The sequence below is a fragment of the Pan paniscus genome, chromosome X (genome assembly GCF_029289425.2).
Source record: "Pan paniscus chromosome X, NHGRI_mPanPan1-v2.0_pri, whole genome shotgun sequence".
In the NCBI taxonomy this organism is placed as follows: Eukaryota; Metazoa; Chordata; class Mammalia; order Primates; family Hominidae; genus Pan; species Pan paniscus.
Genome location: NC_073272.2, coordinates 126759111 through 126903289, shown reverse-complemented (window position 1 = coordinate 126903289; position 144179 = coordinate 126759111). Strand labels below are relative to the sequence as shown.

The window sequence follows — 144179 nt, the reverse complement described above, 5'->3', positions numbered from 1 at the left end:
GAGGCAGGACGAAGTGTAACTAAAACACAGTCTATGAAGCCACTTCTTTTTCACTATTATTCCTGTTTTCAAAGTGCTTTGATTTAATTTGCAATCACTACCACCTTTTTTTTTCAAATTTACAAAAAAGATGCATGAATTCATGATGTATGAAAGATTGTTTTGCCAATGAATGGAGAAAACATTGCCTTGGTTTCCTCTGGTTCTCTGTCCAAATATCTACTGTCTGCCTATTGATAAAATATTGATATTGAGAAGCAGATTCAATACCTACGTTACAATGTATCTGTCTCAAAACAACATTTACAGTTTTCATTTATGTTTTAGAGAAATAACAACCTTACCTATTATATATTCAAAGCATATAACATAAGGTAAGCCATATTAATGTAAAAAGAGCAAGTTAAGTTTTATTCTGAAATAACAAATTTACAAAATTGTAAGATGCCATCTATAAGACATGTTTTGGGAAATTTTACCAGAAACGGAGATAAATATAATCGCCATATGTAATATATACCTTTATTTTGAAGATCACATGAATAACATAATTTTAAAATAGAAAAAGATCTTTTAAATCACCCAATTCACTACCATCTCCATTATGTTTATTAAACAAACAAACAAAAACTATGGTTGATTTTAAGTGATTTACCTAGGAAGCCCAGGTCTTATTTGGCTATTGGCATTTTATTACTGACTAGTAATAAGCCATTCTGACTCATGTGGACATACACTTCAAAGGAACAGTGAATCAGGATGAAAATACAGAAATACATACATCAAGAAAATATAATTACAATGATGACTGATATTTAGGAGATATTTGTTCTTGAAGAATGGTCTGAAGACCTCTAGAGTTGTTTTGGCAAAAAGAAGGATGATGTATTGGCAACCTAAAAACACTTTTCCTTTTAGGTCAATCACTTTGAATTGGGAACAACCATTACTTCTTTTGAAAGATGATCTTAAACTGTGGTCCACAGCAACTGTCCAATGGCATTATGGTATGCTACCAATTTTTTATTCATGTGTAAAATAAGCCTTTCCTCCTATGAAGTAAGCATAATGTTATGGAAAATTTCATCAGATTTAAAGTCAAACCAAAGAATGATTGCGTATTTCTTGAAACACAAAGATGCTTTGCCTTGCTTGAATACAGGAGAATAAGGTCGAGGCATTAGGCAGCTTTAAACAAATCCTGACAACATGCCTAAGATCCACCAAGTGAATAGTGCAATTATTAGAGCTCCTCTGCCAAGTATTGTGAGACATTATATTGTTGTAATGGTGATATTATCATAATCTTACATTGTTTGTTCAATATTGTTTGGGGTATTTTTAATACCTTCATGAGAGCTACTGACTTTTTCAATATTGTACTGTAGACAATCAGCTGGGAATTACTATCTTATAATACCTCTAATTGGAAGTAAATCCTATGATCCATATGCATACAAAGTCACAATTATTTTCCATTGGCATTTTACACACTTTTGACTGACAGACCAGCAAGGAAGTTGTGTTTTCTGGTGGATAATGTGACTGGTGCACTGAGAGGAGCATAGTAGGCAGTGAGATTTCTGAGATTATCTTTTGTCTGCCTTTTATTCATTTTATTTTATTGGCTAATCTATGCAAGAAGATGGAAAACATCAGTATAATATTCCATAATATTAAAGTCTATTCTCCAGCTTTGCATTATTTTTGACTTAAGATACAATGAGGAATTGTTTGGGATCTTGTGTGACTATTCCTTCAATTTAGAAGAAGTTATTAAGAAATTATTTATCTTTCATTTATGTGGTGGGAAACACAAAGGTGTTAACAAGACTGGAAGACCCTGTCAAGAAAAGAGCAAAGCCACAAAGCACTGCTTTGTTGCATAAAAACAAGCTTTTATTAGTTCAGTTGGAAAAATGTGGATCAGAATAAAATGGCTTGTGGCCCAGAGGATGTTAATAAAAGTAAGTTACATAAATAATAGTCAGTGATGAAACTTATGACTCATATAACCATCAAATATAATAACTATCACACTTTTTGTCATTTGCTTTTTGAAATATTCTGTTTTTTAGTTTATCCCGAATTTGTTTCATATTAGTTATTGTAAGGAAACCTATTAACTTAAATTTTATCTATTAGGGCTGGGAAATAGGATGAATTGCTGAAAGATGAGTAACATTTATAATTTATAAAAAAAGAGGAAAAATGATTGCAAGTGAGAAAATTAGTAAAAATTAGGTATGTTAAATAAACTATAAATTTATCAAAGTATCTCAAACAGTGTCCCCAAAGTAAATTAAACTAGACTTATTTATTTAAGGGGTTTACAAAAATGTTTATGTCTCGTAAATTGTTTGAAAAGCTATTTTTTGGGGTTACCACATTTTCATAATTGGGATAGAGAAATTAGAAAAATTTAAATAATAACTCCATTTTAGATCACTTTAACAGATTCTGTGCTAAACTGTATGATAAATTAGGTTGAAATTTTTCAAAGGAAGTTTGTGCTGTGTATGTACAGGCATCAGATCAACAGTTTTGGTCGAGCTATATGCACCTCCTTAATAATGATTCTATACTTCACCACACTTGACACAATATTGGACTCAGATCACTTTTTTTGACTGATATTAATTCAACCCTTGTTAAAATTCAATTATAGGGCTTGAGCAAAAATCTCATTACTCTGCTGTGCCTCAAATTGTGTCTACATACCACTGTCATGAACAGAAGAATAGTGACAAGGTTAACTGGTTCATTTGGCTTCAGCCAGTTAAGATTTGAGATCCAATTGATCCTTCAGAAGGGCCATGTGGTTAGTGTGGGGAAGTGTCTCCAGTTTCTTCTTTAGAATCTGCTGTATATCATTCCGTTAAGAAGTTTGAGTTGTTGCAGTGTATTAGTATGCATGGCTATATATGACCTTAATATATGGGGCAAAGAGCAGCTCAGAAAATTTTAATGGCAGTTCCCTGGATTACTTGAATTACCACATACCTAAATTTACCTAATAGTAGTAAATCTAGGTTTAGAAGATTATACTCTATTTGATATCTAGTCCATCACATTATCCAGTATAATGTGTCTAAACATGGTAGCCCAAAAAGAATTCATACCTTGGGAGTTAGAGAGAAAACACGTTTGTAAAAACCCAAGATCATTAGCTTTGTGCATTAATTATGTATCTAATATTGTATCCCCATAAAAGGCCTTAATTTGGACATTTAATTTTCTATTTATATTTTTTACAGTATCTGAAAGTTCAGACTCTTCTTCTAAAGAACAAAAAAGCCTTACATGACTACAAACCAAATCTAATATTAGAAACTTTTGCAATGCATCTGTTTCTATGTAAACTTTGGAGTGTTTTACTACAGTCTTGTACATATTAAAAGTATGAGATCAGAGAAAAGTGTCATTTGAAAATCATTTTTTCTAACCACATCTGATCAGATTTTCCTAGGCCGATGTGAAATATCATAAAGAATCATGTTCACTTGAATCTGTCATGTTGTATTATGTTATTGTCTTCTAATCCAAAATAAATGAATGCAATGAAATTGAGCATGACACAAGGGAAGAGAGTAGCCAGAAAATTTAAAAACATTGCAATTAGAAACAGTGAGACAGTAGAATTATAGTCCACTGGGTAAAATGCCTATCTAGTTATGCTTAAGAAAACTTTACTTTCTTCAAACCATGAGGAAGAATAAAAATGTAACACTAAAAGAAAATGCCAAGAGTCAGAACTGTAATTCTGTCTAGATATGATTATCAAGTCAAAAAATATTCACTGATCATCTACTGACTACTGTGTGTCAGTCATCATGGTCTTTATTCATTAAACCTTGAACTAGAATCCTTTCTTATTTGTACTACAGTTTTTATTAAAAAAATAATACAACAAATAAATAATCAGGAGAAACCTTTTCTGGGTATAAAGAAAGACAAATTAAAACTTAAAAACATGAGGCCCCTCAGGCATCAAAAGCTCTAAGTAAGAATATATAATTTATTATTTTCAGAATATATTATTTTCCATGATTTTTCATAAGATTTGTATGAACAGTTTTGATGAGTATTGAATATACATCTATATGCATTTAATGTCAATATTATATGTTATGTGCATGAAATAAATTTGTCATTGCTAGGTAAGGCAACAAAAAAGAATGCCATGAAAGATCACTGCTTGCAGTTCTAACAAATAAGCTAATCACTTCTCTAATAGCCAACACTTCATTTTGTGGATTTTCATGACCATTAATACATTTCAGTTAATTTGACTCTTCTAAATATTTTTTTGAAATGCATAGTGGAGGGGAGATCTTTCAAAAGGTTTATATAGATCAACCTCTTTGCATGGCCAGATAATATGTGGAGTTTGATTTTATTATTTGTATTTTTAACTTTTGTGAGTACATGGTACATGTATATATTTATGGGGCACATGAAATGTTTTAATATAGGCATGCAATGTGTAATAATCACAACATGGAAAAGGTGGTATCCATCCCCCCAATGATTTATATTTAGTGTTATCAACAATCCAATTATACTCTTTTAGTTATTTTTCAATGTACAATTATTATTGAAAATAGAAACCCTCTTGTGCTATCAAATGTTAGGTGTTATTCATTCATTTTAACTATTTTTGATACCCATTAATAATCCCCACCTCCCTCAAACCCTCCTACTATACTTCTCAGCCTCTGGTAACCATCCTTCTACTCTCTATCTGCATGTATTCAGTTGTTTTGATTTTTACATCCCACAAATACGTGAGAACACGTGATGTTTGTCTTTTTGTGCCTGGTTTATTTCACTTAACATAATGATCTCTAGTTCCATCCATGTTATTGCAAATAACTGAATATCATTTATTTATGGTTAAATAGTACTCCATTGTTTATAAGTACCATATTTTCTTTATCCATTCATCTGTTGATGGTCACTTAGGTTGCTTCAAATCTTGGCTATTGTGAACAGTGCTGCAACAAACATGGGAGTGTAGATATCTCTTCGACATACTGATTTCCTTTCTTTTAGATATATAGCCAGCAGTGGATTTGCTGGATCATATAGCAGCTCTATTTTTAGTTTTTTGAGGAACCTCCAAATTGTTCCCCGTAGCAGTTACACTAATTTACATTTCCACCAACAGTGTACAAGTGTTCCCTTTTTTCCACATCTTCACCAGCATTTGCTGTTACCTGTCTTTGGATAGAAGCCATTTTAATTGGGGTGAGAAAACATCTTGTAGTATTGATTTGCATATCTCTGGTGATCAATGCTGTTGAGCACCTTTTCATATGCCTGTTTGACATTCGTATGTCTTCTTTTCTGAAATATCTATTCACATATTTGCCCATTTTTATATTGGATTATCAGATTTTTTCCTAGCTTTTTGTATATTCTGATTATTAATCTCTTGTCAGATGGATACTTCACAAATATTTTGTCCTATTCTGTAGGTTGTCTCTTGACTTGGCTGATTGTATTATTTGCTATGCAGAAACTTTTAAACTTGACGTGATTCTTTTTGTCCATTTTGGCTTTGGTTGCCTGTGCTTCTGGGGTATTGCTCAAAAAATTTTTACCCAGACCTATGTCCTGGAGATTTTCCCCAATGTTTTCTTTGTTTTCTTGTAGTAGTTTCATAATTTCAAGTCCTATATTTGTCTTTAATCTATTTTGATTTGATTTTTGTATACGGGGAGAGATAAGAGTCCAGTTTCATTCTGCATATGGATATCCCACTGTAAGCACACAAATTCATTTCTGGGTTCTCTATTCTGTTCCATTAGTCTATGTGCCCGTTTTAATGCCAGTACCATCCTGTTTTGGTTGCTATAGCTCTGTAGTATAACTTGAAGTCAGGTAATGTGATTCCTCCAGTTTTATTATTTTTGCTTAGGATGGATTTGACTATTCTGCATCTTTTGTGTCCCCATATAAATTTTAGGATAGTTTTTTTTTCTATAACTGTGAAGAATGTCATTGGTATTTTGATAAGGATTGCTTTGAATCCGTGAATTGCTTTGGGTAGTATGAACATTTTAACAATGTTTATTTTTTCCAATCCATGAACATGGAATATGTTTTTGGTGTCCTCTTCACTTTCTTTCATCAGTGTTTCATTGTTTTCATTATAGAAATTTTTCAATTCTTTAGTTAAGTTCATTCCTAGTTACTTAATTTTATGTGTGGTTATTGTAAATGAGATTAGTTTTTTATTTCTATTTCAGATTGTTCACTGTTGGCATATAGCAATGGTACTGATTTTTGTAACAAAATTTATAATTTGATACTGAAATACAAATGTGGTGATAATTCATGATTTTTGTAAATCATCAGCCCTAGATGTTCGTTTATGTCACACCATATTTTTTAGTAAAATCAAAGAAAAATAACAAATATAGTACTTTAGCACTTGCAAAATGCACTTTAACATTTGTATCTCAAACTTCACATCACATATTTATAAACTGTTTTAAGTTTTCATTTATTTTTCCTGGTGACAAAACAGGTTGAAAAGATTGGAACTGTAATAGAGCTTCCTTGACCAATGTTTTGCAAACTGCAAGTGGAAGTACATTAGTGAGTTTTGCAATAAATTAAATGGGCTGCAACCAGCAACTTAAAAAAATAAAATGAAATAGAATAAAACTGTCATAAAGCATTTTGCACAATTAAAGGTATTTTTTTCTTTTTATTTATATTTTATTTTAAGTTTAGGGGTATATAGAGCAGGTTTGTTATATAGCTAAACCTGTTCATGGGGTTTGTTGTACAGATTATTTTGTCACCCAGGTATTAAGCCTAATACCCATTAGTTATTTTTCCTGATCCTCTCTCTCCTCCCATCCTCACCACTCTGAAAGGCACCAGCATGTGCTGTTCCCCTCTATGTGTTCACATGATCTCATCATTTAGCTCCAACTTATAAGTGAGAACATGTGGTATTTGGTTTTCTGTTTGTGTGTTAGTTTGCTCCATCTGTCTTCCTGCAAAGGACATGATCTCATTCTTTCTTATGGCTTCATAGCATTCCATGGTGTATATGTACCATGTTTTCCATATCCAGTCTACTGTTGATGGGCATGTAAGTTGATTACGTGCCTTTGCTATTGTGAGTAGTGCTTCACTGAACATATGTATGCCTGTGTCTTTATGGTTGAATAATTTCTATTCCTTTGGGTATATACCCAGATATGGGATTCCTGGGTTGAACTCTTGGTCTGTTTTCAGTTTTGTGAGGAATCGCCATACTGCTTTCCACAATGGCTGAATTAATTTACACTCCCACCAACAGCATATAAGAATTCCTTTTTCTCTACAACCTCCACAACATCTGTTATTTTTGGAGTTTTTTACAATAGCAGTTCTGACTGGTAGAGATGGTATCTCATTGTGGTTTTGATTTACATTTCTCTAATAATCAGTGATATTGAGCTTTTTTTGTATATGATTGTTGGCTAACTATATGTCTTCTTCTGAAAAGTATCTGTTCAGGTACTTTTCCCACTTTTTAATTAGGTTGATTATTTTTTGCTTGTTGAATTGTTTCTTATAGATTGTGTATATTAGACCTTTGTTCGATGCACAGATTGCAAATATTTTCTCCCATCCTGTAGAGTGTCTGCTTACTCTGTTGATAGTTTCATTTCCTGTGCAGAAGCTCTGTCATTTAATTAGATCCCATTTGTCAATTTTTGCTTCCGTTGCAATTGCTTTAGATGTCTTTGTCATGAAATCTTTGACCATTCCTATGTCTCAATTGGTATTGCTTAGGTTGTCTTCCAGGGTTTTTATAGTATGGGGCTTTACATTTAAGTCTTTAATCCATCTTGAGTTAATTTTTGTAAGAAAGGGCTCCAGTTTCAATCTTCTGCATATGGCTAGCCAGTTATCCCAGTACCACTTATTCAATAGGGAGTCTTTTCCTGTTGCTTGTTTTCATCAGCTTTCTTGAAGATAAGATAGTTGTAGGTGTGCAGTCTTATATCTGGGTTGTCTAGTGTGTTCCACTGGTCTATGTGTCTGGTTTTGGACCTGTATCCCACTGCTTTGGTTACTGCAGACCTATAGTATGGTTTGAAGTTGGATAGTGTGATCCCTTCAGCTTTGTTCTTTTTGCTTAGAATTGCTTTGGATATTCAGGCTCTTTTGTGGTTCCATACAACAAACCATTCAAAAGATCAATGAAGTCAGGAACTGTGTTTTTTTGAAAAAAAAATTAATATAATAGGTAAACCATTCACTAGAATATTAAAAAGGAAAGAAAGAAGATCCAAATAAACACAATTAGAAACAAGAAGGATGCTACCACTGACCCCACAGAAACACAAATAACCACCAGAGAATATTATGAATTCCTCTATGCACATGAACTAGAAAATGTAGAAGAAATTGACAAATTCCTAGGCACATACACCCTCCTAAGACTGAACTGGAAAGAAATAAAATCTGTGAGCCGACCAATAATGAGCTCTGAAATTGAGGCAGTGATAAATAGTCTACCAACCAAAAGTAAGCCCAGAACTAGAGGGATTCACAGCTGAATTCTACCAGATGTACAAACAAGAGCTGGTACCATTCCTATTGAAACTATTCCAAAAAAATTGAGGAGGAGGGACTCCTCCCTAACTCATTATGAGGTCAGCATCATCCTCATACCAAAATCTGGCAGAGACAAAAAACAAAACAAAAACAAACAAACAAAAAAACCTTCAGGCCAATATCCTTGTTGAGCATCAATGCAAAAATCCTTAACAAAATACTGGCAAATCTAATCCAGCAGCAGATCAAAAAGCCACATCTTCATGTTAAAAACTGTTAGTAATCTAGGTATTCAAGGAACATACCTCAAAATAATACGAGCTACCTATGACTGACTCACAGCCAAGATCATACTGAGTGGGCAAAAGCTGGAAGCAGTCCCCTTGAAAACCGGCACAAGACAAGGGTGCTTTCTCTCACCACTCCTATTGAACATAATATTGGAAGTCCTGGCCAGAACAATGAGGCAAGAGAAAAAAATAAAGAGCTGCCAAATAGGAAGCTAAACTATCCCTGTTTGCAGATGACATGATCCTGTATTTAGAAAACCACATAGTTTCAGCCTAACAGTTCCTTAAACTGATAAACAACTTCAGGAAAGTCTCAGGATAAATAATTAATGTATAAAAAAGCCACTAGCATTCCTATACACCAACAACAGTCAAGCCAAGAGCCAAATCAGGAACACAATCCCATTCACAATTGCCACAAAAAGATAAAATGCCTAGGAATGCAGCTAGGCAGGGAGGTGAAAAATCTCTGTAAGGAGGACTACAAAACACTGCTCAAATAAATCAGAGATGATGCAAACTAATGGAAAAACAGTCTATGCTCATGGATAGGAAGAATCAATGTTGTTAAAATGGCCATACTGCCCGAAGCAATTTATAGATTCAATACTATTCTCATTAAATTATCATTGACATTCTTCACAGAACTAAAAAAAGACCATTTTAAAATTAATATAGAAGGGTATTTTCATTAAAATATGTTTTTCTTGTTATGTGTGTGTATATAGATTTTCTATGTAAAATCTATTTATTATTGTTTTTTATCATGGGCCAAAGTTAAAAAAGGAAAATGTTAAAGCTACTGTCCTAGGCTATGTAAAGCATGTTTCATTATCCATAGACCCATGGTCGTTGGAATGTGACCTCAGCATGGGGCGAAGGTGTTTTATAATAAAGATCTTTCATGCTTGCTATTGCCTCTTTTGAGAACAGTGACAGACAATGAGAGTGAATCAGAGGCAGATGTGCCCCAGGGGTGTTAAATCATTTCTAAATAGTCAACAGATAAACGTCACATTTTACATGTTTTTTTCAGAGCTGCCTTCACTCACTGCAACCACTCATTCCTCTGGGGGCAGCTGGGTGGCAGCGGTGTCAACTCTGCCATTTACAATAGAAATACAACTGAGATCACTTGATGCTAAGAAGGTGCCCTGAGTCACCTTAACTTATATCTCTGCTAATTTTAAAAGCCTGTGTTGTCTAAAAAACTGGCAGATTTTGGGATCTCACTGCTTCTTGTGGATTGAACCAATTAGCAGGAGTGTTACTATGAGCATGTTACCTATTTAAACTGAAATAACCACCCCACACACTGGTGCCTTAATAAGCTATTTCATTTTTATTGAGGAGCTAAAGCTATTTTGTATTTCCTGTCGAACGAAAAGTTCCCCTAGATTTTTAATGTAATAATATCAATGAAAGCATTGATGTCTTCTTCTCCTAGTCTAGAAAAAGTGTCTTGAGACAGCATCATGCGTTGTTTTGGAGAGACCAAGATAATTCAAATTTTCTAAATAAACCAGATTAGCTGATTTTCCTTTAAGTATAGTTATTTTCTAATTCTGGCTTGCTGTCATGAACACTTGACACTTTCCTGTTGCTTTACCAAGGCATATGACCATTTTTGGTTTCCATGTGCAACAAGTCAGTTGTGTTTGCTCTAAAACTCTTATCTGTATTTAAAGTATCTGTGAATTAAACAACTACCTTTTCACAGCATGAATTTTAGTATAGGGTTCAATTAATACTATATTTCAATTTAGTAGCACATGATTTATTGTTCTCTAGCTGTTTCATGTATGTTTACCTTATAGCTCCATTATTCTTTCTTCACATGTAACCTACTCAAAAGAACCTCACACAATTTTTGGTCTACAGTTGATATTTTTGTTGCTTGCCACATATACTCAGATAGTTATAGGATACATGACAGATTATAACTTTTTCTGTATAGGGAAGTATAACAGCAAAAACTATGTGAGTTAACCCATTAGTATAATAACAGTTAAATACATTTTCAAAGGGTCTTTGAGAAAACCTTTAATGGAAATATTAGTATTTGTAAACTGTGTTAGAATACATTTAATTTTTTTTGCTCAAAATCCTTGGATTCCACACTACTTACTTTGAAAAATCATTCCTTAATTGCCAAAATGAAATAAGGACTTGATTCTTATAGCTTCATTTAATTCACTTAGTTCCTTCCATTTTATAAAAACTGAAAGTCAAAGAATTATTGTGCTGATGCGTTTTAACAAAAATATATGTTTCAACGTAAAACTCAAATGTTGCCTTCTTAATGAAGGTGACTTAAAAATGGAATAGGAAAAATAGCTGTGAGATGCCTGGATTCTCTGCAAAAAAGGAATAAAATGATTTAGGAGAAACCAAGGTGTGTGTAGGGGTATGAGCCTTTCTTATTATTTCCTTGGCACCCAGAATCAAGAAATTGCAAGTTTTACAAGTGGAATCTTATTTCATAATCAAAAACAACACTATAAATTGTGAGGCAACGTCAATTGAGGCATGAATAGTGTTGTCCAATAGATGTAATTTTGCCAAACAAGAAGAACATTGTTGTCCAGAAAATCTCCCAAACTAACTAACATACTACAAAGGAAAATAATCAAACAAAATAAGAGTGGATCCATTACCTTTCCTTCCTGCACAAGGAAGATTAAAATGCCCAGACATATTTCATCTTTGAAATATTTCTAAATCAAGTCTTCAGATCTAATAGGAGATGCAACCATAATAGTTTGGATGAAATTCAGAGGAAATATAAAATATTCATTAGTTTGTGAAACACATCGAAAAATACAGCTTAAAAATTACCCACTAATAACATAAACGCATATGGCCTATGCCAAGTATTATCACTTTAAAAAGTATGAAATGTTCACTTTATTTGTAGAATAAACAAACAAAAGGAAAATTTATTTTGAATGTCCCTGTGAATATTCAGTGACATCATTTTAATATTGGCCAAAAAAGTGGAGAGAAGGACCAAAGAACTCAAAACAAGAATGCTGTTTTTAATGATGTTTCTAAATACAGTCAACTGAAAAAAAACCTAGGTTTTGGTTTGGTTATGTAAGAATGTTCTGATCTCAGGTACAGTCAGTCATGCATCTCAGCCTATCTGGCTTAAATAAAATAGTAGATACAAGTGATTTGTCCTCTTATCATAGAATACTAAACATGAAAGAAATAAGAGAGATCCATATATTCCAAATCCCTCACCATATAGAGAAGAAAATTAAAGTTCAGGGAGGAAAAGTGACCTCTCCAAGACTGCCCAGCTAGTTATTGACATAGCCAATATTAGAATCCAGGTTTCCTAATACTTAATCCATGCTTTTATTCTCCAATATCATAACACTCTCTCTTTACCAGTGTTCACCAGTATCAACTGGAAACATGGCGTTGCACTAGATGCTGTGGTAATAGTTTCTGTGGCTTCTTCTCCTATTTCTCAAAGGTGGGGTAATAGAACTCTGATTTGTAGCTTAGCTCTGAGTTAGATTCTAGAAGCAAGTATGGAGATCATTTATTGCATGGCTTGATGACCAAACAACCAGACCTGCCACTCCAACCTTTTACCTTAGTTCTGTTACTCACATTTTCCTCCTTTCCTTTCCACTAACACTCTGCTTTCTAGGAACTGGGTCTTTGTCATATTTTCTATGCATGAGTCACAAACTTGTAGTCTAGACCAGGATATGCCTTACTCTACTCTACTATCCTAAAGAATGGAATCCTACTTCAGGCCACAAGCTAAATCTCAACTAATCTAAGTCCTCCTGAGTTCCACTACTCTAAGATTCCTTCCTTGCATTTGCTGCTGATAGATCTGTTTTGACCTGTAGTCTAAATTCCAGTTAATTTGTCAACATTTTGATATTTTGTCAAGTCCTGCCACTGGCCATCCATAAACTCTATAATATTTGAAGAAAAATTTTCTCGGAGCTACTATTTTTCTTGAGCCATAAGAAACTGTAAACAAGAAGAGGAATGTTGATATTCAGACCAGAGATATTTGAGAGATATTTGAAGTTAAAATTGTGTATATTTCTTAATAATAGACTAAGAACATGTCATATTCATTTGTATTTTTTAATTGCCCTTCACAGTAGATATAATCAGGAAAATGAATCGTTGGATTCCTGTCAATGTCAGTGTTTTAGTGGGCCCAATAAAAGCATCTCATTTTCCTTCTGCACTTGGAATCAATTGAGAGATACAGTCAGGGGTGAGAAATACCAAGATGAAAATATTAGTATTTTTGCAATTAAATGTTAAATTGGAGGATGCAACTTACACTTATCACTGCTTGCTGCATTCCCTAAAATTGTTTGGACTTGTCTAGTCACAGACAACACTATAAATTTGCTATTCATCCCCTTCAAAGAGACAGTCATTTTTTATAGGTTTATTATGTAACCTAGAGCACACAACTATGTGCACCTTTCTGAGAGCAAGCCAAACGACAGAAAAGATAGAATTATATCTCAATAAAACCTAACAAAGTAAAGAAAGGTAGAAGAAGGAGCTGGCTAAAAGACCCACTCTTCCTTCCAAAGGAGTAAGGAATTAGTGTCCCCTAATAAAAGCTAGATATTGCCTTAAGGGTGATATTTGTTAATGTAGGGCACTTTCATTAAAAGGGATTTTGGCATGATGGTCACATAGAAAGGAATGTATGTTTGCGGAGACAGGTTAACCTAGGTTTTCATTGTGGTTCTGCCACTTCCCAGAGTACTTAATCTCTCCAAGCTTTTATTTCTACATCTGAAATGTCTGCCTACTATATCTAGCGATTGTGTAAATAAAATTAACTAATTGGTTTGTTGACTCTAAAGTACCCACATATGAAATGAGATTATTATTTCTACAAAAAGTATGAATGAAAAATTCCACAAAAGAGCAAATCTCTAAGAAGAAAAGAAGGATATGCTCACATTTTATAAATAACTGTCAAAATATTTGGATAACAAGATAATGTAGCCACATTTTGTTTGCATTAGGGCAGAAACACATTTTTAAGTGAAGTCACTGGCCTCTTTCAGATGCCATTCTTAGACTTCTTTTTTATAAACTTTTTGTCTTATCCTTCCAAAAGTCATTAATCAAGCCATTGATTGATGTTTGAAGTAATGCAAGTGCCGCTGTTACATATTCAATATTAATAAAATTATGTATACAACCTAGTAGATTCTACATACACCACACAAATTTCCAACATTCCCTTATGCTACCCAAAATCTGAAATTTTCACAGAAGTATTTATCAAACTTTTTTTAGGGTTATGGATTCCCTAGGGCATCCATTCTCTACTGTTTCTTCTTAAAGAACACTGGTTCTACTGTCTTATTTTTAGGTTATCCATAATACTTTTTAAATAAAATTTTATCTAGTTTTCAAAATTAGGATAGGATTTTAATATGTGGAATTAGACTTTTAAAAATTATTTTCCTGGAGTTGTTCAGGGACAAAGTCTTCAGGACTATCTAGTATGATGTCCTCAGTTTCCAGAGAAGAAAACTAGAAACCTGGAGAGAAGTAACTTGCTCAAGATTGTAGTATAAAGAAGAATCTCTTCTGAGGATGCCTGTGTTTTGCTCACTGCATCCCAATGTTTGAAGCGCTATTGACTAAGTATGGTATTTGTGATGTAGAATTAGCAGGAATACCAATATGCTGACCTTGCCAAAGCAAAGTATTTCAAATTTTATCAGGTCAAATTCTCACTTATGAGCTCAGTTTTGTAAGGTGCATATTAATAAGCACATGCTAAAGTGCCGTCTATAAAGTAAGTATTTCATAAAATTTTGGACAACATTTTTTATTCTCTTATGCTGTAGTTGAAATAGCTTTGTTTCCCTGGCACAGATGGGACTGTAAACTACCTAGGGATATTGTAAATTCATGTGCACGATCACCAAATTTTATCAGGCATAAATATAATATCACACTATCTCTTGGGAAACATGTTAATGTTAATATTTTTCCACAAGTAGATCAGTAGCACTGTCTTCAGCAATGAAAGAGGGCATACTCTGAGCTATTATATCATATTTGAAAATGAGAAAATATTGAAATGAATTGACTTTTGAGATAGTAAATTTCTAAAATTAGCCACTAATTTGCTTGCATAGAGCTTAAAATATGTCATCTGACTCTCCTTTGTATTTAACTAATATCTATTGAGACCATTTTGATTTAGAGGCTGTTTCTGAGTATCATGTGGAGATAAAAACAAACAGACACACCCTATATGCTTACAAAATGTGCGCCTTTCTTGTAAACCTATATTGCATGTATGTGGGAGTAAAACTGCTCTATAGAACTTACGTGAGTTAAATCTGCTGTTATTTTCTATCATTTTCTTTGTATTCACTTCTACGCATTAAAACTATATTCTTCAAAAGTAGCACCAGGGACCTCCTGAGTACTCAGAACATTTGGTTTTGCTGTTATCATTATTAAATATTTAACCATATCAAAATTATGTAGTGTAATATAACAAATGCCCATGTATCCAGTACACAACATTTTAAAATATCAACCTCATAGTACTTCTATAATATTAAATAACTTAATACAGATAAAGTGTTTTCAAAAATGCTAAACACTAAATGCTGAAGAAACATTAATAAATATGATGATATCATCTTCATTTACTGTATTTTCTTGTGATATTTTAAGGAGAAATAAAACATTCTTACAAGTAAAGATCCCACTGTTAGCATCCCAAATCCATGTTCTTATAAATTACCACGTATGTATATGTTTTCTATAAATAATAAAGTACTTTTGACATTTTAAACTTCTATAAGTAATATAACAATGCAATATACTTCTGTGCTTTTAAAAATTGGCATCATGGTTTTGCTATCTACCCATATTCAAACGGATGGTAGATACATAATACAGAGAGAGAGAGATACAGAGATAAAGCTGATTTATTCTGTGAACTCGATGGTATCCCATCCTGTGCATCAGATTGCTATTGGTTAATACTAGTATTACTTTCGTGGTGTATCTTTTATTATATTTGTCTATCTTCATTACCTGTATCTGGACTGTATTTCTGCCTCTCTTTAAACAGATGCCAATAATTTTATTAGTTGTGATTAGTACATAGATTCATTTCTATTAATTTTCTGTTTTTCTTTACCATTTTTCTCTTTGTTCTTTTTTTCCCTTTCTTGTCATGTATTGAATTGGCCAAATTTTCATCATTTATCTCTTACATTTTTTTCTTTCCTCTATTTGTCTGGAATTTATATTTTCTATTTTATTTTGATGATTTTCTTTACATTTCAACAGGTGCACTTAAGCTGAAATTGTTATAATTAGTCAGGGTCTATATTTTCTTTCCTCAAAGACAAAGATCTTAGAATACTTTGATTCAAATATATCTCTTCCAATCTTTCATACTATTGTCTAGCTTTCTAGGTGCACATTGTTATTAAGCCTCACAGTAATTATTATTATAAATGATTGGTACTTTTATTTGCAGTTTGATTGGAACTTTCGTGTAGAGTTAACCATTACTGATTCAAATTTACCAACTAGTTTTACCAGTTTCTTTCTTCATCATTGCTCTTGCCTCCAAGCCCTTCATTTCTTTTTTCAAACTTAAGTACATTTTATAGTAGTAAACCCACACATTTTGTAGGTCCCAATGTTTCTTTCAGTTTCATTCTTAAATGGCACTTTAAATGAATTTATAGTTTTAGATTAAGTTATATCAGCACATTGGCTGGTGTGATGGCTCACTTTTGTAATCTCAGCACTTTGGGAGGCTGAGGTGGGTGATCACTTGAGTTCAGGAGTTCGAGACCAACCTGGCCTTGAACATGGCAAAACTCCATCTCTACTAAAAATAAAAAAATTATCCCAGCATGGTGGCACACGCCTGTAATTCCAGCTACTCGGGAGTCTGAGGCACGAGAATCGCTTGAACTTGGGAGGCAGAGGTTGCAGTGATCCGAGATTGCGCCACTACACTTCAGCCTGGGTGGAGATTCTGGAAAAAAACAAAAAAGAAAGAAAGAAAAAGTTATATCAGTACATTGAAGAAATTATTCCATTTAATTCTGACCTTTATTTTTGCTGATAAGAAGCCTTATGTAAGCCTACAGTTCCATCGTGGATAATTAGTCTTTTCTTTCTGGTAAACTGTATGTATTCTTTTGGTCTTTGATATTTCCATTTTAGTGACTTGATTAGCCTAGATATAAGTTTGATGATTTTGTTTTTCATCTTGTTCAGTACCTAGTGTATTCCTTAATGGTAAGCAGGTTTGTCTTTTCTCAATTCTGTGAAGTTCTTAGTCAATTATTTTTAGAAAATTGTCGCTTTCTCATCTTCTTTAATCTGTCCTTCTGGAGCTCCTACTAGATCATACTCTATTGGATCTTCTCCATATTGTTTGGATTTCTTTCTTAAATTTTTCTTATCTTTAATGCTCTATGCTACAATTGGATCATTCTCTCAGATTTATATTCCATTCCATTAAGTATTTCTTCAACTATATATAGTCTACTTTTTTCTTTTCCTCAAGTTTCTTACAAAAAATACTTGTATTTTGATTAAGAATTTTTATTTGATTATTTTTTATTTTTCTATGGTTTCTTGCTCTTACTTGTATTATATCTATGCTTTATTTGACTCTTAATTATTCTTTTAAACATACTGTAAATCTCTTTCACTTTGTTCTATTAAATATAGTTTACATTGTATTAAATTGTATGTTTGTTTTATTTGCTTACTCTCTCTTAGTGGTTCCTTTCCATGCGTGATATATCATTTTAACTATAATCTCATCTTCAAAGTAATTATTTCTGTACAGGATTCTTCCATCTACTGGATTGTACAGATTTGCTTCAGCTTCATATTTGTCTCTGTCAGCCTCTAAGGGTATCAATGTTTCCAAGACTACTTTTATATTAATTTCTTTGTTTGCAATTTTTATCATTTTTGCATAGTATAAATTAGACAGTTTTCTGCCTGTGGTGCTTGTTTGGGGTTCTGATTCCTCAAAGGTAATAATTTTTTTACAACACTGTCAAGATGGCCAACATTCTTACTAAGTCTCCAGGCCTCTAGGCCAGTGAGTAGAGATATTTTAATGCCTGTTTTATAGAAATATGGATTCTACCATTTTGCAGAGAGCTCAGTTCCAGTTTTCAGCCATCCATGGATCCAAAGCCTTTCCACCTTTTTTATGTATTAAAATGCCAGTATCTACAAAATATTCCTGGATCTGTTATCCCATTAGTAATTTGAGTTCCACTCTTATGGTCTATATACCTACTGTTATCAAAAAATTCCTAAACTTTTATTTCCAACTGGGGCTCTAGTGTTAATGTTTTAACTATTTACAAGATATTTCCACATTCATGTTCACCATCACCTCAAACTACATTTCTAAAACACTTTTCTTCATATGCCAAAAAACTGATTTACTCTTCTGAATTTCCTATAAGAAGTACTTTATTACAACGCATACTTGAGAAAACATGTACCATGCCAAATATGTCACACACCAACAACAAAAATTTTGTGCTATATAAGAACTTATTTTCTTAAAGAGAAAAATTAAACTCCTGATATACAACTCTTGTTTAGATACACACTTAATGGATATATCTGTGGCATGTTGTACTTTTTGAACAATGTTTTCCTTTCAAAATTTACTACACGTTTAAATCCAACAAGTCTAAAGGGGGATTTTTTTTCTACTTGATTATTTTATCTTCATCATGCTTGAATTAATGTATTAGGTCTGTACTTCTTTAAGAAGCATTAGTTTTTTCTTAAGTTTCTTCTGTTATAAAATACAATTAAAATGTATTTAAATATGTAAACACTTGTACCAACAGGTATTGTTCTGCTGACATTGATGAATATGCCACCAAAACTGAATGACTGGCTGGCAGAGAGTACCAGCATGCAGTAACTCATAGTTATTATTTGTCAGCTGATATACAGAAGTCTAAATTAAGTAAAAAACATACATTTTAGGGTGTATATTAAACCATCTCAAATAACATTTTATAATATCAATTAAGGAGAAAAAATAAAGTCTAACTAGGCTTGAAGCACAGTATCAGCAGTCATTAAGCCAGCTTGCCCTTTGACCCACTTTTTTGTAGCTGGTAACTACTTGCTATTCTGGGATAGTGTAACCCTTTTTACAAGAGTTTTTATTCTTTTCCTGTCGTATGGATAAAATTCAAGGTATTGTGAAGAAATAGGCTTTCTGTTTAAGCTTCTTCTTTAGGTTATGCATGCCAACAAAACTATCAACACCAGCTGGTCTGGAGGGCCTAGTAAGAACCGTCTCATGGAGAAATTCAGTTACCATATTACGATGATTTCATCCCCCTTATCCCAACCAATCAACAACCCAAATTTTCTAGCCCTTCACCCTTCAGAATCTCCTTGTCCAAAACTCCTCAACAAAATAGGTTTGAGGCTTGAGAATTCTTCCCATTTCCTAGTTTGTTGCCTTGTGATTATTAAACTCTTTGCTGCAAACCCCACTGTCAATGTATGTGTCTGTTGCTATGCAGCACACATATGAACCTGGCAGTCTTGTTACAGTGTCATTTAAAAATACTATGTGAAAGTGAGAACTACATGAAGACTGATTGTAACCGAGTTAATGAAATTTCTTATTTGGTACTTATCTTCCTATCACTCACGTATAAAGCAAACATTTTCTTTTATATTCATCCCTGATTTTTCATATCTAGTTAGCCATAAAGTCTTACAGATTTTTAATTGGATGTGTTTCTGAATTCTCATGTTGTACCACCCTCTCTGACACTGATTTAGTTCAGGATTTTATGGCCTCCCATGTAGGCTTATAATTCATTTCTATGATTCCCAAACTGCTCACCTCACTGCACTCAGAACATGCCCCTCACGTTCTCATATCTGTGTTTTTCTTATTCTGTTCTCCTCAAAGAAGATACTGCCATCATGTTAACCACTGTGACTATGATGCTTATCAGAATTACATGCTTGTTTCAAATTCTACCTCAAACTCTACTATATAAGGCTGTTCATTATTATGTTAACTTGAAACAATCACTCACCACACTTACATATTATGCTACCTGTCTGACACGTGTAATGAATTGCCTTGCATAGTGATGGATATATGATCATAAAGGTAAAAAGTATATGGCAAATTTCATGGATCAATAGAATTTTGCCGATACAAGAATCTTTAAAAATACTTTGAACCTGATCTCTTCTGCCGGACATATTCAAATTATTTCTAACATCTACTTAATTTTCTTGAATAGATGGTAGCTTGCAAATGGTCTTAGTGTGACAACCTTAGTTCTTAATGTGGGGCCCATGAGACCCTAGATGACCTGCGCTTGTCTCAACACTGGTCCTTTATAAATGTCATCACTTCTTCTTCGAACCCACTCTTTCCCAGCTTCTACTATTTACTTGCAGAAATCTTAGTTATCCTTCATATTTCATTCTTAAAACCCCTTTATCTGGAAAGCCTTCTCTGAACTCCCAGATTAGTTTTGGTATCTTTGTTGTACACTGCAGCACACTGTACTTTAATTCTATAGTATATTTTATAAACTGAATTTTTAGGCTACTGAAGAGTAATAAATATTATTCAAACAAGTGTTTTAGTTTTTGCTCTCCCAAAAATCTAATGATGGAGATGAATCCATATATTATGACTGAAAAAAATGTATTGAATTTTGCTATCCTTCTGTAATCACTAGAACTTTTAAATTCCTATGATTGTCTTGGTTTTCTAAACCAGTATCATTTGCTTTATAATCATGCCATTCTTTCTTTGTTCCCTGATCCCCCTTTCCCATACTATGTGTAGCTCTGCACAGTTAGTGTTCTGCACACATGTAATTTACAGGAATGGCATATAAAGCCTGATGAGTAAGGGAAGGGTTGTTCTTCATCCCTTCTGGCTGTTTTTAACTGGATATTTTACTCAAAATACATTTGATGTTTTTGTTCCTTGCATATGGGTGGAGAGGGGGATTTTCTAAATACCTATATTTGATTATATGTCTATCATTATGTATTTTTAAATTAATACCTCTATTCTCAAATAAAGAATTAGCTCTATGAGGGTAAAGAACATTGACTAATTTTGTTAATCGTCATATCACCAGTAACTAGCACTGTACTTTGCACATAGATTTTGCTAAGTATTTGCTGAATAAATAAATAATAAGCAAAATTCAATAAAATCACCACAGTTAGGCAGCAATCCTGAGAGCTAAAGGCTTAAGTGGAGGTTTATAAAGTTAGGTATGAAAGTTTAGAAACAGATGCAGAGGAAAAGTAATTATGAACTAAAGCATGGCTTATAAGCTTTTATCTCTGTGTTGAAGAGGTAGCAGTTTTCCACACTTTACCATTACTGCCTGAATCCAGATACAAGGTTATGTTCTGTGTAAAATGAAAAGCAAAAACCAAACTGTGCTCTCTCTCTCTCTGTGTTTGTGTGTGTGTGTGTGTGTGTGTGTGTGTGTGTGTGTTTGTATCACCACTTGTACTCTTTTGGGAGATAATCCTTTGGATGAGACTTTCATTGTCTTCCAATGAGTGTAGTTCCTATTGTCTTCCAATGAGGGTAGTTCCCACTTTATTTTCTTACAATGAATATAGTTCCTAATTCTATCATGATTTTAAGTTCAGTGAAACAGAAGATTCTTCAGAATAGAGAAAAAGATTTCTTGGTTGTTTTGGCTACTTGTTATTTTCCAGATTAAGATGGATTCATTAAAGTCTTATCACATTTGTTTGCATTAACGAAAACATTAGTTAACAAAATCAAATCTATTCAATAATATCAAATTGACTCTGTCTTGTTTTCTTGTTGTATTACATAAAATTATGAAGGTAATGCATAAGAATTTCTTGACATAGTACCTTACATACACAGTAAGCACTTAAAAATTTACTCATTCCTTTTTTTCTCTTGTATTTTATTGTTTTATTTTTTTAATTATTCTATTATTTATTTATTTATTATACATTTTTTTAATTCTGAGACAGGGTCTCACTCTGTCACCCAGGCTGGAGTGCAGTGGCATGATCATGGCTCACTGCAGCCTGGAAATCCTGGGCTCAAGCTATCCTCCCACCTCAGCCTCCTGAGTAGCTGGGACTACAGGTGCACGTGATTACACTCAGCTAATTTTTGTATCTTTTGTAGAGACGGGGTTTTGGCATGGTGCCCAGGCTAGTCTCAAACTCATGGGCTCAAGCGATCCTCCTGTCTTGGACTCCCAAAGTGCTGGGTTTATAGGCATGAGCCACCTGGCCTGGCTATGTTCGTTTATTTTTAAATAGTTGCATTTATTTTTACCTCTGTCTTGGTGTATTGGATTTTTTTTACGATTTTCTTGAACATATTTCATAAACTACAGAGATTAATATAAATGTAAAGTTAACACTGAATTACTATCACTAAAATATAGGTGCATATTTGCCTGATATTCTCATGCTATCAAATAGATTTTTATCATAATACGTTGCTGTCTAACAGCAGTGGATTCAGAACAAGAGAAGTTTGTGCTCTTTTTCTTTGGCTATTTGCCAATTGGATCTTTCAAAATGTTTCTTTCCTTTGGAAAATGAAGTTAGTTTAAATATTAATATTATATACACAAAAAGATTTTTAGTTAATTGTTCTGCATACATTCAGGGTTTATGTAGTATTCTGTATCCATATTAGATTGAAATGCATAGAGGGTTTTTGGTGTTGGCTATTACATTTAGTTTGTTAAAATCTTGCTGATTTCATTCTGTATTGTTGAGACAGAAGTCTTTTTATTGATTGCCTCACAATTTTCCTTGCTGATGGCCCCCGTCAGGCAGACTTTGAGCTAATTAACAGAGCTTTGATCTTGACTGCTCCTTTCCTCAAATTCTCCACAGGAAGGAAATGTAGGAATACTTTGTAAAATTTGACTACATAAGGAATGATGATATGATAATGATAAAGATGCTATAGCAGCGGTGTCCAATCTTTTAGCTTCCCTGGGCCACATTGGAAGAATTTTCTTGGGCCACACATAAAATATGGTAATGATAGCTGATGAGCTAAAAAAATAATTCACAGAAAATCTAATCATGTTTTAAGGAAGTTTATGAATTTGTGTTGGGTTGCATTTATAGCTGTCCTGGGCCACATGCAGCCCATGGGCCACAGGTCAGACAAGCTTGTGCTACAGAGATTTGAATAGATTTGAGATATAACACACCAATCTGTAAATCCATAACCGGTAAAAAGACAACCATCATAAAGGCAGAGGGTATGATACCCATGATGCTAAACAACTGATTGGACTTACCAAAGGTTTTTTCATCCAACACAAATTTTGAAAATTATAGTGCTCCGTGAGCCATTGAGACAAAGCCTGTTTGAACTGGCCCTAGCTTATATTCTGCCTGTGTCTTTAAGAGCTGAATGTTTTAAGCCTAGAAATTTTCTCATCTGCAGATGAGAAATTAAGGTAATCATAATAATGCATCATCGGGATTTTAAAAGTGTGATATGATAATTATAGAACACAAAAAGGCATTTTAGTGTGTTACATAAAATTATGAAGTTAATGCAGACAAATTTCTTGGCATAGTTCTTTGAATACACAGTAAGTACTTAAGTAATATTAGCTGTTATTGTCGTTGCCATGTTGCTTCTGCTGCTGTGTGATTGTTGAAATTTTTATTTTTACTTTTAGTGAAATATTTCCATACGAGAAGTACAGGACATTTACGACGTAGTTACAGTGACTGTCTGTCCTCACCCAGTCTGACCGTTTTGATTGTACTTATGGAGGAAACTAAATAAAATATTGAAAAGTTTATGACAAACGTTAGATGTAGACCACAATGTTAAGCCATGTTGTAGCTACCTGCAGGCTCAGGATAAGATAGTCAGAGTTTGGTGAGCATAGAGATAGCTCATTGACTTGCAATTTACTTTCACCTGGAGAAAGCACCAATACTATGGTTATGATGTCAAAATTGCAGATTCATGCTTTGATGTATTTCTCCTGATTTTCTATTTGACATTAAGAGACAAGACAGTGACTGTTTGGATCCCATCTTATAACCATACCCAATTAACCAACTCACAGCTCAGATAGTACTGAAGGGAGGATCTTGCAAAACATTTTCTGCATAAGAATGGCACTGTATTATTCAATTAGCTGAGCAATATTTCCAGGATCGGAATTCCACCCAAACAACTTTTGCTTAGTACAGACCCCAGTTAGCACACTTGTTGAGTATTTTTTCTTACTACTAACATGAAGACTCATGAATTTTTTTTGAAACATTTTAATTAAAATCTCCAGAAGGGAATTGTATTTGTCATCTGATACGTTAGTAGGTCTTTAAAAATTGTTTCTTTCCAACATTCTTTCAATGCACCTTAATTTATATAGTACTATGTAAAATCTTTCCTCTTTTAAGAATTTTCCTCTAAGACATATGGCTCATTATATTTTCACCATCACATGCTATGTGGAATAATATAAGTGATTAGATGCAATAAGAACCAATGATGAAATTCTCCTGAACCTAGATAATTTTCAGGGTCTTTTATGAGATACCTACACACAGTTTTAGATCTGTCCTTTAGCTCTGAGTGCCTTTTTGGATAAAGTGGTTATCAGAGAATCCCTAAATAGCCTTCTATCATTCCATATGAAGAAGTATTTTCTTAAAATGAAGTATTTTTATGAAGCTATGTAATAAGGTGAAAAGCCTCCATAAATTCAGTAACATTAATACAGTCAAAAATTACAATACTTCCGTTACTGTCAGGAGCCAATCAGAAAATATAAATTAATCTCTCTGACAATCCCGTTATAGGAAAAGGCAGTTTTCATTTGAGGTATTTGCAGAAAAGCCTGCAACTTTATTAATACAACGCATGCCTTTTAACTTTAGGCCCCACATTTTGGCAGCTGCACTAAATGCAGAAGAGTTTATAGCTGTCTTTACCTACTGTATTGAGACAGTTCTCAAGTGCATCTGAGTGCCCAGTGTGTGCACCAAATGCTGTGCTAGACTCTGTGAGAAGCTACCAAAGAATTCATAGGCATGACCCTTGGCCTTGTGAAGTTTGCAGTCTAGTTGGGAAAAGAGGATGCAGTCCTACAAAATAATTTGAAGAAAAATACCTAACAACATTCCGAAAAGTGAAAAACAAATAGAAACCAAATACAAATTGTCTTTGTAGAGAAACATGTGAGTTGATTTTGCAATGATAAGGTTAGCTCTTTTTGTGAGCTTTTAGGTATGAAATTCTGTGTCTATTTTACTCTAGCCTTTCTGATTTATACAGGAGATCATACAGGAAGCTCCATAATGAACCAGAAAATGTGGGATATAATAAGTCATCTTGACATCAATTCATACCACTTCTGCTCTGCAGCATCTTTCATCTTAGAAGTCCTTTTTTCAAAGCCTAAGGCTAGGCCTGCCTCTCAACTAGTGCACATATTTCACCTGGTTTCTCTCTAAAAACAGGACAGTGGTAAAATCTATGAATTTTGCTTCTGTTTTTCATATTCACTGTATTCCTCCTGAAGCCTTCTAGCCAAATTAGATTTAAAACTATGGGAAAATGCTTTCTGAGCCTGGCTTTGCATGGTAGAAGCCAAATATTTATTTAATACAAGTGCTATTGAGAAATAACAATCTCTTTCTTCCGTGTTTCATAAAATAAGTCTCTCTCAAGACCGAGGCATTTTGTTTTGTTATTATTTTGTTTTTGCAATATGCTGTATGTATTAAACTGGTAGAATAGCCTTTTGTTAGATAGGAAGTTGGAGTGTTCCTAATAAATAATCATTGGCACTCCAACCCTACACATTTTACTTTCACTTCTATTTGGACTAAATACTATACATTTCCACTCTTCTATTTTGTAAACATTTTTCAGGATTCTGTGGTTGCCCCCTATTTCCTTCATATATATTCTCTCCCATCAGATGGAAAGACTCACTCATCACAAACCAGTTGTAGTTTTGTGATTATAGAATGTCTATATGAAGCCGAAAAGCAGCACCCTGTAGTTCAGATTTTGCTATAGAATCAATGAGTCTAAACACTGTTGCTCAAAGTGTTGTCTTTGAAGTCTTCAAACCAACTGCATTAGAATCAACTGGGGAACTCATTTAGAGATACAGATTTCTGGACTCTACCTCAGACCTAACGAATCAGAATCACTGTAGACTCTGCTTTTGTTTATATTACCCTTTTTCTAGAATGCTCTTTCTCTCTGCATAAATTCTGTCTATCTATTAAGGCTCAGCTCAACTATAGTCTATTCTATGAAGCCATTCTTTATCCACTTCGTTTTAACACATGTGACCTTCTCTGAAATTGTGGAACAGGGTGACAGGGGGCATTAGAACTGGGGTACAGAGGATGTTTGGGGGAAATGGGATAGGTCATCCAGGAGAAATGTGATAGGAAGCATCTAAGATTTGCACTTATATTTGTACTTGCATTTAGAAACCTGAGCTGAAAATGCTACAAATAACGAAGTAATCATCGACATGACATCTGTGTTTAAAGGGGGTCTGGTGACACAATTTTGCAATAAAAACCTATGTTAAAAGTGGGATAAAATGGCTAGTCTTCTAGGCAAAAACATGTTCAATATAAGAGAGTGAAGTCGTGGTATAGCCTTTGAAAGGAGACAGATAACATCCTAATTAAGCATGCAAAGTTATGAGAATATTTTACATTAGAGTCATGTTAGCACAATGGAGTAAGGTATAAAAACAGGAAACTGACAGAGATATTGAAAGTAAAGTCATAGATAAAATGATTATTAAATAACAGAGCCGGGGTATGGACCTAGGTGGGCCTGACTTCAAAGCCTATGCTCTGAACCTCTTAATTGCATCTTTGTCCAAACAGTGTTTTTACCCTAGAATGTTCTTCCCCTCTGTGTTTGCTGTAGAAACCCTGTCCCATATTCTGCATCGCAGTGCCCTTCCAGGCTGCTAGGGCCACCCTACTCTGACAGTAACACTGACTTCTAACTCTGTCCCATCACTTTCATTTGAAGAGCATGGAGGTGTACTTTTCTGGCCTCTTGCTGAAATAGTTGTCTTGAGGTTGAAAATACCAATGACTAGTTCACTTTTCTTAGGAGGCCGGGGCCACAGGAAGAGCTGTCCAGCAAAAAAGGAGGTCTGAAGACCACCTATATCAGCATTATTTGTTTGAAAGGCATATTTCCTGGCCTTACCCCATATATGTTGAATCAGAATCTTTAGCTTGGAACACGGGAATTTTCATTTTTAACAGCTACCCCAGGTAATTCTGATGTATAATGGAATTTGAGAATCAATAATTCTAGTTATTCCAGAAAGCTGACCAACATGCTAAGTCCTAGTTCATTTCAAATGTTTCCATTTCATTGAGACAGCACAGAAGACGAATTCTCAGCTTATTTTCTATAGCACTAAAAAGCAAAGGTGTGAACTGTAATTATTTCTTCTGGGGCAAACATCTGTAAACAACACCTGACATCTCGCCTCTGCTTAGCTGTCCCACTTGTGGATCGCTAGTTACAACAGTTTTAGAAAGAATTATTAGGAAAGATAACTGAAAAAAAATGCAGGAAATCAGCTAAAACATTAGCTGAATGGAGAATTTGAGCTTATTTCCTAATCATATTTCACAGGGAAAGAGCCAGCTGATGAATTTTAGAATTGCAATAAGCTAGATTTTTGCTGTACTCGTAGAACATAAACTTAGTTGATTGCAGTGTGTAAATATTCTTCCAATTCCTTTGACAACATCTAAAGAAACAAATAACTCTTGTTTTAGAAATAAGGGAGAAAATTACTGATTTTAAAATGATAATGGATTAAATAACTGCTGCAAACAAAAGTCCCTTGATTCCTAGAACCATGATTCAGAAGTCTCCTGCTGTTTCTTTTTGGGGAAATGTGATTCATTTTTCACTGAGCTGCCAACTGTCCCCATGAAATTTATGCATTGATACTAGGGCATTAACAAACATAAGAATAAAACCAATGTATATGTCATTTATGAAGGAAATTATGTTATGGATTTTTTAAATTTAATTTTACCTCCTGAAAAAGTAGTGCCAGACTGCTCACAGAGACAAGGGTGTTGGGGAGAGGGATTAGTGATTGTGTACTGGAAACATATTTCTGCTTTTGAAACAGTGAAAATTCTTCTTAATATTATTATGGTTCACATGTTCCTACAATTTATCCTTTTTCCAAAGACATTGTTTCTGTTCTGAATTTACATTGCATTTCTCTTATCAGTATTCCTTTCTCAGAAATGCAGAATGAATATTTCTAGTCTCTACTCTGGCATTTGTTCTGAGCAAAGGATTGTATTTCCTATATCTGACATACCTTTTTCAAAGCTCCCTTGTAAATAACTCTTTGATAATAATAACTTTTATTCAATAATAACAATTATTGAATGTCTACTAGACATATGTGTTAATACATTATTGCTAATGCTTACAAACATTCTACTGATAGCACTATTACCTTTTGCAGTGTTTTGTTATATTGATGGCTCCCAATAAACCATGCCTCGTAGAATATGTTCCCATGTGTACTCCCTTCCTATGCTCAGGTTGGCCACGTGACTCACTTTGTCCAATGGGACATCAGCAAATGTGATGCAAGCATAGGTTTGACAAGCACCTGTAACTGAGTCCAAAGCTGATACTGCTCACGGCATGACAGCCGGTAAGTCAAGGAACAAGGTGTTGGAGCAAGGAATGTGACTTTATTTCACATATCCAGCAAACAGAGTAGATGGCAGACTAACGTCCTAAAGGCATGTTAAAAGGCATGAATCTCAAGCTTCCTTTTTACTGGAGAAGGGGAACAAGTAGGGTATTGAGGTTAGCAGGTGATTAGTGACTACAGACATCTGGGCATCAGCATGAGACCTAGGAGTTGGCAAAACTTCTTTGTCCTTGGTCAGGTTACAGTGCTCCTATAAATCTTTAACATAACATTGATATCTGTGTGTAAACCCTCTTTATCCTCTCAGGGGTTAGTTTGGGGAAGGGACTATTATTATCCTTGCTTTAAAGTTAAAATACAAACTAAATTCCTCCCATAGTTAGCTTGGCTTACATGCATGAATAAGCAAAAGCAGTTTGCTTGTGAGGTTAGAAACAAGACGGAGTCAGCTATGTTAGATTTCTCTCACTGTTACATATATTTAGTCTTGTACTTCTGAAACTCTTCCTCTTAAGACTAAGCTGTTATATTGTAAGGGAGAATAGGCCATTTTGCTTGAAAGAGGGAGACTACATAGAGAGATTCTAGAAGATGAAACAGTATGTAGAAGGAAAGGCCAGGTAAATTGGAGCCCCAGTCAACTCCCGGATCAATTCAGCCTCTTGGGTAATTTCAGCCGATAACATGTGGAGCAGAAGTACAACCTTGTCAACCAACAGAATTACGAGAAATAATACATTGCTATTATTTTAGGACACTAATTTTGGGATGACTTTTTTCACAGTGATAGATCATTGATATTTTATAGATGAGGAATTTTGTGCACCAAAGATATTAAGCGAAATGTTCAAGATCCTACAGTTACTACACGGCTTTGTGGTAGTCAGTCCGTAAGATTGTCCCTAATGATACTCACCTCATGTTATGCATATTCCTGTGAATTGTGCTATCACATGTAATATAACTGACCAGTGTAATCAATATTTCAGAAATTGCAATTTGTGATTTCTGAATTTGATTTATAAGACACATCACAACTTCTGCTTTCTCTCGGATAACTTGCTCCAGGGGAAACCAACTGTCATATTGTGAGGACTCTCAGTAGCCCCATGGGGATGCCCATAAGAGAAGGAACTGAGGCCACTTGCAAATAACCAGCATTAATAGTCCAGCAATTTGAGTGAATCCCAACCAATCCTTCAGACTGCATACCTAGCTGACAACTAGTTTGAAATATTGTGAAAGAAACTAAGCCAAAAACTACTCAGCAAGGATACTCCTGAATTTATGAATAATGTGGAAACTTAAAATGAAAAGTATTCGTTGTTTAAATCTGTTAAAGTCTATGCTAATTTATTACATAGCAATAGATAACTAGATTACCCCACCACATTTTTTTCTACTGCACAATGCCATCTACAAGCAGCAACCTTGTACACTGATCTGTTAACAGTAAATGTTTAACAGCTTTTCAAGTTCAGTCTTGAATTAATGATCAAACCAATGTAGAATAAAGATTTCTTAATTGTCTAAGTTCAAGAAAATCCATTATCACTTCAATAAAGTTGATTTATTGCTTTCTTTAGTAAAACGGGGCAATCAATATTCTGGCCAATTTAATAGTCCCCCAATATTATATTTTCTCAAATTTTTGCATGAATGAGTACTCAACAAAAATACACAAATGCACATGTATCTTGTTACAACTAGTTAGCCCTTTATTATATCCATTATTGATACTTTGCGTAGATATATAAGTGCTCTGAATTTCAAATTAATTAATTTTGATATCAGAATTTTTCATATAGCATTTACAAGTTAGTCTTTTTCGAAGATATAGACATATCCTGAATGTCTAATTCAATTATTGAATTTGCAGAACAGAGATTTCTAGTATTCAGACCAATATAATAATTCTTACACTTAAGGAAGATACCTTGATAAGTCTCCATTGACTTCGTTGAATGTGTAACTCTGAATTAGGGTCAAATATTTTGATACTACAAATGAAAATGAGATTCTTCCCATGTAGGTTACTAAAATGAACTCCTTTAAAGTAGCATGTGTATAGTAGTGAGTGGCTCATATAAAAATCCCAGAGCTTGTGTAATTTCAATACATTCACTTTGAAGGACTTCCTAGTAGTTTATTATTATTATTATTATTATTTTATTATACTTTAAGTTTTAGGGTACATGTGCACAATGTGCAGGTTTGTTACATATGTATACATGTACCATGTTGGTGTGCTGCACCCATTAACTCCTCATTTAGCATTAGGTATATCTCCTAATGCTATCCCTCCCCCCTTCCGCCACCCCACAACAGGCCCCAGTGTGTGATGTTTCCCTTCCTGTGTCCATGTGATACTGAAACCACACCTATTAAGCTTCAGTGTTCTTTTCAGGAACTAACTAGTCAATTATTTTAGTGCCCTTTAGATAAAGTAAGAATATATACAAATAAGATCCTGCCCTATCTCATGTAATAATACATTAGGGTTTGGTAGTTAAGTGCTGCAGCTCTGGAATTGAATAGCAATATGTTTTTAATCCCATTTACAGCACTTACTCTAGCCTTGTGACCTTTAATAAGTAAATCATTCTCTCCAAACATCAAAATTATATCATCTGTACAACAAATAGTAATAGCAACCTCATAAGGTAGTTTTGATAATTAAATGAATAAATGTAATGATTCATAGGATTAATGAATGGAAGGAAAATAGTATACTATGTCTGACACAGAATAAGCACTCAGTAAATGTTATGATTATTATCAATTATTATTTTGTGGCAATAATACTTTGCTTTTGCCAAAAGTTTCTGAAATTGTCTCAGCCCATATTCATTTTGATGAGACAAAATTGATTTTATTATATGAATATTTATCTTGTATCTTGCCTGAACTATGCATTGAATAAATGTTGAATTAGAAGTTAGTAAAATAATCTTGGGCATTAAAGAGAGAAGAGCCACAGAGCAATTAAGAACTTGCATTATTTTGCCTGTTTTATGCCATTGGTAAAATAATGTTAGTTTTTAATTGCATTGTGGCTCTTCTCTCTTTAATGTCATTTTCTTCCTTTTTGAATCACCTCAAAAATAGACTTATAATTAAAACTAAAAATAAGTTGTAAAAAACTACAACTGAGAAAATGGTTAAGATGGTAAAAACAAAAGACCTATTGTCTCTCTTAGAAAGATTAGTAGGTGCTTGCCTTTCTGAAAAAGGAAAATTACATTACTTTTCAATATTATTTTATTGTTGTATTTGCAAATCTAGAATTGATATTTGAAGATAATAGTCCAACTACTTACCTTTTTCAGGTACTTTATTTCAAATTAGAATTTACCAATTTTGTTTTGTGATTAAATTAATTATATTATAACGTAGGTTACTTTATCCATACTAATTGCTGCTAGAATGTATTATTTTGAAGTCAGATTGTTTTTATCACACCCTTTTATCATATAAATTGAAGAGACAATGCTGAAATCTGTATATTAAAATACATTTCAATGAACCATTAACAAATCTTTACATAAGTAATTATGCATTTTAAACCCATGAGAGAAAAGTAATCCTGTTGCTCAAGAAAGTGATGTAATTAGAACATCCATGCAAATTAGAATGCAAGAATCTTATGATAACCATGAAATTAACTTTTAAATAATGGAAATTTATAGTCTGTCCTTTTTGTGGAAAAATAGAAAAACTGAAATCTAACAAAGAATGCAATCAGTATGAGACTAAGGACTAAACTGTAGAAGTATAATAAGAACTAATGATATACTTTACTGCACAGCTTCTAATTAAATAATTTCATAAATAGCCCATTTTCTTGAAATAATACAATAGATAGATGATATTGAAATTCATTTAAAAAATGACATTAAGTCTGATGAAATTTGGAGCATTGCTATTCTTAGTGGGAATTGATTATCCCAGGTTGTTGTGGAGGCATTAATATTTAGGATAGGTACTAGTTGATTTCATAATAATTGAAATAATTTCCAAATACTTGAAATAAAGAGATTAAATTTACACAAAATTTATACTGAACTTATTAAACAATTTATTACTTAAGAAAAGCTAATTAATTATATAAATATAATATTTAGCATATATATATATAGAATTATAATGCTGAATCTCTTAAATCAACAACTGAGATCAAAGAAGTGTCCATCTGTCTATGATTTGGTCACACAAACTCATCCTTTTCAACTTTTCTTAATAATAACATATTGTGGTTTTTTAATCTGTAACTTTTCTAAAGAGAATTACAATGTTATAAAATTATATAGCAGTTTTGTGAAGTAGACTAAGGTAAAGTAGGATCATAAATCTCATTTCTAATTATAACCTACTTTGCATAATTAAATGTCTGTTGATTAAGCAAATAGATACTAGATTTAATAGCGTACAGTATATACTAAATACTGTTATTATCACAATTGTGAAAGTCAATTATCTGTCTAACATTCAAAATTCGCTATTAATCCAAAATGAAATGCTAATTTGCAATACTAAGTTTGAAGTGACTAGTTTTCATTTGAAGGAATAAGTAGATATTTGCTATATGTCTCCTGTTTTCACACAAAGACATTTTTATTTATAACTTCTTCAGCTAACTTATTTTTATTATGTTTTATTTAATTCTTATTATGGATAAGATTTATATCTTACTAGAAATTGTGGAGACTTTCCACCAAATTACATTTCTATTTACCAAATATTTTTATCATTTCAAGAGGAGTTTATTTCAGGCCATCTGAAATCCTCAAATTAGATACCTTCCTCTTTCTGTTTAACAGTGCTTTGTAAAAAGAAATACTCTTTTACACATGGAAAAGCCTCAACTAACTCCTGTTTTTACTGAAGCAAATGAAAGTAAAACTTTGTTGTCCATTGGAGAACTTAGAATAGAAAATCTGAAAGTGTTTAATTATTGCAAAAGTAATGGCTTATTTATTAGACAGAGATAATGAATCAAGATTCATTGAAATACGTTTATATCAATAAATATGTTTAAACACTCTGATCAACCATGATGCTGGCAATAAAAACCAATTACTTGTAAGTTTGGTACTATCTAATTCCAGAACCAGTAATAACCAAATATAGCAAGATATTAATAACTGTAGCCTATCAGTATTTGTTTTGATCCCACAGCTCTGTAACATATATCTAATGTCCTTGGACTGACCAGAGTCATGTATACAGATGAGAAGAATCAATCTTCAGTGCACTTACAAATTCTATTTACTTAGCTTTCTTAGAGTCTCATCTTTACTGTGATATTTTCTGCATTGTTTATCTCTAAATGCAGAGCATGGAAAAGAACCAATCCCATAAGAGCAAATCTGATATAACAGGTCATGTTTCTCCACATAAACAGGTAATACTGTTAGGAGAATACGTTCATAGACTGTGAACTTGAAATTTACATAAAACTATTGAGAAGAGTGGAGAAAAATAATTAATATGTTAATGAGTACTGATGTCCCTTCACAATTTGTTGCAGCAGTAATATGAAGCAGCATCTGAAAGATTTATATGACATCTCTAAAACGTTCTAATCCTGTGGTTCTCAAAAGTTTTATTTCATAAGAATCACCCAAGGAACCTGTTTCACATCCAAGGGCAAAGATTTTGAGGTTGAGCCCTAAAAATTCCCTAATCTCATCTGAGGAATTTCAACTCAAACCATCAGATAAAATCTTCTCAGTTCTTATCTCATCCAGTGACAGAAACATAATTTGTGTCTGAATATTATAGAGATAGCATCAAACCTACAGTGCCAGACCTTGCTAAATTTTTATTCTGTGCTTATCAATTTCTCCTGGATTTTAAATTTTATCTAGAATAATTTCCTTGAATTTTAACGTAATATAACGAATTGTTCATTTTAAAAAATAGTTTGGGAGGAGGGGCCAAGATGGCCAACTAGAAACAGCTGTGGTCAGAGGTTCCTACCGAGAAGAATGAAATGGTGAGTGAATTATGTGCCAGTTACTGAGGTACCCAAATTCTCTTATTGGGACTGACTAGATGGTTGGCATGATCCAAGGAGAGTGAGACAAAGCAGGGTGGAGCTACAACACACCCAGGAGATACATGGGGTAAGGAGAGCTCCCACCTCCAGCCAAGGACGGTAGTGAGTGATTGTGCTACCCCACAATAAATGGGTGGAAGGAAATTTACCAAGCAAATAGAAAGCAGAAAAAAGTAAAGGTTGCAATCCTAGTTTCTGACAGAAAGGACTTTAAACCAACAAATATCAAACATACAAACAAAGGCATCACATAATGATAAAGGGCTCAATTCAACAAGAAGAGTTAACTATCCTAAATATATATGCACACAATACAGGAACACCCAGATTCATAAAACAAATTCCTGGAGACCTACAAAGAGATTTACACTCCCACACAATAATAGTGGGAGACTTTAGCAGCCCACTGTCTATGTTAGACAGATCATAGAGACAGAAAGTTAACAAAGATATTCAGGACTTGAACTTAGCACTGGATCAAGTGGACCTGATAGATGTCTACAGAACTATCTACCTCAAAACAACAGAGTATATATTTTTCTTGGAGCCACATGACACTTACTCTAAAATTGAATCACATGGTTGGAAGTAAAACATGCCTCAACAAATGCAAAAGAACTGAAATCATAACAGTCAATCAGACCACGGCACAATCGGAATAGATTGGAGCTCAAGATTCAGAAACTTACTCCACATATGTAGTTCCACATAACTACATGGCAATTGAACAATGTGCTCCTTAATGACTCCTGGGTAAATAATGAAATAAAGGCAGAAATCAAGAAGTTCTTTGAAACCAATGAGGAAAAGGAGTCTATGTACCAGAATCTCTGGGATGCAGCTAAAGCAGTGTTAAGGGGAAAATTATCGCTAAATGTCCACATCAAAAAGCTGGAAAGATCTCAAATCGACATCCTATCATCACAACTAAAAGAACTAGAGAACTAAGAGCAAACAAGCCTCAAAACTAGCAGAAGACAAGAAGTAAACAAGATCAGAGCGAAACTGAAGAAGAAAGAGACATGAAAAATTTCTGGGAAAAGTTAATAAAATAGACCACTAGCTACACTAATGAAGAGAAAAAAAGAGAAGAATCAAATAGACACAATAAAAAATCATAAAGGAGCAACAGTAACCCCACAGAAATACAAACAACTATCAGAAAATACCACAAGCACTTCTATGTAAATAAACAAGAAAATCTGGAACAAATGGATAAATTCATGGAAACATACACCCTTCAAAGACTGAACCAGGAAGAAGTTGAGTCCCTGAACAGACCAATAACATGTTCTGAGATTGAGGCAGTAATAAATAGCCTACCAACCAAAAAGAAGCCCAGGACCAGACAGAATTACAGCTGTATTCTATCAGAGGTACAAAGAGGAGCTGGTACCATTTCTTCTGAAACTATTTCAAACAATTGAAAAGGAGGGACTCCTCCGTAGTCAGTTATGAGATCAGTGTCATCCTGATACCAAAACCTGGCAGAGATACAACAAAAAAAGAAAACTTTCTGGCCGATATTCCTGATGAACATTAATGCAAAAATCCTCAATAAAATACTGGTAAACTGAATCCTGCAGCATATCAAAAAGCTTATCCACCATGATCAAATTGGCTTCATCCCCAGGATACAAGGCTGGATCAACATATGGGAATTAATAAACATAATTTATCACATAAACAGAACGTAAGACAAAAACTACATGATTATCTCAATAGATGCAGAAAAGTCCTTAAATAAAATTCCACATCCCTTCATTTAAAAATTCTCAATAAACTAGGTATTGATGGATCATACCTCAAAATAATAAAGAGACATTTATGACAAACCCACAGCCAATATCATACTGAAAGGGCAAAAGCTGGAAGCATTTTCCTTGAAAACTGGCACAAGATAAGGGTGTCCTCTCTTATCACTCCTATCCAACATAGTATTGGAAGTTCTGGTTAGGGTACTCAGGCAAGAGAAGGAAATAAAGGGTATTCAAATAGGAAGAGAAAAAGTCAAACTGTCTCTTTTTGCAAGATGACATGATCCTGTATCTAGAACATCTCAGCTGAAAGGCTTCTAAAGTTGATAAGCAACTTCAGCAAATTCTCAGGATACAAAATTAATGTGCAAAAATCGCAAGCATTCCTATACAGCAACAACAGGCAAGCAGAGAGCCAAATCATGAATGAACTTCCATTCACTATTGCTATAAAGAGAATAAAATACCTAGGAATACAGCTAACAAGGAAAGTGAAGGAACTCTTCAAGGAGAACTATGACCACTGCTCAAGGAAGTCAGAGAGGACAAAACCAAATGGAAAAACATTCCATGTTTATGGATAGGAAGAGTCAATATCATGAAAATGGCCATACTGCCCAAAGTAATTTATAGATTCAATGCTATTCTCATTAAACTAACATTGACATTCTTAACAGAATTAGAAAAAAAACTAGTTTGAAATTCATATGGAACAAAAAAAAGTCTGTATAGATGAGACAATCCTAAGCAAAATGAATAAAGCTGGAGGCATCACGCTACCAAACTTCAAACTAGATTACAAGGCTATACTGTAATGAAAACAGCATGGTACTGGTATGAAAACAGACACATAAATCAATGGAACAGAATAGAGATCTCAAAAATTAGACTGCATATCTACAACCATCTGATCTTCGACAAACCTGACAAAAACAATCAGTGGGGAAAGGATAGCCTATTTAATAAATTGTGCTGGGAGAACTGGCTAGTCATAGGCAGGAAATTGAAACTGGAGCTCTTCCTTGTACCTTATACAAAAATAACTCAAGATGGATTAAAAACTTAAAACCCCATAAAAACCCTAGAAGAAAATCTAGACAATACCACTCAGGACATAGGCATGGACAAAGATTTCATGACAAAAACGTCAAAAGCCATTGCAACGAAAGCAAAAATTGACAAATGCAATCTCATTAAACTAAAGAGCTTCTGCACAGCAAAAGAAACTATCATCAGAGTGAACAGACAACCTGCAGAATGGGAGAAAATTTTTGCAGTTTTTCCATATGACAAAGGCCTAATATCCAGAGTCTACAAGGTACTTAAACAAATTTACAAGAAGAAAAACAACCCCATTAAAAAGTGGACAAAGGACATGAACAGATGCTTCTCAAAATAAGACATATATGCAGCCAAGAAACATATTTTTGAAACCTCAATTAGAGAAATGCAAATAAAAACCACAATGAGATATCATCTCATGTTCGTCAGAATGGCAATTATTAAAAAGTCCAGAAACAGATGCTGGCAAAGCTGTGGAGAAATAGGAACACTTTTACACTGTTGGTGGGAGTGTAAATTAGTTCAACTATTTGCAAGACAGTGTGGGGATTCCTAAAAGATCTAGTGCCAGAAATACAATTTGACCCAGCAATCCAATTACTGAGTGTATACCAAAAGGAACATAAATAATTCTATTTTAAACATACATGAATGTGTATGTTCATTGCAACACTATTCACAATAGCAAAAACATGATATCAACCAAAATGCCCATCAATGACAGACCAGATTTAAAAAATGTGGTACATATACACCATGAGATACTAGGCAGCCATAAAAAGGAACAAGATCATGTCCTTTGCAGGGACATGGATGGAGCTAGAAGCCGTTATTCTCAACAAACAAATGCAGGAACAAAAAAGCAAACACTACATGTTCTCACTTATAAGTGGGATCTGAACGATGAGAGAACATGGACACAGTGAGGGGAGCAACACACGCTGGGGCCTGTTGGGAGGTGGTGGGGGGAGGGAGAGCATCATGAAAAATAGGTAATGCATGCTAGGCTTAATACCTAGGTGATGGGTTGATAGGTGCAGCAAGCCAACATGGCACACATTTACCTGTATAACAAACCTGTACATCATGCATATGTATTCCACAACTTAAAATAAAATAAAGTAAAATTATATTTTAAAAAGTCGTTTGAGGAGAATACTCTATTAACCACTATTTTATTGTATTTCTTCATCTTTCATTCTTTATTGGCCTTTAAAAGTAAGTAAGATGAATGTTGTAAAGTATCAAGAATTTGTTTTTTTAAGAATTTTGGAGTTATCTTTAGTCATCTTTATTTCTGAACTAAATAAGTTTTTTAATTACTTTAACGACATAAGTTAAACATCCAAGTTTGTAATAACTGTTACTAGATAAAAATCTTATTTTGCCTATTATTAACCCAAGGTAATAGCAGTTGTAATTACAACACCCCGAAGTTTATAAAATGATCTGGCTTATTCTACTTCAAATTAAATTTACATGCAGTATTTCTTTGCCTTGGAGAAATTTTGTAAGTTTATTTTATGTTATTTTTGGCCAGAGATCACTGATTGCTTTGTAGGAGATGCTTGTTAAGAAACTGCAATGCAGTTTACATGTACATTTACAGTTTTTTACCTGGAACACAGCTATAGGGAAAAAATGCCTCAACAAGCAAGCAAAATAAAATGTAGTCACAGCATTTCCATTTTTTTTTTTTATTATTCCACATTAGTTTACCAGCAGTGCTCTCACATATTGCCCTGTGACAGTCTTCAGTTGTATGGTTATTTCTTACTTAAAACCCAATTTTCTTCCTAGAGTAGTGAAAGCTGAACTTTTTAAAACAGGCAATTTAATTGTATAAACAAGTAGAAAAATTGGTTGGCAACACTCTTTCTTTTTGAGAATATTTACTACCAAAGCAGTGGCAAAAGCACTACAATATGCGTTTACGTTTGAAATCTTCCTCAGTTAATACTCCTTGGTTCTGGGAAAGGTAACAATAATCATTATCATTTACTGAGCTGATATATAGTACAAGATATTTTACATGTATTATTTCTAAACCTCACAACAACTTTGCAAATCTGGTGTTAACATTCCAATTTTAAAGATGAGAAAGTAAGAACACAAATTAATTTGCTTAAGGTCATAGTTCTAAAAAATACTAACGCCAGGATTCAAACTCAGTTCTGTTGAATCCAAGTCCTCACTGCATTCCACTATCTCCACTTTTTCTCTGTAATTAGCCTTCTGCTTATAACCACACCATTCCTCTACTGTTGCTAAAAGGTAATTCCTATTCTCCCACTTTTCTTAAATAAAGTGGCCAGGGAAATGTGGAGGGCATTAAGTTGCAACGTTTGCTTGCTCGAAGGACAGGATACCATCAGAATGTTATCACTGTAGCCTATTCAATTTTCTACCATTGTTCAGTTCCTCTTATCAATTTTCCAGCTTTAAAATAAAAATAATCTGTCAGGCAGCTTTCTTCTTACGGTGTCAAATGTTATTTTCTCTCATCTCCTCAGGCTGCAACTAAGTGTATGGGGTAGAAATCCTCTAAACACAGAAACAATTGACTGAAAGAGTTTTCATGTTTAGCTACAGATTCTACTCGATATTTGTCACTTTTATTTTGTAAGTTTACTTTGCTTCATCACAAAGCCCACAGGAAAAATTTGGGTAGTAGAGAAGCTCTTCTGTTACCCAGCATCGCCATAGAGAAAAGTATTTTGCTTAAACAAATTGCTCTGACAGCACTTTAAAGGGTACCACATAAGAAGTACTCTTTGTAATGAAATTAAAATTTTAAAATAATTCAATAAAAATTCTTCAAGCACACTTTCTATGTAACCTGCTAGGTTTAAACAAATAGGTATTAAGCCCTGTGAGGCAGAGTTGCTTGTATTTACAGCTGTCAAGCTGAGAATTATATTGCTACATGATTGTCATTGTCCAAGGGACACTTAGAAGAATCCTTTTACATATACTTGAAGTCAGTAATAAATCTATACTCTTCTCTCTGCCCTTCTTTATCTCTCACCGTTCTACCCTCTGCTCTCATCTCCGTCTTTATGCCCTTTCTTTACCCTTTTCTCTATTTGCAAAATGGAATGATCATAATAAGTCTGTTAAGCTTTGGATTGACTAGCTTGTTATACTTTAACTCTCTCAATTTGGAAAGTAAGATTTATCCATGGGTGAGGAATTTCACGCATTAGCAAGAAGACAAAAATATTATCTGTTGCTTGATAACATTTGGCTTGAAAGGAGGGAATGGTTAAAGGTAAGGAACATGTGGCTCAAATCATACCCAGCAAGCAAACAAGTTCTAGAAATCAACCTGAGATAATGATTTCTTGGTTATTTTGGAGTTGGAGTGGGGAATAATGTTAACTGTAGAGGGCCTCACATTTTTTCTGCACTCTCAGCCAACATCCAGTGAGCTCTAATAGGCAGAGGCTATATTCTGATATTAACCTATAGGAAAATATTCAGCAGTTTTGATAATGTTTTTTGACATGGAATTTTTGATACTAGTGGGAAAAATAAAAGTCTTGTACACTTTTCAGATAAAGGTAATATAACTAGTGGATTATGGAATACTATTTTTTTTTTAATCCTGGGAGAAAACTTCAGAGAGAGAGGCTTCGGTATGTTTGGCATAAGTTCTCCCAAAGTATCCATACATGCTCACTTTGTTTCAAAATGTGTTATTCCAAGATTTATATGATGAATTTCCTGGATTCTCTGACTTTGATAAATGGACCATCTCATGATTGAGGGGAAACTGGAAAATAGCTACTTTGTATGATCTCTTGGGCTCTTTGTTCTTTAACATATGACAAGCTCCCCAACTTCTTCATGGTGGACTATGGAAATCCTTTAATGAAACTCCTGGAAGTATTACACTGGAACTCCTGGAAGTATGCAGATTCACTATGCTAATTACATCATATCCCTAGATCTTAACCAGGAATGCAGTGTCAGAATCACCTGTTAAGCTTGATTAAAAATACCCATACCTGGACCCTACTCCAGACCTACTAAATCATAATGCCCAGAAGTTGTATCTGAATATATGTACATTTTTTTCTGAAAAAAAGGCACTCAACGTGATAGTGACAGTCAATTTTTACTTAACAACAGAAACAGCTACTATATTAAGTAACTTATAGAAAAAGACAGCTCACTTATTTTTTGAACTGCGTGACAATTTTCTCCAACATAGAAGCACAGTAAGAAGACTATAGGTCTCGGGATCTACACATACTTAAATGTATTTTAAGTATGTTTTACAGAATGAATATCAGTTTGCATTTTCACTAGAAATACAAGATTTACCACAGATCATTGCCAACATTTAATATTATGCTAAATATATCTCAATAAAGCTGTTAAACATGTTTGAGAAACTTATAAAGTTATTGTTCTATTGTTTTGGAGCTACTTGTACAAGATGAGAGTCAGTGTTTTGTGATTATTGAATCTTTCATAGAATCCAAGTATAAAATGTTCTGGTTTGGGAATTATTGGCAATGATATGTGGAGTAGTGGGAGATTTTTTATTATTTTAATTTATGTAATTATTTTTGTATATTTCTACTTTGCTGTTTCACTGTGTATTTATTTGGCACTTGACATTTTTCCAGAAATATATTACCTTCATTTATTTTTTTTAAATATTTGCATAATGTTGGTTACAATATTATTTTACATTGTTATCTCTACTTTGAGCCTAGTCACTACCCGTATTTAAATCTGTATTTGTTCTCTCTGCTTTTGTTCTTCTTCATTAATCTTGCTACCTATCCTTTTTACCATTGTGTTAAAATAATCGGTTTTTGTTTTGTCAATCATTCTGAATATATCATTGTCCTCTATTATTATTTCTTATTTCTTTGAGTTTACTCTGTTGCTCTTTTTCTAGCTTCTTGAATTGAATACATAGCTCATTTATTTTCAATCTTTTTCATTTTTCTTATATGTGTATTCAAAGCTCTAAATTCCCTCTGAAGTACTGTTTTAGCTGAATACCACAAATTTGAACATGCAATACTTGGTCAGTTAGCCATATTGAGTAATTTACATGAAAATTTCCTTATAAGCTATGGAGTTGTCTAATGGTATATATATTTTTATATTGAGATTTTTGTGGTCTGGGAGGCTATTTTTCTGTTATTGGTTTTTCCTTTACTTCATTTTGCTCAGATCACATAGACTGTGTTATATCTTCTTGTAAACATGTCACACAAAATACATAAGCTTCTGGGTGAAGAGAGATATGTAGTTAACATGAACGAAAGAAAGGAGCACTATTTTTACTTGATGTCTAATAGGCATTTCAAAATTACCATAACTACAACTTCACCCTTGTTATTCTCCCAAACCTGCTCTTTGCAGTCTTCCCCATTTCAGTTTATGACAATCTCTGTTCCCTCAGTTATTAATAAAAAAAATTCTTATACATTTTGATTTACCTCTTTGTATTTTGCTTCATATAAAATCTGTCAGCAAATCATGTTGCCTGTGCCTTTAAAATAATTTATAATGTAGTAAGTTATTACTGCCTATGCTGCTATTGTCCTGGGCCAGCAGTTCTGACTACTGAAGGTGATTTTTCCCCCCAGAGGACATTTGGCAATGTTGGGAGACATTTTCAGTTGCCACAACTAGGGGCAGGGTTGCTACTGGCCTCTGGTGGGTGGGGGGTCAGAAGTTCTGCTAAATATCCTACAATGCACAGAGCACTTGATCACCTCAAGACATATACAACACAGAATTACCTGCTTCAAATGTCAATAATTCCAAGGTTGAGAAGCTCTGTTCTGGGCCACAGAACTAGTATTGGTCACCTAAATTATTCCAATAGCTTCCTTACATTTTCCCAGCTTTCTACTTTATTTTCTTCAGTCTGTATTTTACATACCAGCTAAAGTAACCCTGTTTAAAATTGTCATGCAATTTTACTCTCTCATCACAGTCCTCCAATGACGCCCTGTATCACTCAGAGTAAAGGCCAAAGTCTTCATAATGGCCTACAAGGCAATACGTAATCTGTCCCACCATCATTTTCTTTCTGATATCTTGTACTATTAGTCTTATGCTCACTCACTCTATAGCAGTCACATAGGCCACCTTGCTATATCTTGAATGCGTGCTAGACTAACTGCCACCTTAATATATTTGTTTAGACTAGAATGCTCTTCTCTCAAAACTATTTATGGTACTTCCCTTCACCTCTTTGTCTGTATTCAAGTATCGCCTCCACCCTAAGTTCATCCCTGACCACTTTATTTAAATTTTCATGCATTCTCTGCAATTCCCTGTCCCCTTCCCTACTTTCTTTTTTCTATATTACTTATCATCAACTGACATCATTATATTTCACTTACTTAGAATATGGTTTGACTCCTTATACAAGAATATAAACTCCATTGGGGCAAGGATTCTTGTTTTGTTCATTGCTATGTCCTCAGTATTTAGAAGAGCACCTGACCCAAAATCATTGCACAAATTATACTTTTTAATAAATGTATGTATTGGGAAGTTCCTGTCAACCTGTCTTTACTGTGGCTCCTGTCCCTTTCCTGCTCCAGTTTATAATTCCTTGTAAACAGGGATTCTTACCCTTCTTTCTGGGACTTTCCAAGGATTCTTCAATATTTGTGCGTTTATTACTGGCTGGCATTCTGAGAACCATCAGTGCCCATATCTTTCATGTGCTGGGGGTTGGAAAAGGAAGAGAGAAGTCCAATTAGTTTTCTATTGTATCTAAAAATGGAATTGTATTACCTATTTTATATCCCTGAAACAATTATTATATTATGCTATAGATATCATAGGAACACAGTAAATTTTGAATAGATGAATAAATGAATGAAAGGACTAATAAAAGTAGAATTCATAAAATGTCTGTTGCTTGATGAAGCAACTGTCATTTTATTTTTCCAGGTAATTATGAAATTGATCCAGCAGCCTGGAAGAGAACATTATCCAATCTCTACGTATGTATAAAGTAATTTTGAATACAGAGGGATGATGTTCCCAAAGAATCCAGGCTATTACTCATGTTGTCATGCCATGTCACTCTGCACCGACTCACAGACATATTGTTTTTTAGACTACAAAAGATGGGAAGAATATTAAGAAACTATCTCACCAAATTTCATCACTTGAAGTTGACAAATGTAGATATCATACTGGACAACTGATTATCTCTTCTTTTCCTTAAGACTCTCAATGTCAGAGAACTGATGAAAAGCTTGGGTGACTCTTTTCCGGTATTATTTCCATATTTATTTATGCTTTAAAAATAATACTAATGCTTGACAAGTTTTTTTTCAAATAGAAACTTTTTGTGACTCCCCTTACTTCTGTTTGAAGAATTCTACACAGTTCAGACTTATTATCCATAAGATTGTTGAAAATATAAAATGTATTTTTGAGCAGATTTCTTACCAGTTTAGAAAGTGGACTCTTACATCATCCAAATTCACTATTGTGTGCTATAAAGGTGAAGGAGCAGAAATGGGAGTTGAGAAAGTCAAGTAGCACAGTCTCAATTGCCACTGAGAAAAAGATAATGAAATGGGATTTCAGAAAGATGATTTGAGGTTGCAAAATTGTTAAAATACTGCACAATATTAATTCATATCTTCATACAGGCTTAGAAGATACGTAATCTATATCTACATGCAGGCTAATCTAATATCATAGATTATGAAATGGCACATTAAACATATAAAGCAAAGGAAATAAGAAATAAATGAACTTTTTCTATACTTGATTTCTATGTTATGCTTTTGTTAATAGAGAGAGCGAAAGGGAGAGAGAGAGAGAAAATTATTTTTTAACTCTGTTATTTCACATTATACTCTCACATTTTTGGAGTTATGAAGTGACTTTTCAATCTTGTTATATACAGCCAAGATTTTAAATATAATACCAGTCATCGAATGCCAAGTTTGGATAAGAGCATTTTTTTTATGTCTACCTTTTAAACCTTTGAAAAAGCTTTAAATTGTTAGCAGAATCCAAACTGTGTCACTTCATATTAAAGCAGAACCAATTAAGCTAAATGCAAAGTTAATCCAAAAAAATGCAATTAACACTGTATCCACAAAGAGGTTACACTATAAGTGAGAGGTGTTAACAAATCACACACTAAAATTTTACAAGGAGAGGAGAGGTAGATTTTCAAGGAGGTAAACATAATAACATTGTAAATGTGTTATATAAATAGAGAGAGCTGTAGTTGATGGTTTATAACAATGTTTAAATTTTAATATATTGTATTTGAATTATTATAGGGCAGTTATACATTCATTTAATTCTGGATACTTGGAAATATACTTAAAATATTTATGCAACAGTTTACTGAATTCAAGGCCAGTCAGTTACAAAACAAGTTATTCTTGTGAGGAGGAGGACAGAGGGGAGGAAAATAAGAAGGCACTTATATTGAGTCTTAAATTAATTGAAATATTTTTAAAAGATATTTTAAAGTAAGACTCTTATTTCAATACTATTTTAAAATCCAATTGACATGGTGAGTTTTTGTGATTAAAAAATCACTGTCTAAGAAATTAATGTTCTTAGTCCCAATTCTGTTGGAAAAATAGGTATGCAAACTTAAATAAGTCAGCTCACTCTCTTGGCTGCATACTTGACTGTAAAAAATAAAAGAATAAATGTAATTAACTTTCAGAGTATTTTAATATAAAATGTTCTAAATGTCTATTAAGTACTTTAATTTTTTATTTTATAGACCTTATTGCTTTTAGGTTCATAATTAGTTTTCCCAGCCAATTTGATTGTGGATTGATCAAGATACATGCAGGTTCTAACATATGTCTGGTCTGTATTTAATTCTCCTAACAAGGATGCTCACTTCTGTAATATAAGCTTTATTAACATGGATTATATACTCTGATATTTTCTTAAGAAAATCAGTTATCAACACCAATTCTTTCTGTAGTATATAAAGAGTAAGTATCATATTATAATAGAGTAGGGGTAACATTTGCCTTTACTAGTCAATTTCCTTTGGAATAATAGAATTATGAGAAATATCTGCTGAGTGAAACCTCAGACCCTTTGAAGGAACTGGATCAACCCTACAGGCTCCCTGAGATGCAGAAAAAGAGCCGGCTTGCTTTCTCAATGGGAAGGCTTGTGGTCTGGGGCAAGTTCACAACCCTGGAAATACATTCAGTGCTATTTGGGATGGGGTGGCATGGTGGGAGTAGACTGGCCTTTAGGACATGTAGGCTGCATGGGATCAGGGTGAGGCCTGGGACTGACAGCTTTCCCCCACTTCCTTGGCAACCTGTATGACTCAGCAGAGGCAGCCATAATCCCTTTGGGAATATAACTCCATGAACTTACAACCACACTCCCATCCCCCACAGCAGCCACAGCAAGCCCCGCCAGAGGAGAGGCTGAGCTCAGACATGCCTGTCCTTCCCCAGTCTGGTGGTTTTTCTCTACCTGCCCTAGTAGCCAAAGACAAAGGTCATAATCTCTTGGGAGCTCTATGGCCCTGCCCACCATCTGAAAAACCTGAATACGTAACCATATGTGCCTAGAACAAGTTTGCATCTTCCCTGTAAGACCTCAGCTGATGCACTCTTGAAAGTACCAACTCCTGGCTGGAGGCCAACCAATACAAAACCAACAAAAACACAACCAAAGACCTCACAGAGTCCACCACACTCCCCTGCTAACTCCACGAGAGCAGTTGCTGCTATTCATGGCTGCAAGATCTGAAGATGCTTTACATCACAGGACTCTTTGCAAACAGTCCCCAGTACCAGCCCAGAGCTCGGTAGCTCCACTGGGTGGCTAGATCCAGAAGAGCAAAAACAATCACTGCAGTTCGACTCTCAGGAAGCTCCATTCCTAGGGTAAGGGGAAGAACACCACATCAAGGGAGCTTGATTTCATAAATAATCTGAACAACAGCCGTTGAACCCCAGACCTTCCCTCTGACATAGTCTACCCAAATAAGAAGAAACCAAAGAAACAATTCTGGTAATTTGACAAAATGATGTTTTTAAAAACTCCCAAAAGATTATACAAGCTCACCTGCAATGGATCCAAACCAAGAAGAAATGATGAATTGTCAGAAAAATAATTCAGATGGTCAATTATTAAGCTAATCAAGAAGGCACCAGAGAAATGTGAAGTCCAACTTAAATAAATCAAAAACATGATACAGGCTATAAAAGGAAAATTCTTCAGTGAAATACAAAGGATAGATAAAAAACAATCGCAACTTCTGGAAATCAGGGACACACTTAGAGAAATGCAAAATGCAGTGGAAAGTCTCAGTAATAGAATTGAACAAGCAAAGAAAGAAATTCAGAGCTTGAAGACAAGGCTTTTGAATTAACCCAATCTATCAAAGACGAAGACAAAATAATTTTGTAAAAATGAGCAAACCCTCCAAGAAGTTTGGGACTATGTTAAACCTCCAAACCTAAGAATAATTGATGTTCCCAAGAAATAAGAAAAATCTCAAAGTTTGGAAAACATATTTGAGGGAATAATTGGTGAAAACTTCCCCATCCTTGCTGGATATCTAGACATCCAAATACAAAAAGCTCAAATAACACCTGAAAAATTCATTGCAGAAAAAAATTATCACTTAGGCACACAGTCATCAAGTTACTTAAAGTCAAGACAAAAAAAGAAATCTGAAGAGTTGTGAGGCAAAAGCACCAAGTCACCTATACAGGGAAATCTATGAGATTAACAGCAGATTTCTCAGCAGAAACCCTAGAAGCTAGAAAGAATTAGAGTCCTATTTTTAACCTCCTTAAACAAAACAATGATCAACAAAAAATTTTGTATCTTGAAACAAATCCTCAAAATACCCCAAATTAGAACCTCTTTAAAGAGTAAATCTCACAGGACCTATATAAGAATAACACAATGGAAAAAAGGAGGTATTCAGGCAAAAAATAGCACAGTGAATAGAATAGTACCTCACATCTCAATACTAACGTTAAATGTAAATGGCCTAAATGTGCCACTTAAAAGATAAAGAATAGAAGAATAGAAAAGAATTGACCAACCAAGTTCCTGATGTCCTCCAGAGACTCAACACATAAGGAGTCACATAAGCTTAAGGTAAAGGGGTGGAAAAAGATATTCCATGCAAATTGGACACCAAAATCAAGCAGGAGTAGCTATTCTTATAGTAGACACACAAAACTTTAAAGCAACAGCAATTAAAAAAACAAACAGGGACATTATATAATGATAAAAGGAATAGTCCAACAGGAAAATATCACAATCCTAAATATATATGCACCTAACTCTGGAGCTCCCATATTTATAAAACAATTCCTTCTAGACCTAAAAAAGGAGATAGATGAAACAGAACAGTAGTGAGGGAATTTAACACTCCACTGACAGGTCATTAAAACAGAAAGTCAGCAAATAAACATTTAAACCATACCCTAAAACTAGACAAGACATCAAAACAGACAGTCAACAAAGAAACACTTAAATTATACCCTAAAACAAATGGACTTAACAGATATTTACAGACTGTTCTATGAACAACTGCAGAATATACATTCTGTTCATCAGCACATGGAACATTCTCTAAGATAGACTATAGATGGGCCACAAAACAAATCTCAGTAAATTTAAGAAAAGCAAAACTATTTGAAGTACTCCCTCAGACTACAGTGGAATAAAATTGGAAATCAACTTCAAAAGGAACCCTCAAAACCATGCAAATACATGGAAATTAAATAACCTGCTCCCGAACGATCATTAGGTCAAGAATAAAATCAAGATGGAAATTAAAAAAATTATTTGAACTGAATGATAATAGTGACAAAACCTATCAAAACCTCTGGGGTACAGAAAAAGTGATGCTAAGAGGAAAGCTCATAGCATTAAATGTCCTACATCAAAAAGTCTGAAAGACCACAAATAGACAATCTATGGTCACACCTCACGGAACTGGAGAAACAAGAACATTCCAAACCCAAACACAGCAGAAGTAAAAAAATAATGAAGATTAGAGTGGAACTACATGAAATTGAAACAACAGCAACAAAAATAATGCAAAAGATAACTGAAACAAAAAACTGGTTCTTTGAAAAGATAAATAAAATTGATAGACCATTAACAAGATTAACCAAGAGAAGAGAGAAGATCCAAATAAGCTCAAATAGAAACGAAACGGGAGATATCACAACCGATACCACAGAAATACAAAGGATGGTTCAAGGCTAGTATGAACACCTTTATGCACATAAACTAGAAAACCTAAAGGAGATGAATAAATTCCTGAAAATATGCAACCCTCCTGGATTAAACCAGGAAGATACAGAATCTCTGAACACACAAATAACAAGTAGCGAGATTGAAATGATAATTAAAAAACATGCCAACAAAAAAAATTAAGGACCAGATGGATTCACAGCTGAATTCTATCAGACGTTCAAAGAATTGGTACCAATCCTATTAACACTACTCCAAAAGATAGAGAAAGAGGGAATCTTCCCCAAATTGTTCTATGAAGTTAGTATCACCCTAATACTAAAACCAGGAAGGCCCATAACAAGTAAACTACAGACCAATATGCCTGATGAACATAGATGCAAAAATCCTCAATAAAATATTAGTGAACCAAATCCAACATCAAAAAGATAATCCACCATGATCAAGTGAGTTTCATACCAGGGATGCGGGGATGGTTTAACATATGTAAGCCAATAAATGTAATATGCCACATAAACAGAATTAAAAACAAAAATCACATGATCATCTTAGTAGACAGAGAAAAAGAATTCGACAAAATTCAGCAACGCTTTATGATCAAAACCCTCAGCAAAATAGGCATAGAAGGGACATATGTTAAGGTAATAAAAGCCATCTGCGACAAACCCATAGCCAACATTATACTGAATGGGGAATAGCTGAAATAATTCCCCCTGAGAACGGAAACAAGAAAACTATGGCCACTTTCACCACTTCTATTCAATATAGTGCTGGAAGTCCTAGCCAGAGCAATCAGACAAGAGAAAGAAATAAAGGGCATCCAAATCGGTAATGAGCAAGTCAAACTGTCACTGTTTGCTGTTGATATGATCATATATCAAGAAAGCCCTAAAGATTCATTCAAAACACTCCTAGAACCGGTAAATGAGTTCAGTAAAGTTTTCAGATACAAAATTAATGTACACAAATCAGTAGCTCTGCTATACACTAACAGCTACCAAGCTGAGACTCAAATAAAAAACTCAACCCCTTTCACAATAGCTGCAAAAGAATAATAAAATATTTTAAAATGTACGTGGCAAAGGGTGTGAAAGACCTCTACAAGGGAAACTACAGAACACTGCGGAAAGAAATCATAGATGACACTAACAAATGGAAACACATCCCATGCTCATGGATGGATAGAATCAATATCATGAAAATGACCGTGCTGCCGAAAGCAATCTACAAATTCAATGCAAACCTCATCAAACTACCACCATCACTTATCACAGAACTAGAAAAATCAGTCCTAAAATTCACATGGAATAAAAAAAGAGCCCACATAGCCAAAGCAAGGCTAATAAGGAAAAGGAACAAATCTGGAGGCATCACATTACCCATCTTCAAACTATACTATATGGCCATAGTCACAAAAACAGCATGGTATTGGTATCAAAATAGGCACATAGACCAATGGAATAGAATAGATAACCCAGAAATAAAACCAAGTACTTACAGCCAACTGATTTTCAACAAAGCAAACAAAAACATTAAGTGGAAAAAGGACACTCTATTCAACAAATGGTGCTGTTATAACTGCCAAGCTACATGTGGAAGAGTAAAGCTGGATCCTCATCTCTCACCCTATACAAAAATGAACTCAAGATGGATCAAAGACTTAAATCTAAGACTTGAAACCATAAAGACTCTGGAAGATATCATCAAAAAACTCCTTTAGACGTTGGCTTAGACAAAGATTTCATGACCAAGAATCCAAAAGCAAATGCAACAAAAGAAAAACAAACAAACAATCCCATCAAAAAGTGGGCTAAGGACATGAATAGACAGTTCTCAAAACGAGATATACAAATGGCCAACAAGTATATGAAAAAGTGCTGAACATCCCTAATTATCAGGAAAATGCAAATCAAAATCACAATGAGATACCATCTCACTCCTTCAAGAATGGCCGTAATAAAAACAAAATAAAAAAATAATAGATGTTGGTATAGATGCAGTGAAAGTGGAACACTTTTACACTGTTGGTGGGAATGTAAATGACTACAACTATTATGGAAAACAGTGTGGAGATTCCTGAAAGAACTAAAAGTAGGTCTACTGTTTGATCCAGCAATCCTACTACTAGGTACCTACCCAGAGGAAAATAAGTCATTATACATAAAAGATACTTGCACACACATGTTTATAACAGTACAATTTGCAATTGCAAAGATGTTGAACCATCCCAAATGCCCGTCAATCAAGTGGATAAAGAAAATGTGAGATATATACATATATGTATAATTTTTTTTCTTTTTCTCTTCTTTTTTTAAAAATTTTTACTTTAAGTTCTGGGATACATGTGCAGAATGTGCAGGTTTGTTGCATAGGTAACCCAAAATATATAAACATCTTTATGTCCACCAATAAAAAAGGATAAATTAATTTCTGTGTATTTATACAATTACATACTATTCATCAATGAACATGAACTTTGTCACAGATGAGTTTTATTAAATACAACGACAATGTTAAAGAAGAAAAAAGAATACAGTAAATTTTCATTTATACATGTTTATAAACAAGCAAAGGCAAACCATTTTATTTAGGGATGTAGAGATTTGAGGTAAAACTATAAAATACAGCAAATAAATTATTGTTATGAAGCTCATGGTAACAAGTTACCTCTAGGAATGTGATGTCTTGAGTGGGAATAACCAGATATTGGGAGACAAAGGAGTGGTTCTGGGGTACTGGTAACGTTCTAATTTTTTAACTGGATGGTAGTAACAGTTTTGCTTTATAAATATTTGTTAAATTATTTCTCTATATTTTATTCACTTTTTATATATATCATAATTCACATATGCATAATCTCTGTATATTCTGTATGCTGTGTTTATTATCTCCCACATATTTATAGGACAGAATGAGAAGCGAGGAAGTAAGGGTACATGTGTAGATAATCTGTTCAAGGATGTTATCCTTAAAGGGGAGGAGAGAAAATTGATGGTAGCAGCTGGAGTAGAGTACAGAATCCAGAGAATTTATTAAGATAGGAAGGATTATGACATGTTTGTAGGCAGCTGGCAATGATGCAGTATAGTGCGAGCAATTGATGATAGAGGGAATAAAAACTTAGAGAAAGTCTTTGGATAAGTGAGTGTGAGAGGGGCGGAATCCAGTGCATAATAAAATAATTGTCCTTATGAAGATACAGGGATAGTTTATACAAAAATAATAAGATAAAATTGTAATAGGGACAGGAAAAAGGTAATTTCATAGACTAAAGGATAGGATTATTGTGTGACTCTCTTCGGATTGCTTCAATTTTCTTGTTAAATAAGAATTAATGTCATCAGCTGAAAATGAGGAAAGTGGGAGGAAGTAATAGATATTTCAGGTGAGATATGTCATCCAGGAAAGTGAGAAAAAATTGATTAGGTAAACGCAGTAGGATTGTCAGGTCCATTTGATATGAATAGTTATAATGTTTAAGTAAAAGCAGTCACATTGTTTAATTTTTTTCCTTATCATGTCACCATTCTCTACGGTGTCCACCTTAGTAGAAAAGGCAGACATTAAACAAGCAGTTATGTATGTCATCTAACCAAAAGATTCATCACCTGAAGAATCTGTCTCACTAGAATACCTAGCACTTAATATTTCTAATACTGTTTTTGCTCAAGTTTTTTTAAAATTTAGAGTACTATGTTACTAAAAATGATAATTCTACTTTTCAAGTTTCATTCTTCTTCAACTTCTTTTATTAAACTCTCTAGAAGATCTCATCCACTCCTATGTCTTTACATCACAACCTGCACACAGGCTACTTTTGAGATCACAAAGACTTATACTCCTTCTGTGTTCTCTATCTCAATGACTTAAAACATTATCCACCCAGTCATCTAAATAAAAACTTGGATACCATCTTTGATTCCTCTTTTTCCTATCTCTACATTCAATTGCTAAATCACACTGGTTCTAACTTCATAACATTTTAAGAATAAAAACAAAGTATAAGCAAGTGGTTTAGTTAGGATGCTACATAAACTAGGACTCTGAGAATGGTAGCTTGGAGGAGGAAGATGACAGATTTAAAAGGCTTAGGAGAAGTTAAATTTCCAAATCTTAATGTCCTTATTCTAGAGATGTAGAAGAGTGGAAATTCCCAAAACTTGACAATTTATGAGATTACTAGGACTTAAAGAGAGGGAAGTGTCAAGAAAAACTGTCAAAGCTCTGGATTGGCATTACCGAATGGATGGACATGCCATTCAACAGAAAAGGAATAATGAGAAAGGAACTGGAAATCTTCCAATGTTGGTCACCATGAATCTTGGGTTTTACTTTCTACATCATGAGTTTGGAATTACAAGAGGAGGTACTAACTAGTCAATTGAATATTCGTTAAAGATGAGGCCTGAAATTGAGATAATTTGCTTGTAATTACAAAAGCCTTCAAGCATAAATTAGATTATTCTGGAAGAGAATGAAGTGTGAGAGAGAAGAGTGCCGAAAATCAAACCTTGATATACACCACCTATTAACCAACTAGCCGGGGATAAGTCAGAAAGGAATACCGAGATTTTTAGTATGTCTAGGAAAGGCAGGTCTGAGGCACTATTTTAGTTCGTGTCTCTAGAGTCTACTAACTAATGCGGTATATTGATGAATGAGTTAGATATCCATCACTAGAAATTAGTTTAATTAATCTACCACTACTCATTCTCAGAGGTTAGAAAGTGGCCAGAAAATGAAAGTGCACCACTAGCAAATTTGTGATAGATGGAGGGGTGGAAGTGATAGGATAATGGAAAGCCCTTTAACTGGAAAGTGGGAGACCCAGTTTCCTGCCTCTTCTCTATCTCCTACCAGCTACCTGATTTTGACTGTCTTAGATAAGAGATAGTGGATCTAATTTCGTCCTCTATAAAATGTGAGGAAATTTACCAAATGGTTTCTAAGTTCAATTTCCATCTAACATGCTGAATATTTTTGCATAAGGTCAATTTTATCTGGAAAGTTAAAAGGAAAAAACAGTTTAGTGTTTGAAGAAAAGTTTATTACCAATTAAAATGAATATGAATTACTAAAGGGTTAGATAAGTAACTTTAGTATAATTTAAATTTATTTAGATATAGTATGGAATGATGACCAGTTTTGCTGTGAATTAACAGTTTTTTCTATGCTTCACTAAACTCAGTTTGAAATGAATCATTGTATCAGTTTGTCTTAATTCATTATGGCATATGATACCGACTGTGTCTGGGGTACTTAGACTACTGAGTTATTTGGTAGATTTTCTACTCTATCATGACTTCAGATGTTCTGCCATGAGGCTCCACTATAAAGAGTGAATTCATAGTAGACATAGCTCACAGCACCAGACCTCACTGAATATACATACAGGTATTCAGATGGAAGTCTAGTAACATTTACATTAGACACATGTATAATGTATACAGAAGTTCTCATCTGGCTTTGAAGGTGGTAAGCTGCTGTTATTAAAATACCACCACATTATTTCAGCTTTTCTATTTGCATTTCTCCATAAAATAACTCTAGCCCACATATGTATATTATTTAGCAAAACCAGACTCAATTCCAGTGAGTACTATTTTCTATCCTTCCATTCAGAAATCCTAATATTATAAACCTAATTTAAAAAGATAGTCTAAAATATTGACAAGATTTGGAGAAAATGTTCTTTGAAATAATATTACAGAAATTATGTAAGATATTTAATTTGTCAATTATTTATAAGGGACTGAGTCAATTTCATTGCATTCACTGAATGGTATGTTGTATAGTATTTAAATTTATGTATATCCTTTTTTAGTTATATAGTCGTTTACACATCACATCTTTCAAAAACAAACTTGAATATGTTTACACAAATTTGGCATAAGGCTATTTTAACAATATTTATTTTTCCAATTAATAAACATGGAATTTTTTTTTATTTTTTCTGTCCTATTTAATTACTTTCATCAGTGTTTTATAGTTTTTATTATAGAGATCTTTCAATTCTTTGGTTAATTCCTAGGTATCTAATTTTATGTTTGACTACCATAAATGAGATTACTATTTTTATATATTTTTCACATTATTCACTGTTGGCCTATAGAAATGCTATTGATTTCAGTATGTTTATTTCGTATCCCATTGCTTTACCAATTTCGTTTATCAGCTCTAACATTTCTCTTTAAAGTCTTTAGGTTTTTCCGAATATAAGATTATATTATCTGCAAACAAGCATAATTTGAAATATTCCTTTCCAATTTAGATACCCTTTATATCTTTCACTTGTGTCATTGCTCTAGTAAGAACTGCAGGTACTGTGTTTTATAGTAGTGTTGACAATGGGTATCCTTGTCATTTTCCAGATCTTAGATAAAAGGCTTTTAAATTTTACCTATTCAGTATGATAATAGCTGTGGGTCTGTCCTATATGTCTTTGTTATGTTGAGGTATGTTCCTTCTATCCCTACATTTTTTAAGTTTTTATCATAAAAGAATGTTGAATTTTATCGATGCTTTTTCAACATCAATTGAAATGATTATATGGTTTTTATCCTTCATTCTGTTGATATGATGTAGCTCATTGACTGAATTGTGTATATTGTACCATTCTTGCATCCCCAGGATAAATCCCACTTGATCATGATGAATGATCTTTCTAATGTATTTTTGAATTTGGTTTGCTAGTATTTTGTTGGGGGGTTTTGTATTAATATTCATCGGATGTATTGGCCTGTAGTTTTCTTTTTCTGATGTGTCTTTGTGTGGTTTTGGTATCAGAGTAATACTGGCATCACAAAATAAGATTGGATGTATTCCTTCCCCCTTTATTTTTCAGGATAGTTTGAGTAAGACTGGTACTATTTCTTCTTTACATTTTTGGTAAAATTCAGCAGTGAAGCCATCAGGTCCCTGACTTTTCTTTGCTGGGAGACTTTTATTATGACTTTGATCTCATTACTTGATGTTGGTCTGATCAAGTTTTGAATTCCTTCCTGATTTAACCGTGGTAGATTTCATGTGTCTAGAAATTTGTCCATTTCTTCTAGATTTTCTAGTGTATTGGCATATAGTTTTTCATAGTAGCTACTAATAATCCTTTGAATTTCTGCAGTATCAGTTGTAATGTTTCCTATGTCATTTCAGATATTGTTTATCTGGATCTTCTCTCTTCATATTTTACTCTGGCTAAAGGTATGTCAATTTTGTATAAATTTTCAAAAAGATAGCTTTGTTTCACTGATTTTTGGTATTTTTATATTTCAATTTCATTTGTTCCTACTCTGATATTTATTATTCCCTTTCTCCTACTAATTTTGGTTTTGGTTTGCTGTTGATTTTCTAGTTCTGTAAGATAAATCATCAGGTTGTTAATTTGAAGTTTTTCCTCTGTTTTGATGTAGGCACTTATAGCTACAAACTTCCCTCTTAATGCTGCTCTTCCTGTATCCCATAGGGTTTGGTATGTTGTATTTCAATTATCATTTGTTTCAAGAATTTTTTCTATCTTCTTAATTTCTTCATCCACCCACTAGTCATTCTGAAGCATATTGTTTAATTTCCATATATTTGTATAGTTTTCAAAATCTCTCTTGTTATTTTTGATTTCCTTATGGTCAGAGAAGATGTTTTATATTATTTTAGTTTTTAAAATGTTTTCAGACTTCTTTTGTGACCTAACATATGAGCTATCTTTGAGAATAATCCATGTGCTGAGAAAAAGAATGTGTATTCTGTAGCTATTAAATGAAATGTTCTCTAAACATATATTGGGTTCATTTGGTTTATGGTGCAGGTTAAGTCTAATGTTTCTTTGTTGATTTTCTGTCTGAAAGGTCTGTCCAATGCTGAAAGTAGGATGTTGAGTCTCCAGCTATTATTATACTGAGGGCTGTATTTCTCTTTATCTCTAATAACATTTCCTTTATAGATCTGGGTTCCCTGGAGTTGGAGACATATATATATATATTTAAAATTGTTATTTCCTCTTGCTTGACCCCTTTATCATTATATTGTAATCTTCTTTGTCTCTTCTTATATTTTTTTGTCTGAAATATACTTTGTCTTATATATATATAGAAACACCCACTTGTTTTTGGTTTCCATTGGCATGGAATTCTTTTTCCATACCTTTCTTTTCAGTCTATGTGTATTTTTATAGGTAAAATGTGTTTCTTGTATGCAACAGATCAATAGGCCTTGTGTTTTTATTAATTCAGTCTGTCTATGTCTTTTGCTTGGAGAGTTTAGTCCATTTACATTCAATGTTATTATTGATAAGCAAGGACTTACTCCTGCCATTTTGTTGTTTTCTGGTTGTTTTGTGATCTTCTCTTTCATCTTGATTTTTTTCTGTCTTTCTGTGTTGAAGGCAATTTTTTCTGATGATAAAGTTTAATTTCTTGCTTTTTATTTTCTGTGTGTCCATTGTATGGTTTTTCAATTGAGGTCATTATGAGGCTTGTGAATACTGTCTTATAACCCATTATTAGTAATTATGTAATTTTAAGCAGAAAATAATATTAAGTTACATATGCAACATGACCATATGTCTAACTAGTAAAATGAGAAGAAGGGGCAAGATGGCCAAATAGAAGCCTCCACCTGGTGTCCTCCCTGTAAGAACACTAAATTGACAAACTATACACACAAAAAAGCAACATCATAAGAACCATAAATCAGGTGAGCTATCACAGTACCTGGTTACAAATTTATATTACTAAACAAGGCACTGAAGAGGGTAGGAAAGACAGTCTTAAACTGCTGACACCATGACTCCACACAAGGGTCATGTAACATGAGGACATTCTGTTTGCTTGTGGGAGAGACAGCACAGTGATTGTGGGACTTTGCGTTAGAATTCAATGCTGCCCTGTCACAGAAAAAAGCAACATTAGACAGAACTCACCTGGTGCCCTTGGAGGGAGCATTTAGACCAGCCCTAGCCAGAGGGAATCTGCCCATCCCAGAGGTCCAAACCTTAGGTCCTGCAAGCTTTGCCCCCATGGGCTAAAGTGCTCTGGGATTCTAAATAAACTTGAAAGGCAGTCTAGCCCCGCAAAACCTGCAATTCCTGGCTGAGTCCTGGTGGGGGGCATGCAATCTAGACAGAATTTCTGGGTCTGCCCTTGGCCAGAGTTGAGCCCACCACCCTGAATGAAGAGTCCCAGGCCTAGCAGCATTCACCACAAGCTGAGTAAAGCCCCTTGGGTTTTGAGTGAACATTGGGCATAGCCAGTCAGTACTCACTGTGGGCCTGGGCCAGTGGTGGTCATGGAGAGAGACTCATGTGCTTATAAAAATGGGTGGGAATAGTGAGAAGAATTTTGTCTTGTTTTTTGGGTTCCACCTCAGCCACAGTGGAATAGAGCACCAAGTGGATTCTGAAGGCTTCCATTTCCAGGCCATGGATCCTGGATGGCATTTCTGAACATATCTGTGGCCAGAGGGAACCTGCTGACTTGAAGAAAATAACAAAAGCCTGGCTGCCTTTTCCATCTGCTGATTGTAGAGCCACAGAGCCTTGAGCTATCATAGGCAATAGCCAGGCAGTGGTTATCACAGGCCTTGGGTAAGACCCAGTCCTGTGCTGGCTTCAAGTTTGATCCAGCACAGTCCCATTGTTGGTGGCTACAGGGGTGTTTGTTTGATCACTCCCCCAGCTCCAGGCAGCTCAGTACAGAGAGAAAGAGACTATTTGAGAGAAAGTAAGGGAAGAGAACAAGAGTCTCAGCCTGGTAATCCAGAAAATGCTTTAGAATCTTATTAAAGACCACAAAGAAGGTTTCTCAATGAGACTGAAAGCCACAGCATTACTGGATTTGCATTACCTCCTAATGTACTTTATGGATGCAGTAAAGAATATCTTAAATTTAAATTACAACACACAGTAACTGATTACATGGAAAACGTTTCCAAGAAGGATGGGTACAAACAAACCCAGATGGTACAATAAGTACCTAACACTTTAAATCTCAGACGCACTAATTAACATCCAAAAGTGTCAAGACCATCAGGAAAACATAACTTCACCAAATGAACTAAATGTGGCACCAAGGACCAATGTCTGGAGAGACAGAGATATGTGGCCTTTCAAACAGAAAATTCAAAATAGTTGTCGTGAGGAAACTTAGTGAAATTAGAAATAACAAAGAGAAGTAATTCAGAATCTTATCAGAGAAAATTAACAAAGAGATTGAATTAATAAAAAAGAATCCTGCAGAACACTGGAGCTGAAAAATGCAACTGACATATTGAAGAATGCATCAGAGTCACAGAACAGCACAATTGATCAAGCAGAAGAATTAGTGAGCTTGAGGCAGGCTACTTGGAAATACACAACAAGTGGAGACAAAAGAAAAAAAATAATAAAAAGAATAATGCATGAATACAAGATCTGGAAAATAATCTCAAAAGGAAAAAATCTAAGAGTTACTGGCCTTAAACAGGATGTAGAGTTAGAGATGGAGCAGAAAATTTGTTGAAAGAGTTAATTCTAGAGAATTTCCCAAACTTAGAGAAAGATATCAATATTCAAGTACAAAAAGATTATAGGACACCAAGGAGATTGAACTCAAAGATGATTACCTCTAGACATTTATAATCACACTCCCAAAGATAAAGGATCATAAAAGCAGCAAGATAAAAGAAACAAATATCATACAATGGAGCTCCAATACTTCCATCAGCAGAATTTTCAGTGTAAATCTTACAGGCCAGGAGAGAGTGGCATCACATATTTGAAGTGTTGAAGAAAAAAACCTTTTACCATAGATTATTATATCTGGAAAAATTATTCTTCAAACATGAAGGAGAAATAAAGACCTTCCTAGACAAACAAAAACTGAGTGGTTTTATCAACACCTGACCTGTCCTAAAAGACATGCTAAAGTTACTATTTCAATCAGAAAGAAAAGAACGTTAATGTGCAAGAAGAAATCATCTTAAAGTGCAAAGCTCACTGGTAATAGTAAGCACAAAGAAAAACACATAATATTATAACACTGTATTAGTGGTTTTTCAAATCAAAAAACATGCAACAGATACACAAAAAGTAAAAAGCAAGAAATTAAAACATACCACCAGAGAAAATCACCTTCATCAAAGAGAAGATATGCAGAAAGGAAAGAAGAAAGATAAGACCACAAAACAACCAGAAAACAAATAACCAAATAACTGAAGTAAATCATTATTGATCAATAATAACATTCAACATAAATGGACTAAATTACTCAATCAAAAAAGAAGACCCAATGATCTGTTGCCTAAAAGAAACATATTTAACCTCCAAAGACACACAGACTGAAAATGAAGGGATGGAAAATGATATTCCATGAAAATGAAAACCAGAAAAGAGCAGGAGTAGTTATTCTTACATTAGACAAAACAGATTTCAAGAGAAAACCACAAAAATAAGGTCATTATATAGTGATAAATTGGTCAACTCAGCAAGAGACTATAACAATTTTAATATGTATACACCCAACAGTGGAGCACTCAGATATATAAAGCAAAGATTTCTACAACTAAAGAGAGAGATAGACTCCAAGACAATAATATCTGGAGACTTCAAGTTCTCACTCTTAGCATTGGAGAGGACATTAATACAAAAATTAACAAGAAAGCATCAGACAGAATCTGCACTATAATGCAAATGGACCTAACGTATGTTTACAGAACATTTCAATCAACAGAGACAGAATGTATTATTCTCCTCAGCATGTGGATTATTCTCAAGGATAAACCATATGTTAGACTACAAAAGCAGTCTTGGAAAAAATTTTTAAAAAATGAAATGATGTCAAGTATATTCTCTGACCACCATGAAATAAAACAAAAAATCAATAATAAGAGGATTTTTGGAAACTATACAAACACACAAATATAAACAATATATTGCTAATTGACCTGTTAGTTGGTCAATGAAAAAATTCAGAAATAAATTGAAAAATTTCTTGAAACAAATGATAATAGAAAGACAACATACCAAAATGTATGTAAGTATGGCTCTTCAGGGTTTTTGGTGGTTCTATGCAAATTTTAGGATTTTTTTTCTATTTTTATGATGAATGCCATTGGAATTTTCACAGAGATTGTGTTCAGTCTATATTGTTCTGGGTGGTAGGGATATTTTAACAATATTATTTTTCCCACCTATGAACACAGGATATCTTTCCTTTCATTTGTATTTTGTTCAATTTCTTTCATTAATGTTTTATCATTTTCAGTGTACAAGTCTGTCAACTCTTCAGTGAAATTTATTACTAGATTTTTTTATCTTACCATAAAGGGAATTTTTAAATTTTTTTAGATAAATGATTATCTGTATATACAAATGCTACTAATTTTCATATATTGTTTTTAGGCCTACAACTTTACTAAATGTATTTGTTATTTCTAATAGCTTTTTTTGTTTAATCTTTGGGGTTTCTACAATTAAGATGATGTCATCTACCATCTGACCCAGAAATTCCTCTTCTCGGTATATACCCAACTGAAAAAATAGCACCATCTTGTAAACAAACTTGCATCCCCATAGTAATTGGTGCATTATTAACAATAACTGAGATATTGAAACAACCTAGGTGGTCATGAATGCATGAACAAATAAACAAACTTTGAGACTGATTTATCCATCTATCTATCTATCTACACACACACACACACACACACACACACATACGTATATTCAGATGTAATAAGGGAAATCCTGCCATTTGCCACAACATGGATGGACCTATAGTACATTGTTCTAGGTAAAATAATCCAGATGCAGGAAGAAAAATATTACATAATCTCATTTATACAGTATGTGAAATATTTTTTAAAAGCTCAAATACACAAAAATAGAGAATGAAACAGTGGTTACGATGGACTCTAGGGGAGAGGAAATGGAAAGATGTAGGTCAAATAATTCAAAGTGGTAGATATGTATAATGAACAAGTCTAGAAATTTAATGTGCAACATAAGGACTAAAGTTAATACCATTGTATTAGAGATTTTTGTTAAACAAGTAGATATTATCTGTTCTTGTCATAAAAAATTGCTATGTGAGATAATAGATATGTTCATCTGATTCACTATAGTCACCATTGTACTATCTATATGTATCTACGTATCATTATGTATCCCATAACATCCTTGTGAACCTTAAATATACACAATAAAATGTATTGTTTAATGGGTAACTATGTGAAATAATGTTAATTTGCTGGATGATAGTAACTGTTTCACTATGTATAAGAAAACAACATGTTTTACAATTTAAATATGTAAAATAAAAATATTATTAACTTATTCAGGTTTTTGTATCCTCCTCTACCTGCTTTGTTTCGTGTTTCCATGGAATGTAAGCTATATGAGACCAGGGACCCTGTTAACTAATGGTGAAGTGGAAGAGGTTTGCACACAATAGGAGATCGATAGTTTTTTTTTTTTTAATTCTCACTGACTTTTCATTTTCAGTAATAAACTTACAAAATATTTTTTGTTTCAACATTTGTTCTACACTGAAAAGGAAACAAATAGACATTGCCTGCAGATTCACAATATTATCTAAAATGTACATCCATATATTTTTCTTTATGGAGTAAAGAACAAAACAAAACTGTTTTATTATCAAAAAAAATCCAAAGCAAAAATCTATAATAGAAAGGAAAGTGGTTACTATTCTTTTCCTAATGTGTCTCTTTTCTTTTGTCCCATTACTTTTGAAGAAAATGCCATATGCTGTAAAGTTTAATGAAATGGCAAAATGACTTGAATACAAATTGTTCTGCATTACTTAGAAAATACATCATTTGGTGATGCAGCTTTCCTGAAAGATGTTTTGGAAAGTGTTTTTGTATATTTACTAGAAATACTAATTTAAATTGGACTATATTTCTCCACAGGGTGCAAATATGATTTTCAGCTAGAACGGTTATCAGAGTATATTGTTTCAGGCTATTTTTCAAGAAGAGAGAATAGAGGACAATTCTCCAATGGGAGTGAAAAAGTTGCATAATTATGTCATAAAACATTAACTTAACAGTAGGAAGTAGCACTTATGAACCACTATAAGTTCTGTTCTCTTGGGTTTAATTTTTTACAACTATAATAAATCTAATAGATACATAATTTCTTTATTGAGACAGAAATTGTATTTGTTTTCAAAACCTAGCAATCTTCTATGAGCACAGACAAGCATTCACACAGGCCACACATGCACAACATGTGTGAAATATCTGGTATATTTTTAAAATTAAAATGCCCTACTAGCATTTTCTTCTTAGGAATTGATTTAGGAATTAAATCATTAAATTAATGACTCCTTTGAGTTTTAGAATGTCAGGATGTATTATAAATTGTGAGAAAAATATTAAAGGTGAAAACACTATCATCATAGTCAATCCTACCATCTTATTGCATAGGTTTATAAAATGACAAATGGTGGTAAATTCTCCTGTATCAATGAGATAATTGTCTGCTTATGTGAGTACCTTCAAAGTGAAATAAATCACAATTGTGTTTTCTCTATGTATTTTCATTTTACATAGCAGCTCTGGATAATAGTTCATACTCCCTTGTTCTCAGAAATCTCAGTATTAAAATTCCTTAAATCTTCAAGGTAAATTTCTCTACATGTCTGAATACCATGGATTTCAAATGTCAACTTATCACCGGAAGAGACACTTGTATTCTTAAATGGCTTTATACTTTAGTAAAGTCCTTCTATCTGTGACAGTTATCATATTGTATTTTTAAATATTTAATTTTTTACTTTATTTATTTTTCGCAGTGCTTCATGCCTCCTTTAAAAAAATTGACTTCACATCACTAACACTTCCAGTGTCTCAAAGATTGATTATTTTAGGAAATTCATAATTTTATACTTTTAGCCCTTTTCTTTCTTCTAAATTTTCAGACTTCATGCACTTGAAATCCATTATCATGTTTTTCTTTAGTCTTCTCTATTTCAGAAAAAAATAAGCTTAGTTTTCCTCTCTGTTCTCCTGAGTCTTATTTTCCAAAATTTGAAATATTTTCAGAATCAATTTCATAATATCTTCAGGTTATCTAAACCTATAACATCCTTTAAAAAATGTTGAAAGAATATAAACTGTTTTTATTTTGGAATATTTTTAGCAGTATAACTACTGATCTTACTAAATGGATACAAATCTATAGTTATTTAATGATGGAAATATATTCCATCATTGAAAAAGGAGTTTTTCATTATCCATTCCATATTTTAAATTAAACTTTATTATGCCAGTTATCTATTTTAGAAATTATTTAAGCAGCCCCAATGATATCAATAGACATCTACTGGACTCTATGCTTTATTTGCAAATCTTAAGAAATTTGAACTTGCCTCACATGCATTCTACATTTTATCTAGCTTGTCATCATTAAAGAGGTTACTGGAGGACATGCAGCACAATCATACTCTGGATCAGTGTTGGACTAGTAAAATATTTTTATTATGAACATAAATGCATGATCATGAGTTTTATAAAGAAACATAGTTATTTGCAGGTATTTGAGAGATGGGATTCACATATTACCAAAAGAGTTGCTTAAACACACATTGGTTAATTATATCCCAGAAAAAAAAATTTCAACAAGATGTATTAATCAACAAAGTCATGGTCTTAGTCCTGGAAATGCTGCCATTATGGGTCTCTAGGGTTAGCTGTCAAGTTTTATTAGGTCATAGAGTTGGCAGCATCACAGTTCTGGGTCCATCTCCTAGTCAGCTAATTGGTTATATAAGCAGTATTCGCTGGCTTGCATATAGTAATGGTTGCCTTTATTAGAATAAATAAAAGACAAAATCACAGTAAGTCCTGTTCAAGATGTGTTCCCCAGAGATTAGCCAGCCATTTCAAAATGCCTCCCTGATGTCACAAAAAAGTCTATAAGAGAGCACATATAATTCCCTTATCTAGTGGTTCAAAACCTAAAAAAATGAACAGCACTAACAGAGTTTCATTAATAGGGAAAGGTAGCTTTATTAATATGAAAAGATGGCATAGCAAAGCTGTGAAGCAACCTTAGAGTTCAAATCCCAGCTCTGTTTACTGCTGCTTTGGGAAATTTTTTAACCTCTCTTTCTTCACTTTTTCTCTTCTGTAAAATTGACATGAAAACAGTGGCTGTTTCACAGTGTTACTATGAAGATTCGAGTTAATACTTATTGCAAATCTCTTAAAGCACCATTTTCTCAATAGTATAAACTATAATGAATTGTTGAATGAAAATTTTTGCAAGGCTTGTAATTGTACTTTTGGGCAGGATTATCTTGATAACAGAAGCTCCAGAATTAAAAGTCACAATAGTCACATAGAAATCAAAGATGAAAGGAATTTTAAAATTCTTTGGTAGAGCAGCTTGCAAACTAAATTTTTATGGGCAATGATATCCAATTGCTCCTTTTTTAGCAGTCAAATCCTGTTTTCAAATAAAAGATTTTGCAGAACACCAATTTATAAAATAGCTAAGAGCAGAGTTCACCATGCTGTGCAACAGACTGCCGGAATGAATAACTTCTTTTTTTTTTATTATACTTTAAGTTTTAGGGTACGTGTGCACAACGTGCAGGTTAGTTACATATGTATACATGTGCCATGTTGGTGTGCTGCACCCATTAACTTGTCATTTAACATTAGGTATATCTGCTAATGCTATCCTTCCCCCCTCCCCCCACCCCACAACAGGCCCCGGTGTGTGATGTTCTCCTTCCTGTGTCCATGTGTTCTCATTGTTCAATTCCCACCTATGAGTGAGAACATGCAGTGTTTGGTTTTTTGTCCTTGTGATAGTTTGCTGAGAATGATGGTTTCCAGCTTCATCCATGTCCCTACAAAGGACATGAACTCATCATTTTTTACGGCTGCATAGTATACCATGGTGTATATGTGCCACATTTTCTTAATCCAGTCTGTCATTGTTGGACATTTGGCTTGGTTCCAAGTCTTTGCTATTGTGAATAGTGCTGCAATAAACATACGTGTGCATGTGTATTTATAGCAGCATGATTTATAATCCTTTAGGTATATACCCACTAATGGGATTACTGGGTTTCTAGTTCTAGATCCCTGAGGAATTGCCACACTGACTTCCACAATGGTTGAACTAGTTTACATTCCCACCAACAGTGTAAAAGTGTTCCTATTTCTCCACATCCTCTCCAGCACCTGTTGTTTCCTGACTTTTTAATAATCGCCATTTTAACTGGTGTGAGTTGGTATCTCATTGTGGTTTTGATTTGCATTTCTCTGATAGCCAGTGATGATGAGCATTTTTTCCTGTGTCTGTTGGCTCTGGTGAGTGGCTGGAAAGGGGTGTTGGGAGCAAACAGAGTGGCTCCCTGTGTTCTATTTTCCCATTGGAGAAAAAACCGTTTTGTATCTACTAGGAACCATTCGAGAGAGTGATTGAAAGAGGGGATGAGAAGGCATTCATCAGTGATGGGGTCGCTGCTGCAGGGAGTCCAGGGGTGAATGGTCATGCAGGGAGTATGTTTGCCATTACAAAACCTGGACTGTTTGTTAAGTAGGAAGGAGGTGATGATTTTGGGGGACCCTGAGAAGCAGACAAGCAGTCTGAATGGAGCTGTTTGGGTGACTTGGAAGTTACTATGATCAGTTGGGGCTTGAAGTTGTAGGGTGTAATTACACTGATGGGGTAGCAGGTGCCCCAGGGGCAGGCCTGATAACAGTTTGCGTTGGATGCATAAAGGGGCTTGGAAAGTTAAGATAGTATTCATAGTTACAGGGCCGTGTATGGGCTTTTCATTGCTTGTGTAATAGGTGAGGTTGGAAATGTAAGAATGTAAAAGTTGGATTGCATGTCCTGTTAGGGTATTCTTGGTCCTATTAGAGATGGGGAAGTTGGCTAATTATTGCATATTTAGAAGTTGGAAACGGTCTTTTCCTTCATAATGAGGGTGGTAGGTTAAGTTGATAAAGACCCAGTTTTTTGTATTAATGAGAGTGGCAACATAAGCAGAGTTGATAGATACAAAGCCAACAGTCATTTGCCAGGGAATGATTGGACTGGCTTAACAGAGAGTGGATTAAGTTGAGAGTCTTGTAGAGGTAAAGAGTAAACAGGAAGGTAAAGAGGGTGCTCTGGAAGACGAGATCATTTTATCCAGTCTGAGTTAAAGGTAGGAGTAAATTGCTGTCAGAAGGAAGGAAGATAGAAAGAAGGTTGATGTGATTAGGATTTTCATCCCAGCAGGAGCTACAGTATATAGCCCTATCACAGAGTATGGTTAGTATGCTGCTTAATAATATGATGAAATAGTAAAAGGATTCCATTAAAGGGGCAAGGAGAGGTGTTAAATATAAAGATTGTGTAGGTTTTCACTTATCTTTTTTAAGGAGGAAAGGGTTTTTCCTCAGGATCAGCAGTAGGAGCCTTTTTAGTCTGGGATGTTTCCTTTCAAAGTAGGAGATGCAAGTCCTCCAACAGTTCGCAGGTGTATCGAGGCTGGTCTGGCTGATCTTGTGACTCCTGAGCTGACGGTCCTGCAGGTTCCTCAGCGGGTGTCCAAAATTTAACTCGGGTGTGGTGAATCTAAAATTCCACTCCTGCCACCTTAACTGCAGTCGGGGTAGAGAAGATTATCGAGTATGGTCCTTCCCACAAAAAGTCCATAGATAGGGAGGTAGAAGGGAGAGATTTGACGTACGCTAGATCTCCTGGTTGAAACAACTCTGTTTCCTTTTCTCTGTGACATCCTTCAGGTAGGTTTTTAAGGTTTTGTTGATATTTTGCCAAAGAAGTTATATCTTTGAACAAGTTGGTCGTTTCCTGATCAAGTAGGAGGTCATTTGTGAAAAAAGGTCGTCCATACAGCATCAAAATGAGCCCCATTTTGTGAGGAGAATTTCGGATTCTCAACAAGGCCACAGGCAAAAGAGTAGGCCATGGGAGATGAGTTTCTTGTGTTAGTTTCCTTAAGTGCCTCTTAGTGTTTCATTTGCCTTCTCAACCTTCCCTGAGGATTGTGGCCTCCAGGAACAGTGAAGATGATAATTGTATCCCTAGCACCCTGGAAATTCCCTGAGTTATTGTGGCTTTAAGAGCCGGACCATTGTCACTCTGTAAGCTTTGGGGAAGCCCAAATCTAGGAATTATTTTATGAATTAGGACTTTAATCACTTCCTGAGCCTTCTATGTCTTGCAGGGGAAAGCTTGCATCCAATTTGTGAAGGTATCAACACAGACCAACAAGTATTGAAATCCTTTTGACTTAGGCATATGGGTGAAGTCTAACTGCCAGTCCTCTCTGGGATAGTGACCTATTCTTTGTTCCCCCAAAGGGGCCTTATGATGGACTAAGTGATTATTCCTTTGGCACACCTGACAGGCTTTGACTACCTGTCAGATGGTCCGGAAGAGATTTGGCCCTGTAAATAGGGATTTGGCCATTTGATGAGTGTTTTCCATACCCATATGGAAGGTTTGGTGGAGAGTTTTAAGTATTTTCCACTGGCTGGCTTCTGTATAAGTACCTTTCCTTCTTCTGTCGTTAACCACCCCCAAGGGGAGAAAACTATGCCCCTGTGAAAGTCCCCATTCTGTTTCAGTTGGGGAATACTGGGGCTTAATCTCTTGGAGGGAGTTGTTCCATACCAAGGGTCCTTCCATATGTACTTCTAATGGGAGGTTCCGCCTGGCAGAAATTTTGACCTCAGCATCTGCCTGACGGTTTCCTTCTGCTTTTTCTCATTCACCTTGTTGATGGCTTTGGCAGTGTAAGACTGCCACTTCCTTGGGTTTTTGCACTGTGTGCAATAACTCCATAATTTCCTTGTGGTATTTAATGGGGGTTCCCCCAGAGGTTAAGAACGCCCTTTCTTTCCATATTGCAGCATGATCATGTAGGATTAGATAAGCATACTTGCTATCTGTATACACATTTATTCTTTTTCCATTTCCCATTTCTAAGGCTAGGGTAAGTGCCAGTAGTTCTGCTAACTGGGCACTGGTCCCTGGGGGAAGAGGCTTACTTTCAAGTACAGTTACATCACTAACTATAGCATAACCTGCCCTTTGTATCCCATTCTCCGCAAATGAACTTCCATTGGTATATAGGTTAAGGTCAGGATTAGCTAAGGGGACTTCTAAGACATCATCTTAGGCGGCATAAGTCTGGACTATAATTTGTTGGCAGTCATGCTCGATTAGTTCCCCATCCTCTGGGAGAAAAGTGGCAGGGTTGAGGGTCACGCACATACATATTTGAAGCACTGGTCCCTCAAGGAATAGTGCTTGGTATCTAAGTAGGCAGTTGTCTGATAGCCATAAACTTCCTTTGGCATCTAGTATGCCATTTACATCATGAGTAGTCCAGACAGTGAGATACTTTCCTTGTATTATTTTGATAGCCTCTGACACTAAAACAGCCATTGCCACAACTACCCTTAAACAGTGAGGCCAGTCTTTTGCTACTACATCAATTTCCTTACTTAGGTATGCCACTGGTTGTGGGGTTGTCCCACGAGTCTGAGTAAGTACCCCAAGAGCTATTCCTGCTCTCTCTGTGACGTATAAAGACAAATTTTGTCCTGTGGGAAGGCTTGTACTAGGGCATGCTTTAAGGTTTTGAAGGCTGTTTCTGCCCCTGGTTCCCTTTCTACTAGATGAGTATTTGCCCTCTGGGTCTCCTTGATTAGAGTATAGAGTGGTCTGGCCATCTCACTGCATCTGGAGATCCATAGTCGTCAAAAGTCAGTGATTCCAAGGAACCCCCACAACTGTTTTAATGCCTTAGGGAGAGGATAAGCCAGTATAGGCTGTATACATTCTTTGCTGAGGGCCCTGGTACCTCTGGCTAAGATTAGGCCTAGATATTTGACCTGCTGTAGGCAAAGCTGGGCCTTCGACCTAGACACCTTGTACCCTTGATTAGCTAGAAAGTTCAAGAGATCTAGAGTAGCCTGCTGGCATGAGGCTTCCAAACTGGTAGCCAAAAGTAAATCATCCACATATTGAAGGACAAGAGTGCCTGGACTTGAGAAGTGGCCTAGATCTTGGGCCAGTGCCTGACCAAACAGTTGAGGGCTATCCCTAAACCCTTGGGGCAAGACCATCCAAGTAAGTTGGGACATGTGGTCTGTGGGATCCTCAAAGGCAAAGAGAAACTGGGAGTCAGAGTGCAGGGTAATACAGAAGAAGGCATCCTTGAAGTCCAGAACGGTGAACCATTCTGCTTCCTCTGGTATTTGAGAGGGCATGATATAGGGGTTGGGTACAACTGGATATAGAGGATTTACTGCCTCATTGGTGAGTCTAAGATCTTGCACTAGTTGCTATTGACCATTCAGTTTTTGTACTCCTAGAATTGGGGTGTTGCAGGGACTGCTGCATTTCCTTACTAAGCCTTGAGCTTTTAAATGTTTAACAATATCCTGTAATCCTTTATGAGCTTCAGGTCTTAAGGGATATTGCCTTTGATAAGGAAAAGTGGGTGGGGTCTTTTAGCCTGATTTGGACTGGGTGGGCATTTTTTGCCCTTCCAAATTGTCCTTCCAATGCCCAGACTTCAGGGTTGATTCCCTCCTCAAGTAGAGGACAACAAATGGGTAACTTGTTCCCCATATTAATGTAAATAATAGCTCCAGCTTTGGCTAATATATCCCTCCCTAATAAGGGTGTGGGACTTTTAGGCATAACAAGAAAGGCATGTGAAAAGAGCAAAGTCTCCAATTACAACTGAGGAGGTGGGAGAAATACTTGGTTACAGACTGTCCCAGGATTCCTTGGATGGTAACGGACCTTGAGGACAGCTGTCTGGGACAGGAGATTAACACTGAGAAAGCCGTGCTGGTGTCCAGAAGGAAGTCAATTTCCTGGCCGTCATTGGTTAAACGTACCCGGGGCTCAGTAAGGGTGATGACATGAGCTGGCACTTGTTCCGGGCACCCTCAGTCCTGTTGTTGGATCATCTGGTTGGGGGCTTCTGGACTAGAGAACCTTTATCCTCCAGGGCAGTGCACCTTCCAGTGATTGTCTCAGCATAGTGGACATGGGCAAGTGGGCAGCTTATTTCCCGTTAGACAATCTTTTTTAAAGTGTCCTTGCAAACCATACTGATAACAAGCCCTACCAGCTGATTGACCTGCTCCATTTTCTGTCCTCTCTGAACCACCAAGGTTTATTTGTCTGAGGGCCATGACTAAGGCTACGGTCTTTCTCTGATCTTGCTTTTCCTTTTTGGACTGTTCCCCTTGGTCCCTATTATAGAACACCGAGGGTGCCAGGTTTAATAATGCCTCCATATTTTGTTCAGGGCCCAGGGCTCACTTTTGGAGCTTTCTCCTGATATCCGTGGCTGATTGGATAATAAACTTATCTTTTAGGATCAATTGACCCTTGAGGGAGTCAGGTGACAGGGGAGTATATTTCCTTAAGGCCTCCCATAGCCACTCGAAGAAGGCAGAAGGATTTTCTTCCTTTCCCTGAGATATGGTGGACATCATTGAATAATTCATGGACTTTTTCCTAATTCTCCTTAGTCCTTCTATAACACAGGTCAACATATGTTTACGACTCCAGTCCCCATGATCTGAGTCGAGGTCCCAGTGGGGATCCATACTGGGGATGGCTTGCTGACCGGTAGGGAATTTGTCCCTTTCTTTGGCTGTCACTCTATCCTTTACTTAACTATGATACCAGATATCTCCAAACTCTCGGGCTGCAGCTAAAGCTGCATTCTTTTCATTAAAGGCCAGGGTTTGATCTAACAATAGCATGACATCTCTCCAAGTGAGATAGAAAGTTTGCCCTAGACCCTGTAGGACATCTATGTACCTATCAGGATCATCTGAAAACTTCCCCAAGTCTGCCTTGATCTGCTTTAAATCATAGAGGGAGAAGGGGACATGTACCCGGGTTAGGCCAAATTCCCCTCCCCCTACTGCTTGAAGGGGACATAACTGATAGCCCAGGGGTTTTTGTGGTCCTTTGGAGATTTCTTTGCTTGTTTCCTTCTGGGCAGGGGAGAATAGAGGAGGCTTATCATTAATAGGAAGGGGAACTGTAGGAAGGCTAGGATATGGAGGTAAGCTGAGAGGTCCTCCTGTGGGATGTAAATTGCGAGCTTTGCATAGTTGTGTATTCTCCCTCAATGAAAAGAAAGCTTGGACATAAGGTATTTGCCTTCCCTCTTACAGAAAAAGTCAAGCTGCAGGATAGTATTGTAATTTATACTTCCCTCAGGTGGCCATTTTTCCCCATCAGAGAGAGAATATTGGGGCCAAGCCATAGTGCAGAAAAAAATGAACTGCCTCTTTTTCAGGGTTTGCAGGTCAAATTGGTCCCAATGGCTTAAGATGCATTTCAAGGGTGAGCCTGTTGGTGCCTCGGTGTTTCCCATCTGAAAGACAAAACCACCCACAGTTTTGGTTTGTTTGCTTCCCCCCACCCAAGAACCCACAATGGTCCCTGGACCCTGCTGATCAGAATAGATGCGCTCACCGAAGCAGCAGCAGAAACACCTCTTGCCCAAGAACCCGCAATGGTCCCTGGACCTTGCAGATTGGAATAGTTGCACTCACCAACGCAGCAGCAGAAGCACTAGTTTCCCTCCTAGATCACAAGGAGGACTGAGGAAGGTCGGATTTAGTGGCCCTTACTGACGCATTCTCGAAAACCTGCAACCTTGCCTGTCGTTGTAGACCACAAAGAGGACTGAGAAAAATCGGATTTAGTGGCCCTTACTGATGCATTCTCAAAAACCTGTTAGAATCCCAAGCATTCTCCTGTTAGTATTGGGACTTTACCCATGTCCTATAAAGATGTTATGCCCCAAAAATGAAGTGGAGGGCCATACCCTAAGGGAGGGGAGGGATCTCCAGAGTTGGAAGAGTGATGCCTTTTGTCCTCACTTGAATAGGAAGGATATTATTTCTGAGGCTTCCCATATCCTAGCTTCAGGAATAGCTTTTGTTAAGCCTGCTAGTCTGAGGAGGGATCCTTAAATTCCAGATAGTCCCCCCGCCCCAGTGGGGCTTTGGGCAAAAATTATGTCTTTCTGATTGGTGAGCCCAGGTGCCAAAAGAAGGGAACAGAGTCCTGAGGTTTATACTAGAAATCATTCTTATAGGAGAAACTAGAAAAGCACCAGAGACAGGGAGTGGTTTTTAGAAGTGGGACTAGCCTTGGAGAAGAGGTGAGAGGAAGTTTGTCTGAACAGCATTAGGACCCAGGAGGCAAGGGTCACGATAGATAGGATAGATGGGTGAGTCTCACTTCGGTGACATGGCTTTGAGAGCTCCGCTCATGGCCACAGGGTCAACCAACTTGTTCGGATACCGGAGCTGAATGGCTTTCCTCTCTGTCGACCCTCAGCTCAGCCCAGAAGTACAGGAAAAGCGTAAGCTGGTTCCAGGCAAACCAACACTCCCGACTCTGAAGAGTTGGGGGTTGTTAGAGAGCCCTTCCCCAGAAAGCCTGACACCCATGTCTTTAGTCCGGCGGCCACACTAGTTGCTTTTAACTGGCCGACAGGTGCCCAGTATTTAGCCCCCGAATTCTAAAGAAAAATAGGACAGAATAGCAAGCAAAAGGGGTCCGATGGAACTCACCACTTGGCAATAGGTGATAGTCCCATCTGGGATGTCAAAATATGTCCGGAATTAGTTCCTTCCGGTGAGTTCTTGGTCTTGCTGACTTCAAGAATGAAGCCGCAGACTCTAGCAGTGAGTGTTACAGTTCTTAAAGACGGTGTGTCCGGAGTTTGTTCCTTCAGATGTTCAGATGTGTCTGGAGCTTCTTCCTTCCAGTGGGTTCGTGGTCTTGCTGACTTCAGGAGTAAAGCTGCAGACATTCGCAGTGTGTGTTACAGCTCTTAAAGGGGGCGCGTCCAGAGTTGTTTTTTCCTCCCGGTGGGTTTGTGGTCTCACTGACTTCAGGAGTGAAGCTGCAGACCTTCACAGTGAGTGTTACAGCTCTTAAAGGTGGTGAGGACCCAAAGAGTGAGCAGCAGCAAGATTTATTGTGAAGAGCGAAAGGACAAAGCTTCCACAGCATGGAAGGGGACACAAATGGGTTACCACTGCTGGCTCGGGTGGCCAGCTTTTATTCCCTTATTTGGCCCCACCCATGTCCTGCTGATTGGTCAATTTTACAGAGTGCTGATTAGTCCATTTTACAGAGTGCTGATTTGTCCATTTTACAGAATGCTGATTGGTCCATTTTACAGAGTGCTGACTGGTGCATTTACAATCCTTTAGCTAGACACAGAGTGCTGATTGGTGCATTTTTACAGAGTGCTTATTGGTGTGTTTACAATCCGTTAGCTAGTCACAGAGCACTGATTGGTGCGTTTTTAAAGAGTGCTGATTGATGTGTTTACAATCCTTTAGCTAGACACAGAGTGCTGATTGGTGTGTTTTTACAGAGTGCTGATGGGTGCATTTACAATCCTTTAGCTAGACAGAAAAGTTCTCCAAGACCCCACCCAACCCAGAAGCCCAGCTGGCTTTATCTCTCATAACGACAGACTTCTCTACTTTGTAGAAGCCATCATTCAAATAAATATATCTAAGGAAATGTGAATAGTCAATGTAGATAATCCAGTCTCTCTGGGTGGCCTTAGAGCATTGTATAATGAGTAAAAGTATCTGTCCCCCACAAATCTGGAAGCCATAAGTTTTTCAATGATCTGATCAAAGATTAAGCCCCAGAGAAAATACTTTTGATTTCCTGGCTCTTATTTTAAAATCACACCATAATGTTGGATGGGAATCCATTATACATCAATAATAATGACACTCAATGCTTAATATGCCTTAATATAATTTCTTCTATATAAAAATGCTACCTAAAAATATTTTGCATGTTAGGAGTTGATAACTAATAACCCTTCAGAGTATGCTTCCATTCTAATGGGCCCTTTGCTGCTGAAAATCTACTTTATTAGAGAAAAAATGTTTACATAACATAAAATTAACCATTTTAACCATCTTAAAGGGTACAATTCAGTGGCTTTTAGTATATTCACAATGTTTTATTACCATTACCACTGATTCTAGAATATTTTCATCATCCTAAAAAGAAACTCTGTACACATTAAGTGGTTATTCCCCATTTTCCCTCACTCAGCCCATGGAAACCACTACTCTGCTTTCTTTCCATATAAAATTGCCTATTCTGGGCACTTCACAAAAATAGAATCATACAATATTGGCCTTTTGTATCTGGCTTCTTTCACTTAATATAATGTTTTTGAGGTTAATCCCTTATGTAATTTGTTCATTCATTTTCACAGATTTACAATATTCCATTGTATGGCTATGCCACATTTTATTTAGTAGGTGATGGTCATTTAGTTTGTTTCCATTTTTCAACTACAGTAAAAAATGATGCTATGAACATCTGGACAAAAGTTATTTTAAAAAACATATGTTTTCAGTTATCTCAGGTATACAATTAAGAAGTACTCATACTGACTTGTAAGGAAATTTTATGTTTACATTTTAACAAAGAGCCAATGTGTTTTCTGTGGTAGCACCACCATTTTACATTCTCACCAGCAATGTACAGGGGTTCCAGTACCTCCACATTCTTATCAACAATTCCTATTTCCTGTTTTTTTTTTATTTTGTCAAATGTGGTTGGTGTGAAGTGGCATATGACTTTGATTTGCACTTCCATAATGACTAAATATGTTGAACCTCTATCTTTTTTTATTTCAATAATTTATTTTTGTTAATGATGGGAATATTTTCTCAGTAAATTTAAGCAATCAACTTTATAACAGGGAAGGATAAGCTAGGGTTAGACATAGAAAAGTTAATGTACGTTATCTTGAAATTTTAAGGAGAAAAGTGTTTGAATAAAACTTTATCTATCTTTGTTAGCCAAACAATATTAAAATAAGAAAATTTTGAATAGAAAACTGTACTTGGTTCTCATATTTCAAGCATAAAAGTATTTTAATAAAAAATTCTACTTTCTGCATATATTTAAGTAATTTTAAAATAAAAGGTGTTATGTGGATTGTAGAGTGTAGCTAATGAAAACATTAAATAACATAATTTTAAGAAGCAATTAGCTATTCCACATGAAATAAAATCAATGATTACATAAATTCAACATGATTATGATGACAAAAGCAAAAATACAAAGTGTAATAGTTTTCAGTTCCTTGTTTGACACATATATTAATACATTTCCCAAAATCAAACAAAATAACACCAACATCTACTAATACCGTGATACCATGATCACAATGAGACTCCTAAAACTTACTTAATTATTAACATCTTAAAAACCTAATTCTCATATGAATTATGCAACCAAGCATATTATCTATGCTGTGCAAACTGGTGGAAGCACAGTCTTCTTCAGGATTCTCTAGAATTCATAATTATTTCAAATGTAACTGATGTTGAACCCCACATTTCCTATTGACTTTGGTGAATCTTCTGAGCAGGACTTCATTTATCAGAACATAAGCATATACTCATTGCAACTTTAAAAAGAATAGCAGGCCTTCATACATGTTTGTTTTCAATTATATCTCATCATTAATTCTGTGCAGAGTTATATTTTCTTGACTTAATATTTTTGCAACTTTTTAAATTTTTTCATTTTTTTCTATGTATTTCAACCCTTCTAACTTCAGCTGATCCAGCTTTTCATTTTGACTTTCATCTAGGGTTGTTTTCACACATTTCAGGATTGAATATAAAATAGGTGTCAGGAGGTAACAGAACATCAAGCATTATACAGACTGCTTCTATATCTGTAGCACTGTTGATAACATTAGAAAGTTTGGTTTTCAAGCTTGTGTGTATCACAGTGTTTTTCATGTCACTCTCCGAATGTCCAGTGCCCAGGCATACTGTGCACTCTAATGGGATATCCGGCCAATGACATTTATACTCATGCATTGCTAATGCCAAATAGTTATTCAGAAGCAAACCTCCGCCTTGATGAAGATCATTTCCCAATGTGTATTCTGCAAAGTAGCCTATGAGGCTCTAATGGCCTGCCACATTTTATACTGACAACCTCTGAAATGACAGTTGATTCCAGCAAAATGGTCATAGTTTCTATGTTTAGAAACAACAAATTATAGTTTCTAAAGCACCATAGTTTCTAAAACATCAAATTATTTTGGTGTTATCCCTCTGTTTACTATGGTACTTATGGCAGTTACCTTAAGGCATGTGGGGTTTCTTGCTGTTGCCATCAATAGCGTAAATCCCATTCTATTTTTCAGAATTTTTTCCCACCTTTGACTTCTATAAAATGCATGGCTCCAACTCATTTTAACTTTTCCAACAATGAAATTTTGTGAAAATACATCTGAACCTAATGTTTTATAGTTTCTCGCATTCATCCAAGGACATATGAAAAAATCCCAGCATGAAAGCTAATATGGCACCTGTGCTCACACCACAAATGTAATCAAAGGGCTGATCAACTGGTTTCTGAGTTAGTTCAACTAATTTGCATAGTATCTGCAGAGCAACCACATAACTTGTTCCTCCATCTTCAATTATGAAAATTGGGATTCCTCTCCCTTTCACTGGATGCACGTAGGCAATTAAAGCGGAAAATTATCTAAGTGCAGCCTAAAGTGTTTCACCTTTAATTTATCTCAGCCAGAATAAATATGGAATAATTCTTTCTTTAACAGACACTCATTTCCTTCAATATATTCTAGATGATGAAAATTCAGTTCTTCAACCCCAGTAATACAGAACTTCAGGTCAGTTGTTTTTCTTAATACCTGAACTAACACCCAGGTTCTGTTATCAATATAATTGCAATAATAATTTCTCCCTGAAGAGATAAACGGTTGTTCTTCTCTGCATTTTTGTCTTTGCTGATAGCCTGCTCAGTTTTAGTAGGCTTTTCCTCTTTTTCTAAGTGTCTCTTTAAATCATAATTTAACTTGGGGACAAGTCCACCAATATTCCACCTACAAAAGATTATACAGTTTCACTGGGATGAAAAAGAAAGTTAGCAATACTTTAGTTGAAACTAGAAGAACTTCAAGTATTGCAATAGGATTTGAAGGATTTTCCACAGTATCTAAAGAAGATTCTGAGCCTGACTTATCAGTCAGCATGCCAAGATCTGGAGGACTTAATTTCCCTTCTTCAACCTGCTTACCTTCAAGTTCTGATATGTCCTGGAATTGTTTTTTTTTTTTTCCCCCTGTTTTTTTAAGACACATTTTCCTCACATTTGAAATAAGAGTTAACGTAATTTGATGAAAAGTAGAATGGCTTTTTAAGTTTTGTGGCTATAATAGTCATATAATAAAGAAGACTACTTATATCTTCTTTTTACGTCTAATCTGGCATTTCTCTTTTGGAAAAGGATACTTTTTTATTTATTTGTCAGATTTTTTTTCAGAGATTTTATGCCTTGTTTCACTTTTCTTTTTGGTTTGTTTTAACCAGTCATTATTTGATACTTTTCTTAAAAGTATCAATTGGTGAGAATTTCTCTTGATTTGAGCTAAACGTGAAATAATTTCATTCTGATTGCCAAAAACAGCCTTTGAAATAGTTTAGAAGTACTTTTAATATGGGACATACAAATGCTCATTTTAGTAAGTCCTTTGGGAGTGGGAGTGCTAGGTTTCAAAATTCTAATATGTAAACAATGGTTGCCTGGAGAGTAACAGTGCTTTTTGCCAGTATGTGTTTCATTTTTGTCTATTTACATATTACTTCGTTTGTATGAAAATCTCTTTGTAGACGAATGTGGCTAATCCTGTAGTAACGCTTAGGCGACAACAGGAAATGCAGTTGCTTGCTTGAGTAGGCCTAAAGCCTAGGGCCACTTAATCCTCCCTGGCAGTGGGGCAGTTCTGGAACCCAGGACCTCTGTGGTCACCCTGCCACTGAGGGCTGAAGGAGCCTGAGGTTGCTAAAGTCTGTCTGGTGGTGGTGCAAACCAGAGATCAATTCTGGTGTGCATGCCTGAACTCTGGGGCTGTGGGGTACGGCCTGGCACTGGAGAATATTCGTGACTCAGTACTATAGATACCAGCCTGGAGTCTGGGTTAATGGTGACTTACTTGGTGCTAGGTTTTACTGTGGTTAACCTAGTGTTACAGGCTAAGGCAATGTCTAGTGCTGGCTTCTTTCTCCTTACCCCAAGTGGAAGGTATCTCTCTCAACACTGTGCTCCTTAAGGTTGGGGGAGGGGTGATGTGAGTAATGTCAAACTGCCCTTTTTATCCTCCCCCTCAGTGCATCTTTTTATATTTCTGTACTGCATCTGGATACTGTAAAGTGTCACTCTGTTCCGGCTGGGCGCGGTGGCTCACGCCTGCAATCCCAGCACTTTGGGAGGCCGAGGTGGGCGGATCACAAGGTCAGGAGATCGAGACCATCCTAGCTAACACGGTGAAACCCCGTCTCTACTAAAAATACAAAAAATTAGCCAGGCATGGTGGCGTGTGCCTGTAGTCCCAGCTGCTGGGGAGGCTGAGGCAGGAGAATGGCGTGAACCCGGGAGGCGGAGCTTGCAGAGTGAGGCGAGATCGCGCCACTGCACTACAGCCTGGGTGACAGAGCGAGACTCCGTCTCAAAGCTCTTGTGAAAAGTTTTCAGTAACGGGTAGTTGTTCAAACTGATGTTTCTGCAGGTGAGAATTTCTGGAGAGTCCTCTATGGTCTTGCTCTGCTCCTCTCCTCTGAAGTTATTAATATAAATCTTCTCTCTTTTAATCATGGTCAGTCTACATACATTTTAATAACTTAATTATTAATCTTTTTAAAAAACAACTTTTGGGTTTGTTGATCCCCTCTATTGCTTTTATATTCTCTATTTCATTCATCCTATTATAGTCTTTATTATTTTATTCCTTGTGGCTGTTTTTCAATTTGTTTTCTCTTCTTTTTCTAGTTACTTAAGGTGGTGTATAGTAAAGGTATTGATTTGAGATTCTTCTCTTTTTTTAACATAGCATTTATGGCTGTATATTTTACTTTAAGTACTGTTTTTACTTCATCTCATACTTTTTTTTATTTATCTAAATTACTTTGCTAATTTTCTTGTAATTTTTTAAAATAATCTTTTAAGAGAGGTTTTTTCTTTAATTTGTGAACTTTCCAGATTTCCTTCAGTTACTGATTTTCAATTTCATTCTTTTTTTGGGGTAAGGTAAAGTTCTTTTTAAGATTTCAGTTACGTAAAATCTATTGAGACATGTTTTATCACATATAAAATATTGTCTATCCATGAGAATTTTTTGCACATTTGGGAATAAAACCTACTTTGTAATATGGGCTAGGTTGTTCTCTGTGTATCTTTTAGGTCTGATATGTTTATAGTTTTTTTCAAGTCTTCTATTTCCTTGTTTACATTTTCTGTATTTTTTCCATTATTAAATGTAGATTTTGAAATATTCTGCTATTATTTTAGAACAATGTATTTTTCCTCTCAATCTAATGATTATACTTCATATATTTTGACTCTGTTGTTGTGTATATATTTATAATTAAAATACTTTGTGATTAATGGAATTCTTTATCATTATGTAATGCATTTATTGTCTTGTAAGAATTTTTGCTTTAAAGTTTTTTATATTTGCTATTAGTGTAGCCACTTCATCTCTCATTGGCTTAAGTTTGTATGGAATATATTTTTCCATTCTTTTACATGTAATCGATTTATGGTTTGGGTTCTTAAGTGTGTCTCTTACTGACCTCTGATAGTTGATTAATTCTTTTTATCCTTTATGCAAATATGTGCCTTCTAATTGAAGAGTTTAATTCATTTACTTTTTAAAAAATTATTAAAAAATATTGATATCCAAGTTTGCTATTATTTATCTATACATCTTATGTCATTTTTGTTTCTTATTTTCTTCATTACTATTTTTTTATGTTTTATTCATTTGTGTATGCATGCACCTGTTAGATTTCTTTCTTAACTTTTATTCTGCATATTTTTTGCATAATTTTTCCAGAGGCTTTCTTTGAGGATTGCTATGTATATCTTAAACTGCTAACAATGTAGTTTTAATTACTACAAACTTAGCTTTAATAGTATACAAAATCCATGTTCCTATATAGCTCTGCTTCTCTACTGTTCTTGTCACAACTTACATATTTATATATTTTGTGGTCATCAAGATAAAGCAATCCCATTATTTTTTCCTGTATGAAAGGTTTATGAGTGATAAATTACACTAGCCTGCTTAGGCTACTGTAACAGACTAACATAGGCTAGGTACAACAATAGAAATTCATTTTTTTTTTCACAACACCAGAGGCTGAAAAATACAATATCAATTTTTGCACAGGAATTTGTTTCTGGTAAGGGCTCTCTGCTTTGCTTGCAGATGACCACTTTACTATCACATGAAGTTTATTTTGTGCATTTGTGGAGATGGGGGAAAGAGAGGGAGAGACAGAGAGAGAGAGAGAAACTGCTCTCTGGTGTCTCTTCTCACAAACCCATTTATCCTATAAGATCAGGGCTCTGCTTTTATGACCTCATTCAATTTTAATTACCTCTTTAGTTAACCTACCTTCAAATATAGGCACAATGAGAATTTACATATAATTTAATTTAGGGAGGACACAAACATTCAGTCCATAACATTCTCTCAGATTTAGTTCATGTAAAAGTGATTTAAATTCTCTTTAATTTTTGAAGGATAATTTTAACAAATATAAAATTGTTGATTGACAGATTTTTTTCTTTGAACACTTAACATATGTTGCCACTGTCTTCTGAGCTCCATGGTTTCTGATGAGAAATCAGCTATTAATTTTATTGAGATTCTCTTGTAAGTGGCAAGTTGCTTCTGTCTTGCTGCTTTAAAAATTATCTTTTTGTTTTTGTTTTTTGAGAGTTTTATATGTTTCTCAAAGTATATCTCTTTGAGAATATTCTACTTAGGGTTTATTGAGTTTCTTGATATTTAGAATTATGTCTATAACTTAATTTGGGACTATTTTGAGAGCTGTTTCTTCAAATTATATTTATGTCTTTTCTATCTCTGTATTACTTCTGGAACTACATCATGCATACATTCATAAATTTGTTGTATCCTGTGTATTTTAAATTTTTTTAAAAATCTTTGTTTCTCAGCCTAAATAATCTCAATTAATTGTTTTCAAGATCCTTCATCCTTTATTTGGCGTGCTTAAAACTGCTGTTGAGGTCGGGCACGGTGGCTCAAGCCTGTAATCCCAGCACTTTGGGAGGCCGAGGCGGGCGGTTCACGAGGTCAGGAGATCAAGACCATCCTGGCTAACATACGGTGAAACCCCGTCTCTACTAAAAATACAAAAAAAATTAGCCGGGCGTGGTGGTGGGTGCCTGTAGTCCCAGCTGCTGGGAAGACTGAGGCAGGAGAATGGCGTGAACCCGGGAGACGGAGCTTGCAGTGAGCCAAGATCGCGCCACTGCCTTCCAGTCTGGGCAACAGAGAGAGACTCCATCTCAAAAAAAAAAAAAAAAAACCTGCTCTTGAACTACTCTAGTAATTATTTCATTTCAATTATTGCACTTTTTAACTCAGAATTTTTTATTTGGTTCATTTTGGTTATATCTATCTCCTTACTAATGTTCTCAATTTGGTTAGAGATTCTCATACATTCCTTTATTTCTTTGTATATAGTTTCTGTTTATTCATTGATCATATTCTAAATGGTTGATTTAAAATTTTGTTTAGAAATCCAGTGTCAGGGCTTTTGCAGGCACAGATTTTAGTAGTTTTTATGTTTTGTTTTGTTTTGTTTTGTTTTTTGCTGTGTAAGAGCAATATTTTCTATTTTTTGCCTGGTTTATATTTTTTTCTGGTAAACTGGACATTTGGTACATTATAATATGGCAACTCTGGAAATTAGATTGTTCTAGCTCCAAAGTTTGCTGTTATTGCTTATTGCAATTGTTTTTTCTTTATTGACTTGTCTGAACTAATTTTGTAAAGTACATATTCTTTGTTGTGCGTGACCACAAAAACCTGTTTAACATTAGCTTAGCAATGAGCTAGTGACTCAACAGATATTTCCTTAAATGTCTGAAAAAACGATAACAAAAACCTCCCAGTTGTGCAGATTGACTCTGCATTTGTGTTGGTTTATGCCTTCAACACTTGGCCTGGCAGTTTAAAACTCTACTTTTCCTTCATTTCTTGCCTGTGAGTCTCCCAAAGCTAACTTTGCCTTCATTTTTTTGCCTGTGAGTCTCCCAAAGGTCAGCCAAAGGCGAAAGTTTAGGGACCTCTCACGTAACTTCTGAATACATGCCAGTCCTGGGCACGCACATGACATCTTAGATTCCCAGAAATATGTGGCAGCTTTTTAAAGCCTTTACTCCCAATATGTCTCAGTAACCAGCTTTTATTCTCAATCATTTTAGTTTGTCTATCATTTACCCCACTACTATCCATTGCCCTATGTGGCAACAAATAATGCACCTACTTTTAAATGTTTTCCACAATATTCCCCAAGGGTAACCACTTCAGCCCTGCTAGAGTACTGAGCTAGGTGAAATAAAGGGAAGCCCTGGCCGGGTGTGGTGGCTCATGCCTGAAATCCCAGCACTTTGGAAGGCCAAGGCGGTTGGATCACCTGAGATCAGGAGTTCAAGACCAGCATAACATGGTGAAACCCTGTCTCTACAAAAAATACAAAATATTAGCCGGCCATGGTGGCACACGCCTGTAATCCCAGCTACTCTGGAGGCTGAGACAGGAGATCGCTTGAACCCGGGAGGCAGACGTTGCAGTGAACCGAAATCGTGCTAATTGCACTCTAGCCTGGGCAACAAGAGCAAAACTCTGTCAAAAAGAAAAAAAGAAAAAAAAAGGGAAGCCCTTTGAGCTGATACTTCAGGGTGTCACCAAATAGGTAAAAAATAAATAAAAAAACATTAAAAAACTATAATTCTTGGAGTATATGATTTATTGTCTCTCTCCATCACTAGGAATTTATAACCAGATGTGGGCAATATTCTTTAAGGCCACTGTCAACCTGAGAAGTATGGGGTGGGTTTAGGGTCGGTAAAACACTTACAAAATTTCTTAATGAGATACAGATTTTTAAAAATATTTACTTTGTTGCTGTGAATTTCTGATTAGTTCCCAGAGCTCTTCTAAATGTGATTGTGTCAATTTATGCCATATAAATATCTGCTTTTGTGGAACAATGGGCTTTGGTAGTTTTATACTCTCCCATTTTTACTGACATCACTGGAAATTTACTTTTAAATAAGTCATGCATTACCTTAAGAGAGCCTAGAGACCTATGCATAATAATGACAACAGGCAGAAATTGAAGTTTGGAAATAATCAGTGTCGTTTGTAACTTTATCTGTGCTTCCTTGTGGCATTGAAAATTTGTTAATTTAATTAGCACCCCAAAGTTTAACTGATTCTACATTCCTTTGTGAAGAAAATTGCTAAAATTGTCTTTATAATAATTAGCTGTAAAAAAGACACCAAGTTTTATTTTCACATATAAAAAATTATCACACTGAAACTTGAAATTATTTCAAGGTGGCCAATTTAGATTAATTAATAGGCATTATTGCAAAAGCTTCAATTTGCAATGAAAATGTAAGAATATTGCATTGTCTACACATTGAAGTTAACATAGATAATTATAACAAGTGTTGAATAATTTAAAAAGCAGTGTTTTTATATTGAGCACCTCTGTTCAAACCAAAGTTTACTTTGTGGGAAAGGGAAAACTTAAAACATGTCAACCAAATTTAAAAATCTATGCAATACTATCACAAGTGGTATATTTTAAAGCCAACATCTAAATTAATCCTAATTTTTCAATAGAACTTTATTTTCCCCAAATGTGTAGAAATAGTGACTGCCTGTAAAAATTTAACATTAACAATTAGGTGAGTTTGACCCTTCAACACCCTATTGAACTTAAGATAATACTAGCTATGTGAATTATATCATCTGCAGAACTCATTTACAATAAAATATTTGAATGCACCAAAAAATAGTGCATGCCTCTCTTTTTTTGAGTTCACATTCCAGTACTCCTTCGACTGAAAAAAAAATTCATGCTTACATTTGCACAAGTCATTTTGTACATCTCCACTAGTTTCTCTGCAGTAAAGTGTATGCAAAGAAACCTTGTGATTAGTTTTCAAATCAGAGTAACATCATTTGTTCTTTAATAGTTATGCTTAACTAATAATTAGATGTTGATTATTTAAAATATGTTTGTACACACTCTTGGATCACAGCACTATAAAAATAGAAATAAACACCAAAAAATTACTCAAACCCATACAATGACATGGAAATTAAACAACCTGCTCCTGCATGACTTTTGGGTAAACAATGAAATTAAGGTAGAAATCAATAAATTATTTGAAAACAATGAGAACAAAGATAAAACATATCATAATCTCCAAGACATAGCTAAAACAGTGTTGAGTAAAGTTTATAGCACTAAACACCTACATCAAAAAGTTAGAAAGATCTCAAATTTACAACCTCGCATTCCACCTAGAGAAACAAGAGCAAACCAATCCCAAAGCTAGCAGACAACAAGAAATTACCAAAATGAGAGCTGAACTGAAGAAAATAGAGACACAAAAAAGTATACAAAACATCAAGGAATTGAAGAATTGGTTTATTGAATGCAATAATAAGATTCATAGACTACTATATGAACTAATAAAGAATAAAAAATAAAGAAGATCCAAAGAAACACAATCACAAGTGACAATGGAGACATTATCATTGGCCCCATAGAAACACAAAAATGTCTCAGAGACTGCTATGAACACCTCTATGTGCACAAATTAAAAAACCCAGAAGAAATGGATGAATTCCCAGAAACAAACCATCTCCCAAGAGTGAAGGAGAAAGAAACTAAATCCCTGAGCAGATCAATATTGAGTTCCAAAATTGAATCAGTAATAAAAAGCCTGCCAACAAGAAAAAAAGCCAGGACCAGATGGATTCACAGCCAAATTTCATCAGATTTATAATGAAGCACTGGTACCATTGCTACTCAAACTATCCAAAAAATCAACAAGGAGGGATCCCTGACTAACTCATTCTATGAAGCCAGTGTTATCCTGATAACAAAAGCTGGCATGAAGACAACAAAAAAAGAAAACATCAGGCCAATAACCTTGATGAGCATAGATGCCAGAAGCCAAAATCCTCAACAAAATATTAGCAAACCGAATCCAGCAGTACACCAGAAAGTTAATCCACCAAGATCAAGGAGGCTTTATCCCTGGGATGCAAGATTGATTTAGAATACACAAATTAATAAATGTGATTCACCACAAAAATAGAACTATAAACAAAACCATATAATCATCTCAATAAATTCAGAAAAGGCTTTTGATAAAATTGAGTATCACTTCATGTTAACCCTCAGCAAACTAGGCATGGAGAAATAGACTTAAAAATGATAAGAGCCATCTATGATAAGCTTACAGCCAACATCATACTGAATGGGCATAAGCTGCATGCCTTCCCCAGGAGAACCAGAACAAGAAAAGGATGCCCACCTGCACCTTTTTTATATAACATAGTGCTGAAAGTCCTAGCCAGAACAATTAGAAAAGCAAAATAAATAAAATACATCTAAATAGGAAGAGAGGAAGTTAAACTATCTCTGCTTGTAGACAATGTGATTCTACACCTAGAAAACTTCATAGTCCGTGCCCAAAAGCTCCTGTATCTGATAAACAGTCTTAACACAGTTCAGGATACAAGATTGATGAACAAAAATTAGTAGCATTTCTATACACTAACAACATCCAAGCTGAAAGCAAAATCAAGAATGCAATCCAATATACAACTGCCACAAAAATAATAAAGTACATAGGAATACAGCTAACAAGGCAGCTGAAAGATCTGTACAATCAGAATTACAAAACATTGCTCAAAGAATTCAGAGATGACACAAAGAACTGGAAAAATATTCCAGGCTCATGTATAGAATGAATCAGTATTGACAAAATGGCCATATTCTCCAAAGCCATTTATAGATTCAATGCTATTCCCATCAAACTATAAATAACATTCTTCACAGATTTTTTTTTAAAAAAACACTATTTTAAAATTCATATGTGGTGGGGCACAGTGGCTCATGCCTGTAATCCCAGCACTTTGGGATGCCAAGGCAGGCAGATCACTTGGAGCCAGGAGTTCAACACCAGCCTGGCCAGCATGGCGAAACCTCATCTCTACTAAAAATACAAAAATATATAAATAAGTGAACAACTGGGTGTGTTATAACCCCAGCTACTTGGGAGGCTGAGGAATGAGAATTACTTGAGCCTGGGAGGTAGAAGTTACAGTGAGCCAACCAAAATGAGCTCGAATATCCAGGGCAATTTTAAACAAAAGGAATGAAACAGGAGGCCTCACATTACCCAACTTCAAACTATACTACAAGGCTTCAGTAACTAAAACAGCATGGTACTGGGACAAAAACAGACACACTGACCAATGGAACAGAATAGAAAGCCAAAATATAGCCACTCACCTACACCCACCTGATGTTCAACAAAGTTTACAAAACAAGCAATGTGGTAAGGACTCTCTGTTCAATAAATAGTGCTGGGATAAATGACAGGCATATGCAGAAGATTGAAGTTGAATCCTTTTCTTATATACAAAAATCAACTCAAGAGGGATTAAAGATTAAAATGTAAAAGCCTACCCTATTTAAAACTCTTGAAATAGGCTGGGCGTGGTGGCTCACGCCTGTAATCCCAGCACTTTGGGAGTCCGAGACGGGTAGATCACGAGGTCAGGAGATCGAGACCATCCTGGCTAACACGGTGAAACCCCACCTCTACTAAAAATACAAAAAGTAGCTGGGCATGGTGGTAGGTGCCTGTAGTCCCAGCTACTTGGGAGGCTGAGGCAGGAGAATGGCGTGAACCCAGGAGACGGAGCTTGCAGTGAGCCAAGATTGCGCCACTGCACTGCAGCCTGAGCTACTGAGCGAGACTCCATCTCAAAAATAAAACAATAAATAAAACCCTTGAAATAAACCTACGAAACATAATTCTAGACATAGGCCCTGCAAAGATTTTATGAAGAAGATGCCAGCAACAAAAATTGACAAATGGCAATTAAACAAAAGAACTTCTACACAGCACAAAGAAACTATCAATAAACAAACCACCTATAAAATGGGAGGAAATATTTGCAAACTATACATTTCATAAAGGTCTAATACCCAGGATCTGTAAGGAACTTAGACAAATGAACAAGCAAAAACCAAAGAACCCCATTAAAAAGTGTTGCAAAGAACATGAACAGAGATTTTTCAATGGAAGACATACACACAGCCAACAAGAATATAAAAAGCAGCCAACAAGAATATAAAATCATGCTCAACATTACTAATCATTAGAGAAAAGCAAATCAAAACCACAATCATATACCATCTCACACCAGTCAGAATGGCTATTATTTAAAAAGCAAAAAATAGATTCTGGTGAGGTTGCAGAGAAAGGGGAACACATACGATGTTGGTGGGAGTATGAATTACTTCAGCCATTGTGGAAAGCAGTGTGGCGATTTCTCAAAGAACTTAAAACAGAAATACCATTAAAGCCAGGTGAAGTGGCTCATGCCTGTGATTCCAGCACTTCAGGAGGCTGAGGCAGGCAGATGACTTGAGATCAGGAGTTTGAGACCAGCTTGGACAACATGGCAAAACCATGTCTCTACTAAACATACAAAAAATTAGCTGGGCGTGGTGGTGCATACTGGTAATTCCAAGCTACTTGGGAGACCAAGGCGGGAGGACCACTTGAACCCAGGAGGTGGAGGTTGCAGTGAGCCAAGATCACACCACTGCATTTCAGCCTGGGTGACAGAGGCAGACTCCGTCTCAAAAAAAAAAAAAAAAAAAAGACCATTCAACCTAGCAACCTCATTATTTGGTATATACCCAAAGGAATATAAATCTTTCTATCATAAAAACACTTGCATGTATATGTTCATTGCAGCACTATTTACAATAGCAAATAAATGGAATCAACCTAAATATCTGTCAACGGTAGACTGGATAAAGAAAATGTGGTACATAAACATCATGGAATACTATGCAGCCATAAACAAGAACATGATCGTATCTTTTGCAGCAACATAGATGAAGCTGGAGGCCATAATCCTAAGTAAACTGTCACAGGAACAGAAAACCAAATACCACATATTCTGGATTATGACTGGAGATAAACATTGAGTACCCATGGACACAAAAAAGGAAACAACACATACCAGGTCCTGCTTGAGGGTGAAGAACAGGAGGAGTGAGAGGGTTGAGAAACTACCTATAATTTACTATGCTTATTAACTGGATGATGAAATTATCTGTATTCCAAACCCCTGTGACACACAATTTACCTATATAATAAACCTGCCATGTACCCCTGAATCTAAAATAAAAGAGAAAAAAATAAAATATGTTTGGAGGTTTATAAGACATGCAAAGAAATGAGCTTGCAAACACTTGCCCCATATTAGTTAAAATGAAGAACTTTGAAATTAAATCAATCAGAGTTGGAATCTAAGTTCTGCAAGTAACACACTCTGTGAACTTAGGCATTTTTATTTCAATAGCTGTAGGCGTACAAGTGGTTTTTGGTTACATGGATAAATTTTATAGTGGCAAAGACTGAGCGGTTAGTATACCAATTATCCAAATAGTATAAATTTTGCCCAAAAGGTGATTTTCTAATTCCTCACACCCCTCCTAACTTCCCCTTTTCTGAGTTTCCTATGTCCATTATACCACTCTGTATGCCTTTACCTACCCATAGCTTACCTCTCACTTATAAATGAAAATGTGTGTTATTCAGTTTTCTGTTCCTTAGTTACTTCCCCTAGGATAATAGATAATAGCCTCCAGTTCCATTCAAGTCACTTCAAAAGGCATGAATTCATTCTTTTTTATGGCTGAATAGTATTTAACAATGTGTGTATGTGTAATATATACAAACACACATAAATGTGTACATAAATATAAATGTATATGTGTGTATATACATAAATGTGGTATACACACACATATTCCATGATGTGTGTATGAGTATATATACATAACAATAAATGTACATGTAATGTGTGTATATATATACATAAATGTGATATATACACACACACACATATGCATATATATATACACAAACCACATTTTTTAATCCACTCATTGGTTTATGGGTACTTAGGTTAATTCTATTGCTTTGCAATCATCAATTGTGCTGTGATAAACATAGAAGTGCAGGGTTTGTTTTTTTTTTTTTGATATAATGACTTATTTTCTTTTGAGTAGATACTCAGTACTAGGATTGTGGATCAAATAATGTATCCACTTTTAGTTCCTTTGGAAAAATCCATATTTTTTAGTAGAGGTGGTACTAAGTTACATTCCCTACAGCAGTGTATAAGCATTCCCTTTACACTGCATCTGCACCAACATTTATGATATATATATTTTTTACTTTTAATAATGACCATTTTGACTAGGCTAAGGTGATATCTCCTGATGGTTTTTATTTGCATTTTCCTGATAATTCTTGATGTTGAGCATTTTTTTCATATGTTTGTTTGGCCCTTTGTATGTCTTCTTTTGAGAAATATCTACCCATATCATTTGCCCACTTTTTAATGTTATTATTCATTTTGTTCTTGCTGATGTGTTACTTGTAGAAATATTAGTTCTTTGTTGGATGTATAGTTTGTGAATATTTTCTTTGATTCTATAGATTGTCTATTTATTCTGTTGATTAGTTCTTTAGCTATGCAGAAATACTTCAGTTTAATTAAGTCCCATTTGTTTATTTTTTGTTGAATTTTTATTTGAGGACTTATTCACAAATTATTTGATAGTGCCAGCATCCAGAAGAGGTTTTTCTAGATTTACTTCTAGAATTCTTATGGTTTCTGGTCTTATATTTAAGCTGTTAAACCATCTTGAGATAAATTTTTATATGACAAGAGATACAGATCTAATTTCATTCTTCTGTATATATCTATACAATTTTCCCAGCACCATTTATTGAATAGGGTGTCCTGTCTCAAGTGTATGTTTTGGATGACTTTTACAAGATCAGTTGGTTGTAAGTATTTGGCTTTATTTCTGGGTTCTCTATTCTGTTCCACTGATGTATGTGTCTATTTTAATAACAGTACCATACTGTTTTGGTTATTATAGCCTTGTAGTATAATTTGAAGTCATGTAACGTAATGCCTCCAGATTTGTTCTTTTTGCTTAGGGTTGGTTTTGGCTCTTTGGGCTCTTTTTTTCGTTCCTTACAAATTTCAGAATAGTTTTTCCTAAGTTTGTGAAAACTGGCATTGGTATTTGTATAGGAATTGCATTTATTGTGTATGTTGCTATTGCTTTGGGCAACATGGTCTTTTTTGTATTATTGATTCTTCTAATCCATGAGTGGAGTGTATTTTTTCATTTGTGTCATTTATTATTTCTTTAATCAATATTTTGTAGTTATTCTTGTAGGTGTCTTTTAAGTATATTTGTAAGTATTTTATATATTTTGCTACTGTTTTAAATGGGATTGAGCTCTTTATTTAATTTGCAGCTTGGACATTGTTGTATAGTAGTGCTAGTGATTCCTGTTCATTGACTTTGTAACCTGAAACTTTACTGAATTCATTTATCAAATCTAGGAGTCCCTTTGGGGAATCTTTTGGGTTTTCAAGATATGGGATCATATTATTGGAAAACACAGGTAGTTTGACTTCTTTTTCTCTTTTTCAATCTGGTTACCCTTTATTTCATTTTTTTTTTTTTTTTGCCTGATTGCTGTAGCTAGGACTTCCAGTAGTATGTTGAATAGAATTGGTGAAAGTAGACATTCTTATCATGTTCAGTTCTTAGGGGGAATGCTTTCATCTTTTCCTCATTCAGTATGACATTGGCTTTGAGTTTCTCATATATGGCTTTTATTATTTTGAGATTTGTTTCCTCTATGCCTAGTTGTTGCAGGTTTTTATCATGAAAACACACTGAATTATATCTAATGCTTTTTCTGTATCTATTGAGCTGGTAATACAATTTTTGTTTTTAATTCTGATTATGTGATAAATTACATTTATTAACTTGTGTGTATTGAACCATCACTTTATCCTTGAGAGGAAATCCACTTGGTTGTGATAAATTATCTTTTTGATATGCTGTTGGATTCTGTCTGCAAGTATTTTGTTGAGGATTTTTGCATCTATGTTCATCAGAGATATTGGTTTGTACTTTCTTTTTGGTTGTGTTTTTTTTTTCCTGGTTTTGGTATTAGGGTGATATTGGCTTCATAGAATCAGTTAGGGAGAATTATCCCTTTCTTGATCTTTTGGAATAGTTTCAGTAGGATTGGCCCCAGTTCTTCTTTAAATGTCTAATAGAATTTGATTGATAATCTGTGTGTGGTCCTGGGCTTTTTCTTGTTGGAAACTTTATTACTGAATGAATTTCACTAATTTTTATTTCTATGTTCAGGATTTTTATTTCTTTCTGATTTAAGCTTAGGTGGCTGTATGTTGCCAAGAATTTAATCATTCCTTCTGTATTTTCTAGTTTGTGTTCATAAAGATGTTTATAGTTGTTTCGGAAAATCTTTTTACTTCTTTGGTATCAGTTGTAATGTCTACATTGTCATTTCTGTATGAGCTTACTTGAATCTTCTCTCTTCTTTTCTTGGGTGATTTAGCTAGTTGTCCATCAATTCGATTCATCGTTTCAATGAATCAATTTTTTATTTCATTGATCCCTTGTATTATTTATTTGTTTCATTTTTTTAGTTCTGCTCTGATCTTTGTTATTTATTTTATTCTGCTTCCATTAGGTTTATTTTTATTTTAATTTTTCTAGTTCCTTGAGGGGTAATGTTAGGTTGTCCAGTTGAGATATTTCTGTCATTGTGATTTAGGCATTTCGTGTTATAAATGTTCCTGTTAGTACTGCTTTTGCTCTATCCAGAGATTTTGAAGATATGCCAGTCTTGTTATTCGTTTACAAAATAATAATTTCCATCTTGATTTCTTCATTTACCTAAAGATCACTCAAGAGCTGATGGTTTAATTTGCATAGTTTTGGTGGTTACTCTTGAAATTAATTTCTAGTTTTATTCCACTGTCATATCATAAGATACTTAATTTTAGTTAAATATTTTTAAATGTGTTAAGACTATCTTGTGGCTCATCCTATGGTCTATCTTGGAAAAGGTTCCATGTGCTGATGAATAAAAATGTATATTCTGCAGTTTTTGGTAGAATGTTCTGCAAATGTCTGTTAAGTTCATTTATTCTAGTGTCCAGTTTAAGTCCAGTTTTCTTTGTTGACTTCCTGCCTCAGTGATTTGTCTAATGCTGTATCACTAGAAAGATTTCAACCTATAATTGTATTACTGTTTTTCTCTTTTTGTAGGTCTAATAGTACTTGTTTAATTAATCTGAGAGCTCCAGTGTTAGGTGAGTATATATTTAAGATTGTTATATTTTCTTGTTGAATTTATTCCTTTATCATAATATAATGGCATTCTTTGTCTTTTTTCACTGTCGTTGGTTTACAGTCTGTTTTATCTAGTATAAAAATAGCCACTCCTGCTTGTTTTGGCCTTCCATTTGTGGAAATTTTTTTTCTTTTTCTTTACCTTAAGGGTCTAAGAATTTTTACAAGTTAAGTGACTTTCTTGAAGACAGCAGATATTTACTTTGTGACATTTAATCCATTCAGCCAATATTTATCTCTAAGTGGGAGCATTTAGACTACTTACAAATTTTTTACTGATATGTGATGTACTGTTCCAATCGTCATGTTGTTATCTAGTTGTTTCGTTTTTCTATTGTGTTATTGTTTTATAAGCCATGTGAGTTTTATACTTTCAAGTATTTTTTATGCTGGTGAATATTGACCTATCATTTAATGTTTAGAACTCCTTTGAGCATTACTTATATGGCTGGTCTAGTGGTAAAAAGTTCCCTCAGAATTTGCTTAACTGGAAAATACTTTTTATCTTCTTCATTTATGAAACTTAGTTTTGCGTGACAAAAAATTATTGGGTGACAGTTATTCTGTTTGAGGAGACTAAAGATAGTATGCCAATCCCTTCTAGCTTCTAAGAGTCTGCTAAGTCTGCTGCTAGTCTGATAGGTTTTCCTTTATAAGTGACTTAATGCTTTTGTCTCATTACCCTTAGAATTATCTTATCACATTGACATTAGATTGCTTGATTAATATAGGCCTTGGTGACATCTTTTGGCCATGAGTATCCCAGAAATTCCTTGAGTTTTTTGTACCCAGATGTTTAAATTTCTAGCAAGACCAGGGAAGTTTTTAACAATTGTTTCCTCAAACAGGGTTTTCAAACTGTTTTCTTTTTTTCTTCCTCAGGAACACCTGTGATTCTTAGGGTTGGATATTTTACATAATCCCATCTTTGTCTAATACTTTATTTCATAATTCTTTATTCTTTATCTTATTTGATTGTATTACTTTGAAAGCCTTGTCCTCAAGCTCTATAATTGTTTTCTTCTGCTTTGTCTATTCTGTTTTTAAAACCTTACTCTGCATGTTTTAATTCCCTATATGAATCTTTTATTTCTAGAAGTTTTGTCTGTTTGTTTTTTAAAATCTATCTTTTTAGGACATTTGTTATTCATATCCTGAATTATTTTTTAAATTTCTTTATGTTGGTGTTCAACTTTCTTTGGAATCTCATTGAATAACTTTCTAATTAACCTTTTGAATTCTTTATCTGGTATTTCAAAGATTTCATTTTTTGTTTGGATCTATTGCTGGACAGTTAGTGTAATCTTTTTGGGGTGTTGTAAAACTGTTTTTTCATATGGTCAGAATTAGTTTTCTGGTTCCTTCTCATCTGGGTAGAGCATTTCTTATTATTTTTGAATTTATTTATTTTTTACCTCCTTGAAGATCTGACTTTAATATATACAGTTTATAGTCATCTAGCTTTGACTCTGGATGCTTTCAGTGGCAAAAACTCTGTATGAGTTCCTTGGTTGTAATTTTTGTGTGATGGCTTTGTCAAATGTTGCTAGTAGTAGTGATATAGCCGGTGTGTAAGAAGGTTCACTATCTCCTGTAGGGACAGGATGTCAGAGGTCTCATGAAGCTTATCTTGTTTCCTAGTGATGTGAATATTTTCCAGTATTGTTTTTCTCACTAGGTTGGTCAGTTCAGCCTTCAGATCAGTAGGAAATATCCATTGGTAAGAAATGATTGTGGCTGAAACAGTTATGTATGTGCAATACTACAGTGGTGGATGAAATTCTTAGACTTGACAGGTGTAGCTGAGGGAAATCCCAGTGAAATGCACTGAGGTCTTCACAGGGGAAATAAAGGGAACCATCTCAACCTTCACTACCAGGCCTGCAGGAAAATGATTCTTCTCCCCATCATACACCTGTCCTGCTGTTTTTGAATATTCAGATCGGACAGGCATCTCTGTTTATCTGCATGAACACTGAAATTTTGTGTGTAAAGAATGGAGATTTAATACCCATGTAAGTCTGAGCCCAGAGGGAACACTTATCATGGGGATGCACTCATTCCAAAGTTCTCCAGAAATGCAGCTTATAGGTGTACCCATGCTGATCTACAAAAATAGTCCCAGATGTGTCTACAGTGGGTGGGTAATAGGGAGAAGTTATCTTATCCAAGTCCCTTCACAAGCATCAGAGCTGCTTGACTGCTGGGGTAGAACTGCAGTCTTCCACTGAGCCCAGCACTGTGCCCATGCATTTGCTGAAGGAAAATTCAAACAAGTGGCAAGTTCTGGGACAGAGAAAAGCCTACACTCTGGTTCCTTTTATCCCACTATATGCCTTCTTGGTATGTTTCACTCTTCCTTCCCCTAGAAGTGGCAAACTCTAAAGGCTAGACCACTGTGAATTCTGCTGTTCCTATGGGTCTAGTCACCATGAGGGGCTGCCCGTCTACCCTAGTGCTGAGGAATATCTGTAAGGAATCTGGTGATGTGAAGACCAAAGAGTTGAAGGTCTCTGAGAAGAATACAATCCTCACAATGAGTGTGCACCCAGTATGGTGCTTACTACTATGGTTGGTGTCCAGGGGAAAACTGCACAAGCTTGTAGGCCAGTGTAATTAACTTGAGAAGTCCCCAAATCTCAGCTCACTTCAATGCAAAGAAGCTCTCCTTGAGTTCAAATACTGGCAGTATTCTACAGGGGCTAGAGAAGCCAGAAGCTCTCCTACTTATTCTTTTCATGGAATACTAAGAATCTTAGTGTTTGATCTCTGCCATCTTTTTTTTTCTTTTTATGTGTGTGTCATAGATTCTTCCAGTGAACTCTGATAGGCTCCAGCATTCTCTCCTTAACACTCCATTTGCTATGATTATTCACTTGTAATTTGGGTTCTTCCTTCTGAGAAGAATTGGTCACCAACATCTCTAGTCAGCCCTCTGAAGAAGCTCTCTGATGCCTCAAGTTTTGAAGTTGTCTGCGAAATGTTCAGTGGCTTGGGCTCCACTCTTAGCTCTAGAAGGGACAATTTCAGATGTAGCTGGCGCAGACTGACCAGCCCTGTGGTCTCCCAACAGCTGGTGCAAGTACCAGTTCTGACGGTGGTGGCAAGGGATTGACATAGGCTCTAAGATTTTCTTGGTTGTAAATGGCCTTAGTGTGGTGGCTTTCTCAATTGACAGCTGTAATAGCAATGTATTTGGCATATGAACAGGCTCAATACCTCCTAAGTAACCATTGTGGTGTGGGCAATGGTGTTACTTGAGATAGCACAAGTTTTTTTGTTTGTTTGATTGTTTGTTTTTCCTGAGTGCTGTATTATTGTGCCAGCATATATTATAATAGGCTGTGCCATCTGACCTCTGGGAAGAAAGTGGTGCTTGCAAGAGAGAGCCAGCTATGGTGATGGCTGTGGGATTTATCTTTGTCTTATATTACCCAGGGGAAGTGGTCATGTCCCAGGCGATGGGTGGGGCTATGGAACTCCCAAAGTCCCTTCCTGTGTTCTGCTACTAAGGCAGGTGGAGGGGCAGAGCCGGATGGGACCCAGCAAGTCTACATTCTGGCTCCCTATATGCGGATGCAAGTGGCAGCTCCAGTGGGGGTCAGATGGCAGCTCCCTGGTCACTGGGCTAATGTCGCAGGGACACTTTTGTGCAACAGAGGCAGCTCCGTTCCTCCTAGTCTTTCCTGTGCTATTCTCATGATAGTGAATATGTCTCACAAAAACTGACAGGTACATCAGGGATTTCCGTTTTTGCCTTTTTCTCATTTTTCTCTTGCTGCTGCCATGTAAGAAGTGCCTTTCACCTCCCACCATGATTCTGAGGCCTCCCCAGCCATGTGGAACTGCAAGCCCAATTAGACCTCTTTTTCTTCCCAGTCTCAGGTATATCTTTACCAGCAGCATGAAAATGGACTAATACAGTAAATTGATACCAGTAGAATGGGGCATTGCTGAAAAGATACCCGTAAATGTGGAAGAGACTTTGTAACTGGGTAATAGGCAGAGGTTGGAACAATTTGGAGGGCTCAGAAGAAGACAGGAAAATGTGGGAAAGTTTGGAACCTCCCAGAGACTTGTTGAATGGCTTGAACAAAAATTTTGATAGTGATATGAACAATATTGTCTAGGCTGAGGTGTTCTCAGATGGAGACGAGGAATTTGTTGAGGGCTAGAGCAAAGGTGACACTTGTTATATTTTAGCAAAGAGACTGGTGGCATTTTTCCCCTGCCCTAGAGATTTGTGGAACTTTGAACTTGAGAGAGATGATTTAGGGTATCTGGTGGAAGAAATTTCTAAGCAGCAGAGGATTCAAAAGGTGCCCTGGGTGCTATTAAAAGCATTCCATTTTAAAAGGGAAACAGAGAATAAAAGTTCAGAAAATTTGCAGCCTGACAATGTTTTTGTTTTTGTTTTTCTACTGCAAAAACCATGTTTTGAGGAGAAATCCAAGCTGGCTGCAGAAATTTGTATAAGTAGCAAGGAGCCTAATGGTAATCCCCAAGACCATGGGGAAAGTGTTTCCAGGCCATGTCAGAGACCTTCATGGAAACCCCTCCCATCACAGGCCCAGAGGCCCAGGAGGGAAAAGTGGTTTGGTGGGCTGGCCCAAGGTCTCTGTACTGTGTGCAGCCTAGGGACTTGGTGCCCAGTGTCCCAGACACTCCAGATGTGGCTGAAAGGGGCCAATATAGAGCTCTAGCTATGGCTTCAGAGGGTAGAAGTCCCAAGCCTTGGCAGCTTCCATGTGGTGTTGAGCCTATGGGTACACAGAAATAAAGAATTGAGGTTTCAGAACCTCTGCCTAGATTTCAGAAGATGTATGGAAATGCCTGGATTCCCAAGCAAAATAAATGAAGCCATAAGGAGAGCCCAATATGTAGTTAATGTTTAATACAAGTTTTGATAATGATGATGATGATGATATTAAACATTCATAAAATTTTCAAACAAATAAGTTTTGTAATATATGATATAGGAAAAAACTGTTATATTTCTGCTGCAAAAAATAAGGCAAATATTCAGAGATAAAATGTAATGGCTTATAAGATTTGGAGACTGACAGAATAATTCAAAATGAAACTACACTACATGTTTCACAGTAAATGGTTTCAACAATTTTTTCTTCTCTTATACACAAGAAAGAGGTCATGTACATAATTTTACACTCCCGTAGGGCTTACTCCAACATATACTCAATTCCATCTCTAGTCTCCAAACTCTACCTTTTTTTTTACTTCAGTCAAAATGTTAAATTGTGAGTGTGAATGGCATAATTTTATAATAATCTTGAGCTGACTCTATTTTGTTCGAGTGAAGCAGTGTGGTCTGCCTCTTGGAATGGTAAGCTGAATGTTGTGGGCCAACACTCTTATTGAGAACTAAAATGGATAAAAAATAATTTAAAAATCCATGTGAAATAACTAGTGCATGACATTTCAGTGAGTTACTGTTCAACCATGATACATGTTTTAGTGAGTTATTGTTTATGATACAGATGAAAGAGAAGGAAAGCCCACAGATATGAACTTAGAATTTGGGGTAATATTTTCCCAGAGGCATTTGCAGATTCTGAAAGTTAAGCTTAATGGTTAAGTTGAGCATTGGTTTCAATAAACCCACTGACATGCCAGGTCATCAATGTTAAAGACCAGGGCTTTCCAAGGAGGAATCACCTTAGTCAAACCATCCTCATTTGACTGAAGACTCTGAGGGAGTATAATTTAAGGGAAAAGAGAAGTAGAACTAGACCAGACTTCATAGAGACTAAACTTTATCTTTGAATGACAACAACCATGATGGGGTTATTGGTAAGGGATTACTACTTTCTGTAGCTAGTCTCCTGTCAAAATATACTTCTAAATCTAATGTGTAATATTCCTAGGGACAGAGATAATATCATTCAACATCTTCAAATAACTCTATAATTTTTGAAACATAATTTATGATACACAATGAAAATTACCAGGCATATAAGTAGTTACAGCATGTCACCAAAAGCTAAAGAATATTACAGACATATGAAAAAAACCCATAAGTTATTTAAATAATAGAGGATTTTTTTTGCTTGGAATTTTTTAAATTATGAATAATGGAACAAACAATTAGAAGACAAGATTGCTTTTTTGACATAAAACTGAAAACTGTAAATATAAACTAAATAAAATTTTATAATTTAAAAACAAAATACATTAAATAAATGATGCAATAAGTAGATTTAGTAGCATATTAGACTCTCAGAAGGAGTGAATTAATAAAATAAAAAACAGATCCAAAAAAATTAGCTAGACTTATATAGGGAAAACCAAAAAGCAGAAAATAGAGAAAAGATCTACTTTTTGTACGTTGATTGAAGTCCTAGAAGGAAGGAAAGGGAAGAATGAGGCAGAAACATTCTGTCACAGACAAAAGAAGCCTGTAATTGTTTGGGTCTGTCTCTCCACCCAAATCTCACATCAAATTGTAATTCCCAATTTTAAATGTGAGGACTGGTGAGAAGTGATTGACTCATGGAGGAAGATTTCCCCTTTATTGCTGTTCTCATGATAGTCAATGAGTTATTTCAAGATCTGGTTGTTTAAAAGTGTGTAGCACCTCCCACCTTGTTCTCTTCCTCCTGCTCCAGCCATGAAAGATGTGTATGCATCCCCTTTGCTTTCCACCATGATTGTGAGTTTCCTAATGGCTCCATAGCCATGCTTCCTGTTCCTGTACAGCCTGCAGAACAATGAGCCAATTAAATCCCTTCTTTATAAATTACCCAGTCTCAGGTATTTCTTTATAGCAATGTGAGAATAGACTAATACAGAAAACTGGAACCTAAGAGTGGGGTATTGCTATAAAGATATCTGAAAATGTGGAAGCAACTTTGGAACTCAGTAATGAGCAGAGGTTGGAAGAGTTTTGAAGGCTCAGAAAAAAAACAGGAAGATGAAGGAACATTTGGAACTTCCTAGAGACCTGTTAAATTGTGTCCAAAATGCTGGTAGTGATGTGTGCAATGACGTCTAGGCTGAGGAGATCTCAGATGGAGATAAGGAAGTTACTAGGGACTGGAGCAAAGGTCGTTTTTGTTATATATTAGCAAATAGCTTGGTTATATTGGTTCCCTGCCCAAGGAATCTCTGAAACTTGAGAGTGATGATTTAGGGTATGCAGTAGAAGTCATTTCTATGCAGCAATGAGTTCAAGATTTGGCCTGGCTGCTTTTAGCAGCCTAATCTCATATTCATGAGCAAAGAAATGATGTAAAACTGGAACTTACATTTAAAAAGGAAGCAGATCTTAAGAGTTTGAAAAATTTGCAGCTGGGCCATGCAGTAGAAAAGAAAAACCCATTTTCAAGGGAAGAATTCCAGCCTGCTGCAGAAATTTGGATAAGTAAAGATGAGTCAACTGTTAATAGCTAAGACAATGGGAACAAGGCCTCAAAGGCACTTCAGAGACCTATGCAGCAGCCCGTCACATCACAGGCCAAGAGGGTTAGGAGAGAAGAATTATTTAATGAGCCTAGCCCATGGTTCTCACTGATCTGTCTAGCCTAGGGACATGATGTCCTGTATCCCAGCCATTTCAGCTCTAGCAGTGGCTAAAAGGGGCCAAGGTACAGCTTAGGACATGGCTTCAGAGGGTGCAAGACCCAAGCTTCCATGGGGTGTTGAGCCTGTGAGTGCACAGACATCAAGAATTGAGGTTTGGGAGTCTCTCTCTAGATTTCAGAGGATATATGGAAAACCCCAGATGCCCAGGCAGAAGCTTGCTGCAGTGGTGGAGCCCTCATGGAGAATCTCTACTAGGGCAGCACAGAGGAAAAATGTGGGGTTGGAGCCCCCACACAGAGTTCCTACTGGGGCACTGCCAAAAGGAGCTGTGAGAAAAAAGCCACTGTCATTCAGTCCCCAGAATGGTAGCTACACTGGCAGCTTGCACAGTGCACCTGAAAAAGCCACAGACACTAAATGCCAACCCATGAGAGCAGCTGTGGGGCCAGAGCCCTGCAGAGCCACAGGGGCAGAGCTGCTCAAGGCCTTGGGAGCCTACCTCTTGCATCATGTACCTTGGATATGAGGCATGAAGTCAAAAGTGATTATTCTGGAGCTTTAAGATTTAATAACTGCCTTGCCACAACAGGAAAGTCACTGGAAAAAGAATACTTACTCAATGCCTATACTCCCATTGTATCTTGGAAGTACCTCACTTGTTTTTGGTTTTGTAGGCTTACAGGTTGAAGGGACTGTGCTTGTCTCAGATGAAACTTTGGACTTTGAACTTTTGAGTTAATGCTAAAATGAGTTAAGACTTTGGGAGACTGTTCGAAAGTCATGGTTGTATTTTGCAATTTGAGAAGAACATGAGATTTTGGAGGGGCCAAGAGCAGAATTATATGGTTTATGTCTGCATCTCCACTCGTACCTCATGTCAAATTGTAATCCCCAATGTTGGAAGTGGGGCCTGATGCGTGGTGGGGTGGATTTCTTCTTAGGTCCTGTTCTCATGATATCGAGTGTTTTATCACAAGATCTGGTTGTTTAAAAGTGTACAGCACCTCCACTCTCTCTCTTTTCCTCTTGCTTTAGCAATGTAAAATGTTCCTGCTTCCCCTTTGCCTTCCATTATGATTATAAGTCTTCTGAGGCCTCCCCAGCCATGCTTCCTGTACAGCCTGCAGAACCATGAGCCAATGAAATCTGTTTTCTTTATAAATTACCCAGTCTCAGATATTTCTTTAAAGCAATGTGAGAATGGAATAATACAGAGTCCAAGAGACATGTTGAATATATGTAATGTGGTACCCTGGACAAAATTCTACAACAAAAATATATATGATAAAAATAGAGCAAATCTGAATAAACTGTAGACTTTAGTTAGACATATCAATACTGATTTACTAATTATAGCAAATATATCTACTAATTTAAGATATGCTTAATAGAGGAAAGTGGATACAAAATATATGGGGACTCTGATATCTTCATAATTTGGGGGAAATTTAAAACTTATAGAATAAAAAGTTAACTTCTTAAAGATTAATGAAGGTAATATTTAAACATCACAAATAACAGTATTGACTACATATATATATTTATTTCTGTAAATAACATTAATATAGAACTCACATATCAATAAAGGTATTACCCACTACATAAATTCCCACACATCAATAAGAAAAAGACCAAGACAACTTAGAGTGACATAACCAAGATTATGAAGTAGGAGATACAAGTTTTTATCCCGACACAAAATAACAGCTATAGACAGCTACTTGCAAATGAAAATAATCCCAGAAGTACTCAAACTCTTATTTAAGAATCTGCAGTAGCACAGTGTAGTAAAACAATGAAGATTATCTGCACAGAAAATGTCACTGATGAGACTACTGTACCTGAGCCCACTGGAGATGACTATGAACAGAGAAGAAAGTTAGATCTTGCCAATCACTTGGCAAGAACATTTGTGGTCCCCAGCAGCCTGCTCAGCAGAGGACATGAAAATCTTTTGTCACTGTAGTAACCAAGAGGCATTCCTTTTGGAGAACTTTTCAGAGAGAAAAGTGACTCATATTCTTCTCAACAAGCAGACACTGCTGTGACACCCAGGGACTTTAGTAGCCACCTCTCCCAACCCTATGTGGATGTCCCTGACCCATGAGTTGCAGCCACACAGTGAGTGTCCAAACCCCAAATTTTGGCCCTGTGATGAGTGGCACTCTCTCATGTCTCAGACACTGGAGCCACTGCCATAGATGGCACCCTTGGCCCAAGAGCCACAATCTCTCTTTGTGAAACCAAGCTGCAGGCACAAGATTACTCATAGAGACCTCACTCATGCTCCAGAAGCTGGAGTTCTTCTCTATCTAAGAGCACACTCAAGTTCTGGACCTTGTCTCTGTAGTTGTGCTGTATGCACCTATGCCTTAGGTGCCAGAGTCATGCTCATAGTGAGGGAGTGCATACTGCTGGAACCTAAGCCAAGTTGCCTCTGCATACACCTGTGTTCCAGAAACCAATTCAGTCACCATGGAGAGCCAGACCATGCCATGGACACTGGAGCCATTATAGCTCTTTGTGTATCTGTCCTCTAGGCTCTATGGCTGCACTGAGAGTTCCCATGCCTCAGTCACTATACCCACTGGCAAAGCAAGCCAGAATCCAAGTTACATTGTTAATCACTTAAAATATCTTGTTATAACTATAAGATGTTTTATGTAAGCCACAAGGTAACCACAAAGCAAAAAAACCATAGTAGATACACAAAAAATTGAAAAGTGAAGAATCAATGAATACCACTACAGAATATAATCTAATCACAAGGACAGCAAGAGAGGAAGAAAGAAACAAAGAATCTACAAATTTACCAGAAAGTGATTCTTGAGATAGCATGAGTAAGTTCTTATCTATCAATAATGATTAGAATTTAAGTGGATTAAATTCTTTAATCAAAATAAATAGAGTGGCTAAATGGGAAGAAAGAGAGAGAAAGAAAGAGAAAGAAAGAAAGAAAGGAAGGAAAGAAGGAAGGAAGGAAAAGAAAAGAGAAGAGAGAAAGAAAGACAGAAAGAAAGAAAAAGAAAGAAAGAAAGAAAGAAAAAGAAAGGAGGGAAGAATACAGCTGTATGTTGCCTACAAGAGACCCAATTTGCAATTAAGGACACATGTAGATTGAAAGTGAAGGAATGAAAACAGATATTTCATGCAAATAGAAACCAAAAGAGAGCAGGGTTATCTATAGTTATATCAGATAAAATAGACTTTAAGTAAAAAACTGGAAAAAGAGCCGAAGACTATCATTACATTATGATAAAGGTGTCAATTCATCAAAAGGATATAACACTTGTAAATATATTTGCACCAAACACCAGAGTCTCTGAATATATATAGCAAGTATAAATAGATCTAAAAACAGAGAGAGACTGCAATAAAATAACAGTAGGGGAATTTAAAACCCCACTTTCAACAATGGAAAGATCATTCAGACAGAAAATCAATAAGGAAACATTGGACTTGAACAATACTTTAGACCAAATTAACCTAACAGACACACAGAACATTCCACCCAACAGGGGAAGAATACGCATTATTTTCAGACATACACAGATTATTCTTCAGGATAGGTCATATCTTAGTTCAGAAAACAAGTCTCACAAATGTTTGTCAACTTAAAAATATTGGCTGGGAACAGTGGCTCATGCCTGTAATCCCAGCACTTTGGGAAGCCGAGGCAAGTGGATCATCTGAGGTCAGGAGTTCAAGACAAGCCTGGCCAACATGGTGAAACCCCATCTCTACTAAAAATATAAAAATTTGCCGGGCGTGGTGGCAGGTGCTTGTAATCCCAGCTACTCGGGAAGCTGAGGTAGGAGAATCACTTGAACCCAGGAGTCAGAGGTTGCAGTGAGCCAAGATTGTGCCACTGCACTCCAGCCGGGGCAACAAGAGTGAAACTCCATCTCAAAAAAAAAAATTGAATAAGTCATAAAAACAGAAAAAGACAATCCAATAAAAATATTATCGAAGATACATGAAAAGACATTTTACAAAATATGATGCTCCAAAGGAAACAAATATTTGAATATAAATTTATTAGTAATGAATTATAATTGAAAATACAATATACCACTACATACACACCAAAATGGTGCAAATAAAATTTAATTAGACCAATAATGCCAAGTTTCAGAGAGGACATAGGGAAAAAAATGCTCTTATACACTGATGACATGCATTTAAATTTTTACAATTACTTTGGAAGTCTTTAGTATTAACTGCTAAAACAGTAGATATGCATACTTGAGATTAAATAATTCTACTTTTGCATAAGTACCTGACAAAAATGAGCACACGTTTTTGCCAAAAATGGGTCAAGAATGTTAAAATAAGCATAAAGTAAACCATTCACAAAATGGAAAAAAACAAATGTGTGCCAACAGTACAGTAAGTATTGGTATATTCATTGCATAAAATATCAGTTAATAATAAAATTATATGAACTGCTACACATGATGACAACATAAATGAGTTTCACTATTATACTGAGTGAAAGATTCCAGAAACAAAATTACATGTTTGCATTAAATTCAAACTCAGCAAAATTCTCACCTTTTAGGGTTCAGGATAATGATTCCCATTGGAATATAAGGTGAAAAGAACATTTAGAAAGGAACATGAATATATCTTCCAGAATACTAAAAATATTAATTTTTAAACTGTATAATAGTTATGTGGTTTCATATCAAGATTACATAGAACTGTGCCCTTGAGATTTTTGTAGTTTTTGAATACATGCTTTACTTAAATAAAACCTTTTGTTGAAGCCAAAGCACTGATTTTTTTTTTACAAAATGTACATTACTTGCAACAAAGCATGTAGACAAATTATCTCCAAACTAACATTCTTCTGACTCACAGACCACTTGAAAGATCATTCCTTATTCTAAGTCTTTCAAGTTTGAGTGAGTGGATATATATATAGATGAACTAAGTTTGAATTTCTGTATTTACTGGTGAGAATTCACTTTCAAATCAACCATGAGATAATGTTGCTATTCAAATAGCTGTGTTGATGCTTTTGACAGCATTTGTATGTCAAGTAAATTACCCACAATAAGAAACTTTACTGGATTTGATGTAGGATTTTTTGCTCCTTATCTCAGCTAGATCTGGGTTCTTGTCTCATGACCAGGAAGAAATAGGCAGATGGACATTGAAGAGTGAGTGGAGTAAAATATATTAAGCAAAAAGAAAAGTTATCAGCAAAAAAGAGGTCCTGAAAGGAGGTTGCTGGTTGCCCTGTTCACATTTGAATACAAGAGCTCCTATATAGCCAAGCTGATGGGGCTGGGTTCCCTATTTGTATAAGATGCAAATTCCTGGTGTCTCCACCCCATCCTTCCAGTGCGCAAGCAGGCCCTGAGTCTGAGCTACTCCATGTTGATTTATTTTTCTTACTGAGCATGCGTTAAAGAACAAAATTTTTCACTAGGGGAATGTTTAGGCAAGCCCCCTGTGCAAGTTCCCTTATCTGCACAAAACATCTGGAGCAAACACTTGTGGGCCAGGTCAGAGGTTCTCTGGGAAAACTTTCCCTTACTGTCTGCCTAAAGCAAGCTAGCTAACTCTTTTTATTACCCCCTTCAGGAGTGGAGACCCCGACTGCTGTTGGGGAAAGTGGACGATGACCACTCTTAACTGCTTCCTGCATACAGGGGTCGCTGTTTTGGGAAAGTGGCAGTTAGGGCTTCTCCTGAGATAGGTTTACGGTTCCCCAGAAGAATGGCATGTCCATGCATGATTTCATTTGCATCACCATTTGAAGTTTATTGGCCTCTAAGTGAGAAGAAACAATTCAGGTTATTAGAAGACATATATCAAAATGAAACAAGGGGGTAAAGATAGATAAAAAATCCCAAGGCTGCTGACATGCCCAGATAACTGGTGGCTATAGTTATGCCTGCTAAGATTTGGGTGCATGGGGCTTGGTTTTGTTTAGCTCCCTTGGTCTTATTTTCCCAAATAAAGAAACCTCTGGGTAATGGGAACCTTATTTACTCCTATCATCTGACAAAATTTGCAAGGTAATTGTTCAGAATTAAAACATTGATCCAGATTTTTTATGTTACCTATCCGTTTTGTTTCTTCTGAGCTGCAGCCAGAGATCGCTGGTTGGTTCACAGGAATAAGCAGAGTTAGTCTAATGTAGACAAAAACTTAAAAAACAATCAATAAGATTAGAATTTAGTGACAAATGTATGATGAGCTTTGAAACATAATTTTTGTCTTTCCGGTCCTCATTTTATGAAAAACAAATCATAGCAGGACTGAATTGTTAGCAAAATAAAATTTAGTCTTATACTTGGCCAGATTATTTGCATAAAGTGCAGCAAGAATAATTATTTTTACATAGGCTTTTTAAAATGGCTTTGATGGAACTCTATTCCACAAGGAATCTCAGATAAGACATTTTAAAGCCTAGCCAAACCATGGGTTTGTACCCTCAAATACCTATGAGTTGGGTAAATTCCTCTCTTCTTGAGGTACCAAGGACATGGGGCTCGTTGGCCTGTTAGAAAGTGACACTCTTTACTCACCACAGGTTGGGAACCCTGTATAGGGACTGTGTTGACAAGGTATGAGGTCAGTTTTCCCAAGGGGCTTTTATTGGCTCTACGTATCAACCTTGATTCCATAAAGGAAAACATTATCTGGCTGGGCGTTGTGGCTCACACTTGTAATCCCAGCACTTTGTGAAGCCAAGTCAGGCAGATCACCTGCAGTCAGATCGAGACCAGCCTGGCCAACATGGCAAAACCCCATCTCTACTAAAAATACAAACAACAACAACAACAACAACAACAACAACAAAACAATTAGCGGGATGTGGTGGTAGGCACCTGTAATCCCAGCTACTCAGGAGGCTGAGGCAGGAGAATCACTTGAACCTTGGAGGTGGAGGTTGCAGTGAGCCAATGAAGGGGTGGCCTGCCCCTCCACACCTGTGGGTATTTCTAGTCGGGTGGGTCGAGAGACTGAGAAAAGAAATAAGACAGAGACAGAGTATAGAGAAACAACAGTGGGCCCAGGGGACTGGCGCTCAGCATACCAAGGACCTGCACCGGCCTCTGAGTTCCCTTAGTTTTTATTGATTATTATTTTCATTATTTTAGCAAAAAGGAATGTAGTAGGAGAGCAGGGTGATAATAAGTAGAAAGTCAGCAAAAAACATGTGAGCAAAAAATCTGTGTCATAATTAAGTTCAAGGGAATGTACTATGACTGGACGTGCATGTAAGCCAGATTTATGTTTCTCTCCACCCAAACATCTCAGTGGAGTAAAGAATAACAAAGCAGCATTGCTGTAAACATATCTCGCCTCCCACCATAGGGTGGTTTTTCTCTGATCTCAGAATTGAACAAATGTACAATCGGGTTTTATACCAAGACATTCAGTTTCCAGGGGCAGGCAGCAGACAGTGGCCTTCCTCTATCTCAACTGCAAGAGGCTTTCCTCTTTTACTAATCCACCTCAGCACAGACCCTTTGCGGGTGTCAGGCTGGGGGATGGTCAGATGTTTCTCATCCCACGAGGTCATATTTCAGACTATCACATGGGGAGAAACCTTGGACAATACCCAGCTTTCAAGGGCAGAGGTCCCTGCAGCTTTCTGCAGTGCATTATGCCCCTGGTTTATTGAGACTAGAGAATGGCAATGACTTTTACCAAGTATACTGCTTGTAAACATTTTGTTAACAAGGCATGTCCTGCACAGCCCTAGATCCCTTAAACCTTGATTTTATACAACACATGTTTTTGTGAGCTCCAGGTTGGGTCAAAGTGGCTGGGGCAAAGCTACAAATTAACAACATCTCAGCAAAGCAATTGTTTAAAGTACAGGTCTTTTTCAAAATGGAATCTCTTATGTCTTTCCTTTCTACATAGACACAGTAAATCTGATCTCTCTTTCTTTTCCCTGCAAGCCAATATCACACCACTGCCCTCCAGCCTTGGTGACAGAGTGAGACTCTGTCTCAGAAAAAAAAAAAAAAAAGGAAAACATATCCTCCCAGTCAAAGCCTTGGTAAAACAACCATTTACTCAAATTGTGCCCCATTGCAAAAGAAAATGAATTTTTATTGCACGAATACAAATAACTGTATTGCCATAAGTTAAGAATACTCACAAATAGTTTCCAAATTTTGGAGAAGCCAGGCAGTGAGAAACAAATATGTTACAAATTTTGTTCATAGGAGTAAAACTTAACAACTATTAAAGACCATAAATGGCTCAAAACATATTTTCCTTTACTCTGAAAACCAAAACAAGGATAAGCAACATTTTACTCAAAAAGGTTTAAAAGATTACTTCAGTTTTCTGTTAGTTCAGTTCACTCTGTTAACTCTTTTTCTGCTTGATAATCATGAACATTTGATCTCTTCATGAATCCCATATGTTTTTCCTTTATTCCAATGACATAATATCCAAAGTTATCAGGAACCTCCATTTTGAGAGCACCTGTCAGAGCCCTATAGCTGATTATAAACCATCTTTTGAAAAGGATGAAGGCAAGACAACAATCGTAATTCACAGACGTGTGAATGACAAAATATCCAGGGTGGTTACAGTCAAGAACATGATTGGCAAGAAAATTTTTATTATTTCTGTGGTTTACAATAACTTAACATAATCATCTTAATTATGATTGATACCATTTAGGCAGACATTAGAATTTTAGAAATCCCATAAAATTTTGAAATATATATTAATAATATTCACTAAAATATAACCTAAAGAAGATTGAACATCATTTTGGCTGTAGCATGTAACTAAGCATGTCAAATAATCCTGTTTACCTCTCTTTTGGATGCTCCAGGCACCTTCTGTATCATCCAAAAGCTAAGGGTCAGGAATGACAATTTTTGAAGCTGAAGTTTGATTTTTGGAACCCTGTTAAATATGTTAGAGGTTCAAAGCACTTGGTATTATGAAATAGAATTCCAGATTACCATAATTCATTTATTTTAGCCAAAATGATAACTCAAAAATTTTAAAACAAGCCAAAATCTTTTACTCATTAAGAGGGAAGACTTAGTTTTCCAAAAAAAAATCTCTTTAATATTACGTAGTAATCCAGTATAAGAGAGATGAAGCCAAATTTCACCCTTGCGTTAGTCTACTATAAATGTCAACTCCATTTTTTTAAAATAAAACCTTTTAGATAATTCTGTCTAATCTTAACAAGCTTGACCATGAGGTGAGATTCTTGTAAACCTTTTATAACCCTTTACAAATTTTTATTAAAGAGCAGATCACTACCTTAAGAAAACCTTGCTGTGCATTTATTTCAATTCTCAATGTACCTAAAAACCATATACCTTTTTGAAGTCAGTCAATATGTTAACACACAGAATTTCTTTTGCAAGATTAATTTTTGTATGCTTTCCACCACATGTTTAAACCTTCAGCTTTATCTTATCCAATTCAAAACAATCATTTAACCCTAGGCAAAAATTTACATTTCCATGCCTTCTTATAATTATTTATTAAATACACATTTTACTTTCCTTACACAGCTTACATGTAAATCTATTTTCAATAGTTTCAATTACATGTTATAATTGTAACTCTTAGCAATTTTTAACTTTAATGTAATACTTGGTAAGTTATTTTGATTATGTACTAGGCACAGATAAAATCTGACATTTTTCCAGCTTAGTTAAGGGCACAGTTAATTCCATATGTAACCAGGCCTTACCAATTGTGAAGCAGGCAGGTCAAAGAGTTTTTAAAAGTCAAAGAAGTTTATAAACTTGAAACATTTAGCAAACCTAATATCTGACCTACATGATTCAGCCCACATATTTACATTTTGAAGACATTTCTATTTTACCAATTATCTTTAAAACTGCCTTTATTTCTTAAAAATTAAATAACATAAACTAAAAGTCACTACTGCTTTTATTTTCTTTAAAAATATCTGATATATGATCTAATAACTTACTTTTCTTTAAGCCAATTAATTATAACTCTCTTTTTTATATAAACATTACACCCATACACATGTATAATTACACAGACAGACATGAGAAGATCCAGTAATTATAAGATTTCTAATTTGCCAGTCTCCTAATTGGATTATTGGCTTCAGGGTGGAGCCTTTCAAGAAACAGTGCTAAGAAAGCATGTGGTTTAACAGAGCCTAATAAGAAGATATAGCTGGAAGACAAAAATAGATTTTAAGAGGTATCTATCAGCTTTTAACTCCTGGGGCCCTATGATAAAAACAGATTTTTTTTTCCCCAAAATGAGGTTTATGGTGTCTTCTCTGTATTTCCCCAGGAGGCCCAGGCTATCAGAATTTTTCTTAGGACCTCTCATGCATGCATAAATATTGGTGAGATAAAATGGAAAAAAGTAATTCAGTTGACTGAGAGAAAAACCTTTTCCAGAAAAACAAGAGCCAAGAAAAGAAAAACATAAAGGCCTTTCAAATATACCTATAGCTTGGATATCCACTTTAAATTAAGTTCAGTGCTCTTTAAGAAAAGCCTTTTAAATACCTTGTTACTTGACTTTAGCCATGCCAAGTGGCCATTATTTCTGGCTTTTGAGCTTTAGCAAAAGTAACCTCACAAGTGAAACCAACAAGCCTCAACTAATGTTATTACTGAACCATGAGTGCATGAGATATTTTTAAAGATATAGTAAGGAGTTTCTACAAAATCTAGAATCTTCAAAGGTAGCTCAAAGAGGGAAATATTCAAGTAAGAAAGCTAGAAGTTGTTCATGGAGTGGAAGAGAATCAACAAATGGTAAAAGTCATGCAGATATTAACCCAAAAAGTACTCATTCTTTAAGCTGTGATTGAACTTGGGCCACCATTGTAAAATGGCAAAGGTCAAAATAAAGTACTTCCACATGGTTACAAGGTCAAGCTCCTAAGGATGTAAAACAAGATGGAAGCCTGTAGCAAAGTTTGTTACTAACCTGTTTGCTGGGCTGGCTTGAACAGCAGGCTTATGGCATCCTAAGCCTGTGTTCTATCCTAAGGTATTCCTCCTTATGACACAACCATACAGAAAGACACACAAAGCACTCCAGATTGGCTACAGCTTAAGACTAGCCTCATAAATCCTCTTTTCCATTTATCAAATCTTTGCAGAGCATATAAACAGTGATTTTATCATTCATTCAACCAGTTTGCACAGGGAGAGGGAGGCCAGAAGTCCAACTGGTAAGAACTTCTACCCATTTGCTGGCATGTCAGGCTTCTGGGTTCCCTTTCCCCAGCTCCATTTTAATCCAAGAAGTTTAAGGTTTGAGGAAATAAACTTTTCCCAGTTTGGAGAATGCACCTGAGGGAAGAGTCCTGTGGTACAGAAATACAATTTTCTATCCACAGAAAAAGGACAGAGAACAAAGGAGGAAAAGAGAGAAATAGGGCATTTTTTTCCAAAGGAGACCCAGTGATTCAGAAGGCATTCAAGAGAAGTGCAGGCTGCAGATTGGTTACTCACCTAGAAAGAGGGGGACAAGGCATTCCTTCTTCCTAGTGAATAGCCAGCCTACATGAGAGAGAGAACGATAAAGCATGCTCTTTCTTTCTTCTGTCCTTATATCCTTGAGTCCCAGTGACTTTAGTGGAGTGCCAATGTGTCTTTCACCCCTGTAAACAGGGAGCCTTGGGGGTTGGAATTATTTACCCTTACCCACACACTTCTTGTCCTCCTGTTGTCAGGGGGTTCCCTATTTGTATAAGGTGCAAATTCCTGGTGGTGCCACCCCGCCCTTCCAGTGAACTTGTAGGCCCTTAATCTGAGCTGCTCCATATTGATTTATTTTTGCTTACTGAGCATGTGTTAAGGAACAAAATTTTTCACTGTGGGAACGTTTAGGCAAGCCCCCTGTGCAAGTTCCATTATCTGCACAAAACATCTGGTATAATCACTTGTGGGGTGGCTTGGAGGTTCTCTGGGGGACCCTTTCATTACTGTCTGCCTAAAGCAAGCTGGCTAACTCCTTTCAGCTTTATGTTTCACTTGGGAAGAAAAAAAGTAAAACAAAATGTTGATTCAGTAAAATCAATTCATTACAACACACACACACACATATTTCATGTTTTAGTTCCCCAAAGTAAATGGCTAGTAATAAAATTTTTTAAAAATTGGAAATTTAGTGTAAATTGAATTTCTTTATTATTTTCATTGCCTTTATTTTCACAGTGTTTACAGTTAGCCAGAGATGTTTCTGGATCAAAACTGAAGATAGTATTTTATATTTTAAATTATTAATTTTCATAAGTAAAATGGAGATATAGACAATTTTAGCCACTACACATTTTTTTTGCATGTGAAAATAAGAACTGGTTTCAATAAATTAACTGCATTAATTTGCAACTTCTTTAACAATTAGTCTTGGAAATATGCTCAACAATTAATTTCTTATTAAGCCATAGGGGCACAATAGGTTGTAGATACTAGTGCAATTATTTGCACCTACTGCACTGTGAAGCAAGAAGCCCAGGCCAAATGCAATGTAGTCACTGTGGAGATTTACGTCATAATTTATATCCTGTTATTTCTTTTATAGTTAATAAACGTTCAATAAACTAAATACAATACTATATGTTTTAATAATAGTCCTTATCTTTATTCAAGCCAAAATAAAAGAATACAGTTCACTAGAAATCCCAGATTCGTACCTATTTCTGACCTTTTTGTCCTTACCAAATGGATATTTGTAAAAAATGGAAGGTATATTTTAGTAGTAAGTTAGGAAAAAATCCTCAGAGACCCCATTATTTTGAATTCAACTAATTCAAATGCATGATCATTGTCTTGAGAATGTGCTTTATTTATGAAAAGGTATTTAAACTGTAAATGAATAATCTCAACACATCAATCTCTTCACAATTAGTCATCCGTCTACCAACCATTCATCTTTTTCATTCATTACTTTAACAAATACTTCTCCAGAGCCTCTTATATGTTATAAACTCTACAACTACTTGAGTTATAGAGATTAATAAGATTTAGCCCACTAGTCTCAGCTATTCACAGTAAAAAGAAATACATGAGTATAGTCAATCAGAATACTGTGAATAGAGAATAAATAAGCACAGAATGCTTTATGAGAAGTAATGGTATCTACTTTTCCTTGAGGGGGGGGTAAAGTTCATGAAAGCCTTCCAAGATAATGTATGGCTGAGTCTTAAAAAAAAAGTAGTTTTTTTTTTCCTATGGAAAAAGAGGCTAAAGACATTTTAATTTAAAGCACTGACTTGCATGATAGCATGGTATGTTATTGAAATGGTGAGGCTTGGAGAAGAATGTGTATCTGAGCAGGTGGTAGATGATGAAATTGTTAAGCTAGATAGTGGTCAGATTATGAAGGGTTTATTTTTCACATTAACATTTTGAATTTTGTAGGTGTTGATGTAACATTGAAGGATTTTAAGCAGAAAAGTGTTATTTTCTGCAAAGAAGAGTAGACTAGAGCTAAAAGAAATTAGAAATATCACATACAGACCACTTAAAAGGCTGTTGCAATAGTCTAGACAAAAAAAGGATCAAGGTCTAAACTCAGGACATAAGTGAACAATACATGTGTGCAAAAAATATCCCTGATATAGGGATATTCTTATGCAACATATTCTTATGTTTTTTATAAACAAATTTTCCCTGAACTAAAGAATGTACAGAAGATGCACTTTATCAATCCCGACTCTATCATCTAGTAGCTGTATAACCTGGAACAGCTTAAATTCTGTGTCTTTTCCAAAGATGCAATATGGGAGGTGTATAAATAAATAAACATATTTGATTATATATTTGTATAGCTATATATATGTTTATATATTTGTGTGGTATTACATATTTAGAAATTATGAGATGATTGTGAAAATTAAATGACATAATACATGCAACTGTGCATTAAGTGTGCATTAAAAATTAACTATTATTCATTAATACTTAATATTACAAAAGTGTGATCCCTGAGAGAGAGGTATGCCCTTGATATCTAAACAAAAACTATAGTGTTAGCATAATCAGTATTAACCTCATTATTAAAACCCAAAGATAATACAGCAGTATTGCTTCAAATATTAATATTTTTGATTTAACAAAATAGTTATGTTCTACTGCTAATCACAAATATTTTTACTTACCTATGTTTTCGTTCAATCTGCCAACACAAAACATAAAGTTCAAAAGTGTTTACTGAAAAATTCTATGTATATTTTTTACTCCAGATATTAGTTCTAATCTTATTAGGAAAAAAAGTTTATATCATTTCTAGCTATTCTACTCCCTCACGGAAATATTTCGTATTAAATATTTTCAAATTAGGAATTCAAGCTATGATTGCAATTTGTCTTTTGCATTTATATATCAGTCTACTTTCTATTTTCTTCCATTGCATTATATTCAGTTATTACCCTTACCTATGGCTCCATCATTCATTATTTGTGTGGCCTTTGATAAATTAATTAATCCATGTAAAGTTTAGTTTTTTATTTTCTAAAGGTAGGAGAGATTAATAGTACCCAACTCACAATTAAGTGATGAGGGAGCAAGATGGCAGAAAAGAAGGCTCCACTGATAGTGCCACCCATGAGGACACCAAGTTAACAACCATCTGCACAAAAAACCACCTTCATAAGACCCCAAAATTAGGTGAGCCCTCATAATACCTCAATCTTACTTAGTATCACTGAAAGAGGCACTTTAAACGTAGAAAAAACAGTCTTGAATCACAGACACCACCCTTCCCTCACCCCTAGTAGTGGCAGCATGGTGCAGAGGACCTCTCTAAGTGCTAGGGGAGGAAGAGCACAGAAATCATGAAGCATTGAACACTCAGTGGTGTCCTGTTAGACAAAAAAAAAAAAAAAAAAACAGAAAAAAAAACTGGACCAGATGCCCGCCCATGGAGGGGAGAATTTAAACAATCCCCAGTCAGAGTCGTACTGCTGATTCCAGACGTCAGAACTCCAGTTCCCACTAACCACCCCATGGTGGTCTAGAGTATTCTAAGTCTCTAATTATCTCAACAGGCAGTCTAGGCCATAAGGACTTCAACTCTTAGGCAAGTCCCAGTGCTGAACTAGGCCCAGAGACAGTGGACTAGGGCAGTACATAACCTAGCGAGACATCAGCTGGGATGCCAAAAGGAGTGCTGGCATCAATCCCCCCCCAACCCCAAGCTGCACAGCTCATGACTCTAAAAGAGACCCCTTCCTTCCACTTGAGGAAAGGAGAGGAAAGAGTAGGAAGGGCTTTCTCTAGCACCTTGCATACCAGTTTAGACACAGCAGGGTAGGACACTAGTCAGAGTTATGAAGTCCGCATTCCAGGCCCTAGCTTCTGGGTGAGATTTGTAGACATGGCCTGAGACAGAAGGGAACTCACTGCCTTGAAGAAAACAGGCCAGTTCTGGCAGCATTTGTAACTTGCTGACTGAAGAGCCTATGAGTACTGAATAAGCAGTACCGATACCCAGGTACTATGTTGAGGGCGTTAGGTGAATCTATAAGACTTTGCTGGCTTCAGGTGAGACCCAGCAATTTACTAGACAAAAAACTAACAAAGAAACATTGGACTTAATCTGCATTGTATACCAAATGGACCTAATGCATATTTACAAAACATTTCATCCAAGAGCTGCAGAATACACATTATTTTCATCAGCACATGAATTATTCTCAAGGATAGACCATATTTTAGGTTACAAAACAAGTCTGAAGACATTCAAATAAATGAATTAATATCAAGTATCTGCTGCACTGACCACATGGAATAAAACTAGAAATCAATAACATGAAGAATTTTGGAAACTATGAAAATACACCTAAATTAAACAATATGTTCCTGAATAACCAGTATGCCAATGATGAAATTAAGAAATAAACTAAAAAGTTTCTTGAAACAAATAATAATATACACAAAACATACAAAACCTATGGGATACAGCAAAAGCAGCACTAAGAGGGAAGTTTATAGCTACCTAGCTACATGTGCCTGCATCAAAAAAGAAAAAAAAAACACCTCAACTGAACACTCTAATGATGTATCTTAAAGAATTAGAGAAGCAAGAGAAAGCCAAACTCAAAAATAGTAGGAGACAAGTAATTAATATGATCAGACCATAAATACATAAATCTGAAATGAAGAAAACAATAAAAAATATCACTGAAATAAAATTTTTTTAATTTAAACAAAATTGACAAAACCTTAGACTAAGAATAAAAGAAGATACAAGTAAATAAAATCAGAAATGAAAAAAGATACATTACAGCTGATAATGCAGAAATTCACAGAATCTTTAGTGGCTACTATCAGCAACTTGTATGCCAATAAATTGGAAAATCTAGAAGAAATAGACAAATGTTTAGACACATTCAACCTGCTTAGGTTGAACCAGGAATAAATCTAAAATCTGAAGAGACCAGTAACAAGTAACAAGATTGAAACTGTAATTAAAATTCTCCCAGTGAAAACTAAAACAAAAACAAACAGAAAACAACCCCAGGACTGGATGGCTTCACTGCTGAATTCTTCCAAACATTTAAAGAAGAACTAATACCAATGCTACTCAAACTATTCAGAGGAGAGGGGAAAACTTCCAAACTCATTCTCAAGGCCAGCATTATTCTGATTCCAAGATCAGACAAAGACACATAAAACAAGAAAACTACAGGCCAATATATATAATGAATATTATTTTTTATTGTTTATTTTTCTAGGTACATAGTAGGTGTATATGTTTATGGGGTACATGAGATGTTTTAATACAAGCATGCAATGTGAGACAAGGACATCAAGGAAAATGATGTATCCATTGCCTCAAGAATTTATCCTTTGTGTTGCAAACAATCTAATTACACTCTTTGAGTTAATTTAAAATGTAAAATTAAGTTGCTACTGACTACAGTCACCCTGCTGTGCTATCCAATAGTAGAACTTATTCTTTCTCTTATTTTTTACACATTAATCATCCCCACCTACTCTGCCAAACCCTCGCCACCCTTCCCAGCCTCTGGTAACCATCCTTGTACTCTCTTTGTCCATGAGCTTCAATGTTTTGATTTTTAGATCTCACAGATAAGTGAGAACACGCAATGTATGTCTTTCTGTGCCTGGCTTATTTCACTGAACATAATGATCTTCAGGGCCATCCATGTTTTTGCATTCTTTTTTATGGCTGAATAGTACTCCATTGTGTATATGTACCAAATTTTCTTTATTTGTTCATCTGTTGATGGACACTTAGGTTTCTTCCAAATCTTAGCTACTGTAAACAGTGTTGCAACAAACATAGGTGTGCAGATATCTCTTCCATGTACCAATTTCCTTTCTTTAGAATACATACCCAGCAGTGGGACTGCTGAATCATATGGTAGTTCTATTTACAGTTTTTTGAGGAACTTCCAAACTGTTCTCCTTAGTGGTTGTACTAATTTAATTCCAACCAATGGTGTACAAAGGGTCCCTTTTCTCCACATCCCTGCCAGCATTTTTTATTGCCTGTCTTTTGTATAATAAGCCATTTTGACTTGGATGAGATGCTATGTCACTGTAGTTTTGATTTGCATTTCTGTGATGTTAAGCAAATTTTATATGTCAGTTTGCCATTTGGGTGTCTTCTTTTGAGTAATATCTATTCAAATCGTTTTCCTATTTTTTTTTTGGATCAGACTATTAGATTTTTTCCTATAGAGTTGTTTGAGCTCCTTTTATATTCTGATTATCAATCCCTTGCCAGATGCATAGTTTGCAAATATTTTCTCCTATTTGGTGGGTTGTCTCTTCAATTTTTTTTATTGTATCCTTTGCTGTGTAGAAGATTTTTAACTGGATGTGAACCCATTTTTCCATTTTTGCTTGGTTGCCTGTGCTTGGGGGTATTGCTCAAGAAATTCTTGTCCAGAACTATTCCCTGGAGATTTCCCCCAATGTTTTCTTGTAGTAGTTTTATAGTTTGAGGTCTTAAATTTCAGTCATTAATACATTTTGTATATGGCAAAAGATAGGGATCTAGTTTCATTCTTCCGCATGTGGATATTTAATATTCTCAGCACCATTTATTGAAAAGACTGCTTTGTTCCCAGTGAATGTTCTTGGCATCTTGTTAAAAGTGAGTTCACTCTAGGTGTATGGATTTGTTTCTGGGTTCTGTATTCTGTTCCATTGTTCTATGTGTCTGATTTTATGCCAGTACCATGATCTTTTGTTCATTATAGTTCTATAGTGTAACTTGAAGTCAAGTAATGTAATTCCTCTAGTTTTGTTCATTTTGCTAAGTATAGGATTCTTTCTTCTATTTCTGTGAAGAATGCCATTGGTATTTTGAAAGAGATTGCATTAAACCTGTAAATTGCCTTGGGTAGTGTGGATACTTTAGCAATATCAATCCTTCCAATCCATAAACATGGGATTATTTTTTCCATCTTTTGATGTTCTCGTTGATTTATAGTTTATATTATAGAGAACTTTCTTTAGTTAATTCCTAGGTATTTAATTTTGTGTGTCTATTATAAATGGAATTAATTTTTTACTTATTTTTCAATTTGTTCACTGTCGGCATATAGAAATTATACTGTTTTTTGTATGTTAAATTTGTATCCTGCAATTTTACTCAATTTATCAGTTCAAATAGTTTTTTGGTAGAGTCTTTAAGGTTTTCCAAATAGAAGATCACATCATCTGCAAACAAGGAAAGTTTGACATTTCCTTCCCAATTTGGATGCCCTTTATATCCTTCTCTTTTCTGATTATTCCAGCTAGGTCATCTATGACTATGTTGAATAGCAGTAGTAAAGGAGGACATGGTTGTCATGTTCCAGACCTTAGACTAAAGGCTTTCTGTTTTGCTGCATTCAGTATGATACTAGCTGTGGGTGTGTTCTATGTGGCTTTTATTGTATTGAGGTATGTTCCTTCTATCCCCAGTTTTTGAGGGTTTTTATCATGAAGGGAAGTTGAATTTTATCAAATGTTTTTTCAGCATCAGTTGAAGTGATCATATGGCTTTTATTCTTCATTCTGTTGATATAATGTTTTATATGATTGATTTGCATATATTGAACCATCCTTACAACCCAGTGATAAATTCCACTTGGTCATGATGAATGGTCATTCTAACTGCATGGTTGAATTTGGTTTGCTAGTATTTTGTTGAAAATTTTTGCATAAATATTCATCAGAAATATTGGCCTGTAGGGGTGTGTGCGTGTGTGTGTCATTGTCTGGTTTTGGTATTAGGGTAATAATGGCCTCATAGAATGAGTTTGAAGGTATTTTCTCCTTCTCTATTTTTTGAAATAGTTTAGGTAGGATTGGTATTAGTTTCCATTTAAATGTTTGGTAGAATTCAGCAGTAAAGCCATCAGGTCTCTGGCTTTTTTTTTTTTCTTTATTATGGGTTTGGTCGAATTACTTGTTATTGGATTGTTTAGATTTTGAATTTTACCTGTTTCAATCTTGGTAGCTTTTATGTAGGTAGGAATTTGTCTATTTCTTCAAGATTTACCAAGTTATTAGCATATAGTTACTCATAGTAGCTACTAATAATCTTTTGAATTTCTGCAGTATCCATTGTAATGTCTCCTTTTTCATTTCTGATTTTATTTACTTGGATTCTCTCTCTTATTTTCTTAGGCTGGTTAATGTTTGTCAATTTTGTATAACTTTTCAAGAAAATCAACTTTTTATTTCATTGATCTATTGTATATATTTTTCCATTTTAATTTTATTTATTTCTGCTTTATTTTTATTACTCTTCTAAGAATTTTGGATTTGGTTTGCTCCTGCTTTTCTTGTTCTTTAAGATGCATTGTTAGATTGTTTATTTGAAATTTCTTCCTGTTTTGTGAGGTAGAAAATTAAAACTATAAACCTCACTCTTATTACAACTTTTGCTGTATTCATTGGTTTTGTTACATTGTATTTCCACTTCCAAAATTTCCAGATAGTTTTAGATTTCCTTTTCAATTTTTTTATTGACCCACTGGTCATTTAGGAGCATATTGTTTAATTTGTACATATTTGTTTAGTTTCCACAATTTCTGGTTTTATTCTATCATGATCAGAGAAGATGCTTGATAATATTTCAAATTTTTAAATGTTTTAAGACTTGTTATAATAAATAGACTACTAGCTAGAGTAACAAAAAATAAAGGTAAAAGATTCAAATAAACACAATTAGAAATTACAATGGGGATATCACCACTGACCCCACAGAAATACAGTCAACCATCAGAAAATATTATGAACACCTCTATGCACATAAACTAGAAAATGTAGAAGAAATGGATAAATTTATGGACACATACACCTGCCCAAAACTGAATCAGGAAGAAATTGAATCTTTGAACAGGCTAATACAAATTTCTGAAATGTAAGCAGTAATAAATAGCCTACCAACCAGACATATTTACAGCTGAATTGTAAATATGTACAAAAATGTACAAAGAAAAGTTGGAAGCATTCCAACTAAAACTATTCCAAAAAAATTGAGGAGGAGGGACTCCTCCGTAAGTCATTCTATGAGGCCCATATCATTCTCATACCAAAACCTGGCAGAGATACAAAAAACAACAACAAAAAACCTTCAGGCTAACATCCTTAATAAACATTGATGCAAAAACTCTCAACATAATACTGGCAAACCACATTCAGTAGCACATCACAAAGCTTATCCATCACAATCAAGTAGGCTTTATCCCTGGGATGCGAGGTTGGTTCAACATACACAAATCAGTAAACGTGATTCATCACATAAACAGAAATAAAGACAGAAACACATAATTATCTCAATAGTGAGATAATGTCTCAATAATTCTTCAATCTGAAGGAAAAGAACATTAGCAATAGAGCAATAAGAAATCATCTGAAGGTCCAAAACTCACTGGTAACAGTGGGTACACAGAAAAACACAGAATATTATAACACTGTAATTAAGTTCTGTAAATTACTCATATTGTCAGTAGAAAGGCTAAAAAATGAACCAATAAAAAATGATAACTATGACAACTTTTCAAGACATAGGCAATACAATAAAATACAAATAGAAACAACAACATGTTAAAAAGCAGGGAGATGAAGTTAAGGGTAGAGCCTTGATTAGTTTTATCTTTGCTTGTTTGTTAGACTGGTTGTTCCTATGCAATCAGTGTTAGGTGGCCATCAGTTTAAAATAATGGGTTATAAGATGTTCTTTGCAAACCTCATTCTAACATCAATTTAAAAAAAGTTCAACATACACACACAAAACTAAAAGCAAGAAATTCAAACATAAGACCTGAGAAAACCACCTTCACTAAAACGTAGACACGAGGGAAGGAAAGAAGGAAGAGAAGACAACAAAACAACCAGAAAACAAATAAAAAATAAACGTAAGTTCTTACTTATTGATAATAACATTGAACATAAATGGACTAAACTCTCCAATCAAAAGACATAGAGTGATGAATGGATTTTTTAAAATCCCAGCAATCTATTGCCCACATGAAAAACATTTCACCTATGAATACACAAAAAGACTGAAAACAAAGGGATAGAGAAATATATTCCATCTCAATGAAAACCAGAAAAAAAAAAAGCAGGAGTAGCTATACTTACATCAGACAAAATGGATCTCAAGACAAAAAGTATAAAAAATAGCAAAAAAGGTCATTATATAGCAATAAAGGGAAGAATTCAGCAAAAAAAATAACAATTGTCAATATATAGGCACTCAACACTGGAGCACCCAGATATATGAAGCAAATATTATTAGAACTAAACGAAGAGATATACCCCAATACAGTAATACCTGGAGACTTCCACACCCTATTTTCAGCATTGGACAGATCATCCAGACAGAAAATTTAAAAAGAAACATCAAATTTAATCTGCACAATAGAACAAATTGACCTAGTAGTTATTTATAGAACATTTCATCCAACGGCTGTGAAGTCCGCATTCTTCTCTTCAACACATGGATTATCCTCAAGTATATCTCATGTATTAGGGCATAAAAAAGGTCTTAAAAAATTCAAAAAAGTAAAGCAATATTATCTTATCTGACCACAGTGAAATAAAACTAGATATCATTAACAAGATGAATTTAGCAAACTATACACACACATGAAAATTAAACAATATGCTAATGAATTACCAGTGGTAAAATGAATAAATTTAGAAGAATTTTTTTTTAATTATGGAAACAATTTAAAATGGAAACACAATCTAACAAAACCCATGGGATACAGTGAAATCGTTATTAAGAGAAAAGACTATAGCAATAAGGGCCTATATCTAATAAGTAGAAAAACTTTAAATAACCAACCTAATGATGCATCTTAAAGAACTAGAAAAGCAAGAGCAAGTGAAACCCAAAATTAGTAGAAGAAAAAAAGTAATAAAGATCGGAACAGAAATAGATGAAATTAAAAATATACAAAAGATCAATGAAATAAAAAGTTGATATATTTGAAAAGATAAACAAAACAGACAAACCCTTAATCAAACTAAGAACAAAAGAGAGAAGACTCAAATAAATAGAATCAGAGATGAAAAAGGCGACATCACGATCAATACCACAGAAATTAAAGGATCATTGGAGGCTACTATAAACAACTATGATGTGCCAATAAATTGGAAAACCTAACAGAAATGGATAAATTCCTAGACACACACAACCTAAGAAGGTTGAACCATAAAAAACCCAAAACCTGAACACACCAATATAAAGTAATGAGATTGAAGCCCTAATAAATATCTCCCAGCAAAGAAAAGCCCAAGATTTGATGGTTTCACTGCTGAATTTTACCAAACATTTAAAGAACTCATACTAATCTGGCTGAAACTATTCCAAAAAATAGAGGAGTAGGGAGTTCTTTCACACTTATTCTGTGCATTTTGTACTACCATAATATCAAAACTAGACAAAGACACATCAAAAAAGAAAACTACAGACCACTATTCCTGATGAACACTGAGCAAAAATTCTCAAGAAAATACTAGCAAATCAAATTCTACAACAGTTGAAAATGATCATTCATCATGACCAAGTGGGATATATTCCAGAGATGAAAGGATGTTTCAGTAGATGCAAATCAATCAATATGATACATTATATCAACAGAATGAAGGACAGAAACCATATGATCATTGCAATTGATGCTGAAAAACCATTTGATAAAATTAAAATCTCTTCATGATAGAAGCCCTCAAAAAACTTGGTATAAAAGGAACACAACTCAACACAGGTAGACCCACAGCCGGTCACATACTGAATGGTGAAAACGTGAAAGCCTTTAGACTGAGAAGTCGAAGAAGAAAAGGATGCCCACTTTCACTACTGTCATTCAACATAGTAATGGAAGTCCTATCTACAGAAATCAACACAAAGAAGAAAGAAAAAGAAGAAAAGAAAGAAAGAAGGAAAGAAAGAAAGAAAGAAAGAAAGAAAGAAAGAAAGAGAGAAAGAAAGAAAGAAAGAAAGAAAGATAGATCCAAAGAAGGGCAAAGAGGAAGTCAAATGATCTTGTTTGTATGTGATATGATCATATATTTGGAAAACCTAAAGATTCCACCAAAAATGATTAGAACTCATGGGATTACTGTAAACAAATTTAGTAATATTGCAGGTTACAAAATCAATGTAGAAAAATCAGTAGCATGTCTGTATGCAAACAGCAAACAATCTGAAAAAGAAATTGAAAAAGCAAGGTCATTAAAATAGCTACAAATATATAAAATACTTGAGAATAAACTTAAAGAAGTGAAGGAACTTTGCAATTAAAACTATAATACACTGATGTAATAAATTGAAAATGACACAAAAAAATTGGAAAGATTCTATGCTCATGGATTAGAAAAATCAAAGTTGTTAAAATATCCTTACCACCCAAATCAATCTACAGGTTCAATGCAATCCCTATCAAAATACCAATAATATTCTTCACAGAAATAGAAAAAATAATCCTAAAATTATATAGAAACACACACACCAAAAAACAGAATAACCAAAGCTATCCTGTACAAAAAAAAATTAAAATGGGGAAATCACCTTACCAGACTTCAAATTGTATTACAGAGATATAGTAACCAAAACAGCATGGTATTGGCATAGAGACAGGCATATAGAGCAATGGAACAGAAGAGAGAATGCATAAACAAATCCACACATCTACAGTGAACTCATTTTTGACTAAGGTGCCAAGAATATACATCGGGGAAAGCATAGTTGTTTCAACAAATGGTGCTGGAAAAACTTATCAATATGCAGTCAAAGGGAACTGAAGTCCTATCTTCCAATTATAAAAAAATCAAGTCAAAATGGATTAAAGACTTAAATATCAGACCTCCCTGTATGAAACTGCTAAAAGAAAACATTGGGAAAACTATTCAGGACATTAAACTGGGCAAAGATTTCTTGAGTAATACCCCATAAGCATAGGCAACCAAAACAAAAATGGACAACTTGGATCCAACCAAGTTAAAAGGCTTCTGCACAGCAATGGAAACAACAAAGTGGAGAGACAACTCACAGAATGGGAGAAAATATTTGCAAACTACTCATTTGACAAGAGATTAATAACCAGAATATATAAATAGCTCAAACAACTCAATAGGAAAAAAAATTAAACATCTGTTTAAAAACGGCAATAAATCTGAATAGATATTTCTCAAAAGAAGACATATAAATGGTGAACAGGTACATGACCAGGTGCTCAACATCACATCTATCATCAGAGAAATGCACATCAAAACTACAATGAGATATCATCTCGCCCCAGTTAAAATAACTTTTATCCAAAAGAGAGGCAATAACAAATGCTGGCAAGTTTGTGGAGAAAAGGAAACCTTCATACAATGTTGGTGGGAATGTAAATTGCTACAACCACTATGGGAGAACAATTTGGAGGTTCCTTAAATTTTAAAAGTAGAACTACCACTGCTCAGTATATACCCAATAGAAAGGAAATCAGTATATCAAAGATGTACCTGCACTCCTATGTTTATTGTAACACTATTCACGATAGTTAAGATTTGGAAACAACCTAATTGTCCATCAACAGATGAATTAATAAAGAAAATTTGGTACATATACACAATGGAATACTATTCAGCCATAAAAAGGAATGAGATCCTATCATTTGCAACAACATGGATGGAGTTGAAGGTCATAATGTTAAGTAAAATAAGTCAAGCACAGAAAGACAAACTTCATACATTCTAACTCATTTGTGGGAGCTAAACATTAAAGCAATAGAATTCATGATATTGAAAGTAAAATGATAGTTATCAGAGGCTGGAAAGTGTAGTAGGGCTTTGGGAAGGAAGTCGGGTTGGTTAATGTGTACAAAAAAATGGAAGGAATGAATAAGATCCAGTGTTTGATAGCACAGTAGGGTGACTGTAGTCAGTAACAATTTAATCATACATTTTAAAATAACTAAAAGAGTATAATTGGATTGTTTCTCACACAAAGGATAAATGCTTCAGGTGATGAATACCCCATTTCTTCTGATCCTGATGTGATTATTATACATTGTATGCCTGATTTTAAAAATTAAAACAAAATTAGTACATAAAAAGGAAAATAGAAGATACATTATTGAGGCGGTAGATATTCTATTTATCCTGATGTGATTATGACACATTGTGTGCCTGTATCAAAATATCTCATGTAACCAATACATATACACAGCTTCTCTGTACCCACAAAAAACTAAAAATTAAAAAAAATATACAAACTAAAATTAGGAAAAAAATACATGTGGTGAATTATAGGTCCAATTTCACTTTTTTAATCATATAGTCAACCAATTGTCCTAACAACACATTGAAAAGTCTTTCTAATCTTGCCAACTCATTAGGTGTCAAATTTCCATTTATATATCATTTCTGGTTTGGGATCCCTTGTTCTGTTCAATGTATATGTTTGTCTATTCATCTGTCCTGACTTAATATAGTTTTATAATAATGTTTACACCTTGTTAGGCAAATCATACTACCGTAGTTTTCTTCTTCACATGTCTTTGCTATTTTTCCACATTTTCACTTGAATATATACGTTAAAATTAGGTAAAATTGCACCAAAAAACCCTGGAATTTTTTTTTTGCTGGCAATGTATTCAACTTAAAATTTTTCAAATTCTAGATTCTATATTCTTAAGTAATTGACTCTAAACTTCAGAAACCAGTATATAAGCTTATCAGGGCAGTGATTATTATTTTTTTGCTCACACTTATATCCCATAGGCCTAATATAATGCTTAGTGTATAATAGGGACCCAATAAATAATTGTTGAATATTGAAGAAAAGAATAATTATATAGATTATTTTAAGGAGATAAGATTTTTTTAATGATTTGCAGTCTTCTGATCCATAAACCTAATATATTTCACTTGTATTTGTTGCTAGGGCTGCCATAGCAAAACACAACAGGGTGAGTGGCTTAAATAGCAGAAATTTATTTTGTCAGTTTTCATGGCCACAATTCCAAGATCAAGGTATCATTAGGGTTGCTTTCTGGTGAGGTCTCCTTCCTGGTTTACCTTGTCACTGTGTCCTCAGATGGCCTTTCCTCTGTGTACATGCAGAGAGATCTCCGGGGTCTCTTCTTCTTATAAGATCATCAGTTCTATGGGATTAGGGCCCCATCCTTATGATCTCATTAATTTGAATGATTTCCCTAAAGGCTCTATCTCCAAATACAGGCACATTGAAGATTTGGTTCTTAATATGAGTTTTTGGGTGACATAATTCAGTCCATAGGATTACCATTTATTTCATAATTATTTAATATCTTTCATAAAGTTTTTAAATGTCTCAAGAAAACTTTTGTAATAAGTATAATTATATATTGGTGTTACTGTAAGTATGTTTTTTAAATTACGTTTTCTTCCTGTTAGTTTTTGGTATCTACAAATGCAATTTGATTTTCCATAGCGATTTTTGTAAACAACCACCTTGCTGAAATTTTACCTTAATTCCATGATTTATTCATAAATTATCTTGAGTTGTCTGTCTACAGAATCATAAAATCCTTTCCAATCCCTGCAGGTTTGTTCTTTTCACTTACATTACTGAGTAGGATGGTCAGTGCAGTGTTGAAAAGAAATGGTAATAACAAGCACCCTTGTATAGGTACTGAAGTCAGTAAACTGTGAAATATTTTCAGTGTTCAACAACTATTAACACAGATCTAGACAAGTAAATGATTTTTACCATTTTAACATTATTATGTTTGCTCTTAATTTTGTAGGTGTTTTCCTGATTAAAAATATCCCTTGTTTGCTAAGTTTTTTTTTCTTCCTATGAATGAGGGGGACAAAAATTTTGTTGAATTTTAACAAATTCTTTTTGTTTATTTAGAGAGTTCATTGATTTTTCTCACAAATGTGCTGGTGTGGTGAATTATATTAATTGATTTTTCAAAGTTATTACAACCTCTCTATATTACCACTGTTCTAGTTTACCATTATGGTGTCTTTGCCTTTACTATCAACAGCACTATAGACTTATTTACCCTTGACAGCTCATAATTTAAATATCCCATTTATTCTTTTAGAACTAAGACATGCCATGGCCCAGGCTATACCATAATCAGCCTGAGTTTTAGCTTCCCTTCATTTTGTGGTCAACTTGTTTCTGACCAATATCTCTCTACCTTTTACCTCATGAGCAAATAAGGTTTTTTAATTCACTCTCTACATGCACATTTTTTCAATACACAAAAATTTTACTTTTCCCTCAGGAGAGAAAAATCTAGATATGGCCAACAAAATTTTTCCCTCACATCAAAAGTTTACAGAAAACAGTTCTGTTCTCTAAATGACTCTCTAGGTCAAAAGCCCCAAGGGGAGGGTACAAGTAAAGGTGAGAAAAAATTGATTGGAATCAGGGAATATATTGAAGTATCATTGTGGAGAATTCTCTTTCTTTTCAGTTGTTAGCTAAGTGCATTAGAACAAATAAAAAAAAATGATGACCTTCATAGATAAGGTTGAAATGAAGAAAAAAGCTTTCACTTCCTTTTTCACCCTGAAGGTTGATTTTTATCAGTGCACTTAAATGCATTTGGAAGGAATGTTTATGGGTAGGGGTGAACTTTTAATTCACTTTTTTCATTTCCCATTCTTATTGATCAATTACATTTCTTAGGATTGTCACCCAGCCATTTGTTTATTAGTTTTAGTATTAAATTAAGTAATTTTATGTAACTAGAAGACTAATGTTTTATTTTTAATATGACATAGATATTTTGGTGTTTATGCAGTGTATATGGCTGTAAAATGTGTACACGCTATTAGAGTATGTTAATGCTTTTAATTTATGTATTGTACTTCTTGTTCAATTAATTTTAAGTATTCAAAGATTTTTTAGTTTTAAATATACTTTTGTCACAGATACAACTGATGCATAGTCGAACATCATAGTTATTTTTCTACCAGCATAATTTAGTTGCGTAGAACTTTGGAAATATGGGACCAGTTTTTTGTATGCTTGCTACGACCAGACACTGTACGAGGCACTTTCCTTGCAGTATGTCATTTAATCTGAACACAAGTCCTATAAAGAAGATAATATTTTTTCTCATTTTATATATGAGAAAAATTGAAACTCAGAAAAGTTAGGTAGCTTACCCATGGTCATATAGCCAGCCAGTAAGTGCTAGAATGAGATTAAAACCGAGTCAATGCAATCAGTTGTCAACATCTGGTTGGAAATAACGTTGGAGGAAGAGAATAGCTAACTGCTTAATACGCATTTATTGATCCATCAAATATTTATTGAGCACTTAACTCCAGGGTAGCCCTGTGTGTGCAATAGTTACGTAAGTAAAACCATGATTACACAGGGATTCGTAGCTCAGGCTTCATAAGCTCTAGGTAGATAACAAAACTCTTTATTTTCTTAATGCTTCTTCTGAGACAAGCCCCGTACTGGATGTTTATTTTTATTTTTTTATTATTTTTTTCCATTTTTTTAAAATTTTAATTAGGAATCAAACAAGTTAAATATAAACTTACACTTAATTTATTTTTTAAACATCTCAAGAATGGATATTCTAATTTTATAGCAGTACATTTTGAGAATCAAAATTTTTTTTTATTTTATTATTATTATTATACTTAAGTTTTAGGGTACATGTGCACAATGTGTAGGTTAGTTACATGTGTATACATATGCCATGCTGGTGTGCTGCACCCATTAACTCGTCATTTAGCATTAGGCATATCTCCTACTGCTATCCCTCCACCCTCCCCCCACCCCACAACAGTCCCCACAGTGTGATGTTCCCCTTCCTGTGTCCATGTGTTCTCATTCTTCAATTCCCACCTATGAGTGAGAACATGCGGTGTTTGGTTTTTTGTCCTTGCAATAGTTTACTGAGAATGATGATTTCCAATTTCATCCATGTCCCTACAAAGGACATGAACGCATCATTTTTATGGCTGCATAGTATTCCATGGTGTATATGTGCTACATTTTCTTAATCCAGTCTATCGTTGTTGCACATTTGGGTTGGTTCCAAGTCTTTGCTATTGTGAATAGTGCTGCAATAAACATACGTGTGCACGTGTCTTTATAGCAGCATGATTTATAGTCCTTTGGGTATATACCCAGTAATGGGATGGCTCGGTCAAATGGTATTTCTAGTTCTAGATCCCTGAGGAATCGCCACACTGACTTCCACAATGGTTGAACTAGTTTACAGTCCCACCAACAGTGTAAAAGTGTTCCTATTTCTCCACATCCTCTCCAGCACGTTGTTTCCTGACTTTTTAATGATTGCCATTCTAACTGGTGTGAGATGGTATCTCATTGTTTTTTTGATTTGCATTTCTCTGATGGCCAGTGATGGTGAGCATTTTTTCATGTGTTTTTTGGCTGCATAAATGTCTTCTTTTGAGAAGTGTCTGTTCATGTTCTTTGCCCACTTTTTGATGGGGTTGTTTGTTTTTTTCTTGTAAATTTGTTTGAGTTCATTGTAGATTCTGGATATTAGCCCTTTGTCAGATGAGGAGGTTGCGAAAATTTTCTCCCATTCTGTAGGTTGCCTATTCACTCTGATGGTAGTTTCTTTTGCTGTGCAGAAGCTCTTGAGTTTAATTAGATCCCATTTGTCAATTTTGGCTTTTGTTGCCATTGTTTTTGGTGTTTTAGACATGAAGTCCTTGCCCATGCCTATGTCCTGAATGGTAATGCCTAGCATTCTTATACACCAATAACAGACAAACAGAGAGCCAAATCATGAGTGAACTCCCATTCACAATTGCTTCAAAGAGAATAAAATACCTAGGAATCCAACTTACAAGGGATGTGAAGGACCTCTTCAAGGAGAACTACAAACCACTGCTCAAGGAAATAAAAGAGGATTCAAAGAAATGGAAGAACATTCCATGCTCATGGGTAGGAGGAATCAATATCGTGAAAATGGCCATACTGCCCAAGGTAATTTATAGATTCAGTGCCATCCCCATCAAGCTACCAATGACTTTCTTCACAGAATTGGAAAAAACTACTTTAAAGTTCATATGGAACCAAAAAAGAGCCCGCATCACCAAGTCAATGCTAAGCCAAAAGAACAAAGCTGGAGGCATCCTGCTACCTGGCTTCAAACTATACTACAAGACTACAGTAACCAAAACAGCATGGTACTGATATCAAAACTGAGATATAGATCAATGGAACAGAACAGAGCCCTCAGAAATAACGCCGCATATCTACAACTATCTGATCTTTGACAAACCTGAGAAAAACAAGCAATGGGGAAAGGATTCCCTATTTAATAAATGGTGCTGGGAAAACTGGCTAGCCATATGTAGAAAGCTGAAACTGGATCCCTTCCTTACACCTTATACAAAAATCAATTCATGATGGATTAAAGAGTTAAACGTTAGACCTAAAACCATAAAAACCCTAGAAGAAAACTGTACTGGATGTTTAACATGCACGCTGTAACGGGAAGCTCACAAAACCCTTTGAGGGAGCTGTTTTTATTCCCCTTTTATAACCAACGAAACTTTAAATCAAAGGAATTAAGAAACTTATTTAAGGCTATGTAGTGCACACAAGTTGAGCATCCCAAATCACAAAAATTTGAGATCCAAAGTGCTCCAAATTCTGAAACTTTTTGATCTCCAACGTGATACCACATGAGAAAATTTCCACATCTGACCTCATGTGATTGGTCATAGTCAAAACTTTGTTTCATGCACAAAATTATTATAAAAATTATTGTATGAAATTACCTTTAAGGAATGTGCAAAAGGTTAATATGAAGGTTAAATTTCTTGTTTAAATGTTGTCCCGTGCCCAGGATATTTTATTATGTATATGCAAATATTCTAAATCCAAAAAATGTCCCAAATCTAAAACACTGCTGGCCCCAACCTGTATATGCAACTTGACTTATTCCTAACCAATTATTATAAACCATGCAGAATTTTTAAGTGTATTTAATGCCATTGATACTTTATGATATAATTACCACAGAATCATGTATCTTGAAAGCATCTTAATAATGATGAAGTACAACTTCTTCATATCACAGCCAGGACTCAAGTCTTGTAAAGGTTATGTCAGTGATAGGTACTTGGGACACTACTTTTTCTCTAGACCAGGTCCTTATGGACCTTATCTGTTCCTATAAAAAATTGTGGAATGAAGTTTTTTCTAGCAACTTTGTATGTTTATAATCCACTTTTTATATTCTTATCTCCATCAAATAAATATATAGACATGTCATGTTACATGTCAGGGATATGTTTTATTGAAAGATTTTATGGAAATCCAGTTTAGCCAGGAGTGGTATTTAATTACACTGATGTGGTCAGAGTAGTATTTACACAGTTTGTTATAATCACTGTCACTTGATTTTTGTGTTCTAGATCACAAGGTCCTTGAAAGTAGGCCTAGTGTAGTATTTGGGTTTGGTCTGACTCCAGCATCTAAACTGAAAGATCTTAAACAACTCATTTAATATTTGTGCTAGAGCTTCATTGTTTATAAAATGAAAATAATTATTGTTTGTAGAAATCATTTAGCATAGTGCTATTCATATAATACAAACTCAGTACATATTAATTTTATTTCTTTATTTGTCTTACATATAAAAGGTGATGGGCGAATATTTAGTGAATGAGTGGTTGAATGTTTGAATGATAGAAAGCAATGTAACCTGGATTTGTAGTTTGCTCTAGAAGAACCTAGCAAAATTGAATACAAAAAAACCACAAAATTATCCAATAGCTCTTATCTTACATATTTGTTAATTAAACCATCTCTTCACAGATAGTGGCAATGTGATCAGCATTTAAAAAACATAGGAGGACATTCACCATTTAATGCACCATCTTAGTTACCACTTGCATTATATTAGATCATTGTTCTAAATTATTGATTCCCTCCCCATCCCGTCTCCATAAACAGAGTATAGCTTTCCACCTCTTGAGCTTAGGCTTAGCCAGTTACTTTCTTTGACACGTGATGCATTTGTTACATTTATAACTATCAATGTTCCCCAAAGGTGAAATAACGGTCAGGTGGTATCTCCCCTCTATAAAGAGAATAGACTAAAAATGAGTATTAAAAATACCAATGCGACAAAACCATTAATCAAAAATTTACTTCAATAGGCTAATGGAAAAAAGCAATATACTAGATTCTGTGCCTAAGGTCTCTACATCTGTGTGCTATTTTAAATACTTCAAAAAGTTTAAAGGAAATACAGCACATATCAAATGTAATGATGCACAGGCTAAGCAAGATGATAAATGTGTTTGGTTTTGGCTGAGAGTTTATCAACTCGGTTGTAAAAATCTTGTAGAGAAACTACATATGTTGCATATAAATGATAAACTTTCCATGTGGCTTTTAGTCGATGGCTCCAAAACGTCATGCAGTTTCAAATTGAGGGAACCGCCCCAGAGATCTCTTTGACAGCTGAAGCAATGTTACTGCAAAATGATCACAATGATAGATTTCCTTAGCTTAGTAGCACAGGAAAGCCTGGCCTTTAAGAATTGTACTAATCTTTAGGTTCCTGTAGGTTTCTTAAGGTTAGCATGCCCTTTGAAGAATAAAAATATACTTTAGAGATGCTTTTCCTGGAGTCAGTTAACCAAATTGCAGTTTTCATTAGGCTTGGTTCCACAGAGCTTATGTGTGGAGGCATATTTACAAAGGTTGGTGACCCTATTTTTACATAGTGGTACATCGCTAGCCAACAGACTAAGGATGAAAGAGAGCTGAAAATGCTTCTCTATAAAATGGATATAAATTTGGACATTAGAACAAGCTGTACAGAGTGATATAATCTATATACAGACTCTGATTGGACAAAATGTAGATTTCTACACATTTTTGATGGCTGGAGCAACTCTATTTTGTAACTCTGTCTGGCTCTCCTACATTATAAAGGAATATGGGAGAAACTCAATTTTCTGAAGTTAGTCATTACACTTTAACTTACTGCCTCTTCTTTTCCACTTCAGAAACCTACATTGGATTTTACAGATCAGCTAACCAAGTGCTGTGATATGTCATGCCCAGTTACTTCAGTCACATTGTGTTCATTACAGACACAACCTAATGCTATGTGACTGATGTAATCAGACAATGTAGTGTACAATGAGGTGTCACCCTGAGATATTCAAAGAGACAGCTTTTTTTTTTTTAAAAAAAAGGCATTTTAAAGTTATGATACTAGAAAACAAACAAGTAACTAAATTTGGGAGTGATATGAAAATTATGATATAGAAAACAGAAAAAAAGTAAAACCATTTTTCTTTTCACAGATCAGAAAGATTTGTAAAATGTGCATATATGTGTGTTTGTGTGTATATATTAATATGTTAAAAGTAGTGGGCCGGGCGCGGTGGCTCACGCCTGTAATCCCAGCACTTTGGGAGGCCGAGGCGGGTGGATCACGAGGTCAGGAGATCGAGACCATCCTGGCTAATACGGTGAAACCCCGTCTCTACTAAAAATACAAAAAATTAGCCGGGCGTGGTAGCGGGCGCCTGTAGTCCCAGCTACTCGGGAGGCTGAGGCAGGAGAATGGCGTGAACCCGGGAGGCGGAGCTTGCAGTGAGCCGAGATCGCGCCACCGCACTCCAGCCTGGGCGACAGAGCGAGACTCCGTCTCAAAAAAAAAAAAAAAAAAAAAAAAAAAAAAAAAAAAAAAAGTAGTGAGCTGGAGTGAGTCACAGTAATATGGCTTTAACTTTTCAAACTATCTTTAAAAGAGAAAAAAAAACTGAACAAATTTAAAATAATAAAGGTGGTATCATTATAAAAATCTCTTTGCACAGTTTTAATATAGGACACATAAATTTGATGCTTAAAACTGTTTTATGTGGCTAAGAAATTAAAAAATACTATGTAGAGTATTTACTGATGATATTTCCAGTATTACCATTATATCATAGAATTATGCCAAGCCATGTATAACTGGTTAAAAAAGGACTTGGGATTAATGTCTGAAAGACAGGGAGCAGCTACTAGCTCACTGATATGGTTTGGCTATGTCCCCTCTCAAATCTCATCTTGAATTGTAGCTTCCATAATTCCCATGTGTCATGGTAGGGACCCAGTGGGAGGTAATTAAATCATGAAGGCAGAATTTTCCCATGCTGTTCTCATGATAGTGAATAAGTCTCATGAGATCTAATGGTTTCATAAAGGGCACTTCCCCTGCACACACTCCCCCTTGCCTTCCACCATGAAAGACGTGCCTTTGCTCCTCCTTCACCTCCCACCGTGATTGTGGGGCCTCTCCAGCCATGTGGAACTTGTGAGTCCATTAAACCTCTTTTTCTTTATAAATTACCCAGTCTCTGGTATGTCTTTATTAGCAGCATGAGAATGGATTAATACACACATCTATTATTTAATGTTCCGTTTTAAGTTCTATTATGAACGAAAAATCATTAGTTAGCTTAACTAACTCTCTGTACCTAGTTGAAACCTGTCATTCTGGGAATATATTGCATGAAATGGGCCTGTGTGCATAAAATCTCATTAAAACATTGTTGTCTGCACAATTACTATTTTATGTTTACATATGTTTTTAAAAAGAAGACTTTAATTTCACAGAATGTAAATGCAAAAATATCATGCAGAAGCTGATTTTGATTATGTAGGGGCAACAGATAATGAAGGCCTAAAATAAGACCAGGGAAATGAGGTAGTGGAACTAAGGGAGGTTTTCAATTGATTAAAGAAATACAAATATTCTTACTAATGAATTAGATAACATACACTATATTTTTATTGACCAAGTTCACTGTGGGAAACTAGCAAGACATTTATTTTGTTAATGAAATGACTACTGCTTTAAAAAATGAAACAAAAACAAAAGCAAAAGCCACACAAAGTGTCAGCAAAATAAGTGGCTTACAATCACTCAGAAAATGAATAGCCAGAGTAGCTTTTAGAAAAATTGTGCAATTTGTAGTTTTGCTGTACATTTAATTTTATTTTAATCAAAATTATATATGCACAGAGTTTAAAAACTGAAATTATTCCACATGTTAATAAAGGAAAATAAATTGTTCAGTCATCTGCCCTGTTCCTCTTAATGACTTATTCTTCTTCTCTAAAACAGGTTCTCAACTCTTATAGATTATTTCCACAGTCCTAAATAGTGTGATTATACTAGTAGTATTCATTTTTTTCTACTTTCATATTACCTGTTAACTTCCTACTATAGACTATGAGGCTTTAGCTTTATGCTCTCAACCTCCAATAAGGAAAAAAAATTCTTTCTTCTCTGCTTCCATTATACTTGTATCACAGTTTTTTTAATTAAGGAAGCATTAATTATTCATATATTTATGATGTTTTCCTTTCCTTGGAATTAAAAATAACCTTTTAGATTTTTTTATTACCTTGATTTTCACTGAACTTATAAGTAGTCCATAACTACACTCTCTTTAAGCCATGTAAATCTCATTTCAATACATTCCACCATAGCAAGTAGTCTGGGTTTTTTTTTTTTTCCTTTTAAAATTTGCAAGAAACTCCTCCTGAAACTCTCTGTTCTCTGTTACAATGTGGACCACAACATAGCTTTTATGGAGTTTCTTTTGCTGTCATCCTGAAAATTCACTTCATTACTGTTTTGACTCCACGTCCTTGAATTTCTATATTTTTGTTTACATCCTCACTTTCTTGAGCATATTCTCAAGTTGTTTCCTGGAAAAGATGAGTGAGAAGTTGCTTTTTAAATTGTTTTCCTGTCACAAAATGTCTTTTTTTAAATCACTTCCAAATTATAATCTGGTTTACATTATAAATGTAAGTTTACATTATAAATCATCTTCCCTTATAATCTTGAAAACTATGCTCTTTTGTCTTCTAGTTTTCAATACTGCCATTGAGAAGCCTGATACCCTACTGACTTGTGATGTTTTGAATGTTATTAGATTGTGTTTCTCTTCCTGGAAGCTTAAAAGGCAATCTCTTTATGTTTAGGGTTAAAATTTAATAACATAGTATTTATGCAGCTATGTTTTCATTCATTGTGATGAGTACTTTTTGAGCCACTTCATCCTAGAATCTCATATTCTTAAGATCTGCTAAATGTCCTTAAATTAGTTCTTTGACTATTTTCTCTTCTATTTTCTTTGTCATTGTTCTAATCTTTCCTTCTTTTTTCCTTCCTTCTTTTTTTTCCTTCCTCCCTCCTTTCCTTCCTCTATCCTTCCTTCTCTCTCTTCTTTCTACCTTGTGAAGGAGTTCTTCAACTTTATCCTTTCTTTCCTTTTTTTCCTCTCTCTCTCTCTCTCTATATATATAGATATACACATATGTTATATACACACACATATAAACAGGTTATATCTATCTATATATATAGATATATAGATGTTATATACACACATACACACACATATAAACAGGTTATATCTATCTGTCTATATATATATAGTTTATATGTATATATAACCTGTTTATGTGTGTATGTGTGTGTGTTTGTGTGTAGAGAGAGAGATAGAGGGAGGTCCTTTTTGTATCTCATGTTAAATAACTTATCTTTTCTTTATGTCATTGACAATGTTCATGGTTGCTTGTTTCTTTTGGTTTTTGCTCATGTTAGACCCTTTCCGCAACAATTTGTTAGTCCTTGCCTGTATTCCATAGCTAAGAAAATGTCCTATGAAGTTATTTGGAAGTGCTATGTACATTGTTGGAGCTTGTTGATTTTTGTTCTTCACTGTACAGTGATTCTGCTGGAAAGGTTTCACTGAGGAACTCACCACCTTCTCTGTATTATTCTCCTAAACTTTTTTATTTTGAGATACTTATAGATTCACAGGAATTTGCAATAATAGTACAGAGAAGTTTCATGTACCCTTGACCTGGTTTTCAATGGCTACATATTTCCTTGTAGGAGTGAGTATTTTATATACAGACCCATAACTAATAATTGATCTCTTAACAATATAATGCTGCTGGTATGCAACAGTGGTTGCAAGTCAGCACTTTAATAGTGAGGAAATGTAAATCCGCATATATTAGCATAAATCAGAGAAATTATAGGAACCACTGTGGAGCAGAATTCACTCTTATAGACTATGGTGACAGAAAGCATGTCTGGGTTTCAGTGCTCTTCTGGAAGAGTTGATATATTGGTTTCAACGAAATCCTATGCTGTCTTTCAAATGTTCTATTAAAATGAATATTATTAAAATCATGGAACATTGTAATATAGACAATTATAATTTGGTTTTCAAGTTTTGATAGAGATTGAGAACAATATGGAATTTAAAGAAAGGAATAGATTTCATCCCTGAATAACCAATTAGGCAGTATTAAAATAGTTACTTACATATGTGTTTCTGTGTTCCTATTGATATGACGTCATCTGTAATATTGCGATAAGCCCATTTACAACTAGAAGGGACATCAGAAAGAATGTAATCCTTTCATTGTACGTAGAATTAAACCAAGGCTGAGAGTGATGCAATGACTTTCTCAAGTCACATCCAGATTATATGGGTTCTAGTTCAGTGCTTAATCAGGCATAATTAATTAATTTACTCACTATATATTATCACAAGATTGAGTACACAAAACAAATAGGAAAATATAAAATATGAGTAAGGCTACTTTACATAAGTCACAATCTCAAACTAAAAATTTACTTCCATTTTAGTTTACTCATTCAGCAGCATTTGATCAGAAACAGACAAGCACACTCATCTGAAAATACGGAAATAGAAATGAGAATCTTCTTGATCTCTGAGAAATTTTTTTCTAGACCACATAATGTTAGCTTAGGACAGAGATGAATGGGGCTGGGATGAGTTCTAAAAAGACAAGTCTACGCCTCACACTTTAGTAAGATAAATTAGCTTAACTAGGATCTAAAGGGATTGTATTTTTATTTTATTTCTGTTTGTTTTCTTATTACAGCCTCAATTCCCCCTGTTAATGATCCGTCCCTAAAAAATAGATACCAATTTTAAAAAGTTGGCGGAAATCTGTGTCAGCTTACATCCATATAGACATGTAGGCCACAAGATTAACTTGTTTTTACTATATAGGTTTTTCTGCTCTTTTTTTTTTTTTTCTAAATACACAGCTTGACGTGAGACAGTGATCCCAATTTAGTAGCTCTTGGATGGGGCCATGGCCGCTATGATACAGCAGATCATGTTTTAGTTACAGATTGCATATGTAAAATACCCAGCATGCTATCCAGAATATACAGGATTTTAATAAATACTGGCTTTCTTTCCTTCATACGTATATTTATCTGTTTCTTCTATTAGACTGTGGGCTGCTCAACACTGGGATATATGCCAATTGTTATCACTTTAGTACACATTTCCTTTGGTACAGAGGCTGGCACTTTGCAGGCACAGTCTTCAATGAAAACTTATCATATTACTGGACTATTCTACAACAAGATATTACTGTGTGAGATTATATTTATGGGGATAGAGTTGGATCTGTGGTCAACGTAAAATCATAGAATAATGAATGTACCTATCTGAATTTTTTTCAAAATTTGTGAGATTTACATGAGAAAAGCCACATATAAAAGTCTACATATAATTGCATTACTGAAGTAAATGTTAAAAGATAGCTTACAATTGATTGGCTTTGAGCTTATGAAGGGGACCATGCCTTCCACCTTTCGGATAACAACTTAGTACCCCAAACAGTATCATGTTTCTAGAATAAGCTTAATAAATATTGAATTAGTGTATTGTAATTAGCTTTGCCCTTTCAAAAACTATTAAAATTTTTACTTCTCAAGTTATTTTTATTTCCTCTAGCTCACGCTAATACACACTCAGTAGAAACCCAACATTTTATACAATATGTTATTTGGATTTGAAAAAGAAATGTCAAGAACACAGTGAGCAATAGTTGGGATGTGACACTTCGTGAATCTAGTTAATAAAGTCCCTTCAATAGAGTAAAGCCAAGTAGATATTTCTGACTATATTCAATGTCAGCTTTTCCTATTCTTCTCTTAGCACTCTGCATTATCCATGTACTTCTCAGGTTTATTTATTTAAAAACAACTTCTGAATTCGTATTACTTTCAGTGATGCTTGATTGACTGATTTTACTGACTTTTCAGTGGCAAATAATCTAGGTTTACAAGAGGTAAATGTCAAAAAAAAAAAAAAGCTTCAATTCTCTTGATGTGTGCCAGAATCAGCACACACAACAGTAATCTGCCACTTAGGTCCTTGATAACTACAAAGTACAGAAACAGACCTTTGGTGCTTGGTGCATACACACAAAGACAAACAAGTAGATCAGTGTTTAGTTATGAGGATAATTGGGCAAATGACTGGGCATGACTGTTTTATATCATACATGTTTTAATAGAAGCTTAGTCTTGACATTCCATATAGAAATAAAGTCATAAGGGTCAGTGAGCAAATTCATTTTATAAGTATGTATTGTAGAACATCTGATATGAACAAGAATGTGAAATGGTTATTGCACTCAAGTGGTTCATATTCTAGAAGAGGAGACAAAAATATAAGCAACGTTTGACCCATAATTACTTGAAAACACTACGTAAACAGTAACATCATAGACATCCAGACAAAGTATAGTGTGAGACAAGAAAATAATGCAGTTGAAAGTAGGATTTAATTTTGGCATTGGTATTTTTAAAATAAGTATGACCTTAACAGTCAGAGATAGAGCTGATGTCATTCCAAGGAGAGAAAACATCATGAACAAATGCAAAGAACCACACAAGTGCAGCCCGAAGTACTTATAGCAGAGGAAAGAATGATCAGAATCCAGGCTAAAGAGGTAGGTTAAGAGAGATGATGGTACTTTTGAATACCATGAGGAATTTAGATATTATTCAAAAGACAAAGGACAGTTTTAGAGAAAGTAAATGGCATAATCAATTTTGAAATTTAGTAAGATCAATGTGGTAGGAGTGTAGTGGTTTAAAATCAGTACAAATCAGAGAGAAAAGGGCATATTGCAGTAGACCCTAAGCATGAAAAAGGGACTGAATTAGGGAAGAGGTGATGAATGGATAAGGGATATGTGACAAATATCATGCAGTGTAAATCAATACACAGTGTAATCAGAGAGCAACACCAACCCTTCTACCATAGAGTATGGTAATACACAGAATACGTGACAAGGAATATGACCTGATGTGAAACTATTGTGGATGAATTGAATGTCATGGAATTAAACTGATTATGGGAAGGCTCAGTTGGGAGCAGCTGATCTTTAAATATCAATCCATGTGATTCTAAGAGAAACTCCAACTCAAGGATTGGTGAATCAGTGGTATTTCGTCACAGATAAGATGGTCAATAACATTAGTCCAACATTACTTGGACTCATATCTTTACACTTTTGGAACATTTTTATTCGAAAACAACCTTTAAAAAGATCAGCACTATTCACAATAGCAAAGTCATGGACTCAATCTTACAGTCCATCAATGCTGAATTGAATGAAGCAAATGTGGTACATATACACCATGGAATAATATGCAGTCATAAAGATAAGGGAATCATGTGCTTTGCAGCAATATGGATGAAACTTCAGGTCATTATCCTAAGTACATTAACACAGAAACAGAAAACCAAATACCACATGTTCTCACATAGGAGAGCTAAATAATGGGAACACATGGACACAAAGATGCAAAAAAAAAAAAAAATAGACACTAGGGACTTAAAAGAGGGGCAGGGGCAGGTCGTGGTGTCTCCAATCTGTAAATCCAGAACTTTGGGAGGCCAAACTGGGCAGATCACTTGAGGCCAGAAGTTTGAGACCAGCCTGGTCAACATGGAGAAACCCTGTCTCTAACAAACATATAAAAGTTAGCCGGGCATGGTGGCACACACATGTAGTCCCAGTTACATAGGAGGCTGAGTCATGAGAATGGTTTGAAACCAGAAGGCAGAGGTTGCAGTGTGCTGATATTGTGCTACTGCACTCCAGCCTGAGAGACAGATGGAGACTCTGTCTTACAAAAAAGAGGCATAGGTAGGGAGGGGAGAAAGGGTTAAAAACCTCCCTGTTGGGTACTACATTCACTATTTGGGTGATGGGTTCACTAGAAGCCCAAACCCCAGCATTAAGCAATATACACATGTAACAAGTATGCACCCCCGGAATCTAAAATTTAAAGAAGAGAGATCAGTGAATTATAAAGTATATGGAAAATACTTTCATATAAAGTTAAGCACTTGGAGTTTACTTAAATAATTGAAGTGCAAATCATCCTTGGCTCTGTAGGTGCAAAATCTTGGTGGGCATGGCTGGGAAACTTTACAGAAAATCAGAAATGGTTTTGTTGTTTTATTTCATTTTTCTTTTCAGGTGTGAGTCATCTCGTGTAAAATCAAAATGCAAGGGTTTTTTAGAAGTCAAAAACATTATTTCTACACACCAAGTAATGGAAAATTTTTAGGGTAAATGTGCATATTTCCAGGCATGGCTACTATTCAAAGAAAATACTGCAAATCATGTGGGAGACTTCTCAACAGACTTAAGGATTAGGGCCCTTTAGATACTGGTTATAGCATGTGCAAATGCAGTGGGTTTTTATAATTACATTACAATCACACTGTTAGCTGCTGGGGCACTTCTGTGGCTAATTCCATGGTTATTAAAATCCTGTAATTAGAATTTACTTTTGCAGACTTTAGTGTCAAGACAAGAGTAACTGTAGCAGCAGCACCTACACCTGCACAGATTTGTATTTCTAACTGGAATGAAAACATGTTTTTTGATAAAACACTGTCGGTATGATTTGAAGGCAACAAGTAAAGGACAATGTGCATAATTTAATATTCACACTACTATAGTCACTATCTGATCACAATTGGCATTGGAAAGGATGACATTTCTCTTGTAGACAAGAGTACTTTCCAGTAGGCAGTGACTACTGAATGTATGTCTCTATTGCATGTGTCGTCAATCATAGAGACTG

At 35.0% G+C, this 144179-nt stretch overlaps 1 pseudogene; it reads right to left on the bottom strand.

Annotated features, from left to right (window-relative positions):
- Positions 1 to 77234: 77234 nt before the first annotated feature.
- LOC100981804 (calcium-independent phospholipase A2-gamma-like) lies at positions 77235 to 79328 on the bottom strand (annotated as a pseudogene).
- Positions 79329 to 144179: the final 64851 nt, after the last annotated feature.